This window comes from Bufo gargarizans, chromosome 3, assembly GCF_014858855.1.
Source record: "Bufo gargarizans isolate SCDJY-AF-19 chromosome 3, ASM1485885v1, whole genome shotgun sequence".
Lineage (NCBI taxonomy): Eukaryota > Metazoa > Chordata > Amphibia > Anura > Bufonidae > Bufo > Bufo gargarizans.
The window spans coordinates 295419490-295563668 of NC_058082.1; the positions used below are offsets into that span (position 1 = coordinate 295419490).

Sequence of the window (144179 nt, forward strand, 5' to 3'; positions counted from 1 at the left end):
TATAGCAAGCTGACATCTCAAGGGAGTGTCTTTTCTGCTGCAGCTCAGGGGGCGTGTACATTCTCTCCCTATCACAGCTCAGGGGGCAATTGAAGATAAAACTGAGCATGTGCGGCCTTCTCAGTGAGCAGGTCAAAGAAAAAGGAATAAAAACAAACAGCAGGTGGCGCTATACAGATACATTTTATTGAATAACTCAGAGGCTATACTAAATTTTTAATTACATGCAATTACAAAAGTATTCAGATCCAGGTGCTGGTTTGAAAACTGTAGAATATCTTTCGTGGGACAACCCCTTTAACCGCCTCCGGACCGCCTAACGCAGGATCGCGGTCCGGAGGCGGCAGCTCTGCGCAGAGTCACGCATATACGCGTCATCTCGCGAGACGCGAGATGACGCGATTAGCCGGGCCACGCATGCGCATCGCGGGCAGGCAAAAGTTAGAGGGGGGTCACGTCACCAGCCTGCCAGCCAATGATCATGGCTGGCAGGCTGGTGATTTTTAAAATCACAAATCAGAAGCCATCTAACACATCATATTAGTAAATATGATGTGATAAATGGCTTCCCTGCTCCTCTGCTGGTCCTTTTCGTCGGTTGGTTCCAGCAGAGGAGCAGGCTTCACAGTGAGTAGCACCAAACACTACACATAGCCCCAGATCACCCCCTGCACCCCAATTAACCCCTTGATCACCCCTTCTTGCCCCTGTCAATCACTAGTGAAAGTGAAAAAAGTGATCAGTGTAAACTGTCACTTTTTTTTCACTGGTTTTAGGGATAGTTTAGGCCCCTTGGTTAGGTAGTTTAGCGATCGTTTAGCGCCCAGCCCACCGCACCGCAGTCACTTATTTGCTGATTAGCGTATCGCTAATCAGCTTTTGTACTTTTATAGTATCTGTAAGTGATCAAAACTGATCACAGTCAGATCTATAATAGTATTAGTGTCACCTTAGTTCGCCCTCCACCCAAAACGCAGTGTTTGCCCGATCAGGCCTCACCCACGTCCGCCGCAGTGACAAAAAAATATTTTTTTTTGATCACTGCACAATCACTTTACACGTGCTGCGGCGATAAAAAAATCTGTTTTGATATTTTTTATCAACTGCAGCGGCCTCCGGTACTTCGCTAGCCTCCAATTTGTAAGACAGGCTTGCTTTTTTTTCTTGGGTAGTCTCAGGGAATACCCCTAAATTTAGTAGCCCAAATGTCAAACAGGGGGTATTCTTCTGAAGAGGCCTACAGGCTTCTGACCCAGTCGGATGAGGAATGGGAACCCTCATCTGACGAATCTAGCGGGTCAGAATATGAACCTGTAGAAAGCAGTGGCAGTCCGACACAAAGTTCGGACGAGGAGGTTGAGGTCCCTGATACCACCAGGCGTACCCGGCCCCGTGTCGCTAGACCACAGGTTGCGCAGGATCCACTTCAAGGGCAGCAGAGTGGGGCTGGCGCTGTCGGATTACGTGGTGAGGCATACACAAACAGCGCAGCCCTCCCTGGACCTAGTACCAGCACTGCCGTACAACATGGTGAAGTGGCGAGCACCAGAAGGGCAGTTTAAGCTGGTACGGTGGCACGTGCAGTAGTTACTCCATCGCAGCCACCGCACAGACAGGCCCGTAGACCCCCTAGAATCCCTGAGGTGCTGGCAAATCCTGATTGGCAGTCCCCAACTTCAGCTGCACCATTAGTTCCCCCTTTCACCGCCCAGTCTGGAGTTCGGGTTGAGACAGCTCAGATCGGTTCGGCCCTGGGATTTTTTGAGCTGTTCCTGACTGCGGAGCTCTTGGACATAGTCGTGGCAGAAACAAACCGGTATGCTACACAATTTATATCCGCCAACCCGGGAAGCTATTATGCCCAGCCTTTCCGGTGGAAACCAGTCCAAGTTTCCGAAATTCAAATTTTTCTGGGCCTTCTCCTCAACATGGGTCTAACCAAAAAGCATAAAATAAAAAATCCCGGCAATGATTTATTCATCCACATCGATTGATGTGAATGGAGAAATCGGGTTTGCCAGGGCATACGAGCTAAGTGGGTATGGATGTTGGGCGGAGCTCCTATGTCCTGGCAGATGCCTTTCCCCTCCTTTTTTTTGGCAGAGATTTTTTCATCCACATTGATCGATGCGAATGAAGAAATCTGTGCCGTTCATTACCTGTATGCTCAATATAAGGAGAATAGCAGAAACTCCTAATGCTGGCCATACATGTAATGATTGCGGAGACCCTCAAATGCCAGGGCAGTACAAACACCCCACAAATGACCCCATTTTGGAAAGAAGACACCCCAAGGTATTCGCTGAGGGGCATATTGAGTCCGTGAAAGATTGAAATTTTTGTCCCAAGTTAGCGGAAATTGAGACTTTGTGAGAAAAAATAAAATAAATACAATTTCCGCTAACTTATGCCAAAAAAAAAAAATTCTATGAACTCGCCAGGGCAGTATAAATACCCCACATGTGACCCCATTTTGGAAAGAAGACACCCCAAGGTATTACGTGAGGGGCATGGCGAGTTCCTAGAATTTTTTATCTTTTGTCACAAGTTAGCGGAAAATGATGATTTTTTTTATTTTTTTATTACAAAGTCTCATATTCCACTAACTTGCGACAAAAAATAAAAAATTCTAGGAACTCGCCATGCTCCTCACGGAATACCTTGGGGTGTCTTCTTTCCAAAATGGGGTCACTTGTGGGGTATTTATACTGCCCTGGCATTTTAGGGGCCCAAATGCGTGTGAAGTAGTTTGCAATCAAAATGTGTAAAAAATGGCCGTTGAAATCAGAAAGGTGCTCTTTGGAATGTGGGCCCCTTTGCCCACCTAGGCGGCAAAAAAGTGTCACACATGTGGTATCGCCGTACTCAGGAGAAGTTGGGGAATGTGTTTTGGGGTGTCTTTTTACATATACCCATGCTGGGCGAGATAAATATCTTGGTCAAATGCCAACTTTGTATAAAAAAAATGGGAAAAGTTGTCTTTTGCCGAAATATTTCTCTCACCCAGCATGGGTATATGTAAAAAGACACCCCAAATGCTATAACTTTTACCCAAACATTTTTTTTTTTTATCAAAGACATGTAGAACAATAAATTTAGCGAAAAATTTATATATGGATGTCGTTTTTTTTAAAAAAATTTACAACTGAAAGTGAAAAATGTCATTTTTTTGCTAAAATTTCGTAAAATTTCGATTAATAACAAAAAAAGTAAAAATGTCAGCAGCAATGAAATACCACCAAATTAAAGCTCTATTAGTGAGAAGAAAAGGAGGTAAAATTAATTTGGGTGGTAAGTTGCATGACCGAGCAATAAACGGTGAAAGTAGTGTAGTGCAGAAGTGTAAAAAGTGGCCTGGTCATTAAGGGTGTTTCAGCTAGGGGGGTTGAAGTGGTTAAATATGTTGTTGGCCATCTAACCTGTAACATGGTAGGACTGCGAAGTCAAAGAAGACCGTTGAGTTAGGGTAGGTCCAGATGTGGCGGATTTTCTGCACAGACTCTATAAGTACAATATGAGTATGTTCACATGGATTTGTGTGCGGCAAATCTTCAGTATTGTACTGTACCTGCAAATTAGATGAGATTTTAAGAAATCTCACCCACACGTTGTGAAAAGAATCTGCAGCATCAATCGACTTGCGGTGTGGATTTGAAATCTGCAGCATTTCAGTTTATGTTCCAGATCTTCACCCTATTCCATGCAGAGGGTGAAATCCACAGCCACTTCCGCAGCAGGTTCCACATGTAAGGCTAGGTCTACACCACTAGGGGACAACTACACTGCAACATTTGTCTCGCGACATTTTGTCGCACCAATGTCACGTGACAATTTTTATAATGTTAGTCTATGGTGTCGCAATGCATCTCGAATGGATTTTTCGCGACTGTCGCGCCGCAGTCGCAGCATGTCACATGTCGCAGTGCGACACCATAGACTATAATTATAAAAATTGTCACGCAACATTGGTCCGACAAAATGTTGCGCTACAAATGTTGTCGTGTAGACCTATCCTAATTCATGCGTTTGTTACCGCCGTCCACAGTATTTTGTCCTTATAGGGACAAACCCTATAAGTATAATCGGAGCATGCTGTGGATTGTCACTGCAGAGTTTACCATTAGCAATGCTTTGCAATAGGGTGAAATCTGTGGCAAAACCCACATCATTCTGCTACACATGCAGCAAAAGAGAACACAAAGTTAGGCCGAATGCACACGGCCGTGGAACACGGACGTGAGGGGTCCGTGGTATCCCGACCTGGCATCCTGCTCAGAGCAGGCGCCACGGCGTCATTGGTTGATATGACGCCGTGCGCTTCATGCCGCCGCTGCACTACAGTAATACTCGTATAGATCATACCAGTGTATTACTGTAGTGCAGCGGCGGCATGAAGCGCACGGCGTCATATCAACCAATGACGCCGTGGCGCCTGCTCTGAGCAGGATGCCAGGTCGGGATACCACGGACCGCTCACATCCGTGTTCCACGGCCGTGTGGATTCGGCCTAACTTTGTGCCGTGTGCATTTTGCCTTATACCCTTAATAAGGTTCTTTAAGGCACTAATGGGGGCATTTTTCTTATTGGGGGGTGGGGGGCACTAATGGGGGCATTACTATTACTGGAGGGCACTAATGGGGCATTAATATTATTGGGGGCATTATTAATTCTGGGGGCACTAATAGGGGTTTTACTATTACTGAGGGCACTAATGGGGGAATTATTAATTCTGGGGGCACTAATAGGGGTTTTACTATTACTGGGGGCAAAAATAGGGGTTTTACTATTACTGAGGGCACTAATGGGGGCATTATTAATTCTGGGGGCACTAATAGGGGTTTTACTATTACTGGGGGCACTAATAGGGGTTTTACTATTACTGAGGGCACTAATGGGGGAATTATTAATTCTGGGGGGCACTATTTGGGGCATTATTAATGCCGGGGGGCAATAATGGGGGCATTAATATTATTGGGAGCCACAGTATGACATTGTCAAGTCAAGTCCCCCACAACCACACCCCCAAGTGGGTGTGGCTTAACATGGCTGGCATTTTCTGTTGTGAAAGGCGGCAACCCTAGGCACAGGAGATATCAAAGACCGACATAAGATGCTGTTTTTTGATAAATGGTCCCAATAGCATTTTCTTCATGGCATTTTTCTAATATGAAAACATCTGGGGGAAAAATGTGCTGCAGCATGCTGTGTTTTTGTAAAGAGGAAAAAAAATAACAAAAAACAACACACCAACTAATGAACAAAAACACTAGTAGAAAAAAAAAAGCTTGTGTCCTCATATTTTTCATAAATCTTCACCTAACATCTGAAACAGGTGTTTTTATTGCAAAAATGCAAGTGCAATAACATCACTAAAATGGTAAATGCAGAAAATCACCACTAATAACTATGGAAGCACCCTTAAAGTGATTGTTCACAGTCTTAGCATTAGCAGCCTCTGAAAATGCATATCTTTATATTAGGCAATATAATACACCTTATGAGGTCTACGTTGGAAGGGTTATCAGATGTGTATATATATATATATATATATATATATATATATATAGATATAAAATTATTATTATTATTATTATCTATAAACAGGTACAGGTCCTTGTCACAGCAATACATCTGCTAGCGTACAAACAAAACAAGAAAAAACATGGAGAAAGTCTTTACAGTACTCTGGTCTTCTAAAAAATGGCCGCCGATTTTGCTCGCCTCTAGCGCATTCTACCACACGTAATCCAGAGGCTCATGACGTCATCAGAAAGTGCCGGGAAGTGTTGCTAAGGAGACGGCGGTTGAAAGATGGAGATGGAGGAAAGTTGTGCGAGAATCTTGCAGGTGAGCCACAGAGGTGATCGCCTCAGATGCACGTTGTCCAGCTGTAATGGCAACCCCCGCATGTCCTTCCTAGAATGCACACGGCACACATTGGCGGATCACAACCCCTTCACTGTGGATCACCGGGGCCGGAGAGCAGTGCTGCGACCTGAATTGCCTGGAGTACTAGAGCAGAATAGGGAATTATCAGTGAGAACTATTCATGGTATACTAAAGAAGTAATGCCACAACCATACCTAAAGGCCAAGGAGGGACAATATTGGCGGCATGCGTAGTGCCTTGGCAGTTTTTTTTTTAACACACAATAGAATGCCCCTTTAGTTCCTCCACACAGTAGAATCCCCCTTTTAGTGCCTCCTTACAGTAGAATACCCCTGTTAGTGCCTCTTTACAGTAGAATGCCCCTATTTGTGTCTCCTTACAGTAGAATGCCTGCTTTTAGTGCCTCCTTACGGTAGAATGCCCCTTTTAGTGCCTCTTTACGGTAGAATTCCCCTTTTAGTGTCTCTTTACGGTAGAATGACCCTATTTGTGCCTCTTTACGGTAGAATGACCCTATTTGTGCCTCCTTACGGTAGAATGCCCCTATTTGTGCCTCCTTACAGTAGAATGCCCCTATTTGTGCCTCCTTACAGTAGAATGCCTGCTTTTAGTGCCTCTTTACGGTAGAATGCCCCTTTTAGTGCCTCTTTACGGTAGAATGCCCCTTTTAGTGCCTCTTTACGGTAGAATGCCCCTTTTAGTGCCTCTACGGTAGAATGCCCCTTTTAGTGCCTCTTTACGGTAGAATGCCTCTTTACGGTAGAATGCCCCTTTTAGTGCCTCTTTACGGTAGAATTCCCCTTTTAGTGCCTCTTTACGGTAGAATGCCCCTTTTAGTGCCTCTTTACGGTAGAATGCCCCTTTTAGTGCCTCTTTACGGTAGAATGCCCCTTTTAGTGCCTCCTTACGGTAGAATGCCCCTATTTGTGCCTCCTTACGGTAAAATGCCCCTATTTGTGCCTCCTTACGGTAAAATGCCCCTATTTGTGCCTGCTTACAGTAGAATGCTTTATTTGAGTGCCTCCTTACAGTGGAATGTCTCCTTTCGTGCCCGCACACTGTGGAATGCCCCCAAAAAGGACATCACACCCAGGACAGTGAGTGACAGTACAACACACAGAATGGAAACCATAGGCTACCTGCGCATGTAGCTGAATACACGCAGTGTAGTACACTACCAGCAAAGTGAAAAAAAGAAGGAAAATCCAGCTTCCCATACAAAACGTTTTTTTTATTTCTTCAGCGGTTAAAACATATTCAGGACACCAATAGTCTACGCGTTTCGGACAATACAATTTCAGTCCTTAATCATGACATACATATGTATGTCATGATTAAGGAAAAATGATTTGAAAAATGTTTGAGAAGTGCGTTACTTCATGGAAGCAGACATGATTGTGGATTTCATAGACGTCAATAGGGAAGCCGAAAAAACTCTAAACATACACTCTTCTTATACCACTGTAAAAACCCCTAAAACCTCCGCCAAATTACAAATCTGCAATCAAAAACTACCTGTTTTCCATCTACTGATTTTTCTGCTGTGGATTTCAGCTGTGTGAACATACCCTTAGAGGTGCAGAAATGCTGCACTCCTCAGTTTAGTTGTGTGTGGACAATCTGCAGCATTGTACCGTAGTGGTGAAGTGGATGAGATTTCAGCGTAAACTGACTTGCGCTACAGGTATTCAGTCAGCAGAATGTCAATTTCTGCTTCGGTTTTCCTTTGCAGTGCAAAGATCCATCGCAATACCTGCAGTAACACTGCTACAGATACCAGACCATTTCTGGTGGTCTTTCCCGCAGCGGATTTTGGCCAGATCCATTAAAGGGAACCTGTCACCGGGATTTTGGGTATAGAGCTGAGGACATGGGCTGCTAGATGGCCGCTAGCACATCCACAATACCCAGTCCCCATAGCTCTGTGTGCTTTTATTGTGTAAAAAAAACGATTTGATACATATGCAAATTAACCTGAGATGAGTCCTGTACGTGAGATGAGTCAGGGACAGGACACATCTCATGTTAATTTGCATATGTATCTAATCGTTTTTTTTACACAATAAAAGCACACAGAGCTATGGGGACTGGGTATTGTGGATGTGCTAGCGGCCATCTAGTAGCCCATGTCCTCAGCTCTATACCCAAAATCTTGGTGACAGGTTCCCTTTAATTACTCTTAAAATACTTTTCTGAGAACGGCAACAATTTAACTGAGAGTGGGGTAACATACATCATTACCTGATTATACCAGCACCGCTGCCCTGGTACACCTTTGTTTACTCTGTGGCAGCAGTCACGTGCCCACATGCTTCTGGCAGTAGCAGGACGGCAGGAGAAGACTCCCCACCCTCTCCCATTAGAGTCTAACATACAGACCGGAACAGAACGCCATCACTTTTGAAGGAATTGTGGTGGCACTGCACCATGTCCCCGAAGTCCCAGAGGAAGGGAATCATGGCAGAATTTTTAAATTAAGCCGCAGGGTGCCGATGGGTTGCTATTGGAGTCTGTGGCCTCGTGACGGCTATAGGCCTGACCCACCGAATAAGGCAGCGTGTCCTTTGTAGCACACAGGGAATGCCATTAAAATGAAACCCAAAAAGACAATGGCAGAACTGCATTATTTTTTTGTGTTTCGCCCCACAAAGATTTTCTTTCTCATTTTGCAATACAAGATATGGTCAATTTAAAGGGGTTCTCCAGGCATTGATGACCTTTCCTCAGCAGATCGGTGAAGGTCTGATGGGCAGCACCCCCACCAATCAGATGTTTGAAGGGGCTGGTGAGTGTGTGGGATTCTTTCTAGGCCAGTAATGTCATTTTCATCAGTCATGTGGTCTAGGTGCAGCTCACACCCAATCAAGTGAATACTCCTGTGCTGCAGTACCAAGCACAACCACTATACAATGTATGGCGCTGTGAGAAGGCCGCAGCTCTTACTGGAGTGTCACGGTCTTTTCAAACAGCTGACGGCCATATGAACAGTAAAGTAAGAATGCGGGGCTTCAAAAACAACAAAAATTGGCCTGGTCCTGAAGGGATTAATGCACAGGGATAAGCCCTTTAATTCTGTGTTCGTATCGGATTGCTTCTTTTGAAGCATGAGAGGACCTGATAAATAAAATGCTGAGTTTCCCTTTAGGCCGATATCCCCCCAAATCCCATATAAACATGCACACTTTGATCAGATTAGCGCATACAGATTCTTATTGGAAAAAATCGTAAATCGAATACAGCGGCTCACCCCTATTACGTATGGGTAGGTGCTCACCCTCTGGTCCTACCCTCAGGACCCCAAAAGATTCAAAAGGTAATGGGTGAAATGAGGGGGCACACACACCAGGGAAACAATTGATGGATGAATAATTAATATTTATTACTCTAAAAACACTCCCCTAAAAAGATATATATACAGACGTGGACAAAATTGTTGGTACCCTTTGGTCAATGAAAGAAAAAGTCACAATGGTCACAGAAATAACTTTAATCTGACAAAAGTAATAATAAATTAAAATTCTATAAATGTTAACCAATGAAAGTCAGACATTGTTTTTCAACCATGCTTCAACAGAATTATGTAAAAAAATAAACTCATGAAACAGGCATGGACAAAAATGATGGTACCCCTAGAAAACACAGAACATAATGTGACCAAAGGGACATGTTAATTCAAGGTGTGTCCACTAATTAGCATCACAGGTGTCTACAACCTTGTAATCAGCCATTGGGCCTATATATATGGCTCCAGGTAATCACTGTGTTGTTTGGTGATATGGTGTGTACCACACTCGACATGGACCAGAGGAAGCAAAGGAAAGAGCTGTCTCAAGAGATCAGAAAGAAAATTATAGACAAGCATGTTAAAGGTAAAGGCTATAAGACCATCTCCAAGCAACTAGATGTTCCTGTGAGTACAGTTGCACATATTATTCATAAGTTTAAGATCCATGGGACTGTAGCCAACCTCCCTGGACGTGGCCGCAGGAGGAAAATTGATGACAAATCTAAGAGACGGATAATCCGAATGGTAACAAAAGAGCCTAGAAAGACTTCTAAAGAGATTCAAGGTGAACTTCATGCTCAAGGAACATCAGTGTCAGATCGCACCATCCGTCGTTGTTTGAGCCAAAGTGGACTACATGGGAGACGACCAAGGAGGACACCATTGTTGAAAACGAATCATAAAAAAGCAAGACTGGAATATGCCAAACTACATGTTGACAAGCCACAAAGCTTCTGGGAGAATGTCCTGTGGACAGATGAGACAAAAATCGAAGTTTTTGCCAAGGCACATCAGCTGTATGTTCACAGACGAAAAAATGAAGCATATCAAGAAAAGAACACTGTCCCTACTGTGAAACATGGAGGAGGCTCTGTTATGTTCTGGGGCTGCTTTGCTGCGTCTGGCACAGGGTGTCTTGAATCTGTGCAGGGTACAATGAAATCTCAAGACTATCAAGGAATTCTAGAGAGAAATGTACTAGCCAGTGTCAGAAAGCTTGGTCTCAGTCGCAGGTCATGGGTCTTGCAACAGGACAATGACCCAAAACACACCGCTAAAAACACCCAAGAATGGCTAAGAGGAAAAAATTGGACTATTCTAAAGTGGCCTTCTATGAGCCCTGACCTCAATCCTATTGAGCATCTTTGGAAGGAGCTGAAACATGCAGTCTGGAAAAGGCACCCTTCAAACCGGACACAACTGGAGCAGTTTGCTCATGAGGAGTGGGCCAAAATACCTGCTGAGAGGTGCAGATGTCTCATTGACAGTTACAGGAAGCGTTTGATTGCAGTGATTGCCTCAAAAGGTTGCGCAACAAAATATTAAGTTAGGGGTACCATCATTTTTGTCCATGCCTGTTTCATGAGTTTATTTTTTTACATAATTCTGTTGAAGCATGGTTGAAAAACAATGTCTGACTTTCATTGGTTAACATTTATAGAATTTTAATTTATTATTACTTTTGTCAGATTAAAGTTATTTCTGTGACCATTGTGACTTTTTCTTTCATTGACCAAAGGGTACCAACAATTTTGTCCACGTCTGTAAAACATACAGGGTATAAATAACAACCTATAATTCATGTGTATCTAAATCCACTGGTATAGATGATAATGTCCACTGTTCAACTGCAGTGCTCTGGATACTATTGTGGGTACAATAAAATAAAGTTCATCCAAATGATTACCCAATTCGTACTGTGCTATAAAGATGTATAGTGGCACAGAATGGTACGAAGTATCCAGAAGATGGCACCAACGGGTGTATTCAATTCAAATGCAATGGAACAATACTGCTGATTAGATGGCAATGTCCAGTATAACATATATGAATATATGCACAGATCCACAGATTACTCACAGTGTCCAGCCGCTTGCAGTCTCCCAGTCTCACCCGGTCTCACCCCTCCTTGTTGCACGGCTGTAGCGCTGATTTTCCAGGTAGCCGAGCACGGCCGGATTTAGATACACATGAATTATAGGTTGTTATTTATACCCTGTATGTTTTATATATATCTTTTTAGGGGAGTGTTTTTAGAGTAATAAATATTAATTATTCATCCATCAATTGTTTCCCTGGTGTGTGTGCCCCCTCATTTCACCCATTAACTTTTAGATTCTTATTGGAATTAGTCACATTTGCGTGTCCTTGTCCAGGCTGTGTTTTTTCGGGGGGGGGGGGGGGGGGGGGGTTTAGTAGAGATCAGGCAGTAGCACTCCTCATTCTGTAGAAGGGCAGATGGTGCATATCGGTCATTGCCAACCTATAGAGAGAATAAGCTGATAACCAGTACCTAGTATTATATTACATTCCTGTCCAAATTGCTGACAGTCTCTGGTATCAATTAGGCACACATCCGTGGTTTTCTGGTCCGACGGAAGCTACAGAAGGTTCATCAGGAATATTTGGAGGTGGTGCGAGAGATAGAGGGAGAAGACGTTATCCTGTGCCCAGGAAAATGGCTCCTATCCATCCCACAGGTCACTGCGTTGGTGAGTATGACCATCTTTAGCTTAATTTGCTGTATTATTTGGCTTCATCTTTAATTCTAAGTTTCTACTCACAGGATAAGGTTCAGATAAGCAGACCAGACAAACCAGAATATAATGGCTTTGCCCATTCAAAGCTTTCAAGTTCTTCTAAACAGTCTATAGAATTCAAGCATAGAGAAACACCTTTCAACATAACTTTTGAAGGAAAAGTGCATGTGAAGAAAACAGAAACACGTATGCCTTCATTTGTCAGAGAAAAAGATGTACAGAGCTTGGAACAGCAATGTCAGAAAATGATGGAGGACCCTATCGAGACCCTTGGCCCAAACCAGGATATCTCCTTTATTCAGGGAACAAAAGCAGAAAGGGAAGGTTTCTTTCCAGAGAACATTAGTCTAGAAAGAGACAGATGCATTCGACAGACTGATGGTCCAGTACGAGAGGTTAGCCATATGGAGACTGATGGTCCAGTGCGAGAGGCCAGCCATGCAGAGACTGATGGTCCAGTGCAAGAGGCCAGCCATGCAAAGACTGATGGACCAGTACGAGAGGCCAGCCATGCAGTGAGTGATGGTCCAATACGAGAGGCCAGCCATAGAGTGACTGATGCCCTAGTAGGAGAGACCAGACATAGAGATGACAAAAATATAGAGGTTCCATCAAGGACTTCTGACCCTGACATAAAGCACCACCTACCACATTCTGAGGCAAAGGGCACCTTTCCTAGTCTGGAACTGAGAAGAGACAGTATCTTATGGTTTGAAGAAACTGTGAATACAGGTGAGGCAGAATGGCCTAGGGTTTTGGTGTCAAAATGTTCCAATAATTTATAACATGCTTTACGTTATATTGACTGATACAACTGGTGATCAGTCACAATTCACTGTGATACTTTCCAGGTAGGAATCATATGTAAAAATACGCTAGCTGCTGCCAGAATTTTTCTATTTTTGAAAGACCCCTCGTCTGCTCTGCTGTGATCCCCCGAAGTTTGGTCACCCAATTAGGGTTGTCACGATACCATCCTACATTAACAGGTTAATTATCTTCATTGGTGGTGCAGTGCCCACGACCCCTCCCCTCTCTTCTTATTGGTGTCAGCGGCACAGTGGGGAGGGAGGGACTGCCTCCTTCTCCGCTGTGCTGCTGAGGAGAACATGGGGCGCGCTGAGAGCAGCGCGTGCCATGTTCTCTAACTGTAGTAGCGCAGCCTAGTATCGTAAAATAGTAAAACCCGGTATCGGATCAATCCGGGTACAAAAGTATCCATTGGGTATTTGATAATTCAATACGCGGTGCAACCATACGCCCAATATGTTAACACCGAGCATCGGTCCAGGGAGAAGGAGACGCCCACTGAGAAACGCTGGAGTCTCCTCCTCCCTGTACCCTATATATCCCTCAGCACGGAGATGTCACCAGTAGGTAGGGTCCTTTTAGGATAGGCACGAGGACAGAGAGTCCCTACCATCTGGGGGTTTCTATGGGCTGAGGGATATATAGGGTCTGATAGGAAAAGGCTCTCCCTCACCTATTCCATACCTTTGAATCGTGTGTGCACCAAGTGGATTTATAATTTTATACATTTTTGGTTTTGGTTTCTTGATTTGATCTTTGAGTACTATCACTCATGAATTATTTTAAAATGCAATCTAAATAAAGGTATAATTTTTAGGGCCCATGCCCAGTACAGTACTGATTAGTTTCTTATTCCTGCATGACTGATATCGTTTAGTATCACTTAATATTTCTGTGTGACTATAAAAAAGATATACACAGCACAACCTTTTGAGGTTGGAAAGGTAAGGCTACTTTCACATCTGCGTTTTTTATTCAGGTTTTGAGATCCGGCAGAGGATCTCAAAACTTAAATAAAACGGATCTGTTTCATTTAAGGCTACTTTCACACTGGCATTTCTGGGTCCGCTTATGAGATCCGTTTCAGGGCTCTCAGAAGCGGCCCAAAACAGATCAGTTTAGCCCCAATGCATTCTGAATGGATAAGGATCAGTTTGTCTCCGTTCAGACTCTATTCCGCTCTTACTACAATGTAAGTCAATGGGGACGGATCCATTTTCACTGACACAATATGGTGCAATTGAAAACGGATCCGCCTCCCATTGACTTTCAGTGTAAGTCAAAACATATCCGTTTGCATTATCATAAACAAAAAAATATATATATATTTTTTTATATATATTTTTTTTTAATACAAACGGATCCGTTCTAAATGTATACAATCGTTTGCTTTATAGGTGCGGATCCGTCTGTGCAGATACAAGACGGATCCGCACCTAACACAGGTGTGAAAGTAGCCTTACTACAACACTGTGCATCCGTTCTGTTCATATGCAGTTCTATTAAATTGAAACAGGACAAACAGAATCTTGCATTAAAGTCTATTGTAAGTCAATGGGTGATGGATCCAGTTTTCTCTGGCACCATGGACTTACCTTGATTTTCATGCTGGATCCGGTTTGTTCCGTTTTGCAGACTGGACAGAAAACAGAACTCATGTATACTAATGCATCCTGGTCAGTTTTGTCCTATTGCCCTCTTACCAATGGAGAAAACAAAATAGCTCTTCTGTTCATGGGAATAGCACCCAGGGCACAGGGCCGCTCTACTCTGATGATTATTCGGGGACGGGCAGCTGTTTCCTCCTCTGGGGGGCAGCATGTCAGACACATCAGGCCTCCTAAATAATATCTATATGTACTATAATATTACTGTGCATTGCAGTTGTCTGTTTGATTCCATCTTATTTTTTGTTTTTTTCCCTTGTACTCTCTCCTAGATATCACCATGAAGACTGCAAGTGAGCTAAGAAAATACAGAAGTCATTTGGCTATGGAGATCTTGTGGGTGCAACAAGCAATTGCTAGTAGAAAGAACGTGAGTGTAGTTAGCTTCATTTGCTCGGCATACACTACTAACAGTATTGTTGTTTCCCTGTGTTTACTTAGTTTTATTACAAAAAAAATAGCCCACAGCCTATATAGAGAATACTGTATATTGTGTTGTCATTTTTAAGTTAACTTATCTGAAAGTGTATGTCATTTCATAAACCTGTCACGCCATTCATTGCTGAGATACAATAGCATTGGACTAATGATGAGCGAATTGATTCTACAGAGAAAGGGAGGTAATGCTCACTAGGAAAAGAGAATCAATCATTGGCCACGCTCATTGTGGCTCCAATACTTTCTGAAACAGTGTAAGTATAAAAAATTCAATTGGGAACCTAGGTTAGAGGTTAGCCAATCTATTATATTAATTCGGAATTCATCCTGAATTTAAAATGAATTAATATTCTAACTAACTCGAAATCGGGTGTATCACAGAGAGAGAACAACATGTAACACTCCTCTGGAAAACAGACATGCAAATCAGTCCTTCTTCCAGAACGAAAGAAAACTAAATGTCTTTCGTAATGTTTCTCTGGAAAAGAGATGTGCAAACCAGTTGAGTCTCTCACACTAGCAAAGAGCTGTTTTTTAACAGATCTAAGCAGAGAGAATTAGTTTAGGCCTTGATTGGGGTTCGGGAGGGCACTGTTTTTCCTTATGAAGAACGCTGAGTTCTGCATATCTTTCCCAGAAACCCAAAGATATGCAAATTATTTTTCCTTCTAAAAGAAAAAGAAGGCTAAGCCTCTCTGAGGCCAGCAGATGTAAGCAGTGCTTACTTGCATATTTTTTTTCCCAGAAACCAAGAGGAGCATTGCCTGGACTACAATACTTATCACACATTCTCTGTGCTCTTTATAAGGAAAAATAGTATCCTCTTCCCACCCTGGCAGGCACCAACCAAGGCCTCTAAGGCAGCTGAGCTAATTTTCTCTGCTCAGCTCTGTTAAAAAAAAAAAAAAGAGCTGTTTGCTGGTATGAGACAGTCTTCTTTTCCTTTTAGAAGGAGGACTGGTTTGCATGTCTAATTTCCAGAGGCGCATTTCATCTCTCTCACTCTCATTTGTGTAGAATCAAATCTGGTTCAAATGTACGGTCATTAAAAAATAAATAAATCAGCCAATCAGTCTCAAAAAGAATTTTAAGAAATTCACTCGTTTCCAGATTGGACAGATTGAAATCTGGCCTATAGGATCCTTGCCTCCTTCTCTAGGAAACAACAGGGTACTTTAGTCCAACTCCCCCGAGTGCAATATTTACAGCTTATACCATGGAATTTACCAGGATCTGTGGAAAATAATGTTTAGTGTCATATACCGCAGGTCCCATCCATGATTCCCTTGACATCACCCCTGAGGGATTCCTGTGCTGTGGACAGCTAAGCAGTAAGGGTAGGGCCACACAGGATGGAAGTGCAGCAGAATTTGCACAAGTAAAATCTGCATCAGAAGGCAATTGGATGATAGTTTTAGTATGGGAAGTGACCTGTGTTTAAAGTGTACCTAACGTTTCAACAAACTTTGCATTAATCAAAAGTACAGTGTTTGTAAATGGGGAATAACACTATTTCTGCCCATGTGGTATTTTTTTTAGCAAAAATTTCCTCTGTGCATGCTGAATGTTTAGTTTGCAGTTCTCCTAGATCTGGTGGTTGGAGACTAGCTGCCATCCACAGCACACTGAAAATAGAGGAGAATCTGCTTCCTAACCTTCTCTTACTTACTTAGAAACAGGATCATGAAAGATATTACAGATATACTTCCTATGTAGCTGCAGCAGTCTATTTGTCTGTGTGTGTGTCTCTCCAGTTCCTGATCACTCCTCCCACCTCCCCTCTCCATAGACATACAATAACCCTGCTTTCACACCTGAGCGTTTCCCAAACGCGCGTTTTTGACGCGCGTTTCTGCCGCGCGTTTTTTGTAATAGTAAACGCGCGTTTGACGCGCGTTTGTGTCATTGACTGCCGTGTCCTATGGCCACAAACGCGCGTCAAAACGCCCCAAAGAAGCTCAAGTACTTGTTTCAGCGTCGGGCGTTTTACAGCGCGATCGTACGCGCTGTAAAACGCCCAGGTGAGAACCGATCCCATAGGGAAGCATTGGTTTTCATGTGTTGAGCGTTTTACAGCGCGTTTGAACGCGCTGTAAAACGCTCAGGTGTGAACTTAGGGTTAGAGCCCTTTGTGGAGCTGATCTGTCCTGGATGGATTCAAAGCATATTTCAAACAGAAAGGCAATTAGCAAGGGGGGAGAGATAAACAGCTGATAACATGTGAACTAGACATTTCTCACTGATAAGATATATTACATAGTTTCTTATGATCACTTGTGCTATTGATTTATGCAAAGTTATGTGAAATATTAGCTACCATTTAAAAATCTGCAATACGTTTATTCCTGTCATGTATTGTTTGCAAATTTGTTGCAGATTTTCCCCATTGACTCTAATTTATTGTTGCAGATTTAGCGGCAGTTTACCTGTGGATCAGAAGCCAAATCTGCACCCACAGATTTCCAAACCATTGACTTTTTTTTGCCTGCTTTTCATATTCTGCAAGAAAAGCTGTAGCAGCAAATCCACAACAAAATCCATACGATTCAGTGCGTATTTTCTGCAATAGTAATCTGCAGCAGATCCATCCCATGAGGATCTATTCTAAAGAGGAATTGGATATTTTGTTGGCCTTTAACACCTTCTATGAAGTAGAATTGAGTTTGTTCTGTTTGTAAACCATACTGACAAATATTGTATTTGAACCTGTTGATCTTGGCTTAAAGTCTATTTTTCTTAAAGGGTTGTTTAGTGGGGAAGAATTGTATGCTGTGGGCTATGATAAAGTTTAAAAAATCAAGAAAGAAGCGATAATCGCCTTACTGATCCCTGAAGCTTCCATATTGACACTTGCTGGATCCCTGCTGGTTTCTACTTCCTGATCATTTTCAACACGCAGGAAATGCCTGCTCAGCCATCACTGGCAACAGTAGGATCTGCTGCAGCCAGGAAGTAGAGACCAGCGGGGACCTGGGAAGCATCAGACGAGTGCGTGTTGCATACCGTACCATTTGTCCCCGCTGGATAACCCCTTTAAAACATTAATAGCTCTGGCTTTGTCAAAGCACTACATACTGTATAACTGTGTGGATTCTATTATAATAAGCTATAAGATAATCAGTTATTATCTAATGTAACAACTCTTCTTTTTTTTTTTTTTTTCTCTACAGTATCTTATGGTCAGACAGAGGTTGGGAGCCTGTGATTGATTTTCTGTGGTTCTGAAATAATCTGGAAGCCAGAACATTTACCATACCCGGACTTTCACACTTCGAGGATCAGGCATCATGTCCTTCGCTAAATCTATCCGAATGTTGACTTTTTCTGTGCAGAAAGATCATCTGTCACCATGATCAACCCTATTAAATCAGGCATATTGCCTAGCAGGGTTGATCATGCTGAGTAAAATGATACCTTTCCTTTTTCTCTAGGGTGACTGCTATAGTGATATCTTTATATTCATGCAAATTAGCCCTCCCCTTCTCTTTGATTTGACAGGGGTAGACACTGTCACCGAGCCAAACTCGGAAAGCAGCATCTGAACCACAGCACAAGGACAGACATTGACTCTGCGCAGGTGCGAGAACACAGGGCTAGGCAAAATGTCTAGCCTTGTCAATCAAAGGGGAATAGGGAGTGCACAGAGCATAAGAGTGTTTTGTTAGTGGTGCTCCAAGGTCTCAGGCCAGCCCGTTGGTGCTTGAAATTGCTAATTTGCATAAATATAAAAATGAAGATATCTCTGCAGCTGTTCACACCACAGAAAAAAGAAAGGTATCGTTTTACTCATGATCAACCCTACCAGGCAATATGTCTGGTTTAAAAGGATTGATCATGCTAACAGATGATTTTTAATAATGTTTGTTGGCAATAATGAGTAATAAGTAATAAAGCACTTAATTTATTGTAGGAGTCTGGTTTGTTTTACACCTTTTCAGCATTTACAAATCGTCATATAAAGCAGTTTCAAGTGAGTTTGTCACCAGAAAATTCGCTGTTAAACCAGGCACACTGCCTTGTAGAGCTAACAAAAAAAAAAGGTACTTTAATCCCTATTCAAATGAGCAGTTAAAGGGGTTGTCCGGGTTCACCCCAGCAGCCCCCTGACTTGAGCGTTGGAGCAGTTCATGCTCCGATTCTCTCTTTTGCCCTGCGCTAAATCCCGCAGGGCAAAGGAATTTTCAGGAGTTCCGGTGACGAACCGGGCTCTCCATGGGGCTGCCAGAAAGCCCGGTGACTCATGGGCGGGCTTTAGCGCTGCCCTAGCCAGTAAAACGGCTAGGGCAGCACTAAAGCACACCCATCAGAGCCGGTGACGTCACCAAACACACTGTAAACAAAAGAGCCCTTGCCCTGTGCGATCTAGCGCAGGGCAAGGGAGGGCATCGGAGCATGAGATGCTCCGATGCTAACTTTAGGGGGGCTGCCTGGGTGAAAATATGGGTATGTCCGGGTTCAGCTCTGAACCCGGACACCCCTTTAAGTTCACTGAGGATAGGGCCAAGTCACTCAGTGCACTCTTGCTCAGCCTGCTTCCTCTGCCAACCCCTACTCCTTCTTGATTGACAGGACTATGCTGGGACCTGGTCCTACAAATCAAGAAGGAGAGGGAGGGGCTGGCAGAGAACACAGAAGGAGCAAGGGTGCACAGAGTGGCTTGGACCCACCTTCAGTGTCAGTGCACTTAACTGCTCGTTTAAAAAAACTAATCTATACAACAGGAGAAAACGTTATGCAACTGTATACTTATACCATTGGATTCATTCTAATTCTAATCTGAAATAAGGCACACATTGTGTGAATACGGCTCTAGCTGTCTAGTACTGCATATGTCTGCATAAACCTGAGTGAAGATGGCAGCAGCTGGGATGGCATAATGTCATTCTAGCACAGTTCTGTTTTTCCGTTGTTATTCGCTATTAAATAAGGCCTCTTATCATAAGCCAATTATCAGGAACAAGTGTTTGTATGAATGCCTGTTCCTGGTAATTGCCCTGTATAAAGGTGCCACAGATTACCCGTTCATCGGGTAAAAGCATTGTTTTGAGGCACAAAAATCATAGTTTCAGTACAGTAACATCCTATGTGAACAGGGATCTAATGCCCAGAAACATTGAATCTGTCTGTGAGCTATGCGCATTTTTGTCCAGACCCATTGACTTCGATTAGTCCAAGGTCCACACTTTGTGGACATATCTTTTTGGGGAATGGACATACGGATGGGGATAGCACACGGATGATCTGTGTGTTTTCCGCATCCGTATTTTCATTCCGCAAACAGAATATGTCCTATACTTGGTTGAAAAATGCATATAATTAAAGTCAAAAATTTGGAGACAACAGGGACGGTATCCATATTTTGTGGACCGTGAAATACAAAAGGTTGTGTGCATAAGGCCTAAAGATTTGCCCGATTTATCACAGTAACTAATGCTGGGTGATAAATGTTGCACGTTTAGACTGTCTAGCTTTATACCAACTTTTCCATTTCACCACCATGACGGCAACCAAGTAGAGATTGACCCCTGACCTCTATAGGGGCAGAAACAGAAAAAGGTTAAATTGCCCCCTCCCACCACCGTTCACCAGTGTGTTACTAGATTACAGTGCTCCATAACCCACTATGTGTAGATAAATCCTAGAGAATGCTACTGATAAGAAAAAAGGTTTCCCTGAGGAGAGGCCCTTTCGTCCCCAGAATAACCAGGAAAGATCCTATCGGGAAAAGGTAAAACTGGGTGCTGGAGTTACCAAAAAGGGGGGCAAGGTAGAGGGTATCTCCTCAATCCCCAGAATAAACGTAGCGACAAACAACGACGGCAGGATAGGGGGGGAGATTTCATTCCTCAATGGGAATCTGTAACTTCAAACACCTGGGCATTGAACATCATAAAAGAGGGTTGCAGAATTGAATTTTCCTCCCCCCCCTCCAACAAGGTTCCGCGTCACTTGTCATTTTTCAATAACGCAAGTAAAAAATGAGATCTGGGAAGGTGTTCAGGATCTCCTAAAGTTGGGAGTGGTAGTCCCGGTTCCTCAGTCTCAACAAGGACAGGGCTACTACTCAAATCTGTTTCGCGTAAAAAAGCCTAGATGTTCTTATTGAACGATAATAAACTTAAAAGACCTAAACAAACATATAACCTACAGGAAATTCAAAATGGAGTCTCTGAACACTACCATCCCACTGATGAAAAAGAACGCGCTAATGTGTACGATCGATTTAAAGGATGCGTACTATCACGTTCTGACCTCAGTCGCAAAGGTACCTAAGATTTGCCTTAAAAAGTCCTATGGGAAATATTGTCCACTTTCAATTTGTCGCTTTTCCCTTTGGAATTTCATCTGCACCCAGGGTCTCCACCAAGCTGATAGTGGAGATGATAGCTTTACTGAGAACAGAAGGGTTAACAATAGTCCCCTATCTGGATGATTTTCTCATAGTATTAGACTCAGAACATCAAATAGAAACAGATTTTGTCATCTTTTAGAAAGTCTAGGATGGGTGATAAACTAAGGCAAATCGTGCATACTACCGATAACAAGGGTGAAATTCCTTGGTATTCTCCTAGACTCTGTAAAACAAACATACTTTCTTCCAGCTGAAAGAATAGAAACTATACAAAGAACAACCAGGGAGTTTTTGAAGAGAAGATCTTACTCCATCAGAGAAGCCATGAGTCTTTTAGGTCAAAGACATCCTGCATTGTGGCGGTTCCCTGGTGTCAGATCCACTACAGAACTCTCGAAGCCTGGTAACTGAAGAAGTGGGACAAATGCCAGACATCACTGGACCAGAAAATTCAGATTCTGGAACGTGTAAAAAAAACTCTTCCCTCTGGTGGCTGATTTAAAAAAGTTTGAAGAGAGGAGTAGTCTGGCAGAAAACACCATTCGCAGTGATCCACACCGATACAAGCGGTACAGGATGGGGAGCAAAGGTCAACGTAAGCCTCTATCGGGGTCTGGTCAGCAGAGATAGCAGTCCAGTCATTAAATTATCAAGAGCTCACAGCAGTCTGGGAGACCTTAAAAGCAGCCTCGGAAGGAATTAAAGGGCCAACACATAAAAATTTTCTAAGACAATGTGACGATGGTATCCTACCTCAGACATCAGGCAGGAACAAGGTCAGTAAGAAAATATTCTCCTGGGCAGAAAATACGGTGACATCCGTCTTAGCTGTACATCTAAAAGGAAGCAAAAATTTGGTAGCGGATTTCCTAAGCAAATAGATCAAGGAGAATGGTCCTTAAACAGGCAGACATTCGACATGATAGTAAAAAGATGGGGTCGACCATCTATAGACCTGTTTGCCTCAAAAGAAAATGCAAAAGTACCACTGTTCTACTCTCTGAATCCAAGGGACGAACCCTAGGCAATAGACGCATTCTCCAAGAGCTGGAATTGTGACCTCGCTTATGCTTTTCCCTCATTTCAACTAATCCACAGAGTAATACAGAAGGCCATGCAAGAGAGAGCAACTCTAATTTAACTCTATTTTGGACAAAAAGGAGTTGGTTCTCTCTGCTGACGAGAGTGACATCACAGGAACCATGGATCCTTCCCTTTAAGAAGGACATCTTAGTTCAGGGGCCGATCACACATCCTCATCCGGAGTTCTTAAAACTAACGGTGTGGATCCTGAATCTGACATTTTAAGACGTAAAGGTCTATCAGAGAAAGTAATATCTACCCTTAAAGCAAGCAAGAAGAAGGTGACATCATCTATTTACCTAAAAATATCGACAAAGTTCTGTGTTTGGATAGGGAAAATAACCCCTAATTATTCAGAACCTAATATTCAAAAGATTCTTGAGTTGGGTCTTAGACCATCTACCTTGAAGGTTCAAATATCAGCCCTGAGCGCCTTCTTCGACGCTGACTTAGTGGGCCATAGATGGATCAGAATATTTGTTAACAAAGGATCTATTCGAACCACTGGATGAATGCTCCATGAAGTTTCTGTCTCCAAAAACCGCTTTCCTTATAGCTATCTCATCAGCCAGAAGGGGGCAGAATAGTCCTGAGGTTAGATCCAAGTTTTCTCTGCCAAAAGTAGTATCTTATTTCCATAGAGACCAAGAAATAGTACTACTTTCCTTTTGTACGAATCCTAAAAATTCTAGAGAGAGGGAATTTAATTCCCTTGACGTCAGGAGAATGGTCCTCAGATACGTAGAAGTTACCAAATGGTTTTGATTAGTAGATAACCTGTTAGTCCAATTTTCGAGAAGAAATAAAGGGAAAGCGGTATCAAAGGCATCCACTGCTAATTGGAATAAACAAACCATTTCAGATTGTTACAGAATTCAGGGCCTCGATTGCCCCGTCAAAATAAAAGCCCATTCCACAAGGGCCATGTCATCATCATATGCAGAAAAAGCAGGTGCTTCTCTAGAGCAGATATGCAGGGCTGCAACCTGGTCCAGTATGAACACCTTTGTAAAACATTACAGATTAGACCTGTCTAGGGCCTCGAAGATATCTTTTGGGCGTAAAGTCCTACAAGCCACCATGACGGCACAATAACCCCCCCCCCCCCCCCGCCCAAAAAAAGTATGAAGTAATACAAATAAAAGTAACATATATATACACAGTACAGACCAAAAGTTTGGACACACCTTCTCAGTCAAAGAGTTTTTTTTATTTTCATGACTATGAAAATTGTATATTCACACTGAAGACATCAAAACTATGAATTAACACGTGGAATTATATACATAACAAAAAAGTGTGAAACAACTGAAAATATGTCATATTCTAGGTTCTTTAAAGTAGCCACCTTTTGCTTTGATTACTGCTTTGCACACTCTTGGCATTCTCTTGATGAGCTTCAAGAGGTAGTCACCTGAATTGGTCTTCCAACAGTCTTGAAGGAGTTCCCAGAGATGCTTAGCACTTGTTGGCCCTTTTGCCTTCACTCTGCGGTCCAGCTCACCCCAAACCATCTGGATTGGGTTCAGGTCCGGTGACTGTGGAGGCCAGGTCATCTGGCGCAGCACCCCATCACTCTCCTTCATGGTCAAATAGCCCTTACACAGCCTGGAGGCGTGTTTGGGGCCATTGTCCTGTTGAAAAATAAATGATGGTCCAACTAAACGCAAACCGGATGGAATAGCATGCCGCTGCAAGATGCTGTGGTAGCCATGCTGGTTCAGTATGCCTTCAATTTTGAATAAATCCCCAACAGTGTCACCAGCAAAGCACCCCCACACCATCACACCTCCTCCTCCATGCTTCACGATGGGAACCAGGCATGTAGAGTCCATCCGCTCACCTTTTCTGCACAAGACACAGTGGTTGGAACCAAAGATCTCAAATTTGGACTTATCAGACCAAAGCACAGATTTCCACTGGTCTAATGTCCATTCCTTGTGTTCTTTAGCCCAAACAAGTCTCTTCTGCTTGTTGCCTGTCCTTAGCAGTGGTTTCCTAGCAGATATTCTACCACGAAGGCCTGATTCACACAGTCTCCTCTTAACAGTTGTTCTAGAGATGTGTCTGCTGCTAGAACTCTGTGTGGCATTGACCTGGTCTCTAATCTGAGCTGCTGTTAACCTGCGATTTCTGAGGCTGGTGACTCAGATAAGCTTATCCTCCGCAGCAGAGGTGACTCTTGGTCTTCCTTTCCTGGGGTGGTCCGCATGTGAGCCAGTTTCTTTGTAGCGCTTGATGGTTTTTGTGACTGCACTTGGGGACACTTTCAAAGTTTTCCCAATTTTTCGGACTGACTGACCTTCATTTCTTAAAGTAATGATGGCCACTTGTTTTTCTTTACTTAGCTGCTTTTTTCTTGCCATAATACAAATTCTAACAGTCTATTTAGTAGGACTATCAGCTGTGTATCCACCTGACTTCTCCACAACGCAACTGATGGTCCCAACCCCATTTATAAGGCAAGAAATCCCACTTATTAAACCTGACAGGGCACACCTGTGAAGTGAAAACCATTTCAGGTGACTACCTCTTGAAGCTCATCAAGAGAATGCCAAGAGTGCGCAAAGCAGTAATCAAAGCAAAAGGTGGCTACTTTGAAGAATCTAGAATATGACATATTTTCAGTTGTTTCATACTTTTTTGTTATGTATATAATTCCACATGTGTTAATTCATAGTTTTGATGCCTTCAGAGTGAATCTACAATTTTCATAGTCATGAAAATAAAGAAAACTCTTTGAAAGAGAAGGTGTGTCCAAACTTTTGACAGAATCACACTGTATAGGGAAATGTCCATTTGACAAGCAGAATATATCTGTACTGTATATGTATATAAATGTATCTACACATAGTGGGTTACGGAGCACTGTAATCTAGTAACACACTGGTGAACGGTGGTGGGAGGGGGCAATTTAACCTTTCTCTGTTCCTGTCCCTACAGAGGTCAGGGGTCAATCTCTACTTGGTTGCCGTCATGGTGGATTTATGGAAATTGAATTACCGGTTAGACTAATTTCGGTTTTAATATCTATTTTTGTTGCAAAGTGTCACATCATAAGCCACGCCGTCTTTCCTGTGGAGACAAGTTCCCTAGGCGGATGCGCAGTGGATTATTATTAATAGCTAATTTTCTTCATAAATATGTCTTAAATGACGTTCCAAAAATGTCCCAAACTTTGGTGCAAATTATGTCTGAATTTAAGAACAGCAACAATAGTAAAAGTCGACCAATCTGCAAAAAAAAAAATTCTGTGCCAAATTTTTGGGATGGTAGTTGTTCATTTTACAATTATTCCCCTAAGAAATTTCTAAATGGTTTTACAACTGTACATGGAAGAAAGCAGCACTTGGATACGTTGGAAACAAGATGGTTGGTGTGCATGATCCAGACCTTTGATCATGGGTCACAACTAGTACAAGTAGAAGGGATCACAGCACACCAGCAGATATGCAGAAAATTTTGGGCCAGATTTATCATTAGCTCAGGTCAGAATAATGGAGTGAAAAAGTCCCCAAAAAAGTCCCAAACGCTAAAACTGCGCACAAATTTGCAATTTTTTCTGCTCTGCACTATGCTCGCCAGTTTTCTGAAAGTGGGCGTGTTTTCCTATGTAAATTAATCTCTAGACAGATTTACTATTGGGGTTATTTTAAAAGTCGCAAAAAAGTCGCAATTTCACTCCAGTGAGGACCATGCTTATCTTATGAGACTTTTTAATAGAACATGCGACTTTTTCATAAAAACTTGCGACTTTTGTAAAGCTGCTTACTGACGGATAAACTGCTACCGTCAAACCACATTTATTACAGTCTTAAAGGGCCGATCATAAATCTGACTTGGCTAAAACTGACTTTAGCCATATGTGAAAGTGGAGTGAGCTGTCAGAGTCATGATAAATCTGGCCTCCTGTGTCCATTGCAACGTTTCATCTTCCATCTTGAAAATATCTCTGGTATGTTATGGTGTGTAGGGAATAAACACATGTTTTGGATATGTGCTGGAGTGCTGTGATTCCTTCTGCTTGAACTGACAAATTCTGCTTGTCAAATGGACATTTCCCTATACAGTGTGATTCTGTCACAGTGATTGGACAGTTTGAGAGAACATAAGGACACCCCCCAAATTGGTAATGCCTAGGTGTCATTTAAGTCCTACTTTTCTAAGAGCAGTAAAGGTGGAACGCCACAACATAGAGTCATAAGAATAGATGCTCCAGAATTGTTATTACATGGGGAATACAAGTATTTACCAGAACGGACAAGGCGAGATGACAGGTCCTCTTTTAGGCCTCATGCACATAACCATATTATGGGACCGCGTCTTTTTTTGCAGACGAGAATAGACATTTCTATAATAGGGACCGAAAAATCTGCGGGATGCAACTGACTGGTATCTGGATTTTGCAGATCTGTGGTTTGCGGATCGCAAAACAGCGACAGCTGTGTGCATGAGGACTAAAGAGGACCTGTCGCCACTCCTGATAGATATACTTGCAACGCCCATGTAACAACATTTCTGGATCTTTATTTTCATAACTCTATGTTGTGCCGTTCCACTACCAGTCCTACTATAAATGTATGAATTAATTGACAACATGCAAAGTTAATACAAGCCACTTACTAATGTATTGTGATTGTCCATATTGCCTCCTGTGCTGGCTGGATTCATTTTTCGATCGCATTATACGCTGCTCATATCCATGGGTTATGGACACTCTGCTCGCTAGTGGCTAGGACTGTGGGGGCACGCATCTGCACTGCACTGATGGCCGTAATCATTGGAAATGAGCAGTGCATAATGCAATAAAAAAAATGAAGCCAGTCAGCAAAGGAGGCAACATGGACAATCACAATACATTAGTAAGTGCCTTGTATTAACTTTCTCTACATGATTAATGGCACTTATTGAAGTGAGATAGCCCATTTAAGTAGAACCTGGAGTTATAAGAAAATAGCCCATGGCTCAGCTGTGAGAGCGTAGTAACACTATGTGTAATAAGGAGTAGTAGCTCTTGTATTAGAGGCGTGGCGCTGTAACCGGGCACCTTCCTCTCCAGCATTTCTAACCGGTTTTTGTCACCTGGCAACAGAAAAGAGTCACAGTAACTGCATGATCGACAGGAGAGCGCAGATCAGTGTGTGAACTGTGTACCTGAATTACACGTCAGATATTTTGGTAATGACCAAGCTGAGAACATTTTAGTTTCCTTTCTGCTTATTTTCTCCACTTTTTTTAAAATTATTTTTCTTTAAAATGAGCTCCCTTTCGGGGGTACAGCTGGTTCCGCATGGCAAAAATGTGCTTGTGTATCGAAATGGCGACCCGTTTCACAGCGGTCGTCGCATGGTTGTGAACGAGAGGCAATTTATAACATTTGAAGCTTTCTTGAACGAGGTGACTACCTGCATCCAAGCCCCGATAGCTGTACGCAACATCTACACTCCGCGCAATGGCCATCGTGTGACACAGCTCCACGACCTACTGAACAAGGGTCAGTATGTGGCTGCGGGGACGGAAAAGTTCCGAAAACTTGAGTGAGTATGAACATTTACATGATGTATTATGTGTCTTTTTAGTGAATGCAATTGGAACCTACCCAGTTGTAGGCAGGTCCTTGTAATGTTATGGTTGATCGGTGTGCGTTCTTCTGTACTGATGATAATGACTATATGATGATGATGATAATTACAGGATGATGAAGATCCTTGTAATGTTACGGTTGATCGGTGTGCATTCTTCTGTACTGTACTGATGATAATCACTATATGATGACGAGCTGACCAAATTATCCTGCATCTTTATCTGTTTCCCATATTATAATAGTTACCTTCACACTGAGGTTAAGCCGCCCGTGACCACACAAGTCAGAGACAACCAACAGGTACAATCACATTCGTTTTTTATGTATTCGTTCCGCTGATTTTCATGTATGTTCACCCGTCCTTTCAGAGATGATTTTTTTTTAAAGACAGATTTCGATAGAAAAATAGATAACTTTTCACCCAAAAAAGGCAGTTGAGTCTCATATGAGCATGATGAGCATCTATCCTTATACCCATGGTGCTTGAATGCCGATAGCAGAGGCAACAGATGGTAGGAGCAATATTCCATCCCCCATACTAAACTAGTACCCACGCAGTAACCTATATGCCTGGCCTTGCCTAGGTTAGGCTGGGTCACATCACCGTTTCATTTTTTGTTCTTCTGATCCATCAGAAGAGATGAAAAAAACAAAACGGATCTTGTATTTTAGGCATCTGTTATGCACATTTTGCATCTGTTTTTTCTTAAAATAAAAAAAAACGGATCTGAGACGGAAATCGCTAAAATGGATACAAAATGTGCATAGCGGATGCTCAGGATCCAATTTTTTCTGTTCTTCTGACGGATCAGAAAAATAAAACAGTGATGTTAACCCAGCCTCAGGCATGCTTGTGGGATTGCTTTTGTTATGGTGGCTGCTTTGTGCTGGGTTAGCTTTGGGTGGGGTACAGGGTGAGCTTGTGTAGTGATTGTTATGTTTGTGTATGTATGTGTCCGTATTTTTATCCACAAACCTCGGATCCACAAAAGACTCATTCTGCACTTTTCTCACTCCCATTAATAAAAATAACTATTCTTGTTCACAGTGTGGAACGGAACATTGTTCTATAATTTATGGTAAAAAAGTAGCAGGCACACTCATAGATGGATTAGATAAAATAGTTTTATTTTAAATACTTAATTAAAATTATGTATGGGGGTTTTCTTAGACGTAGGATGAATGAGTGAAGGCTCTGGGCATGGGTATATGGTAAATGGCTGGTACCAGGCTTTAATAAAAATTTTGGTGAAAAAATTTGTGAATCGAGTCCATATAGATAAATGGTTAAAGTAAAAATAATAGTAATAATAATTAATAAATGGAAAAAAAGGTGGTAAAAGTTAATGGCTGGCTGTATGGGCCGTGCAAATGTTAGAGCTGTCAAACAGTATATTAAGTCCTTTTTGATGGGGTACTGTGAAGTGATCTCCTTTCCCAGCGGTTGGTAATACTACAAAATAGTCTAAAATATACCTTTGTTTAAAAGTATATATAGTTGCGCTGCAGAGTAGTATTTGTATGCAGTCACATATAATATCATGGAGGTCTTTGCTTAATAAAGAAGAAATGCTGTGGGAGAATTGGTGTTCTGAACCTGAGTACGGTGTCCCGTACTGTCTTGGGTTCAGAATTCACTTACCCACCACACGATGATGTCCTCCGTCAGTGTTCCAAGCGGGGGCTTCTTGCAGCTCGGTTCTCCGGCTCACAGCGGTTCTATAATTTGTGGAAAGTCCATATGGATCCACAAAGGATATGTGTACATTGCCGCATAGACAAGAATGGGTCAGTGTGCCAGCCACAAAAATGCATGAGGCTTAATGCAGCAAGATTAAAGGTTATGTTTTATTAGTGGTTTCTATGAAATATTTTTGAGTTTAGCACCACCATTCTATATATCTAGTCATACAGAGTTCCTGACTGCAGGAAAGTCCTGCTGATGGACAGTCAGTCACCCAGCTGACAGATGCTGAATATCTACAGCCAACTGGCCTCTCTGCTTCTGATGGCCTGTCCTTTTTTATCAATGGGTGGTATGCTGACCCTTCGAAAAATAACTCTAGTGGTTTTGGCCAAGAAATTGAGAAACACATCCTTGACGCCAAGAGTTGCGCTGTTTTCTTTGCCAGTCATCTTATTTCAAAGTAGGGAACGCATTTTAAATATACTTTATGGCTAAAAAATAAGAATGGATGCAGGTGTTTCAGCCACACTCATTGCAGGCAGGTACATAAGACCAAGCACAGCCCTATACAAACAATGCTAGCAATATGGTTCGTACTAAAGAGCTTAGTGACTTTAAATGTGGCACTGTCATAAGAGGTCACCATTAGCACGAGTAAGTGAAATTTCTGTTACCTGCGCAAATGGTATGTGCTATTAGGCTACTTTCACACTAGCGTTTTTACTGGATCAGGGTTCAGTAAAAACACATCCGTTACTGATAATACAACCATCTGCATCCGTTATGAACGGATCCGGTTGTATTATCTTTAACATTGCCAAGACGGATCCGTCATAAAGTCAATGGGGGACGGATCCGTTTTCTATTGTGTCAGATTGTGACAGAGAAAACTGATCCATCCCCATTGACTTGCTCTGGGGGTCATGTCTTGCTCCGCATTCCAGGACAGAAAGCAAAGTACAACATGTTGCGGTTTGCTCTCCGGTATGGGAACGCAACTAAACGGAACAAAATGCATTTTGGAGCATTCCGTTCTGTTCAGTTCATTTTTGCCCCCATTGACAATGAATGGGGACAAAACTTAAGCATTTTTTCCGGTATTGAGACCCTATGACGGATCTCAATACCGGAAAACTAAAACGCTAGTGTGAAAGTAGCCTTAGTTTGGAAGTATCTAGGAACAGCCCAGAGACAAAGCAGTAGGCCATGCCAACTCATAGAGAGCTAGGCCACAGTGCGCTGACTGTGTAGGACATGTAAATATATCCTGAGGATAGCTCATCAATATCGGGAACCGGACAACTCCTTTAAGCACCTGCATGTGTCATGTCAAGTGTTGGCTAGAGTGCTGCAGAGTACATGCTACCTCTGGCGCCTGGAACAGTACAAATGTGCTCTCGGGAGTGGTGAATCGGATTTCACTACCTGGCAGTCTCCTGGATAAATCTTGGTTTAGCAAATGTCTGGAGAATACTGCCTATGAGAATGCACTGCACCTGCTTGCACCGCAAACAGCGGGTTCGCAAATACATGGGCACCGGCCGTGTGAACAGGTACCGACCATACGAACACTGGCCCTGTGAATGGATCCGCAATCTGTTAAATACAGTAAAAGATAGGACATATCCTATCTTTTCCATGGGCTTTTGGGTCCGTCCGTCCGTCCCCCGCTCCACAAAAGATAGGACATGTCCTATCTTTTGCCATATCTTGTGCATTGCGGACCCATTAATTTCACCCGGCCGGTGAATGTGTAATGCGTACCGCTATTTGCAGTCTGAATAAGCCCTAATGTAGTGATGTAATAGGTGTCCACATCCATTTGGCCATATACTGTATATAGCATGCACCTTCTGGTTACACATGGTTTAGTTCACTGTTGTGTTTCATTTTCTCAGAACCACTTGAACTTTGTAGTCAGGACAAAAATTCCCAGAATGTTCCATTTTCTCAAATACTTCCTCCATACATGACCCCACTACCCTCTGCTCGCTGTTCTCAGTGTGCATACCAGGGCTGATCTTCCTCTACTTTGATGAATCAAAAGTTCAGAAGGGAGAGGTGTGTGAATTGGGTCAGCAGGAAGGGTGTTTATCTGGTGTCATGGCATTCAGAGGTGAATGAATGAGGCATTCAGGATGGGCATGCACAAAACATACTGAAATATAATTAATGTTGGCAGAGATATATTCCCACCCTAATCTTTGTTTCCTCAGAACTCTCGCAAGCTAAAAGTCCCAGGCCGCCGGCGGGAAGAATCTCACTTTCCTTGTATAATTCAGTGAGTATATTGTAATAAAGCTGAACATGTTTTTAAAGGGAACATGTCACATTGAATGTGCCGTATTCTTTTCTTTAAATGTAAATCTATATTCATAGTGGGCTTTGCGGTCCAGTGGGTGGTTCTACTCCGTGATTGACAGCTATCTCTGTATGCATACTAAGCCAGCGGAGGCAGTCACTGAGTAGGACCATCCACTGGACTCCTAAGGATAGGAACAGCAGTAAATTTAATCAATATGTTACAAGATATACTGAATATTTTCCCACACAACTATATATCAATTAGTTCAGCTCCTCCTGCTCTATAACATGCTACTGACAGATCAGACAGCAAGTTCAACATAACCCAGTAAATGTAATCATAGGTGCAATAAAAAAATTACATATTATATCACAATAGCTATGCAATGAGCCTGTTAGGTAAAGGAAAGTAGGAGGATTACCCATATTGACATGAGATATATATTGTGGTAATGGGAACAGTGCTGGAAGGCGTGTATGTCCCACTCAGGTACCTCAGCTGGGTGAGACAGCTCAAATCCAGAGAGCGGCAGTCGTCTCAGCAAAGCATAGTTTGCTGAGACAGTTAATTCTGGGCTGTATTTTAGTTGGATTGGCAGATAGGACTGGAAGTGGGATCTGCCAATCCACCCCCTTCTAGGATGGGTATTCCCTTCTACCTGAGGTGATCGCAGGTGATGCCTGCTGTAATCAGGCTGGCATAAAGCACCTCCCAGTATGTCAGTCTGGGGGAGAGAGTGATTTGGAGCAGAGGCTCTGAGTGGTCTCAGCCAGGAGGACTGAGGGGTCATGAGGCTATGCAAAGCCTGATCTCTTCCCGGTGTGGACTGTGGGTTGGTGAGCAGACCAACTAAGGCTTGTGAATAAATCTGTGATTATGGGTGAGACAGGGAAACCATTATATGTATTAGTTAAAGCCCAGCCGGGCAGGTGTTTATTTTGTATTGTGTATGTTTGGGCTGGTAAAAATAAACCGTCATTTTGACTTTAATCCTGGTGTCCATGAAGATATCTGTGATTGTGACCCCCTGAAAGAAGGCGATCCCTTACAATATATACAGTTGAGTCACATTATTATGACCACCAGCTAATATCCAGAATAACTGCTGTGTGCAGCACGGACAGCAGCTAGACGGGCTTAGAGTGACTTAGTAAGGTCTTGTCACAGGTATCTGGAGCTATGCTGACTGCAGTGCATCTCACAGCTGCTGGAGGTTGCATGGGGCGAGATTCATAGAGCGAACATGACAATCTAGGTGGTCCTACAGATGCTCAGTAGGGTTCAACTCTGGGGAATTAGAGGGCCAGGGTAGTACTTGGAAGTTTTGGTCATGCCTCTCCAGCCAATGTTGGATATTTCTAGCTATGTGACATCCTATCCGCCCCAAGGAAAAAAATCAGCATGTATGGGTGTACGTAATCTGGATTCATACCCAAATCGGTTGAGACTGCCTTCCGCATGGACGAGTGGACCCAAAGAATACCACAAAAACATTCCCCAGACCATAACACTCCACCACCAGCTTGTGTTCTTCTAGCTATGGTTGCAGGGTGCTTGTTCTCTGATGGTTCTCTCCTGACACGCCAGCGTCCATCCATTTGATCAAGCAGAAAACGTGACTCATCAGGGAAGGCAAGTCTTTACCAATAAGCGGGGATCCAATTTATATACTGGCGTGAAAATTAAAGCCTTTTCTGTCAATGCAACTTCGTTAGCAGAGCAGGGACCATTCAGAGCCCCATACACAGTAAGGTTTGCTGAACTGATGTTTTAGACAAACGTCTGGTAGCCCCCTTTTTCATTTTGGTGATGAGCTGCTTCACTGTAGCGTGTCAGTCCACCCTTGAGCACCTTCGTAGCTGTAGAGTAGTTCACCTCTCGCATCAATTGCATGTAGTGCAATGCAGTTTCCACTACACTTATTCACAATGGTGCCATTTGTCCACTAATGATAGACTTTCATCATAGCAGCACGGGAGTAGTCCACAAACTGCCCCCCTTGTCCTGAAAGCAAATAATCATCCCTTTTAGCAGCTGTGATAAATCGCCCCCTTTACCCATGACAACAATGAGGGATGTGTGTGTTAGACAGCCTATTGCACAACTTATATACCCACCAAGTCAGCTCATCAAACGTGACTTCCCTCATGAGCTTAGGGCTGCCGACATTGCAGGAAGTAGTCATATTAATGTGTATATAATATATACATACACAAAAATATTTACGCCTTTAACATTGAAATTGCAGCACCAAAAAGGAAAGTCGTGGAATTATGGAAATCACAGGATCCCTAAACATGTTAATGATATGCAAATACAAAAATATTCTAACAACATTTTCAAAACATCTCGATATATTCTGTATCGAGTATGAGCACCACACTCAGAAAAACATGTACTAACGTGCTTTGGCATGCTATGAGTGAAGTTAATAATGGTTGTAAGCAATGTTCTGCCATGCTGAATTAATTCTTGGGCACGTAAATCACCAAGATCCACTGCTGGCAGCATCCTTTGCGATTGCCAACCAATGATGTCCCAGATGTGCTCAATGGGAAACAACTCCAGAGATGCTTCAGGCTACAGTAGCACGTTTAGGCCACGTAGGCTGCTCACAGTAGCATGAGCAACATGCAGCCTGACATTGTCCTGTTGAAAAACGGCTCCTGGGACACGTTGGAGAAACGTCCATACCATTGGTTCCACAACCGAACCAATGTAATGCTGAGCTGTTAGTGTGCCTGAAATGATGACTAGAGTCCGGGTACATTATGACTCTTGAATCTTCATGGCATTGCCCACGTGGTTTCTAGACCAATCTCTAGACATCAATGCGGCGAAAGTAGGAATCATTGCTGAAGAATCCTAGTGGCGTGAAGTCAATTGAACACTGGTAGCCCAATGTTGTGCAAATGCAGCGGCTGCCCAGGAGGAGAGATCGAAGGATGAGAGTGGTAGTGGCTCTGACAATAATACGTTTACACACGGATTACAGGGGCTATCCTCACACCAATGCCCTCATAGGCCATGCAGTGGTAGGAAGGAGCACCTTATCTTCCATCGGGGCACACCCTGATGTAGGAGCTCCTGCCTGATGATGACTGGTGTGCCCTTGGTGTTTGGTATTTTGGTGGGGGGCAAGGCATGAGGGTAAATGCAGGCCAATGGCTAGCAGATGGTGCTAGAGTCAATAAACAGGCCAGTGGTGGAAAGTAAAAAAGTATCTCTCTTTACTAAAGTGCAGAATAAGAGTAGTAGTACATCTGACAGTATCACAATACTGTTAGAAGAAAGACATGTTGCTGATAAATCCAAATGGCATGCTGTTTCCGTGGGGAGCTTCTCTCAGAACTTCTGCATTGTAAAGGTCAATGATATAGCCAGTGGCATTGATGTTGCAGTATCTATAGAGTAGATGTGCCAAAGGATGAAAATTAGAGACACATTACATAAGCAGTGCCTAACAGAATCTCTTGTTTTATTCAATTTAAGATCTCTCTATATTATACCTTAGTTTCAGGAATTATAATCATTTAAATCAGCGTTTCCCACCCAGTGTGCCTCCAGCTGTTGCAAAACTACAACTCCCAGTATGCCTTGACAGCCTTTGGCTGTGCGGGCATGCTGGGAGTTGTAGTTTTGCAACAGCTGGAGGCACACTGGTTGGGAAACACTGATTTAAATAATCAGGTCTCTTGCATAATCTTCTGACTAGAAAGAATGAAATCCTCAAATAGGAAATTCTGGATGTCAGCTAGCCAAAAATTACTGGCACAGATGGCGGCCAAACATCTAGATCAATATACCACAATTGTATGCATTAAATCCTAGCTTTCAATAACTAAACTTAGCACAAGGTACAAAGTGTATAAATCAGTGAATACAGGGGTTATCTTCCCATGTGAAAGGTCCCCATTCAGCTGTTATTGCTAGGGTACGCAGGGTGGCTAGTACTGAGTTCCCCTGTACGGCATACATATTAGGACATCGTCAGACATCATCCACAACTCCATCCTCCGTCAGGCAAAACTCAATCAGCCCTCAGACATCAGACAAAACTCCGTCCTCCGTCAGGCAAAACTCCATCAGACATCAGACAAAACTCCGTCCTCCGTCACCCAAAACTCCATCAGACCTCAAACATCAGACAAAACTCCGTCCTCCGTCACCCAAAACTCCATCGGACCTCAGACATCAGACAAAACTCCGTCCTCCGTCACCCAAAACTCCATCAGACCTCAGACCTCAGACATCAGACAAAACTCTGTCCTCCGTCAGGCAAAACTCCATCAGACCTCAAACATCAGACAAAACTCCGTCCTCCGTCACCCAAAACTCCATCAGACCTCAGACATCACACAAAACTCCGTCCTCCGTCACCCAAAACTCCATCAGACCTCAAACATCAGACAAAACTCCGTCCTCCGTCACCCAAAACTCCATCGGACCTCAGACATCAGACAAAACTCCGTCCTCCGTCACCCAAAACTCCATCAGACCTCAGACATCAGACAAAACTCTGTCCTCCGTCAGGCAAAACTCCATCAGACCTCAGACATCAGACAAAACTCCGTCCTCCGTCACCCAAAACTCCATCAGACCTCAAACATCAGACAAAACTACGTCCTCCGTCACCCAAAACTCCATCAGACCTCAGACATCAGACAAAACTCCGTCCTCCGTCACCCAAAACTCCATCAGACCTCAGACATCAGACAAAACTCCGTCCTCCGTCAGGCAAAACTCCATCAGACCTCAGACATCAGCTAAAACTCTGTCCTCCCTCAGACATCAGCCAAAACTCCGTCCTCCCTAACTCAAAATACGCCCTACTACACACACTCTTCACCTGACGGAGCTGCTAGCTGCTGGAGAGGCAAAGGACCTGTGATGACGTCATGACCATGTGACGAGTCACGTGTGTGGGAGGGGTCAGATGTGCACAGCAGCGGGTAGAGTGTACAGAACAGTAGCCATCAAATAGAGCTCTGTACTAGAGATGTGTGTGTAACCTGCATGTAGCAGAGCTGTGTACTGTGTTACAGAGATGTATGTGTAACCTGCAGGTAGCAGATCTGTATGTGTAACCTGCAGGTAGCAGAGCTGTGTACTGTGTAGCAGATCTGTATGTGTAACCTGCAGGTAGCAGAGCTGTGTACTGTGTTACAGAGATGTATGTGTAACCTGCATGTAGCAGAGCTGTGTACTGTGTTACAGAGATGTATGTGTAACCTGCAGGTAGCAGATCTGTATGTGTAACCTGCAGGTAGCAGAGCTATGTACTGTGTAGCAGATCTGTATGTGTAACCTGCAGGTAGCAGAGCTGTGTACTGTGTAGTAGATCTGTATGTGTAACCTGCATGTAGCAGAGCTGTGTACTGTGTTACAGAGATGTATGTGTAACCTGCAGGTAGCAGAGCTGTGTACTGTGTAGCAAATCTGTATGTGTAACCTGCAGGTAGCAGAGCTGTGTACTGTGTAGCAGAGCTGTATGTGTAACCTGCATGTAGCAGAGCTGTGTACTGTGTAGCAGTGCTGTATGTGTAACCTGCATGTAGCAGAGCTGTGTACTGTGTAGCAGAGCTGTATGTGTAACCTGCATGTAGCAGAGCTGTGTACTGTGTAGCAGAGCTGTATGTGTAACCTGCATGTAGCAGTGCTGTGTACTGTGTAGCAGAGCTGTATTTGTAACCTGAATGTAGCAGAGCTGTGTACTGTGTAGCAGAGCTGTATGTGTAATCTGCATGTATCAGAGCTGTGTGCTGTGTAGCGGAGCTGTATGTGTAACCTGCATGTAGCAGGCTGTGTACTGTGTTACAGGGATGTATGTGCAACCTGCATGTAGCAGTGCTGTGTACTGTGTTACAGAGATGTGTGTGTAACCGCATGTAGCAGAGCTTTTTACTGTGTAACAGAGATGTGTGTGTAACCTGGGAACTATAAAAAAGTGTAAAATAAAACATAAAAATTCAGATCACCCCCCCTTTTCCCAAAATGAAAATAAAAGAACTAAAAAAATACACATCATGGGTGTCGCAATGTGTAAAAACACCCATTGTATAAAAATATATTCCCCATACGGCAAACGGCAAAACAGAAGAAAAAAAAGAGTCCAAATGTCCGATTCGCCATTTTTGGTCGCTTCATTTGCTACAAAAATGTAAATAAAAAGTAATCAAAAAGTCTTAAACACCCCAGAATGGTATCAGTGAAAAGTTCAGATTGCCCCGCAAAAAATGAGCGCCCATCCAGCTCTGTACACATAATTACAAAAAAGTTATAGAGCTCAAAATATGACGACAAAAAAAATAAATCTGATTCTGTAACTCTCCTGTCACTCCGAGTTACTCAGAATTGGTAACCCTAATTAATAAATACATGCAACACGAATGCATACATGCCGCTTCACACAGATCACAAGTGTTAGGCCTCTTGCACATGAACGTTGTTGGTCCATTCCGTGCATTGGGGACAGCAATTTGCAGTCCCCAATGCACGGGCAATGTGCGTGCAGCGGCCGGGACAGATCCAGACCCATTCAACTTGAATAGGTCCGTGAATATGTTCTACTTTTTTGCTGTGCGGAGGCACGGCCAGAAACACCACGGAAGCCCTCTGTAGTGCTTCTGTGGGGATCCGATCCGTGTTTCTGTTCCGTTCAAGTGAATGGGTCGACATCACGGATGCGGGATGCACACGGCTGGTGCCCTGTGTATTGCGGAACCGCCGTATGTGGTCCACAATACGACCACAGGCACACAGCGGCCATGTGCAAGAGGCCTTACAAAGATGGGATTTATGGTGCACATCCTCTTGTGCTTCCCATATTCCACAGATTTAGATCACAGAGCTACTTACAGTTGTGCTGATAAGTTTACATACCCTTGCAGAATTTATGATTTCTTAAAGGGGTATTCTCATCTTCCCTTTTTCATACTTACCTTCCTTGAGCGTGACGTTCACTTCCTGTATTCTTCTCCCGGCCGGGCCGCGCTTGCGCAGAAGACTGAAGATTCTCTCCCGGCCGGGCCGCGCAATGTCCTGAACGCGCACAGCGCCGTGCATGTGCCATGGTGACTTATTCCTGGCCTGTATAGTACAGAGTCGGCGTGCGCATTCGCGGCTCTGTACTATACTGGCCAGGAAGAAGTCATCATGGCGCATGCGCGGCGGCATGCGCGTTCAGGACATTGCGCGGCCCAGCCGGGAGAGAATTTTCCATCTTCTGCGCAAGCGTGGCCCGGCTGGATTCGACAGGAGAGGTGGCCGTGACCAGGGGAGACCAAAGACAACATCAGGTAAGAGGGGACTTATTTTCTAAAAAAGGATGGGAATTGGGTAATAAAATGTATTTAGAAAAATTATCACTGTCAAATCATTAACAGATTTACCAGTGATCATTAGGATGAGAATACCCCTTTAACCATTGTGCAGAGAATATGATTGATATCACGGACACTTTTCTCTCGCTCACGGTTAGTGGTCGGCTGAAGCCATTTATGTCAAACAACGGTGTTTACTTTTTATAAATCATAATCACAACACAAACTCCCCAAATGACCCTGGTCAGAAGTTTACACACCCCAGTTATTAATACCATGTATTGCCCCCTTTAGCATCAATGACAGCTTGAAGTCTTTTGTGGTAGTTATGGATGAGGCTCTTTATTTTCTCAGATGGTAAAACTGCCCATTCTTCCTGTTGAAAAAAAAAAAGCAATTCCACCACAGTTTTACGTAATTTTTATTTACGACATTCGATGTGCGATAAAACTGACTGGTTACTTTTATTCTACAGGTCAGATCGAATCCGGCAATACCTTATATGTATAGTTTTTCTTGCGTTTTAATAGTGATAAAAAAATAAAAATATCCGATTTTTTTTGTCGCCATATTTTGAGCCCCATAACTTTTTTGTAATTATGTGTACAGAGCTGGATGGGGGCTCATTTTTTGCGGGGCAATCTAAACTTTTTACTGATACCATTCTGGGGTGTTTAAGACTTTTTGATCACTTTTTATTTACATTTTTGTAGCAAATGAAGTGACCAAAAACGGCGAATCGGACATTTGGACTCTTTTTTTTTCTGTTTTGCTGTTTGCCGTATGGGGAATATATTTTTATACAATGGGCGTTTTTACACATTGCGAAACCCATGATGTGTCTTTTATTTTAATTTTGGGAAAAGGGGGGTGATCTGAATATTTATGGTTTTTTTTTACACTTTTTTATAGTTCCCAGGTTACACAAACATCTCTGTAACACAGTACACAGCTCTGCTACATGCAGGTTACACATACTTCTCTGTAACACAGTACACAGCTCTGCTACATGCGGTTAGACAAACTGCTCTATATACACAGTACACAGCTCTGCTACCTGCAGGTTGCACATACATCCCTGTAACACAGTACACAGCTCTGCTACATGCAGATTACACATACAGCTCTGCTACACAGTACACAGCTCTGCTACATGCAGGTTACACACACATCTCTGTAACACAGTACACAGCTTTGCTACATGCTGTTACACACACTGCTCTATATACACAGTACACAGCTCTGCTACATGCAGGTTACACACACATCTCTATAACACAGTACACAGCTCTGCTACATGCTGTTACACACACTGCTCTATATACACAGTACACAGCTCTGCTACATGCAGGTTACACACACATCTCTGTAACACAGTACACATCTCTGCTACACAGTACACAGCACTGCTACCTGCAGGTTGCACATACATCCCTGTAACACAGTACACAGCTCTGCTACATGCAGGTTACACATACAGCTCTGCTACACAGTTCACAGCTCTGCTACATGCAGGTTACACATACAGCTCTGCTACACAGTACACAGCTCTGCTACATGCAGGTTACACATACAGATCTGCTACACAGTACACAGCTCTGCTACCTGCAGGTTACACGTACATCTCTGTAACACAGTACACAGCTCTGCTACATGCAGGTTACACACACATCTCTGTAACACAGTACACATCTCTGCTACACAGTACACAGCACTGCTACCTGCAGGTTGCACATACATCCCTGTAACACAGTACACAGCTCTGCTACATGCAGGTTACACATACAGCTCTGCTACACAGTTCACAGCTCTGCTACATGCAGGTTACACATACAGCTCTGCTACACAGTACACAGCTCTGCTACATGCAGGTTACACATACAGATCTGCTACACAGTACACAGCTCTGCTACCTGCAGGTTACACATACATCTCTGTAACACAGTACACAGCTCTGCTACATGAAGGTTACACACACATCTCTAGTACAGAGCTCTATTTGATGGCTACTGTTCTGTACACTCTACCAGCTGCTGTGCACATCTGACCCCTCCCACACACGTGACTCGTCACATGGTCATGACGTCATCACAGGTCCTTTGCCTCTCCAGCAGCTAGCAGCTCCGTCAGGTGAAGAGTGTGTGTAGTAGGGCGTATTTTGAGTTAGGGAGGACGGAGTTTTGGCTGATGTCTGAGGGAGGACAGAGTTTTAGCTGATGTCTGAGGTCTGATGGAGTTTTGCCTGACGGAGGATGGAGTTTTGTCTGATGTCTGATGTCTGAGGTCTGATGGAGTTTTGGGTGACGGAGGACGGAGTTTTGTCTGATGTCTGAGGTCTGATGGAGTTTTGGGTGACGGAGGACGGAGTTTTGTCTGATGTCTGAGGTCTGATGGAGTTTTGGGTGACGGAGGACGGAGTTTTGTCTGATGTCTGAGGTCTGATGGAGTTTTGGGTGACGGAGGACGGAGTTTTGTCTGATGTCTGAGGTCTGATGGAGTTTTGGGTGACGGAGGACGGAGTTTTGTCTGATGTCTGAGGTCTGATGGAGTTTTGGGTGACGGAGGACGGAGTTGTGTCTGATGTCTGAGGTCTGATGGAGTTTTGCCTGATGGAGGACGGAGTTTTGTCTGATGTCTGAGGTCTGATGGAGTTTTGGGTGACGGAGGACGGAGTTTTGTCTGATGTCTGAGGTCTGATGGAGTTTTGGGTGACGGAGGACGGAGTTTTGTCTGATGTCTGATGGAGTTTTGGGTGACGGAGGACGGAGTTTTGTCTGATGTCTGAGGTCTGATGGAGTTTTGGGTGACGGAGGACGGAGTTTTGTCTGATGTCTGAGGTCTGATGCAGTTTTGGGTGACGGAGGACGGAGTTGTGTCTGATGTCTGAGGTCTGATGGAGTTTTGCCTGATGGAGGACGGAGTTTTGTCTGATGTCTGAGGTCTGATGGAGTTTTGGGTGACGGAGGACGGAGTTTTGTCTGATGTCTGATGGAGTTTTGGGTGACGGAGGACGGAGTTGTGTCTGATGTCTGAGGTCTGATGGAGTTTTGCCTGATGGAGGACGGAGTTTTGTCTGATGTCTGAGGTCTGATGGAGTTTTGGGTGACGGAGGACGGAGTTTTGTCTGATGTCTGAGGGCTGATGGAGTTTTGTCTGACAGAAGACGAAGTTTTGTCTGATGTCTGATGGAGTTTTGCTTGACGGAGGACGGAGTTTTGTCTGATGTCTGAGGGCTGATGGAGTTTTGCCTGACGGAGGATGGAGTTGTGGATGATGTCTGACGATGTCCTAATATGTATGCCGTACCCCTGTAGTGGGGCAGCATAGTAAAGGGATTGTTCTGGAGCAGAAAAAAAAGATTATAAAGATTGATATTCGTCTTTTAGTTTTATTCTCTGAGCACTACATATACAGTGTAACCATAGATTCTTTTGTGTAGATTTCCTACTTGTAAGCTTTTACTGCTGTTACTACTTTTTAGGCCTCATGCACACGACCATTGTTCGGGTCCGCATCCGAGCCACAGTTTTTGCAGCTCGGATGCGGACCCCTTCACTTCAATGAGGCCGCAAAAGATGCGGACAGCACTCCGTGTTCTGTCCGCATCCGTTGCTCCGTTCCGTGGCCCCGCAAAAAAAATAGAACATGTCCTATTCTTGTCCATTTTGCGGACAGGAATAGGCATTTCTACAATGGGTCGCCCGTTCCGTTCCGCAAATTGCGGAAGGCACACGGGCGGCTTCCGGTTTTTGCGGATCCGCGGTTTGCGGACCGCAAAAAACGGAACGGTCATGTGCATGAGGCCTTAGTCAAAATAATTCTAAAAATAATGTTACTTGATTAATTAAAATTTCCATTTTATCATAAAAAGTACTCTGGACAGTTGCATCATTACTCAAATCACAACTGTTTCCTCTAATCGGCCAGTGTATTAATTTACTACTTTTCTACTTTTGGCAGTATTTTTCGCAATGGAGATCTTTTGACACCACCTATCCGGGTTGTTATACCTCCAAGTATCTTGAAGGAGTGGGAGTTGGTCTTAACCTTGCTTACTGAAAAGGCCAACTTATACAATGGAGCTGTAAGAAAGTAGGTGACGACTGTAGGCATGGAAAAGGAATGTATCTTCCGATGTCCATTCTGATCTCAATGTTTGATAGAATACTCTGCTCTCTTCAGGCTCTGCACTTTAGATGGCGTTTCTATCTCATGTGGAGCTGAGTTGGTGTCTGGGGAATATTATGTTGCTATTGGATCAGAGAAATATAAATGTCTCCCATATGAAGAACTTCTAGGTCCACCTGGAGGAAACAAGTAGACACTTTATTATCATTATTATTTTCATTCATTCATTCTTTCTATCCCTTTTGTTTTGCCTGTTTAGTGTTATTAAGAATATTTACTTGTTTCTTATGTTGTGTCTCCTTTAGGAATCGCCCTGGTGTTAAGCGCAGGATTGCTAAAATTGCGGTAAGCAGGAGATATCAGCTAACCAATGTTATCCAGTGATAAGCGATACTAAATTAGTCTTTGCATGTACTGTCGGGTTTGTTGTGATTTCTAATGGTTGCGGTACAATTTATAACTTTTTTGTACACTTTCATATTATAAGCCATCTTAAAGTTATTTCTTTTTGCTTGTAAGGAGGGTAAGGTCTATAGCTTATCACAAGATGGCATCAGCGACTCAGTTCTTAATAGCTCTCTAACTCAGGTATGGTTTTTAAGAATGACTTTGCATTCTCAGGAATATTTGTAAACCTATACATTAAAGGGGGGATCATAATCGTACTGACCCACAGAATAAACTTATCATATTACTTAAGGGGAATCTGTAACCCCGATTTTGGACCATTATCTACAGCAAGGGTACTCAACTGGCGGACCGCGGTTGCCAGCTGTCTGGACCTCTGCAGTGGCATGCTAAGGGGGGGTCCGCCCCGGTGCCGCTCTCAGGGGGTGCCAGAGTCCAGAAGCAATGAGCGCTTCCATCAACACAGATGGAGCGCCGATCCTGTCACTCACCGCTCAGCTTCCTGCGCTCCTCCCCTACTACAGGCCAGCGGCGCTCTGAATGGTGAAGCAGGAAGACTTCTCCCCGCTCCACCATTCAGCCTGAAGGTACAGATTACACTGCCGACCTGTGTGGGCAGAACCCGCAGCCCGGAAATCTGCATAAGCTCCGCCCACACTGTGCTGCAGAGCGATCTGTGTCTGCAGGGGAGAGAGGACTGAGCTTCAGGAACGGGACAAGGTGAGTAGTTACTGTGTTATTTTTATTTTTTTTAACACAGAGGGGGCACAAAGGACAATTCTACTATGTAGGGGGCACAAAGGACAATTCTACTCTGTAGGGGGCACAATGGTCATTTCTACTCTGGACGGGGCACAATGGGCATTTCAAATGTGAAAGGGGCACAATGAACATTTCTACTCTGGAGGAGGCACAATGGGAATTGCTAATGTGAAGAGGGCACAATGGGCATTTCTACTATGGAGGGGGCACAATGGGCATTTCTACTCTGGAGGGGGCACAATGGGCATTTCTACTCTGGAGGGGGCACAATGGGCATTGCTAATGTTAAGGGGGCACAACAGACCTTTCAACTATGGAAGGGGCACAGTGCAAAGAGGGCATTACTACTATGAAGGGGGCACAGAGGGCATTATTACTGTGAAGGGGGCACAATGGACATTACTAGCACAGAGGGCATAACTACTATTAAGGGGGCACAATGGGGATTTCTACTACGGAGGGGGCACAGAGGGCATTATGACTGTGAAGAGGCACAATGGGCATTATTACTGTGAAATTGGCACAATGGGCATTACTACTATTATTTTATTTTCCTACTGCTCCACATTCCCCCATTGCTCAGCGCTCATAAGTGCGTTGAAATACATTGTTAGGACTGCTATGCATGTGGAGTCCTCTCCATATTGTTAGAACAGCACAGCTGGACTGTGTATTTCAGAGCAGCTTTGAGAGCTGACAGTGGGGGAACAGGGTGCAGTCAGAAAATAAAAAATTGTGTAGATAATAGTCCCAAATAGGGGTGACAGATTTCCTTTGAAGGGGTTTTCTGAGACTTTACTACTAATGACCTATCCTCTAGATAGCTCATCAGTATCTGATTGGTGGGGGTCCGACACCTGAGACACCCACCGATCAGCTCTTTGCAAAGGCATTGGGGATTTCAGTAGCTCTGCTGCCTTCTCTCAGTTTAGTCTAGGCCATGTGACGTCACATTTATTAGTCACATGGCATAAGCGCAGCTCAGCACTATTGGAGTGATTGGGGTGGGCTGAGCTGTGATACCAAGCACAGATGCTATCAAATGGATGATGGTGATTGGTGAGCAGAGAGAAAGCCGTAGAGCTGATCAGCAGGGGTCCCAGGTGTCGGACCTCCACCGATCAGATACTGATGACTTATCCAGAGGATAGGTCATCAGTAGTAAAGTCTCATAGTGTGTAGTAAACCACATAGTGAACACTGTAAAAATAAATCCCACACAATAATGTTAAAATTGCTGCTTTTTAACACCCCCCCCCCTAAAAATAAAATAATACAAAGTTATTTAATAGACTAAATATTCCTCAAAATGGTTAAAAAAAAACTACAACTTGTCCTGCAAGATTCAAGGTTTTATATAGCTAAACTGAAGATAAAAAAAATAAAAAAAAGTTATGAGGACTGGAACACAGATGGGTGGAAATGTTCCTGGGCTTAAAATGAATTGTCATTAAGGGCCTAAAATGCACTTCAGTCACATGAGTTGTGCACCAACTATAATTACTTTAGATATAAATTCAAAATGTACAATACAAAAGTGACATTTTCGGAAGGGTTTTTCCAATTTTCTAACTGTTGCGGGTTAATACTGTTATTGTATCTTCCTCCCTCCTCCCTCCAGGAAGACACCCGTAGGACCTATTCGACAGGTGCAGAACATAAATTTCAGAGCGTCAAACACACTGATGAGGAGAATTCTGTTTTCTATGCTAAACCTGTAAGGGTGCGCCCAACTCGAAAACAAAAGGCTAATGAAAAAGAAAACAAAGGTATTTGCATGTCAAAGTAATTTTCCTTTACACATCTGACATTATGTGCTAATGCACCTAAACTAACAGGAATTCTTTTCAATAGATGAAGATGGAGTATTCAAAGTTAAAGAGACACGACATGAATTAGATGGAGCTCAAGAAGTAAAGGAGGATGCACATACAAGGGTAGAGGTTCCAGTAGATCAGGTACAATCGTATAAATGATGTATTTTGTACTCCTTTATTACTAGTCCATATGTTATTGACGTGGCCCATGTTTATATTAGAATATATGATATTAAGCTCAGGACCTGCAATCCAGTATGAAAGTTGTTTTTTTGTTTTTTGTATGTTTAGTACTAAGCAAATGTAAGGGGTTTACAATTTCCCTGCTCTGATGACGTTCCGTGCAGAAGCTTGGGAGAGCAGGGCAACCTCTGTCTGCCTCTGTCGCAGAAAGTCACTGTGAAGGCTGTGCTGGCTGGAGCCACAAGCTATGCCCCCTGCACTGCCCGATCTGCTGGCTGAGCTGGCTGCCCTGTGTCTTCCCTCCCACTGGATTCTTTAGCAAAGTTTAACCCCTTCTACCATCAGCAGCACAGACTCAGGGCTGGAGGCTCTGCCTCAGGTACTGAGAAGCTGCAGAGTTTCCTGAAGAAATAAATGTTGCGCACAGGATCTTCCCTCCCTCCTTACCCAGCACACACAGAGCTGATAAAGACGGAATGAGTCCTCTCCTCTGTACTCTTCTGCTGGCTGTGGAAGGAATTCTCACAGATTGTTGTTACACGCCCCCACAGCTCTGCAACTACATGTAAAAAAAGGGCCAGAACAGAACTAGGGAAACTAGGGAATTGCAGGGGCGTCGTTAGGTCAAAACATTTGGGGCTTGAGCCCTGGATGTTTTGACCAGTGCCCCGAATGTTATGCTGCCAGGGCGGCCGCTCTGACTCTCCTGCACTACTCTACACCGGCCCCGCCCTCACAGGACAGGAGGATACATTTATAAACTGTAATCCTAATCCGTATCCTGCAGTAACTGAACTTTAAATCAGCGTTCATCTCATTACTATCTTACACACTCAGCACCGGAAACATGCAGTGCGGGCGGCGCTCGCTCACTGACGTCACGCGCCTGCTCCTCCCACTTTACAGTTCAGTTACTGCAGGATACGGCTTACTGAGGGGATGATCTGTGCGGTTGCCCAGACGGCTAGGCCGTTCACAGTAGTTATTAACCCCTTTCAGCAGTCCTCCCTTCACTGAAGGGGGGACTGCTGAAAGGGGTTAATAACTACTGTGAAGGGAGGACTGCTGAAAGGGGTTAATAACTACTGTGAAGGCCCCCCAGGCGATGGGGGCATGGCTTCATGGGGTGGGGGCGTGGTTTCACAGGGGCATGATACAGTGGGCTTGTGCCCCGGAGGTTTTCAGACCCTAGCAATGCCCCTATTGCAAACCATCGGATTTAAAGTGTTTTCTTTTCTTCATTTTTTTTGCACATAACTCAGATAACCCCTTTAAAAGTCGTACAATGAGGCATTAAAGCACTGCAGCCTGCCAGAGTGGAGCCAAATGTGTCATCAGAAAATCACTTATTGTTTAAATCTAATTTTTATGTTTAACATATTTCTAAAAAGTAACTAAACTTTTGTATACATTTTTGTTAACCTGTCCCTAATAACAGTTTTTGTTACTTCTCAGCGGTGTACAGAGTTGACAATTTTATCAATGGGGCTGCGCACATTGCTGCTCCTGCCCGTGCCCCCTGGAGGTTTACTAAATGCTGGCATAGCACATGGGTACTCTGTAACCATGTGCTATGCCAGGATTAGCTGAGCGGAGCGGCTCCTGCTTCTGGCTGCTTTGCTAAGCTAAGAGTCCTGCATGTCAGCTCTTAGCTTAGCGAAGCAGACACAGACAGGAGCCGCTCCGCTCAGCTAATCCTGGCATAGCACATGGTTACAGAGTACCCATGTGCTATGCCAGCATTTAGTAAACCTCCAGGGAGCACGGGCAGGAGCAGCAATATTCTAAACCTGCCGTAATATCACCTCTATGTATAGATAAGACAGGATCCACCATTCACAACAGGTGATTGTAAGAGCTCCTCTATTCTTTCCTTGTACAATGACCTTTGCACAGGGCACTGAGCATGCCTAGAAAACTCTCCCATAGAAGTCAATATGGTCCCCACCTGACCATTGTGTCTATGGACCATGGGGCTGCCGTAAAGCAAGTTTTTTAGTGCTTTATATATGCTGTTAAGAACAGCACAGGCAAGATGGCAGCCCCCATAATCATGTTCAGAAAATAGAATAAAATCTGTAATCTGTAATCACAAAGTAGGCAAGACTATTTCATTTTCTATGCCTGTTTTACGTGTAAAAGATGGTCTACATTTAGGCAAGCAAGGAAGCTGGCTTACATTTAGACTGGCGGTGGATTCCCCTAAATTATTTAGAGGCCGGCTCCTCTACATAACTTAGGCAGATCTAAAACGCCAGTCCTAACAAATGACCCCCTAAGTCCTCTGAAACCAAAGACAGAGGTATGTATCACTTCCTGTACCTGACCGCTACCTATGTTTGTCAACAGTTTTGTATCAACAAAACTGCTGACAGATTCCCTTTAACATGCCCATCATTAATGAAATGTCCTGTATTTAAAAAAACTATTAAGAAAATTGTGAAATTAGTGGTTTCAATAGGCATTATGTTATGCTTCACTTTGCTATGGGGCCCTTTTAAAGGGTGTCTATCATTTTAATAAACTTCTGGAATGTCATAGTGGCATATGAGAAATTTTAATCCGATTTAGTCTGAGTGGCAATCTCTAAAACGAAGGCACAGACCCACTCAGCTGCACCTTTGTTTCTCTTTGGCTCACCAAGCAAGCAGTGTACAACAGGAAGAGTCAAGATAAACAGAGGTGAAGGGGCACAGGACTCAGCTGGGCGATCTGCTCCTTTGCTTTAGTGATCGTTGGGTCTCAGCGCCCAATCAAAGCATCTTGTATAGAAAAAGTTGTTTAAAAAGATAGGTGATTTACCTTCCCTCTATGACTGTGTATACAGAGATACCTGTCAATCACTGATAGGACCGCCTCCTGGACTTCAAAGCCCAGATGAGCAGGAATTTAAATGAATGAAATACAAGTTATACTGAATCTTTTCCCACAAAACTATATATCAATCTGCTCATCTCTTCCTGCTCTATAACATGCCGTCTGCATATTGTACTGCATTTTCAGGTGACAGTTTCCTTTTATGTTCAGCATTTAAAAAAAAACTTTTCGAAAAACCTAATAGTTATGGAATTTTTTGGGGGGGTTTTAACCACAGAGGGAAGCAGAGATTGTGCCAGAGGAAAATATTCGTGTGAAAAAAGGAGCACAGCCCAAAGAGGTATGTGCAACAAGTACACGCCAAAAGCAGATTTAACATACACGTGTGTGCTATTTTTATTTAGTTCTTCCTCACATTCTTGTCTTTTCTTTAGGAAATAAAGTCTGAAGACCAGTGACATTCATATTCACTTTCCTCACCATTCAGAAACACTGAAGACCTGTATTGGGTGTATCCTATAATATATACTGTTTGGAAAAATCTTCTGACTTTATACATTTTTTCCCAAGAGCTAAGTTTTGTAGTTGTTTCATAAGATAGCATGTCTGATATAGTCCCTGTTCTAATATTATTGTTTGGAAGACGATATTGCAGAATTTGCTCCAGCAGGAAGGACATCTGACATATTAAATGTTAACAATTTTTTTTGTTGAATAGTAATTAAACCCAATTGCATCCAATGTTTTTCAATAATTAAACAAGGGGTTGAATAACTTCTACATGTGCCAAAGCCAAGTGCCGGTGTTTGTATTTTCAGTCTTTAAAAAAAAAAATTCTAGTTTATATTTTTGCCGTATCTACAGTCCATAAATGCTATGACACTCTCAGGAAACCCTGTTGAAGACATCAGTGGAATTTGGGAAAAGGGGTCTACAACCCTCTACAAGGTTATTTTTATGAAATGTCCTTTGACAGTGGAGAAATGATTTCCATAGTCATCTCCATGACAGCACCCTTGAGAAATTGCCCTGCCCTGTAGGGACAGGAAAAACATGCATCCTCAGCCTTCAGTGTATTCTTGTCTGTTGGTTTAGTAAATAAGTAAGTGTGTAATTGCCCTTCATGGTATCTGACAGTAGTGTCCAGGAATTGAATCTCAGTATCTGAGTGTACAAGGGTAAATTGCAACTCCTTGTTCACACTGTTCAAATAAGTTTGAAAGTCCATCAATTGGGAGCAGTCACCAGTCCAGATGAGGAAAATGTCGTCGATGTATCTCCACCACCGCAGCACATGACTGTGCTGGTGGGACACATAGACGACATCCTCCTCAAAACATCTCATAAATATATTAGCATATGTAGGTACTACATTCGATCCCATAGTCACACCCCTTTTTTGCTTGTACAACACGTCCTGAAAAAGAAAATAGTTGTACCTCAAAATAATATTGGGAAGATCTATAATGAACTCAGTTGCAGGTGTAGTAAGAGAAGACATATCCAACATACGTCTAACAGCCATGATACCTAGATCATGGTCAATAGAGGTATATAAAGATGTCACGTCAAAAGACGCCAAATGTACAGAATGTATGTGCCCATGTCGAAGCACGTTTCACCTGTTGGCTTCATCAGGAGGTGTCTAATGATTAAAATGGCTAGGTATATACTGTATATAGGCAACTAATAATCCAGGACATTGATATAGGATGCAATTAGGCTCACCTGAAACATGCAAGGCGGCACAACAGCATGGTGATGCGCTCCACCAGTTCGTGCTCACATCATGGCGAGGTGCCGGGTCATGTGGTGTCCGAAGTAAACGCCAGACACACGTGATCCCGGCTGCAAGTCAATTTGGCGTGTCCCGGCCGGTGGAACGCAGCCCACCAGAGATGTGTGTTTACGTATGAAAAAGGACCAGCCTGTCTAGATAATATAGGTACTAGAGCCCATAAATTAGATAAACATATATAGTTTGTGTAACATGATACAATTCCACATGTGTATCTACTGTATATGACAATTGATGAAATATACATATGAACTAAACCTAGAAAAGAATATACGGTAATCACAATAAAAAATAAAAAAAAATGCACATGACTGTGATAAATATTCATGTGAGAATCCAAATCACATTCATAATAATGTATGATTTTATGTAAAAGAATACAAGTGTGTTACAATTTAAAGTGACAGTGCATGATTATGTATATAAAAAAGATACATTTAAAGTGACAGTGCATGAACAATAAACAAAGCATGATTATACTTAATTTCAATTATTATAAAGCATAGATGTAAATTTGCCATGAGGCTAAAATAGGGTCAATGTTCTTGAAAAAGAATAAAAAAAAAAAAACATTATAATAAAAAATTATATATACACCTAACAAATGAAAAAAAAAAACGCCTATTATATCAAGGATTTGAAGTTGACCGCCTCATGGGATCACCGAATTCAATGAGACGTTCCATTTTGTCTCTTTTTTTTCAATAAGGCTTTTTGGAGGTCTCCCCCTCTAGAGCCTAAATAAACCCTATTGATCGCTCTCACACTTAATCCATTAGGATTACTGTTATGGTATTTGCGAAAATGCCTGGGGATATTCTGTAGTATGTCCATAGCATCACCTGTCACTTTACCTCCGGCTATAATTTTGTTAACATTCTCTAATATCCTGACCTTGAGAGATCTGGAGGTCATACCTACATAAATCAACCCACATGGGCACGTAGCATAATAAATCACAGCTTCTGTAAGACAAGTGATGTTATGGACAATTTTATATTGATGACCTCCACTTGAATTATTAAATGTTGTTAATCTGATTATATACTTGCAAGCTGCACATTTCCCACAGGAATATAAGCCCCATTTTTGACTCCTGCTGCCAAAAGGGCAACTAGCTTTTGGAGGAATATAATGACTGGAGGTCAGAATAGCCTTCAAATGACAAGCCTGTCTCCATGTAATAGATGGGTATGGGCGCAATGTAGAGGCCAAATCTTTGTCAGACAGTAACATAGCCCAATGCCGTTGGAAAAGATAACATATCTCTCTCTAATTCCCACTGAATGTTGTAATGAATCTAGTTTTTTGATCAAATTGTTGTTATTGTTTCTGTTTGCTTACCAATAGGGATTTTCTGTCAGTCTGCCATGATCTCTGGTAGCCCTTTTGAATATTTTTGAAATTATATCCACATTCCTGGAATCGTTTTGAAAGGAGGGTTGCCTGGTTTTCACAATTGTTTTCAGTAGAACAAATACGATTAAGTCTCAGAAATGGACCCACTGGAATAGTTTTGCGGATCTTAGGATAATGGGAAGAAGTTGAATGTAGAAGAGAGTTGGTTGTTGTAGCTTTCATCAGTAGAAAGGAAGCCTTTAGTATTTTTTTTAATCATAATATCAAGAAATTCAGCCTGTTGTTGGCTGATATGCCATGTTAATCTGATATTCTGATCATTCGAATTCAGCTGTTCCAAAAACATCATCAAGTGTGATGACGATCCCTACCAGATGAAAAACAAATGTAATAAATATAAATTAAATAAATATAGGATGTTTTTAAGTCTTGGTTGACTTCTTGTTTAATATGGTATCATCTTTTCATTGTGGAGTGTCATTATTACTTTGGAATCGTTTAGCTGCTGTCTCTGGTCTTTAGCTGTGTTTTGTCCTGTCCTGGAGCTTTTTGGGTGATGTTTTACTTCATGTTGCAAAATGGGCCTGTCACACTGGACAAGATACAAGATACACAGAAGACCACCAAACAAGTGTCTAAGCAAAAAGCTGGGGATAAGGGTCACCTCCTGACAAATCCCTACCAGCTCTCCCTAGACTTCTATGCCCACGTTCAGACCCTAAAGGTGGGAATAAACATGCCTAGGCTGAAGATTCCCTAAAATCCTTAAGATGGTGAAAAGGGGGGAAGAGGCAGCCTGCTCCCTCAGGACCTGGAGGGAGCAGGCGTCTCTCTAACAGCCTAGACAGAAAACCACAGGAAAAACCAAACCAACTTATTTTGTTACTGAGCAGGAACAGGAAATCCTTCCTTCCTCTCAGCAAGACAGAAGCTATAACCCGCACAGGACACTGGTAGTGTGCGTAATTTAAACTCACACCAACAACCCCACCCAGTGCACCGAAGGGAGGCGGATACAGCTCAACTCCAAAACAAAAACAAAAGGCTACACAAGTGCTGCTAACCTGGCAGACCTCCGCACATAACCTGAACAGGGCATGACAGTACCCCCCCTTCTACGGGTGACCTCTGGACAATCCCGGGTGGGATCTGTGAAAATCCCTCACCAGTCTGCTGGCACTAACATCCACAGCCGGAACCCACATCCTCTCCTCAGGCCCGTATCCCCTCCAGTGCACCAGGTACTGAAGGGAACCCCGAAGAACTCTTGAGTCGAGAACCTTAGAGATCTCGAACGCTAAGTTTCTTTTTTTTAAATAATTCTTTATTTATGAAAAGCAAAAGATATCTTACGCTTTATGCGTGAATGTAGTTTACAAGGGAAATATATAAACACCGGTACAGATTCACATAACAAATTGTATAAGTTACATGTACAATAAGATTTTGAATCTTCACTGGAGCTTGTGCATAGTTACATCCACATTTGATAGCTGAAGACATAAGTTACAAATCCAAAACAAAAAACACAAATAACATTTTAAAAACAAATAACCGAACACCCTGGCGAGGGAGCATGTGAAAATAATAATGGACTGTCTAAGCTAAGTTGATCTTTGTAAGAATGTGTGTGAGATTGGCTAGGACCAATGAATGCTACGTTTTTAGACCCCTTTGACAAAACTCTTTGTTCATATACCGGAGAAGGTAGATTGAATGCATTTTATCAATGGTTAGTTACTTGCATTCTCTTTGCGTGGAAGTCTAGCCAGTGTTGCCAAGTCTTGATAAAGGTCGCCCTTCTCCCCAAGTTCCAACCCACCAGCTCCTCCATTAGGCAGATGTGATGAACCTCCTCCAACCATTCTTCCACCTTCGGTGGCTCCCTCTCCCTCCACCTCCTCGGCACCAAGATTTTTGCAGCTGCTATTAAGTGTGTGGGAAGGTTGTCAGTGGAAGGTGTTAAATCCAACTGGGGCCTCCACAACAACACTAGTTCCGGGGATAGTGTAATATGCGTGTTACATACTATATTGATCAGTTTCTCAATTTCTTTCCAGAAATGGCTCAGAGAGGGACAGAACCACCAGATCTGGGAAAGTGTTCCCTCGCCCTCTTGACATCTCCAACACCTGTCATCTGGGAGCAAGTTTATTTTATGCAAAAAATCTGGCGTCCTGTACCAGCGTGTGAGAATTTTAAAAGAATTCTCTTGTAAGCGTATGCTTCTTGAGAAGCCATGGGAGTGAGCCAAGATAGTTTTGGCTTCTGGGTCTGAAATAGTTATACCAAGCTCCCTTTCCCACGCCTTTAAATACGGAGTTCTGTCAGAAGGTGGCACAACAAGGAGTAGCTGAGTGTATAGATAGTGTACAGATAGGAAAGGATTTTCGGTGGGGGCCTATTGGAGGTCAGTGAGAGATTTTCTAACCATGTAGGGTCCAGAGGATTAAGAGCATGTTTTCTCTTGTATTCCCTGCAGGTGATGGTGAGGTCTCTTATTGTTAATGTGTTCATGTAGGGCCTCAGGATTCTCGCTGTCATGTCTTTTATAAAGGAGTCTAAATCGGTAGCCTTGCACAAGGTTGAGATTCTTATCTCTGTGAGATTATACCAGCACTGTTGATTTGTGCCTCTCCTACCTATCAAAAAATAAGGAAGAGTAGAGAGCGGGGCCAGCGGGGAGAGTTTATTATGATGCATCAGGAGACCTGCTGTCTTCTGACAGTATGAGATCATCAGATGAGAGGGCCTATTTCTGCCCCTACAAGCAACCCACAAGTAACGTGTGGCATTTGTGCCCATAAGACTACGCTCAATATCAACATGTAGTTTATTATTGGATCGGTCCGCTAGTTTGGTCCATCTTTCTAGATGTATAACGTGGTGATAGGTTTTTAAGTCTGGGAAAGAGAGGCCTCCTGCTACTTTCTTTCTGATAAGAAGAGGGTAGGAGAGACGCGGCTTCCCGTTAGCCCATAAGAGGTTAGTGAAGAGCTTTCTAAAATCTGCGAAAAGCCTGTCCGGGATTCTTATAAGTAAACATCTCAGGGTATATAAGATCTGTGGGAGGGCATATGTTGTCAGTATGTTTTTCCTGCCTAGCCAGGACAGGAAGGGAATTTTAATGGAGCTTAGGTAAGACTTGATTTTAGCGAATAGGGGAGGGTAGTTCAAGCTATAGAATTGCTGGGGTCCGAGGGAACCTGAATGCCCAGGAACTTAATAGCCCATTTCGGCCATTGAAATGGCGAAAGGGGGACTAGGGTGTCTGCCCTCTTTTTCTTAATGGAGACATTGAGTATCTCTGATTTCTCATAGTTAATTTTAAAGTTGGAAACCTCTCCATAATCCTTCAGCAACTGCATAATTTCCGGCAAGGCCTCTTCTGGATTCGTAATTAGCAGTAAAAGGTCATCGGCAAAAGCCGCTATTGAGTGCGTGGCACGCCCAATCTGTAGTCCCTTTATTTTATCTGAGGCCCTTATTTTATTCAGAAAGATCTCTGGAGCCAGGACAAAAAGTGTGGGCGACAGGGGGCATCCCTGGCATGTCCCATTTGTGATCCCGAAGGGGGCAGAGAGGCAGCCATTGGCCAAAACTTTTGCCGAGGGGCTTCCGTAGAGGGAGAAGATTGCAGTGACGAACGCGGAGGGGAAGCCATAATGCAGGAGCGCATCCTTCATAAATGCCCAGCTTACCCTATCAAAGGCCTTCTCCGCGTCCATCCCTGCAAGTATTAAAGGAGTCTTCTTTGCTCTTGCATAATGTATGGCATGGAATATCCTGCTTACGTTGTGTCTACCCTCTATACCCCCCACGAATCCCACCTGTTTGTCTTGGAGAAGACGAGGAAGACACTTGGCTATCCGCTGGCTGAGAATTTTGGCCCATAATTTCACGTCAGTGTTCAGAAGCGAGATGAGCCTGTAACTACCGCACCTGATTGGGTCTTTCCCTTCTTTTGGTAAGACTACTATATAGGCCATCAGGGACTGTGATGGAAGATCGGACCCTTTTAGCAGCGAATTACATAGTTTAGTGAGTTGAGGGATTAATGTCTTCTGGAGTTTCTTACAATATAAGATGGGGAGGCCATCCGGCCCCGGCTTTTACCGGAAGGGATGCTCGAGAGACAAGCGCTCACCTCCTCCTCCGTGATGGGAGCTAACAAATTATCTGCCTCTATGGTCTGAAGTTTGGGGACAGACACTGATTTAATGAATGAAGCAGTTTTCTCCTGTATATCTTTTGGGTCTACTGTTTGCAGATTGTATAATGAGGAGTAAAAAGAGGCAAATTAATTTGCTATTGCTGGGGTCGATTTCAGGAAGTCTCCCTTATCATTTTGAATACGTGCAATGTTAGTCTTTTCCCTCTGACCCTTTATTAATCGTGTAAGTAATTTTGATCCCCTGTTACCTTGTATATAGGCCTGGAATTTTGACATTTTAAGCATCTTTGCTGACCTAATATTTAGGAGGTCCTTAAGTTGTATGTGCAGTTTAATTATGTCATCGTGAGTCTCTTTGGAGGGCTTTCTCTTATTAAGGTTTTCTAACACGGATATTTGGGTTACCACTGAATCGATTCCCTTCATCCTCTGTTTGCGGACCCACGACCCCAAGGCTATTAGTTCCCCCCTAATAAAGGCTGGAGGTGATTCGACACATATATATAGTCCAACCTCCTGTAGGTGCTGTGCATTGCTGAGAAGAAAGTATAATCTTTCCCCTGCGGATGAAGTACCCTCCAAGCGTCCGATACTTGGTGAGCATCTAGAGCAGGGGCGCACAACCTTTTCTGGTTGGGGGCCACATTGTCAGACTGAATGAAATCCCATGGGCGGAAAATAAAAGTTAAAGGGGTATTACCAACTGATATACTGTATTTATTGCATATTGTACATACAGTATACACCATAAATGTCTGGTTACACCTCCAGGACTCCCATCTAATGGGAGAATACATGAAAAATGCATGTGAGCAGCCACAAGACAAAGACATACATGTCTGTCACCAGATTGTTGAGGGCCGCACAGAATGATATCGAGGGCCGCATGTGGCCCCTGGCCGCAGGTTGTGCACCCCTGATCTAGAGCATTTCTCAACTTCCTGACCTGTAGGGTTGAGTGTCTTGGGCGGAGAGAGGTGGAGTCGAATGGGTGGTCCAAGGCTAGGTTAAAATCCCCTCCCAGAATCATAGCCCCTTCTCTGAACGTATGTAGGTTTTGTAAAGTCCCCACTAACCACTTGACTTGATTAAGGTTGGGAGCATATAAATTGGCAAGAGTAACCCTATTGCCATATAGTGACCCTTTAACAAACACAAAGCGACCCTCCGGGTCAGTAGATTGTGCCTGAATTTGAAAGGGAAGGCCATTTCTAATTCCTATCGAGACCCCCCTGGAAGCTGATGAGTGAGTACTATGTATCCATGTGGAGAACATTTTCATGTATAGTGCAGGAATCGTATTGTGCCTGAAGTGGGTTTCCTGTAAGAGCAGTATATCTACCCTCTCTTTTCTTAGTATTTGGAAAACCCGGCTTCTCTTTTGTTGCCCATTTAAACCATTGACATTGAGCGATAATACTTTTAAAGGTTCCATAACCATATCTTGTACACCTTATCCAGCAATAATAGCCAGCCCCATACATCTACGTAAGAGAGTAAATGCTTGCATCGCCAGATGTAACTGCTAACATATTTAGAAACAAAAAGAACATAACACTTATCTACAAAACAAAGGAGTGCAGCCCCGCTCACGTCCGCCCTCCCACATGTGGGGTATGATTCGTTGTAGTGAAAACTCAGCAAGGAGCGGAAGTGCATGGGCTGGCCCCCATCAATAGAGGTGGAAAACACATCTTCAGAAGTGACGTTTTAGTAAGCGGAGGGAGGCAACTAGAGGACCGATAGCCAAGATCGGGCAGCTATTGTAACATGGGATAAATTAACTCTTAGAGCCAGGCAAAATATGCCTCAGCTCTGTTGTGTGTTGTTGAGACATGGGACATATGTGCTGCAATCCACGCCATACAACCCAAAATTTCCTACAGGCCGCACGGGGGACCTGGGTTCAGCGATAGGTTTCATGTGCCTGGCAATATGTCTGGCATGTCTCGCAGCACTAGCTGGATGTGTTTAAATGGAAGTTATTGTTCAGGCATGCATATATATTGCGTCGGGGCAAATACAGGTACAGAATAGAATTAAAATAGCTTGAAATGCATTAATGCTGGTAGCACCTGATCTTGTAAGGTTCTAAGCTTAGATTTTGTCATATACAATTTACAATAGGCAATCAGTTTGCATATATGTAAGGGGGAGTTTTCGTGGCCCCTTCCAAGATAAACATAGGGAACACTAACATATTTATAGGGGAACACTGATAAGCTCATATCGGGTAGACCTGTGGGCGATCGAGTAACTCACTCTAGGAGCTCCGTCTGAGTTTACAACCTTGGGTGGGGGGAGGGGGAGGCAGGTTAAAAGGGGGGGGGGGAATGGTGTGGATGAGGGTATGGAGAATGCATATCAAAGTTGTATACAGACGTTGTGACTCTCACCCCTCCTTAAGAAGAAATACCCAAGTCCATGACCCGCTCAGCTTTTTGAGATTTAACGCCTCAGAACTCATCTACAGACCCCTTCCTCAAGGCATTGTTCCCGCTTCTCTTTCTCTGGGTCTTGATCGGTCGTCCCGGAGTCCACGAAGTGGGAAGTGGCAAAGGTGGGACATCGGTGAGTTCTTGGGCTATGTTCCAATCCTGGATTTCCTGATCGTCGATTCCCAAGTGATCATATATTCGCCTAAGGTACCCGTGTGACCTGAGCACCAACTTCTTATCGGGTCTTATCAAGTCCAAATGGAAACAGCCATCGGTATAGAAGCTTCTTCTCTCTCAGCACCTCCAACAGTGGCTTCAGCGCTTTCCTCTTGTGCAGCGTGATGGGAGAAAGATCCTGATATATGGCTACCGAGGCGCCTTCATATTTCAAAGGGGTTTTGCCGCGGGCTGCTTTCAGGATGCATTCTTTAGCCTGGTAGCTTGCAAGTTTACAAATTATGTCCCGAAGTGGGTCTGCAGGGCCAGGCGGTGGCCTCAGCGCACGGTGCGCTCTCTCCAAGGTGAAGTCCGGAGCTGCTGTGGGGCCCACGAGGTGAGTGAAGAAAGCAGTCAATGTGGCCTCAATGGCGTCTGGCATGACGCTTTCGGGGAAGCCCTTGAGCCGGAGATTATTCCAGCGACCCCAGTTATCTTGGTCTTCTACCTGCGTGTATAAAGTGTTTATGTGGGCTTGAGCATAGTTCAGAGAGTGTGCCACTGCTGAGCCAAACTCAATAATGGCGGTCTGTGCAGTTTCGGCCGCTTCCATCCTCTCACCCATGATCTTTTTTGTACTCCTTCAATTCCTGCACTATTGGGTCAAGTGCCTCTGCAAGAAGTTTCCTCATAAATGGAAACTTCTTGCCATCCCTGTCCTCCGACTCTAAAGCATCAGGGTGGAACTGGCGGCGCCATTTTCTCTGGTTTCTTAGGCTGGAGCGCTGATGTCTTTTTGACAAATTTATCCAGGTCTCCTTGGCCCGAAGTTTGTTTGATGTGCGCCGGGTTGTCCCTGGACTTGTCTCTTAAAGGCTTGCCCATAACTGCTGAAAATGCCCTCTTCTTTATCAGTCCTCGGCAGAGCGGTCTAACCTGCGGCCATTCAGCTCTGCTGCCAGGCTCCGCCCCTCGAACTCTAAATTTCCATCAACCAGAACAGCTGGAGGAGGCAATGGCGATGGTTCCACCGGTTTCACATATTTCTTCAGTAAAGACCTGTGGAACACATCATGGATCCTCCAAGTCTGCGGAAGATCCAGACGAAACACTACTGGATTGACCACCGCAGATATTTTGTAAGGTCCAATAAATCTTGGACCCAGTTTCCAAGATGGTACTCTCAGTTTAATATTTTTAGTAGATAACCACACCAGATCACCCACACACAGGTCCGGACCAGTCATACGTCTCTTGTCAGCCATTCGCTTATACCTCTCACCCATCCTCTCCAAATTCACTTGAATCTTCCGCCAGATAGAAGACAAGGCAGAAGAAAATCTCTCCTCCTCTGGCATCCCAGAGGAACTAGTCCCAGAAAAGGTACCAAACTGAGGATGAAAACCGTATGCGCCAAAAAATGGCAACTTACCCGTGGACTCCTGCCTATGGTTATTCAAAGCAAATTCTGCTAGTGATAAGAATGAGGACCAGTCCTCCTGGTTTTCAGCCACATAGCACCTCAAGTAGGTCTCCAGGTTTTGATTAGTACGCTCTGTCTGTCCATTCGACTGTGGATGAAAAGCCGAAGAGAACAAAAGTTGAATACCAAGACGAGAGCAGAACGCCCTCCAAAACCTGGAAACAAACTGCGTGCCCCTATCAGAAACCGCATCCGAAGGAATACCATGTAATTTCACGATGTTATCCACAAAAACCTGTGCAAAAGTCTTGGCATTGGGCAGACTAGCTAACGATACAAAGTGAGCCATTTTACTGAAACGGTCAACAACCACCCAAATCACTATTTTCCCAGAGGAACTCGTCAGATCAGTAATAAAGTCCATAGACAAGTGTGTCCAAGGACGAGATGGAATAGACAAAGGAAGAAGTGAATCAGAAGGTCGAGTGTGAGCAACCTTTGACCATGCACAGGTCTCACAGGCTGCTACGTAATCCTCAACACTCTTACGTAACCCGGGCCACCAGAACCTCCGGGAAATCAAATCAAAGGTGGACTTGCCCCCAGGATGTCCCACAAGGACAGTATTGTGATGTTCCTTAAATACCTAGTATTGCAATACAGCAGGAACAAACAACCTACCTGGGGGACAAGAATCCGGAGCCTCCTCCTGGGCTCCCAACACCTCCGTAACGGAATGAGACGCCCCCTCCAACCAGTGACGCCATTCCTCAAAAGCCAATTTGATGGCCAGCATTTCCTTATCTCCTACATCATAATTCCTCTCGGCTTCTTGGAAAAAAAAGCACACGGACGCCACTTGCCAGGAGAAGAACCCTGCGACAACACTGCTCCAACCCCCACCTCTGATGCATCTACCTCCACCACGAATGGTTGAGACACATCAGGCTGCATCAGAATGGGAGCAGATGCAAAACATTCCTTAATAGACGAAAAGGCCTGCAATCCCTCATCCGACCAGACAGAGAAGTCGACGCCTTTCTTAGTCATATCGGTCAGGGGTTTTACAATGGTAGAGTAGTTCAAGATACATTTTCTATAATAATTGGTAAACCCCAAAAACCGCATCAAAGCTTTCTGATTCTCCGGTCGGTCCCATTCCAGAACCGCCCGGACCTTTTCGAGGTCCATACGAAAACCAGAGTCAGAAAGCAGATAACCCAGAAACGGAAGCTCCTGAACAGAAAACACACATTTCTCCAATTTAGCATATAATTTATTCTTCCGAAGGATCGACAAAACCTGTCTCACGTGATCCTGATGAGTCTTCAGATCAGGAGAGTAAATTAGAATGTCATCCAAATAAATTACAACGAACCTTCACACAAAATGATGGAAAAGATCATTGACAAATCGCTGAAACACAGCTGGCGCGTTAGTTAACCCAAAAGGCATAACCAGATTCTCGAAATGACCCTCGTGTGTGTTGAAGGCCGTTTTCCACTCATCCCCCTCTTTGATTCTGATCAGATTGTAGGCCCCTCTTAAATATAACTTGGAGAATACCTTGGCTCCAACAATTTGATCAAAAAGGTCAGAGATCAAAGGAAGGGGATACGGATCACGGACCGTAATGTGGTTCAATTCCCGGAACAGGGACTAAGCGATCCATCCTTTTTCTTAACAAAGAAAAAAACAACTGCGACCGGAGATTTAGATGGCCTAATATGACCCTTTGCCAAACTCTCGGCAATATACTTCCGCATGACCTCTCTTTCGGGTTGAGAAAGATTGTATAGCTGAGACTTTGGCAACTTAGCCCCTGGGATGAGATTAACTGGACAATCATATTCACGATGAGGAGGCAATTCCTGAGCCCCACCCTCCAAAAATACATCCGCAAAATCTGAGAGATACTGAGGTAAAACCGTAGTAGACCCCCGAGAAATTGATGCACCAAGACAATTGTCTGAACAAAATTCACTCCAACCAATGATCTGCCTTGCCTGCCAATCTATTGTTGGGTTATGTTTTGTCAACCACGGTAAACCTAAGACCATAGGAGCAGGTAAGTCCTTCATGACAAAACAAGAAATCATCTCAACATGTGAATCACCCACCCTTAACTGAATACCATGAGCAATATGAGTGAGACTCCTTTGAGAAAGAGGGGAAGAATCAATTGCGAACACCGTAATCTCTTTTTCTAAGGTGCAAGTACTTAGGCCCAGATTTTGAAGAAAAAGATAATCAATGAGGTTTACCCCAGCATCACAATCAATGAATACTTCAAAATAAAATTTTCTTGTGTCTAGCGCCACCATAGCTGGAAGGAGAAAACGAGTATTGCAGGGAGATTGCATACTTGCTTGCTCTGGCACCCCATTCACACTACCAAGAGTCAGGGATGTTTTTTTTTTCTCTTTAAGTAAACCTATTTGTGGTTCTTTATCATCAACCTGCGATTTAACAAAAGGACAAGCATAAACAAAATGACCACTTTTTCCACAGTAATAACATAGCTTATGCAAGCTCCTAAAGTTCCTATTACCAGAACGGAACGACACCTGACCCAGCTGCATGGGTTCCTCCCCTACCCCATAATTACATGTCATAATACTCTGGTGAACTGGTGAGACAAAACCACTTACAGAAGGGATCCCTCGCGCGCAGGGGACCTTATGCCTCTCTCTAATGCGTCTATCTAACCGTACTGCCAGAGACATAGCATTCTCCAATGTATCCGGATGCTCATGAAAAGCGAGGGCATCTTTCAATCTCTTAGACAACCCCTGACAAAACTGACTACGAAGCACGGGGTCATTCCACCCAGACTCCGTAGCCCATCTCCTAAACTCAACACAATACGCCTCTGGAGTATGTTCTCCTTGTAATAAAGTACGCAACTTTGATTCCGCGATCGAGACCCGATCTGAGTCATCATAAATTAATCCTATTGAGTAGAAAAAGAAGGCTCCAGCACTCGTGGTAAAAGTTTTCCGGTCCCGGTCTTTATTACACCAAACTTATAATGTACAAACACAGTGGCACTCCTCCCCACTCCCCCAGTGCACAGAGTTACAGGATGAATACGGGTAAGCTGGACAATTTTCAATTTCCATAAATTAATCCCAAGGCTTTAAAAAATGTATCCACCGACCGGAGGGCCAGAGAACCGGTCGGCAGAGAAAAGGCCCAGGACTGCGCGTCTGTCACCACCAGATCTTTGAGAAGTTCTGATAGACGTACTTCAGTACCTCCTGCATGATCTTCTTTTGTTTTGCTTTCGTTTTGACATCTCTCCTCCCTCTCCCAGCTGTTATCTATTAGCAGTGATTGCCTCCCTAGATATCTCCTCCCCTTGCGGTTTATACAACTTCCTGGAGTGTGCTCATGCTGCAAGCTGCAACTGATGCTTCTACAGATAAGTCTGTTTATTTATGTGTGTTTTCCTGTTGCCTTGATCCTAGGTGACCCTTACTCCCTCCATATTAAGTGTAGGGAGCCGGTGGTCGTGTCCCCTCCCTATTATAGGGTGTTCAGGTGTCATACAGTCGATGCACGAGGGCATGCAATTATCTATCATAGAGATCTTTGCATGGGCTGAGAAGACAGAGAGAGCTTCAGGGCTTTAATAGGGGTCACCCTTTTGTTCCTTAGTTTCGGATCAAGCCAGTCGGATCCTTATTTGTAACTTCTTGTTTTCTGTTACACCATCCGTGACAGCGTCCCCTTTAAGCAGGGAAATGATTATCCCTACTCTCTGACTCTCATCACCAGATGAAGACGCCGCAGCTAAAAATACAGCTTGCATGACTCCCTAAAGCGGATAAAGTCATCCACACCCCCTTAAAACCGATCAGGAAGAGCAACCTTAGGTTCAAGGTTGGACTGACTCCCACCAGTGGAGCCATGAAGCAGAAAATTCTGACAAAGTGCAACAGCATTGCGGAGGTCAGCTACCTCCCAAGTTAATTTCTGCATGTGATCAACCAACAAATCAATTGACTCCATCTCAAGGCTGCAGAGAAATGGCAGTCTAAGTTTTGGCGGGTTATAATGTCACGCTGGACAGGATACAAGATACACAGAAGACCACCAAACAAGTGTCTAGGCAAGAAGCTGGGGATAAAGGTCACCTTCTGACAAATCCCTACCAGTTCTCCCTAGACTTCTATGCCCATGTTCAGACCCTAAAGGTTGGAATAAACGTGTCCCCGTGCCTAGGCTGAAGATTCCCTAAAATCCCTAATATGGTGAAAGGGGGGAAGAGGCAGCCTGCTCCCTCAGGACTTGGAGGGAGCAGGCGTCTCTCTAACAGCCTAGGCAGAAAACCACAAGTAAAACAAAACCAACTTATCTTGTTACTGAGCAGGAACAGCAAATCCTTCCTTCCTTCCTCTGAGCAAGACAGTAGCTATAACCCGCACAGGACACTGGGAGTGGGCGTAATTTAAACTCATACCAATGACCCCACCCAGTGCACCTGAAGGGAGGCGGATACAGCTCAACTCCAAAACAAAAGGCTACTACACGTGCTGCTAACCTGGCAGACCTCCGTACATAACCTGAGCACGGCATGACAGGGCCTTTGAGGTTACTGTTGGATTATGGTCTGTGTCATGTGGCTCTTGACACCCATTTGGCTTAAATGCCATTTGGTTTAGCGCCTAGGATGTGTGGTTTAAAAGAAGCCACTCTGTTGCTCCGAGTTTAGGTGATTTATTTGCAGTTTTGGAGTCACAGGTTCAGTTCCCACCAATGATGACAACATCTGACAACAACAAAAAATGTTGCCTTTGACTTTTGCCTTAGCATCTGTGACTTCTGCTCCTCTGTGTTTGGGCCTGCTGCCTCTGAGCTTTGGCTTACTACCTCTGAGCCTTGGCTTACAGCCGTTTCAGCCTTAGCTTTTAACCTCTGAACTTTGGCTTACAGTCATTGAGTTTTGGCTTATAGCCTCTGAGCCTTGGTGTTCTGCTTTTCAGCCTTGTCTGAACTGTGACCATCTGTTTCGGCGCTGTACCTGTGTGCTTTGGCTTTTTGTGCCTGTGTGCTTTGGCCTTTTGTGCCTGTGTGCTTTGGCCTTTTGTGCCTGTGTGCTTTGGCCCTTTGTGCCTGTGTGCTTTGGCCTTTTGTGCCTGTGTGCTTTGGCCTTTTGTGCCTGTGTGCTTTGGCCCTTTGTGCCTGTGTGCTTTGGCCCTTTGTGCCTGTGTGCTTTGGCCTTTTGTGCCTGTGTGCTTTGGCCTTTTGTGCCTGTGTGCTTTGGCCTTTTGTGCCTGTGTGCTTTGGCCTTTTGTGCTTGTGTGCTTTTGGCATTTTGTGCTTGTGTGCTTTGGCCTTTTGTGCCTGTATGCTTTGGCATTTTGTGCCTGTGTGCTTTGATCTTTGTCAGCCTGCGTTGTCTTTTGGCCTGTGTGCTCTTCAGCCTTTGACCTCTATGCCACGGCTTCTGTGCTTTGGTGTTTTCTCGATAGGAACGAAAATTTTGAGAAAAATAATAATAACAATTTGTTTCTAGCAAACATGCTATGTTGGAGTTTGATACTTAAGCTGGTCTCTTTTAAAGAGGACCTTTCACCGGTCCTGACATTATCATGTAAATAGCTGGCAGGTTAGTGCATACTAATGGCATGTGAGATCGCTTACTATTTTTCCTATGTGCTGCTTCGTTCCCCCTGTGTGCCCCCAGTACTAGTTTCCCACCTGGTATCTAAATCCATACCAAGGTTGTGATGCTCTCCTCTGCAAATGGCGAGCTCACAGCCAGGGAGAAAGAGACGCCCCGTGAGAAACACGGCTGTCTCCTCCTCCCTGTACCTATGGTATGGATTTACATACAGGGCGTTCCCCCGCTGTGCCCCCCCGTACTAGTTTCCCGCTTGGTATGTAAATCCATACCATTGGTACAGGGAGGAGACAGCCGTGTGTCTCTTTCTCCCTGGCTGTGAGCTTGCCATTCGCAGCGAAGAGCTTCACAGCCAGGGAGAAACATGGCCGTCTCCTCTTCCCTGTACCAATTGTATGGCTTTACATACCAGGCGGGAAACCAGTACGGGGGGGCACAGCGGGGGAACGTGTGTTGTTGTGGAGACTTCCTAGAAAGTCAATTACCAGTAAGTGTAATTGTACGTTTCTCAAAGGAACCCGGTGTTCCTGTACAGGTGGTGCTTTCTGACGGTTACGTCATTGTGTATCAGAATGGCAAGTCTCACGCACAAGCGACAGTTATTGGAAATTAATATTTGCAGAAATGGTCAATCTTGATTATTGGCCCATATAAAGGTTTCGGCAATTACCCAATGAATGAACAAATACTTGCTCATCCGATGATCATGATTTTCAGCTGGCAACAAAAATCTATGTTTCTGGTTAGCAGTTTGCCCTGTATGAACAGTCATGTACTCTCCAGAAACAGTGAAACTATATGGAGAAGGGGTCACTTTTCCCCGTACAGAGGAGATGATTGCTGCATGTAAATGCAGCTTTCTTCATCCTGACAGTCAGGCAATTATCAGGAATCTTTTGTCCATTCCTAATAATTGCCTGCTAAATGTAAAAGGAAGGGTATGTGCACAATCTTGAATCTGTGGCAGAAATCAGAGGTTGACCAACAGATTTCTGTGGCAGATTTGCAGTTGTATATACTGCATATCCTCATGCAGATTTAACCTCATCCAATACCAGAGACCTGCCACTTTTTTTCTGGAACACATATTTCAAATCTATGCCATATAAGCTATGGTGCGGATTTGAAGAGGATTACTTGCAGAGTTTGCTATGAAATATGAACACTCAAAAAGTAAAAGAAGTATAAGCCAGCTCACCAATTACCAGAGCATGCACGGATGTACAGGAAACACTGTACATGATACATGTACAGAGACGCATTTTGGCTAACACAAGTAGCCTTAGTCATAGCATGTGTTAGCCGAAATACATCAACTACATGTTTCCTGTTCTGGATTTTAAGTAATTTGATAAAGATTGGAAAACTTGGATGCTGGAGCCCTTCTGCATTTTCTTCAACACTAAAGGAGTGTCTAAAAAAATTGATTTAAAGGGAGTCTGTCACCTCCATATGGCCATATCCAGTGCTTCCATGGCTGTGTAGCACACCTATACAGGATTGTAACGGTACCTTTGTTCTTTTCTTTAGACTTGCACTAGCAGGAAAAACGAAGTTGAATTCATATGCAAATGAGCAATCGCAAGTGCCGAGGGGCGGCGTTCAGTGTGTAGGTGCCCAGGCTGCTTGCCCTGCCTTCTTTTCACTTTACTCCTCCCCAGCCTCTGCCTTTGCCCGCCCTCCAAGTCCGGACTTATCGATGAGGCAAGAGACTTGAAGGGCGGGCAAAGGCAGAGACAGAGACTGGGGAGGAGTAAAGTGAAAAGAAGGCAGCGCAGCCTGGGCTCCTACACACTGAACACCGAGCGCTCATTTGCATATGAATTAAACTTCGTTTTTCCTGCTTGTACAAGTCTAAAGAAAAGAACAAAGGTACCGTTACAATCCTGTATAGGTGTGCTACAGAGCCATGTAAGCGCTGTATATGGCCATATGGAGGTGACAGACTCCCTTTAAGTAGAGTGTTTCAAGAACCTAGGTATTTATTTACTGCTTCACATTACTAGTCATAATGGTGAGACAACTGGTAGTACTTTTTCCTCACTAATTTATTGTTAGACCTAGTCAACTCTCAACATTTTCATGTTTTTGGAATACATGGGCATGTATAATTATGGATTGTGTCAGCCTCTAAAAAAAAAGTGTCAATAAGTTACCACAAAGACAAAGACCACTACTTTCACGTAAGAAATGCAAAACAAAACAGGTGAAAAAAATGACTAAAGCAACAAAACAAACGTGACATAAATGTGGACATAAAGTATATTGCCCAAGAAAGCACAATCAACATGACCTGTAAATAAAGTTAAATGTTCAGGCTTCAAGGACATCTGTCAGCAGATTTGTACCTATGAAACTGGCTGACCTGTTACATGTGCACTTGGCAGCTGAAGGTATCTGTGTTGGTCCCATGTTCATATGTATCCAAATTGATGAGAGAAATGAAGTTTTAATAGATGCAAATGAGCCTGTAGGAGAAATGGGTGCATTGGGCTACTCTTACAGGCACAGCTGTCTCTGCAACTGCCGCGTCCTCTGCACTTTGATTCATAGGGCCAGGGAGTGCAAATGTGATCTGCACCGCACGCTTCAGCATCCGCCACAGATGCAGTAAAGGCTCGCCAGCAGTCCTCTTCTGTACTGTCAGTCTCTTTCCTGTTCTCAGCAATGTGGACACATATGAAAATGGAACCAACACAGATGCCTTCAGCTGCCAAGAGAACATGTAACAGGTCAGCCAGTGTTATAGGTACAAATCTGCTGACAGATGCCGTTTAACACATCCCAGCCTTACCCCTGAGCTGTGGAAACTTCAAGTAAAAATGTTTTCCAAGCAAATGGCCTCTACCTATCAATCATTAAAAAAGGTCAGCTTTTATGGATACAAGACCTCTTGAGTATTTGTCAAACTGGTCAGTGCAATGTATGGATATAGACAAGCACAGTATATGAAAAGGCTCCAAAACAATATCAAAGTCCTTGAATAGGCCAGTGAGGAAATAAAAGGTGTACTGCATTGCCCAGGCACTAAAGTCGTCCCATGGAATACAGGTCATTGCATGCAACTCTTGTGGACTGCAGCTGTCAAGTCGTAATTTAAAATCAACCAAAAAAAGTCTATGCATAGCTCTGGCCTAAAACTCTGCATAAGACCAAAAAGGAGAAAAAAGGTGAAAAAAGTCACAGAGAGGCCAGTGACGGAGACGGGAGTGAAGATGCACCATTCAGTCCATATCAAGACCTCTGCAAGACCTCAGCTGACCCGTTAGGGAGGCTCCCTGGCCTTTATTGGAGCATTGTGTTGATACTGTAGGGGTTTTAACACTTTTGCAAAGCACTAAATTTAAAGGGAGTCTGTCACCTCCATATGGCCATATACAGTGCTTACGTGGCTCTGTAGCACACCTATACAGGATTGTAACGGTACCTTTGTCTTTAGACTTGCACAAGCAGGAAAAATAAAGTTAAATTCATATGCAAATGAGCGCTCGCAAGTGCCCAGGGGCGGCGTTCAGTGTGTAGGTGCCCAGGGGAGGAGTTCAGTGTGTAGGTGCCCAGGCTGCGCTGCCTTCTTTTCACTTTACTTAACTCCTCCCCAGCCTCTGCCTTTGCCCGTCCTCCAAGTCTCTTGCCTCATCGATAGGTCCGGACTTGGAGGGCGGGCAAAGGCAGAGGCTGGGGAGGAGTAAAGTGAAAAGAAGGCAGAGCAGCCTGGGCACCTACACACTGAACTCCTCCCCTGGGCACTTACACACTGAACGCTGCCCCTGGGCACTTGCGAGTGCTCATTTGTATATGAATTAAACTTCGTTTTTCCTGCTGGTGCAAGTCTAAAGACAAAGACAAAGGTCCTGTTACAATCCTGTATAGGTGTGCTACAGAGCCATGGAAGCACTGCATATGGCCATATGGAAGTGACAGACTCCCTTTAAGGCTTCAGTCACATTCCATAACATACAGCAAGCTACTATAGCCCAATCCTGGGATTTACGTCATCTTCCGAGACATCATTAGCTTGTCTGATCTTTAGGTATATGTTTTGTGTGCTCCCTCGTGCTGCTACATTTGTGTCATTGCATTCTTTGAATGTATACAGTCATTTATACGGCTGTTTCTGTTAATCAGACATTGATCTGAAAGTTATTGGGTCAGGTCACGGAGTGCCTAGCTTCCTGATGACATTAAACAAGCTTCATTCACTGTGGCCTCTGCTGGCACGGAGTAGGAACAGGTTGTGAAGTAGGAGTGCACTTTGTCTCCCTTTCCTAATCACTTCCTTGTCTCCTGCTCTTTTGCACACAAGCTCGCTGGCATGTCACTTGTACAATTCCAGCTGGCAGGAAATAAGGCTTCTGGGAGCACATTGTTGAAATGAATGCATTGGTCATTCAGACATCAGAAGCCAAATACATGCCAGGACTTGTAGAATTCTGTTACAGATTTCTACGTCAATCATGCTGTTTGTATTTTACCATATGTATTTATCTACAAACATGCCACCCACATAGACTAGTTACTATTTTTCGATTGGCCATTGATCAATAAAATGATATATGATGTCAATGCCTGTGCTTGGCGCCATCTGTTGGCTGAACGTCTATTTTACCACAAACACATGCCATTTCATTATTAGGGTCCATTTACACTTCCATAGTGTATTGCGGATACGCAATACACCCGGCCGGCACCCCCCATAGAACTACCTATTCTTGTCCGCAATTGCGGACAAGAATAGGACATGTTCTATTTTCTTTCCGGAGCTGCGGCCCGGAAGATCTGGGCCACGTTCCAGAAATGCGGATGCGGAGAGCACATAGTGTTCTCTCCACATCCATTTCTGCCGCAGGGGCAATGGATGTGTCTGCACCCGTTTCGGATATTGTGGAATGGATGCAGACCCATTCCGGGGACGTGTGAATGGACCTTTAGAATTGTCATGTACTTGCCCTTCTGCAGCAAGTTCGGCTTCGCTATGGTGGTGTTGCTGGCATTGCTTTATTACTAAGGCAATCAGCCCCGCTTAAAGTTGGGCTGGTCATCCTATCAGCGAGCCAGGACGCCGAACCAATCCGGCTCGGGGCCGCCGCCATATGCTTCCTGAAGTTTGTGCCTGCCACAGTTGCCTGTGATTGGTATTCCTGCCTAAACAGCTAGTTTTGTGTTTGTCACTCTGGATCGCTGACCTTTTACCTGTTTCTCTGACTTTGCCAGTGTATATTGATTATGCCTCTGATGTGATCTCCTGGTATGTGAATCTGCTTATTATTTGACCATGCTTGATATTGGACACTGTTTGGTATTAGTTGGTGACCTCGACTTTGTCTCTGATGTTAATTCCTGCTTTCACTCTGCTGTGTATTTGACTTAGCTTCTGGATTCTGATCTGATCCTGGTTTGCTCTCTTTTTGCCTGACTATTCTTTTACCATACTAGGCTTAGGCCACTGCACTTAGTCAAGTCAGGGACCATCGCCAAGTTGTAGGCAGCCATTTAGAGTGGATTGCGCAAGTAGGTAGGGACAGTAGTGCAGGTGGAGTACAAGGTTGCACTGTTCCCTACCCTACCTGACAGAAATAAGCTGGTGCCAAGTGGGGAGCCCAATACACATTAGACTGTTGACCAGTCCCACTGACATAGAGGGGTTTTGTCAAATTTTATCTACTGAACAAGGTTTTTTTTCCCCCCATTGATTAAACATGGTTTACATGTACTATTAATATTGGTGTCAGGGCTTAGAAGCCAACAGTTTCTGGTAGAATTTTGAATGTTTAAATTACATTCGTTTTTCTAAGGCTGGTATATCCCATTTACGTGTTAGAGCTACGTAATGAGAATCATGTCATGGGGACATGATTGGCCACAGCGGTGTACGTGACTCAGTCTGGGGACAGAAAGAAGTGCAGATCAGGCCATCATCACTGGAACAAAGTGGAAGGGAGTAGGTTAGTGTATTTTTTTATTGTTAATTTGCAGCACTGGCCCAATTTAAAAGGGGGTTATAAAGTTGGACAACCTCTTAAATATTGTGTAGCTTTTTTGCCATTGAAACAGATCTGACCAATCAAAGAATCGAATCTACAGGATTAGTTTTTTTCAGCACATCCCATAGCTGTTCAATCAGATGGGAATCTTGGGAATTTGGAGGCCAATTCAACACTCAATACTATGTTCCTTAAACCATTCCTAAACATTTTTTGCAATGTGGCACGGTGCATTATCCTGCTGATGGAGGGCACTGCCATTAGGGTATATTTGGTCAAACAAGGTGGTATGTGTCAAAGTAACATGCACCCATGTCCCTCTTGGTGATACATAGGTTTTGGTAGTTAATAACAATTGCATGCTGGGAAAACTCACACGATCTGTCATTTTGGAGATGATCTAACCCAGTTATATAGCCGATTTGGCCCTGGTCAAAGTTGCCAAGATCCTTGCCCTTTCTCCATTTTCCCAACTTTCAAAACAATAAGTTCACTTAGCTGTTCACTTAGGGTGCTCTCACACATTCAGATTTTTTGTGCAATGGTCGTAAACCGCTGTACTGGCACACGGCAGGGCGCAGAAGGAAAGGAATGCCATACTGTTTTTGGAAGGCAGATTTTGCTGGACTGGTTTTTTTGACACCATTTCCCAATTGAAGCCCCCCTGATGCACCCCTAGAGTAGAAACTCCCAAAAAGTGGCCCCATTTTAGAAACTACAGGATAGGGTGGCAGTATTGTTGGTACTACGAGGCAAGATAACAAGAAAAAGCTGTTTTGGCACCGTTTTTATTTTTTGTTATTTACAAAATTCATCTGACAGGTTAGATCATGTGATATTTTTATAGACCAGGTTGTCACGGATGCGGCGATACCTAATATGTATACTTTTTTTTATTTATGTAAGTTTTACACAATGATTTCATTTTTGAAGCAAACAAAAATCATGTTTTAGTGTTTCCATAGTCTGAGAGCCATATTTTTTTCAGTTTTTAGGCGATTACCTTTGGTAGGGTATGATTTTTGCGGGATGAGATGACGGTTTTATTGGCACTATTTTGGGGTGCGTGTGACTTTTTGATCGCTTGCTATTACACTTTTTGTGATGCAAGGTGACAAAAAATAGTTTATTTAGCACAGTTTTTATTTTAAATTTTTTACGGTGTTCATCTGAGGAGTTAGGTCATGTGCTATTTTCATAGAACCGGTCGATATGAACGCGGCGATACCAAATATGTATACTTTTTTATTTATTTATGTAAGTTTTACACAATAACAGCTTCTTTCAAACAAAAAAAATTTATTATGTTTTAGTGTCTCCATATTCTGAGCCTTATTTTTTTTTTTTTTTTGGGCGATTGTCTCAGGTAGGGGCTCATTTTTTGCGGGATGCGGTGACTGTTAGATTGGTACTATTTTGGTGGGCAAACGCCTTTTTGATCGCTTGCTGTTGTACTTTTTGAGATTTAAGGAAAAAAAAAATGGTTTATTTAGCACAGTTTTTATTTTTTATTTTTTACTGTGTTCATCTGAGGGGTTAGGTCATGTGATATGTTTAAAGAGCGGGTCGATACGGACGTGGCGATACCTAATATGTATACATTTTTTCCCCCCTATTTTTTCCCATTTTTTTTTAACTTTATTTGGGGAAAATGACGTTTTTGTTAATTTTTACTTGAAACTTTACATTTTTTTCGGGGAAAACTTTATTTTTTCAACCTTTTTTTTTCACTTTATTTTTTGTCCCACTTTGGGACTTGAACTTTTGGGGGTATATTCCTTTACAATGCATTCCAATACTTCTGTATTGGAATGCTTTGGCTGTATGAGTAATACTGTGTGTATTACTCATACAGCTTCCGGGGCCTGTGAGATCCAGGGGGCTGGATCTCACGGGCTCTTCACCGAAAGGCAGCGCAGATGCCTCAGGAAGGCATCGCGCTGCCTTCCATGCCATCGGGTCCCGCCCACAGCCCCATGGGGACTCGATGGCACCACCACCGCACCAGGTAAAAGCCGCAAACCGCAGGTCTGATCGCCGACACGCCGGGGGGGTGGGGGACCACGGGACCCTCCCGTGCATTTAGCCGAGGTGCCTGCTCAATGATTTGAGCAGGCACTTTGTTACGATCACCGCCCGCCGGGCGTCGGTGATCGGAACAACACATGATGTATCGGTACATCATGTGTCCCTAAGGGGTTAATACTTTCTCTCTTTCTATGATCCTTTCCTGATTTTGGCTTAAAAAACTGCATCAGAAACAGAAAATGTGGCAGCACCCTCACTGACAGGAGCCGTTGTAATAACATAATCAGTGCTATTATCTTTAGGGCACTAATATGGTATGTTCACAAGACAGATTTTGCCTCTAGAATTTTGGCACAGATTCCACAGGAGAGAAAGTATTAAGGATATGACACTCCTGGTTTTGGCTTCAAAATGGCATAAGTAAGCCTGAACGTTTTGCCGTCACCTAGCATATATGTATGTGGCTGAGCCACACCTGTACTTGCTTTGATTTTTAGTTGCTGAGTAAAGGTGTGGCCCGCTAATTAGCAGTAACCATTGCTTGGCTGCACATGAAATATACACTGTGACCGGTGTCTTCTTGTCAATCTTCTTTCTGTTTCCTTCTTTTTTTTATATCAATACAAAAATTATTTGAAAAGCACCAGTGGAGTCACTCATAAATGCTCCTGCATGGATCCAACAAGCAAGAGTCCCTTGAAATTGTAGCCATATCAGAAGACTGTGAAAGCTGAAGACAATGAACTTCTGAGTGTGCTTTAAGAATTATGCTGTCATCATATGAGAGAGAGAAAGAGGTTGCAACTAGCTGATGTACAGGGTGGGCCATTTATATGGATACACCTTAATAAAATGGAAATGGTTGGTAATATTAACTTCCTGTTTGTTGCACATTAGTATATGTGAGGGGGGGAAACTTTTCAAGATGGGTGGTGACAATGACGGCCATTTTGAAGTCGGCCATTTTGAATCCAACATTTGTTTTTTAAATTGGAAGAGGATCATGTGGCACATCAAACTTATTGGGAATTTCACAAGAAAAACAATGGTGTGCTTGGTTTTAACGTAACTTTATTTTTTCATGAGTTATTTACAAGTTTCTGACCACTTATAAAATGTGTTCAATGTGCTGCCCATTGTGTTGGCTTGTCAATGCAACCCTCTTCACACACTGATAGCAACAATGGGCAGCACATTGAACACATTTTATAAGTGGTCAGAAACTTGTAGATAACTCATGAAAGAATAAAGTTACGTTACAACCAAGCACACCATTGTTTGTCTTGTGAAATTCCCAATAAGTTTCATGTGTCACATGACTCTCTTCCTATTGAAAAAACAAAAGTTGGATTCAAAATGGCCGACTTCAAAATGGCCGCCATGGTCACCACCCATCTTGAAAACCCATCTTAACTGCCATTTTACATTTTACTACCAAAAATTACATTCCTAACATATGTGATGCTGACGGGGAGATATTCATAAAGCTTTATTTTTCAGCAAATTTTACATTTCTGATGTCTGTATTCAGCCCTTAGCAACCCTATTTCTCTGTGCCTCTATTTCAGCATCTTCCTAAGATGGCCTCTGCTGAACTTTCTGCGGTGATCTTTGCGCTGTCCTTGAGGACATCCTGTATTTACTTCACTTCCCAAAACCCCTTGCTCTCCGCACATGAACTAGCAGGACCAATCAGAATGCAGATAACCTCCCCCACTACCCCAGAGCAGTGTGTATCCTCTCACATACAGCAAACCAGACATAGACAAGACCAATAAGAATGTAGATAACCTCCCCCACTACCCCAGAACAGTGTGCATCCGCTCACATACAGCTAACTAGAGACAGACAAGACCAATAAGAATGTAGATAACCTCCCCCACTACCCCAGAGCAGTGTTCATCCTCTCACATACAGCTAACCAGAGACAGACAAGACCAATCAAAATGTAGATAACCTCCCCACCACACCCGAGCAGTGTGTATCCTATCACATACAGCTAACCAAAGACAGACAAGACCAATCAGAATGCAGATAACTTCCCCCACTACCCCAGAGCAGTGTGTATCGTCTCACATACAGCTAACCAGAGACAGACAAGACCAATCAGAATACAGATAACCTCCCCCAGCACACCAGAGCAGTGTGTATCCTCTCGCATACAGCTAACCAGAGACAGACAAGACCAATCAGAATGCAGATAACCTTCCCCACTACCCCAGAGCAGTGTGTATTCTCTAACATACAGCTAACCAGAGACAGACAAGACCAATCAAAATCCAGATAACCTCCCCCACTACCCCAGAGCAGTGTGTTTCTTCTCACATACAGCTAACCAGAGACAAGCCCAGCATTACATGAAATCATTAAGCACTTGTTTTAGCCTCTTAATAGTCACATTTAAAGTTTTTTTAGAAACAATTTTGGGGTATATATAGTGTATTAAATAACTTTTATTATTTTATTTTTAGGGGGAAAGATAAAAAAACATTATTTTACATTATCTTGTGGATTTTTTTTATTGTGTTCACTGTGTGGTAAAAATAACATCATTGTATTATGTGGGTCACTACACTGATGATGTCACATTTCTCTCTCTCTCTATATATATATATATATATATATATATATATATATTTATTTTTTTATATCTTTCTCTCCTCCTGTCAGCTCTGCAGCTGCTCCCTCATTCTCCTCCACACTGACAGGGAGGGTGTGGGACTGCTTTACATTATCTTATTTTACATTATCTTGTGGATTTTTTTATTGTGTTCACTGTGTGGTAAAAATAACGTCATTGCATTATGTGGGCCACTACACTGATGATGTCACATTTATATATATATATATATATATATATATATATATATTTTTTTTTTATTTTTATTTTTTTTGTATATCTTTCTCTCCTCCTGTCAGCTCTGCAGCTGCTCCCTCATTCTCCTCCACACTGACAGGGAGGGTGTGGGACTGCTTTAGCTGCTCATATCTCTGGTTTGGTACCAGCTAGAGATACGGGCTTTGTATTGTTTGAAAGCTGACATTCCAAGCTTTCAGACAATAACAGCAATCTGTTCAGTACAGGGGAAGATATCACTGATAGAAATCGGGATGCTATGAATGCAGCTGAAAGTGAAAGTAAAAGCAGGTTTTACCCACGATTATTCCCGACTCAATTTCTAACAGTGATTACTCCTTCTCCCAGTGCTCTCCCAGTCTCTTGTTTATATCAGAAAGGAGACGGCTGCACATGACAATGCTGTGAGAAGAGGCCTGCTCAATGTGTAAGTGACACACATTTCTGGGTGTTATTACGAGGTAATACTGAAAAAGATTAAATTATAAAGCACAAAAGCATTTATACAGCAGGGTGTACTATACCATTAGGGCATAAAAAATGAAACGGCAGTTACACTTTAAGCAATAAAATATACGAAGAACAATCCTAACATTAAAACTGCCTGCCTAATATTGTGTAGATTCCAGCTAGAGATAGGTGCTGCCATAACAGTTCTGACCCACTGAGAGATGGACTCAAGACATTAGCAGCAGATGTTTTAAAGGGACGTTCCCAATAAATAAGTAAGATTGAACTATCCACAGTATTGGAGTTAAATGTATGATCACTGAGGGCTACTGGAGCCCTCAAGATCAATAGTACTGCTCTTAACTATTTCTGTTAGTCTCACAGACAATAAAGGGTAACTGTAATATTTTTTTTTATTTGCTAGTTTATTAGAGCTAGGCATGCATACCTGATTTAGTCTGTAAATGATTGTCAAAATATCTGCAATTACCTTATAATAACAGCTTTCATTAATGTCTTCTGTCCCTTTTCACCCCCCCCCCCTTAAAAGACCGTTGCTATGGCTTGTCTGTCTTCCAACTTAATGTAAACAGAAGACAGAGGGGCGGTCCTTCACACTGCATGGCTGCATAAAGCTTCAGAGTAAGGAGGCATGTCTCTCAGTAATCCAATCTGATTGGCTGGAAGGGAGCTGCTGGCTACAGCAAGTGTGTATGCAAAGTGAGGGAAAGCAGTTTTGGCCTCAGAGAACTGGCAGAGGAGCCATCTTGAGAAGGTCCTCATATTGTAAATGTTTAAACAGCTGTAACTAAGGGAAAAACTCAAGGAAAACAGTGGTATGTGAAGAAACTAAAGATTGCTTTATGCATAATGCTGCTGCAGCAGTAACATATGCTGAAATTTATTTTTTTATGAAAACAGTTACCCTTTAACTATAAGCACTACTGCCGTATTCACACAGGGGGCAACACATTCGTTAGGTCCCAGCTGTTGGATCCCCACTGGTTATACATTTATCATCTATCCTGTAAATTGTTTATAGTAAAACCCCCTTTAACCCTTTCGCTACCATCGCTGTACATGTACGGAGCTGGAGCGATGGGCAAGAATGGCGCCCACTTACACATGCAGTGGGAGTCAAGGCTGGTGAGTTTCCACTGTTACTCGGCAATAATCCCAATAATTAAAGTCTTTAGATGCCGTGATCAAGCTCATGCTTCCGGGATTCTTACCGGCATCCTCTGAGCCCAGCGAGAATGCCGCTATTTGATTTTAATACGCTGAGCCTCGCTGAAGAGGCTCAGGGTATTAAAGCAGCAATCCTTATTTTAGTCACCAGGTGGCAGGCCAACATAAGAAATGAGCAATTCTGAGCAATAACTGGATTTAAAAAATCTATTATTGTTCAGAATTTTTTAAAAAATTGAATTTTGTACACTCAAATACGAGCTTCAAAGTCATAACAAAAAAATAAACACATAAATAAAAAATATAAACATCATGGGTATCACCACAGCTGAAAACGCCCGTACTAAAATATCAAAATATTTTTACAATACGGCGAATGGCATAACTGAAAAAAAGGTCGAAATGGCCAATTTGACATTTTTTCATTGCTTCTCTTACCCCAAAAATGTAATAAAATGTCACAAACACTCCAAAATGGTATCAATAAAAACTACAAATTGTCCTGCAAAAAATGAGTCCCCCAATTTTTTTTCAAAGTTTAAATATATTTTTACACTATTTAGACATAAAAAACCTACACATATCGTGATCGTACAGACCCAGAAAATGAAGGACATGGGTCAGTTTTGCCACAAATGGAACACCGTGGGAACAAAACCTGCAAAACGATGGAGGAATTGCATTTTTTATGAATTCCACCCCATTTTGAATTTTTTTAACGCTTCCCACTACATTGTATGCCATAATAAATGGTGGCATTAGAAAGAACAACTTGTCCCGCAAAAAATAAGCCCTCATACAGCTATGTGAACAGAAATCTAAATAAAAAAAGTTATGGCTCAAGGAAGATAGGGAAGAAAAATGAAAACAAAAACAAAAAAAACTCTGCTATCCTAAGGGTTAAGTTCTGTAAGGCTGCTTTCACATTTGCGTTCAGAGCGGATCCGTCTGAGACGGATCCGCTCATATAATGCAGACGATGGGATCCGTTCAGAACGTATCCGTCTGCATTATATTGTAAAAAAAAATCTAAGTGTGAAAGTAGCCGCAGACGGATCCGTCCAGACTTTACATTGAAAGTCAATGGGGGACGGATCAGTTTGAAAATTGAGCCATATTGTGTCAAATTCAAACGGATCCTCCCCCATTGACTTACATTGTAAGTCTGGACGGATCCGTTTGCCTCCGCACGGCCAGGCGGACACCCGAACGCTGCAAGCTGCGTTCAGGTGTCCGCCTGCTGAGCGGAGCCCAAACGCTGCCAGACGGATGCATTCTGAGCGGATCCGCGTCCACTCAGAATGCATTAGGGCAGGACGGATGCGCTTGGGGTCGCTTGTGAGAGCCTTCAAACGGAACTCACAAGCGGAGCCCCGAACGCTAGTGTGAAAGTAGCCTTAGTCGCAAGGCGAGGCATTGATAGATCAGACTTGTTTGAGCAGCACATCCTACAGATGCTCATTCACATTGAGATCTTGGGAATTTAGAGGTCAAGTAAACACCTTGAACTCTTTGTCACGTTCCCAAACCATTCCTGAACAGCATTTGCAGAGTAGCAGGACACAGTGGGGGTCATTTACAAAGACTTGCATTTTACATCGGCCCTCAATTTTCCCCTCCGCTGCCAAAGGATGAGACTAATTTCCCAAACCCCTGAGCTATTTTTTCACCACTTTTCTCCTTCTCCTCCTCATTACTATCCTCCAACCTCTTTCACCACTCCCTCTACCCTAGCTCGGCAAACTCCATCTCCTGCCCCATCCTCCACTTTGCATAGGCTCTCAATTTTCCCCTCCGCTGCCAAAGCATGAGACTAATTTCTGACAAGGCATGCACCTCGTCATAACTTGGGTGCACGTTTGGCAGTCTGTGTGTCTGGTGTAAAAACTACTCAAGCCCCTGACTGGAGTAGTTTTTCACCAACAAGTACGCCTGATTCCATGCATAAATGTTAATTTGTAAATATGTCCAGGCCAATGTCCCGTCCCCATCACTCCCAAGTGGCGAAGTGTCTGTGTGACAAAATATTGCAACTTTTTCTTACACCAAAAACTGGAGTAATTTTAGTAAATTACTCCAATAGGAAATAATGAAGGGGTATACAGCAATGTTTAGGAAGGTGGTACATGTCAAAGTAAGGGTACTTTCACACTAGCGTTTTTAGAATCCGGCAGGCAGTTGCGTTGCCGGAACTGCCTGCCGGATCTGGCAAACTGTATGCAAACGGATATCTACTTTTCCAGGATCCGTTAGACGGATCCGTTCAAATACCAGATCCATCTCATCCGATTTCAAGCGGAATAACGGATCCGGTATTTAAATTTTTCAAAGGTCAAAAGAACCAATTCCAGATGCAATTGGACAGTGGCTATAAAAGACAACCGAAGGTCACATACCCCTCAGATGCTGCCACAGAAGATAGCAAAGATGATGCCGGACCACATTTAGTTTGAATTTTGGGCTCTAATCCTTGTTTCCCCGCTGGAAAAGACGTCTTCGAGCCAGATGGCGCCAGTTTCCCAAACTGCGGATATATCCGGACAAGTTTCTTAACTACCTACAGATTATCATGTCCAGTTTTGACGATCTGCTACAAAGGGTGTCTCATTGCTTCGAAATATAGGACACCACTTTCCGTTAAAGCATTTCACCTGAAAAACGGTTAATGCTAACCATAAGGTAGTTATTATTATTATAATTTTTTTTATATTTTGCTAGTAACTGTTATTTTTGTATAATTTTTTTAACATAGTTTTTCCGGGTTCAAAGCTGAACCCAGACATATTTCCCTACCCCATGCTATGAAAATGTTCTGTATTTGATACTGTACTCTACCTAGCGCAGCTCTTTCTAGCGCAGGCCAAGGGCTTAGGACGCTCTGCATTAGTATCGTTCACTGTGACTTCACCGACTGGTCAGGATTTACTCCCATCTCGACCATTAGAGACGTTGACTTCACTGTGAGCAAAGCTAGCCAGAAGCATACGCCTATTGTTCTCCATGGAGAACCTGTTCCATCACTGGATTTCCAAACAATGTCCTTTGCCCTGTGAGAACAGAACAAAGGAAAGCATTTGAGCATTTAACAGTGCTATGGCCAGTTTAAGGTCCCAAACAAGGCCATCCAAATTATATAGCTTGTATTGTTTTTTTTTTTTACATATTTGCTCATCTTTATTTACATTTTTTTTTCTTCTGATATATTTCTGTCGACAGGACAAAGTTTGATGTCCCTGCAATATCAGTTTCCTCTAGGAATAGCCTCAGTTTCCTTGATTGTGAAGGATACGTGCCATGCTTTGTAGGAGCAGTTGCATGCAGAATTTATACCACATCCAAGTAGGCAACAGTGGATTGAAATCTCAGAACATTTTTGGGAGGTGTGCCAGTTTCCTAACTGTCTTGGGGCAGTGGAAGGGAAACATATACGTATTATCAAGCCCCAAAGCACTAGTTCAGAGTACTTTAACTACAAATAATATTTTTCAATTATATTAATGGCCATTGCTGATGCCCAGTACCGTTTTGTGGCAATTAATGTTGGGGCTTACGGCCGAACCAATGATTACATGGTCTTTAAAAATTCTGACATGGGTCGAAAGCTATACAATAGACAATTTGATTTTCCACCACCTCAACCTCTACCAGGTACTGATACTCCCCCCATGCCTTTAGTGTTGGATGCTGATGAAGCATTTCAGATGTGTGGCAATCTAATTTAGGGTCCATTCACACTTCTATATGTGTTTTGTGGAACCGCAAAACACGGACACCGGCAATGTGCATTACACATTTTATGGACCGCACATCGTCGGCACTCTCATAGAAAATGCTTTAGGACATGTTCTTTTTTTTTTTGCGGAACAGAAGTGCAGATCCGGAAGTGCGGATCCACAAATGCGGATGCGGACAGCACATTCCGGCCCCATTGAAAATGAATAGGTCCGCACCTGTTCCGCAAAATTCTCAGTCTTAGGCTCCATTCACACGTCCGTTGTTTCTTTCCTGATCTGTCCCGTTTTTTGCGGAACAGATCTGGACCCATTCATTTTCAATGGGTCCTGAAAAAAAACGGACAGCACAATGTCAGATTATTTTTCAGGACCCATTGAAAATGAATGGGTCCAGATCTGGTCCAGATCTGTTCAGCAAAAAACGGAACAGATCAGGAAAAAAACAACGGACGTGTGAATGGAGCCTTAGGGTCCATTCACACGTCCGTTTTTTCTTTCCTGATCTGTTCCGTTTTTTCAGGAACAGATCAGGACCAGATCTGGACCCATTCATTTTCAATGGGTCCTGGAAAAAATCGGACAGCACAATGTGTGCTGTCGGTTTCCGTTGTTCCGTTCCGCATGTCCGTTTAAATATAAAACATGTCCTATTCTTGTCCTGAAAAATCGGATCCTGGTACAATACAAAGTCAATGGATCCGCAAAAAACGGATGACATTCGGATGTCATTCCGTATGTCATCCGTTTTTTGCGGATTCCGTTCCTGGAAACACATAACAAATTTTATTTATTTTTTTTCTTCAATTTTTTTTCAAAGAAATCCAAACAACTTTATTTGATTATTGAAATGTATACATGTTCCCGTTTTTTGCGGATCCGCAAAAAACGGATGACATACGGAAACATTTTCAGGAACAACGGATCCGCAAAAAACGGACCGTTTTTCAGGATGAAAAAAAACAGGACGTGTGAATGGACCCTTATTCTACAGTTCGCTCTTATTTGGGACATTTTAGCAATATTGTTACGAGGTCTACAGCCTCTCTATTCTACAGTCCATTCTCATTGGGGCATTTTCAGCAACATTGATACGAAGTCTACTATATGTTTGATACTGCTCGTCCACCAGAGCATCACCTAACGGTCCTCATTTGCTACGCCAACACATTATCGTATGTGATTTTATAACAGCATGTATTTTAGGCATTTTTACTGGTGCTCAATAAATAATATCTATCTATTGCTGTCCTAAGTTCTCAGATAATTGAGTGCCCCTCCCTTACTAGATTATTTTCACTTTTGGAGTTGGGTGAATCCAGAGGAGTGCACCTAATCCATAGGAGTTTCTCAGGTGAGCCGCTATTTTCACCAAACCCATTCAACTAAAAATAGAAACTGTTGATGAGGTAGTAAAGGCATGAGTGGTGTTACCTCCTCATAAAAGAACCGCTACATGTAGAGCGGATCCCTGAAGACAGCGATTTGGCGAGTATTAAAAGTTTTGGACCGAGGACCACTGTAGCAGTTTCCAGGATGAGAGACTTCTTTGCTGAATATTTCTGCTCCGTTGCAAGAAGGGTGGACTGGCAGGACCAAATTATTTAAATTATTTGTGGGTTTTTTTCATGAAAAATTCATGTAATTTGAATATATTGTATATGCAGTTTGGTTGCGTGGTTATGTGGGTGGGTGGATACAGTAGTGTGTTTATTGATTTTCAAAACCTGTTTTGTAAAATTAGTTTCAGTTTATTACACTTTTTTTATACCATAAACTGTCTTTAGGCATATATTGATCTCCCCACTCTGGAGGAGCGACAAATACTAGTGTCGCTCCGCCAGCGTAGGCAGAATATGTGAGGCACTAGAGCCCCCCATCTCTACACGCTGGAGGAGCGACAAATACTTGTGTCGCTCCGCCAGTGCAGGGAAAATTTAAGTGTTCAAAAAAAATTCTTTTTTTTTTTATCCCCAACTTAAAAAAACCATAAAAATAAACCAAGACAAATAGATTTTCAAAAACATTAATATATAAAAATTATCAGAAAATAAAAAATAAAAAACATTTTTATAACTGCCTAAAAACAGGCCTGGGGGGACCAGAAGAGTGGGGGGGTGGAGGCCAGTGCGAGGGTTGGGACCCCTCTGTCCTTTTGCTGTTCTGCCACTGTGGACAAATAAGTGCGCGTTGGGGCAAGTGCAACAGTTGGAGTATTTAAAGTGGATGATGGGGCAGGAGATGGAGTTTGCCGAGCTAGGGTAGAGGGAGTGGTGAAAGAGGTTGGAGGATAGTAATGAGGAGGAGAAGGAGAAAAGTGGTGAAAAAATAGCTCGGGGGTTTGGGACTGGGATAGGGGATGGGGCAGCTGGGAAGGGGGATAGGTGTGGGATGTGGGTAGGGCTGCGGCCGGGGGGAAAGTATGTGGGGCGGTGTTGCACTGGATGGAAAGGATGTGGGGCAGTCCACTAATATTCTGGCATCAAACAATTGGCCAGGCATAAACTGTTCCATCACGGGGACTAACGAATTCAAATACAGTTGCACCGGACTCATTTGCGACATCAACACCGCCCCCTCCTAAAGACGACGCAAATTATCCTCCAATCTGGAAACTCTATTTGTGAATCCCATCAAGGACTCGTTAACGAGCCTTGTGATATCCTCGTAGTGCGCCTGACGGCTCCTACCTGCCTTCTGGCGACGCATGATGGCCTTAAAAAATGGGGCTAATTGGGCCATCATTGTGTCGCCAGGGGGCGGAGGTAGGGGAACATCAGAGTCTTGACCAATTGCTTGAGCAGGACGGGAGGGACCCGCGGTTGCCGGCCCATCAGGGACCGCCTCCTGAGGAACTTCGGGCGCCTGAGTACTGCTTGATGTTCTGTAAAACAAAGAAGAAAAAAAACACAATTAGCAATTGGATTTTGGTGGAGAACCTTTGGAATAGAGGTGAGCAAAGCGACTTCTGAGGCTACATATGAGGTTGCATTGCAAAAAACTTTCATAAAAATACTGTACATAGATAGAGCCCATACATTCTATTAGTGTACAGAGAAGTTTCTATGTAGAGTATGACATGTATAATCTGAAGCAAGCTTCGCTCATCTCTACTCCATAAAATACTATGTGGATGTCCAAGACAGAGTGCCAAATGACAGTCTGCCTGGGACATACACATAGATTGGATAACATAATTCAGAATCTCTATAAACATAATCTCTTACCTTCACAGCTCTAGGGTTCTTCGTAGGAACCCCAAGGCGGAATGATAGCGATATTCCCGCCTTGAGTTTTCTCCCGAACCACTCGGGGCCCAAATTTTTCTTGTAGAGGTCCATGATGGACCGTCACCGAACCATGATTGTCGCCCCTGGAAAAAAATAAAGGTTAGTCTTTAACCCCTTAAGGATCGGACCATTTTTCACCTTTCTGCCCAGGCCATTTTTAGCAAATCTGACATGTGTCACTTTATGTGGTAATAACTTTAAAATGCTTTTTACATTCTAAAAATGTTTTCTCGTCATATATTGTACTTCATGACAGTGGTAAAATTGAGTCCAAAAATGTCCTTTTTATTTATAAAAAAATACCAAATTTACCAAATTTCAATTTCTCTACTTTTATACTAGATAGTAATACCTCAAAAAATAGTTATTACTTTACATTCCCCATATGTCTACTTAGAAGTTTAGAAGAAAATCTAGAAATTTTTCAGAACATTTCCAAAACCTACTTTTAAGGACCAGTTCAGGTCTGAAGTCGCTTTGTGAGGCTTACATAATAGAAACAACCCAAAAATGACCCAATTTTAGAAACGACACCCCTCAAGGTACTCAAAACCGATTTTACTAACTTTGTTAACCCTTTAGGTGTTCCACAAGAATTAATGGAAAATGGAGATAACATTTCAGAATTTCACTTTTTTGGCAGATTTTCCATTTTAATAAAAAAAAATCCGCTAACAAAGCAAGGTTTAACAGACAAACAAAACTCTATATTTATTGCCCTGATTCTGTAGTTTATATGGCCGTAAACTGCTGTACGGGCACACGGCAGGGCACAGAAGGAAAGGAACGCCATATGGTTTTTGGAAGGCAGATTTTGGACTGGTTCTTTGACACCATGTCCCATTTGAAGCCCCCTCTGATGCACCCCTAGAGTAGAAACTCCAAAAAAGTTACCCCATTTTGGAAACTACGAGATAAGGTGGCAGTTTTGTTGGTACTATTTTAGGGTAAATATGATTTTTGGTTGCTCTATATTACACTTTTTGTGAGGCAAGGTAACAAAAAATAGCTGTTTTGGCACCGTTGTTATTTTTTGTTATTTACAATGTTCATCTGACAGGTTAGATCATGTGGTATTTTTATAGATTAGGTTGTTACGGATGCGACAATACTAAATATGTATACTTTTTTGTTTGTTTGTTTCAGTTTTACAAAATAAAGCGTTTTTGAAAAAAATACTGTTTTAGTGTCTGCATATACTGAGAGCCATAGTTTTTGTATTTTTGGGGTGATTGTCTTAGGTAGGGTCTCATTTTTTGCAGTATGAGATAACGGTTTGATTGGTACTATTTTAGGGTGCATATGACTTCGCTTGGTATTACACTTTTTGTCATGTAAGGTGAAAAAATAAATCCTTTTTTGACACACTTTTTATTTTTTTATTTTTTATGGTGTTCATATAAGGGGTTAGGTCTTGTGGTATTTTTATAGAGCAGGTCCTTACCGACGTAGATATACCTAATATGTATACTATTTTTTATTTATGTAAGTTTTACACAATGATCTAATTTTTATAACAAAAAAATCATATTTTAGTGACTCCATAGTCTGAGAGCCATAGTTCTTTAAATTTTTTGGGCAATTGTCTTAGGTAGGGTCTTATTTTTTGCGAGATGAGATTACTGTCTTATTGGTATGATTTTGGGGTGCGCATGACTTTTTGATCGCTTGCTATTGCATTTTTTGTGATGTAAGGTAACAAAAAATGACTTTTTTACACCGTTTTTTTATTTTATTTATTTTTATTATTATTATAATTTTTATTTTATTTTTTTAAGGTGATCGCCTGAGGGGTTACTTTATATGATATTTTTATCCAGCAGGTTCTTACAGGTGCGGCGATACCCAATATGTATACTTTGTTTTATTTTTTTAAGTTTTACACAATAACAGCATTTTTTAAACAAAAAATCATGTTTTAGTGTCTCTATATTCTAAGAGCCATAGTTTATTTTTCAATTTTTTGGGCGATTGTCTTATGTAGGGGCTGATTTTTGAAGAATGAGTTGATGGTTAGATTGGTACTATTTTGGGGGAATACGCCTTTTTGATCGCTTGGTGTTAAACTTTTAGTGATGTAAGGTGACAAATAAAAGTGTTTTTAACGCAGTTTTTATTTTATTTTTTGACAGTGTTCACCTAAGGGGTTAGGTCATGTGGTATTTTTATAGAGCAGGTCGCTACGGACATGGCAATACCTAATATGTATCCTTTTTTTTTTATTATTTAAGGTTTACACAACAATATCATTTTTGAAGCAAAAAAAAATCATGTTTTAGTGTCTCCATAGTCTGAAAGCCATAGTTTTTTAAATTTTTTGGACGATTGTCTTAGGTAGGGTATAATTTTTGCGGGATGAGATGACTGTTTGATTGGTATGATTTTGGGGTGCGTATGACTTTTTGATATGACTCTTGCTATTACACTTTTTCTGATGTAAGTAGGGCTGAAACGATTATTCGAATAACTCGATTAAATCGAGTCAAAAAATTCATCGATGCAGTTTCCCTGCATCGAGGAATCGTTCAGATCACGTGATCACGGAGCGGGAGTGAAATTAAGCGTCTCACTCACCGCTTCCGTGTCCTCCGGGGCCAGAGAGGCAGGACTGAGCGGCCGGCACAGCTGAGGGAGGAGGAGGGAGTCTCTCCCTCCCCACTGTGCGCGGCTGCCGCTGAAGACCAAGTAGGAGGAGGAGGGGGGGAGGGACGGAGGAGGAGGGGAGGGGAGGGGAGGGACTGTGGCCACTGCGCCACCAATGAATGTGCCGGCCATATCCCACAGGGTCCCCCCCCCCCCCCCCCATCATTGGTGGCAGTGTCAGTTCCGATCGGAGCCCCAGCAGTGTAATGCTGGGGCTCCGATCGGTTACCATGGGAGCCAGGACGCTGCTTAAGTCCTGGCTGCCATGGTATGTTAGTGAGCAGAGAGCAGCGCATTATACTCACGTGCGCTGTGGCCGGCGGTCGCTCCTTCTCATAGGTCTGTGCGGCGCATTGCTAATGCTGTAAGCATTAGCAATCCGCCGCACAGACAGAAGAAGGAGCGACCGGCGGCCACAGCGCACGTGAGTATAATGCGCTGCTCTCTGCTCACTACTAACATACCATGGCAGCCAGGACTTAAGCAGCGTCCTGGCTCCCATGGTAACCGATCAGAGCCCCAGCATTACACTGCTGGGGCTCCGATCGGAACTGACACTGCCACCAATGATGGGGGGGGGGGAGGGGGACCACTGCCACTGCCACTGCCACCAATGATTAATACTGGGGAGGGAGGGAGGGGGGTTGCGTTACCAGAGGGGGCATATCAGAGGCTGGGGGGAGGGAGGGGAGGCAGATCAGAGGCTGGGGGGAGGGAGGGGAGGCAGATCAGAGGCTGGGGGGAGGGAGGGGAGGCAGATCAGAGGCTGGGGGGAGGGAGGGGAGGCAGATCAGAGCCTGGGGGGAGGGGGGGGAGGCAGATCAGAAGCTGGGGGGAGGGGGGGAGGCAGATCAGAAGCTGGGGGGGAGGCAGATCAGAGGCTGGGGGGGGGGCAGATCAGAGGCTGGGGGGGGGGGCAGATCAGAGGCTGGGGGGGGGGGAGCCAGATCAGAGGCTGGGGGGGGGGAGCCAGATCAGAGGCTGGGGGGGGGAGCCAGATCAGAGGCTGGGGGGGGGGGAAGCCAGATCAGACAGAGGCTGGGGGGGGGAGAGCCAGATCAGAGGCTGGGGGGTGCCAGATCAGAGGCTGGGGGGGGGAGCCAGATCAGAGGCTGGGGGGGGGGAGCCAGATCAGAGGCTGGGGGGGGGCCAGATCAGAGGCTGGGGGGGGGAGCCAGATCAGAGGCTGGGGGGGGGCCAGATCAGAGGCTGGGGGGGGAGCCAGATCAGAGACTGGGGGGGGGAGCCAGATCAGAGACTGGGGGGGGGAGCCAGATCAGAGGCTGGGGGGGGGCCAGATCAGAGGCTGGGGGGGGAGCCAGATCAGAGGCGGGGGCAAGCAGATCAGAGGCTGGGGGGAGGCAGATGGAGAGAGAGTGGTTAATGGAGGCTGCAAGCACCACCTTGGCATGTATAAAGTTATTGGTTTAGAGAGGGGTTAATGAAGGCACCTCCAAGGTGCTTTCATTAACCTCTTCAGACCAATAACTTTATACATGCCTAATGCCAAGGTGCTTCCATTAACCCCTCCAAACCCAATGGGCATGTATAAAGTTATTGGTTTGGAGGGGTTAATGGAAGCACCTTGGCATTAGGCATGTATAAAGTTATTAACCCCTTCAAACCAATAACTTTATACATACCTAATTACGTACGTTATTTTAAGTAGCTTTTTCTTATTAGATTACTCGATGAATCGAGAAATATAATCGATAGAATACTCGATTACAAAAATATTCGTTTACTGCAGCCCTAGATGTAAGGTGACAAAAAAGTGGCTTTTTGACACAGTTATTTTTTTTTACTGTGTTCACCTGAGGGTCATGTGATAGTTTTATAGAGCAGGTCATTACGGACATGGCATTACCTAATATGTATACTTTTTTATTTTTTATTTAAGTTTTACACAATAATAACTTTTTTGAAATAAAAAAATAAATCATATTTTAGTGTCTCCATATTCTGAAAGCCATGGCTTTTTTATTTTTTGGGCGAATGTCTTTTTGCGGGATGAGATGACAGTTTGATTGCCACTATTTTGGGGTGCATATGACTTTTTGATCGCTTTCTATTACACTTTTTGTGATGTAACGTGACAAAAAATATCTTTTTTGGACACAGTTTTTATTTTATCTTTTTTTACGGTGCTCACCTAAGGGGTTAGGTCATGTAGTATTTTTATAGAGCAGGTTGTTGCGGACGCGGCGATACCTAATCTAAAATATACTTTTTTACATTTAACCCAATAAAAGCATTTTTGCAACAAAAATATCATGTTTCAGTGTCTCCATAGTCTGAGAGCCATATTTTATTTTTATTTTTTGGGCGATTGTCTTAGGTAGGGGCTAATTTTTTGCGGGATGAGGTGACGGTTAGATCGGTACTATTTTGGGGGGCATAAGCCTTTTTGATCGCTTGCATAGTTTTTATTTAATTTTTTTGATGGTGTTCAACTGAGGGGTTCATGTGATATTTTCATGGAGCCGGTCTGTATGGACACGGCAAAACCTAATATGTCTACTTTTCTTATTTTTTTACTTTATTTTGGGAAAAGGATGTTTAGTTTATTTTACTTGAAACTTTTAGTTTTTTTGTAAAACTTAATTTTTTTACCTTTTTTTTTTTTACACTTTATTGTTTTATCCCACTCTGTGACTTCAACTTTTGGGGGTCTGATCCCCTTTACAATGCATCACAATACTTCTGTATTGTGATGCAATGGCTGTAAGTGTATTATAGACTGTAATACATTTACAGCCCGCTTCCTGTGAGATCCAGGGGGCTGGATCTCACAGGCACTCCTGGAAGGCAGCCACGATGCCTAAGTAAGGCATCAGGCTGCTTTCCCTGCTATCGGGTCCCCGTCACAGCAGCGCGGGGACCCGATGGAAGCTCTGATCCCCGCAAGGACATCGCACATGCCGCAGTCAGCACTGATGGTGGCACATCAAGGGTTAATGCGCCAGCATCAGTGTTTTCACCTATGCCTGCGCATACAGCAGGGGTCCAGCTATCAGTGACTGCCGGACCCCTGCTGCGCCCGCCCGATCAGAGCGCCATACATGTACGGCGCTGGGCGTTGAGTCACTTCCGGTTGCGCCGTACATGCGCTGGGCGTTAAGGGGATAAAAAACATGATTTTGTGACATCAAAAATGGTTTACTATTTAGCCACAATGACAATGAAAATACATTTGTTGTGGCAGTGACCCACATCAACTAGAAGGTAAACCACTTCTGAGCAATAAAACATACCTGTATGCAATCTACAAATGAAATACTGTAGACTTACGGCACTGCTCCCATTGCCTGTGTCCGGGGTTCTCTCAATTCGGCACAATTGCCTCACCGATTTCGTGCCAAAGGAGCCGGGTTGTGTGATGGTCTGTGTGGCGGCGGACGGTGTGGTCCCACAATGCTTAACGCGCCTCCACCATCTGGATGAGGAGGTCGTTATCTATAAAAAAAAAACCGACCTCATCCATTCTGGTGGAGACTATGGAACCCTAAAAAACAAAGAAAAAAAATAAATTTCAAATACAGTTTGAAAGTTATTAAATTTAAAACACTTTGATTGCAAATACTCACACGACGCCGACCGCTGCGCGCTCCTCGACTTCCTCTGGCAGAGGCTCGAGGACCACTTTGAGAGGCAAAGGGACGAGATGGCTATAAAATTGAAAAAAAATTATAATTATAGAACATACAATAACATTAATTTTGTTTGGGAAAAAAAATATTAAAGTAAACACCTACCATTTGCTGTCCTCCACCCCCACTTTCCCCCTCTGCAATTTCTTCTTGGCCGGGATGCAACTCCTCCACGACGTCGACAAGGAGGAGTGCTCCCGGCCTCACTTGAAGAAGATTTGTCTATTAAAAAAATAAAAATAAAAATTAATACTTGAACATTACACACGACACGTACACCCACATAAATATTACTTACTTTCCATTTCTGGAACTTTTTTATTGTCTGGCGGCCTGTGTGGCGGGCTGTCTGGCGGTCTGTGTGGCGGGCTGGCAGCCTGTCCAGAAGGGCGATGTCTGGTGGCAGGCTGGAGTGGTAGTTATATTCTTGTACCAATGACTACTACTCCTAGCACCCCCTATGTACTTATATTACCTGCAGTCCCTATACATACAATAGTACATAGGGACTGCAGGTAGTATAAGTACATAGGGGATGCTAAGAGTAGTAGTCCTAGGTACTACTACTCCTAGCATCACCTATGTACAGTACAGACCAAAAGTTTAGACACACCTTCTCATTCAAAGTGTTTTCTTTATTTTCATGACTATGAAAATTGTAGATTCACACTGAAGGCATCAAAACTATGAATTAACACATGTGGAATTATATACATAACAAAAAAGTGTGAAACAACTGAAAATATGTCATATTCTAGGTTCTTCAAAGTAGCCACCTTTTGCTTTGATTACTGCTTTGCACACTCTTGGAATTCTCTTGATACATCAAGGAACTAATTACTGGGCATGCAACCCCATTGGTGGGAAGGGGTTTATAATCTTATGCTCCACAGTGATGGCGTTACCCCCTGACGAAGGCACGCTGAAAACGCGCGTTTGGGTAGCGCAATCCTGGTTTTGGACATGCAGGGCTAATTTTGGTAGGTCTCCTTCTATTAGCCATTTATACAAGTGTTACAGGTTTTGTGATACGGTGCCTGTTTCTGGGTTTTCCAGTATATTTGCTGGGAATACCCTGCAGGCTTTATGTTTCAAGCCATGTAATGCATGAGACCCACCTCTATTTTATTGATTTATTATATACTAAGTAGCTGTTTATATCATAATATGTATGTGTAGCCCATGTCCCACCAGGGTGGTGTTCCTTTCTGCTAACCTGTTTTTAATAGAAACGTCGTTTATATATGTATTGTTATGACTTCAATAAAGTATTTATATTTTTGTACTGGTACACGGTGAGCTCCATTTTTTGTAGGTTTTGTATTTCCATAAGGGCTCGTGCACACAATGGTTGTTGTTTTGCGGTCTGTTTTTCACTGATCCATTGTTCCGTATCTGAGGTTTTTTTCTCTCTGATTTAAGTCCTCTTCCGTTTCGTTATTCCACAAAACATATCCGTATGCGATCCGTTTTTTGTGGATCGGAAACGGAAACAGTAACTTATTAATCACCAAACACATGAGCAATATGGGCTGAGCATAGCATTTCTACTGCATGGATCCGCAAAATACAGATGAAATACGGATGACATACGGATGTGTTCCGTGTGCATTCCATATTTTTTGCGGACCCATTGACTTGAATGGGGCCTCGGACTGTGAATTGCGGACAATAATAGGACATGCACTACTTTTTTGCGGAACGGAAATACAGAAACGTAATGCAAACGGATCCTGATCCGTCTGACAAATGCCATCAGTTTACATACGGTTTGACGGATCCGGCAGGCAGAATCCTCTGCCGCAAGTGTGAAAGTACCCTTAATACAACCGGATCCGGCTGAAACTGAGCCATCAGGAATGTATTGAATGGAACAGATCCTTTTATTTCAGGTTTTGAGATCCACTGCCAGATCTCAAAATGTGAATTAAAAACGCAGAAGTGAAAGTAGACTTAGGCTACTGTCACACTGCTGGGTCCGCTTGTGAGATCCGTTTCAGGGCTCTCATAAGCGGCCCAAAACGGATCAGTTTAGCCCCAATGCATTCTGAATAGATAATGATCCGTTCAGAATGCATCCGTTTCCCTCCGCTCCGTCTCCATTCTGCTCTGGATGCGGACACCAAAACGCTGCTTGCAGTATTTTGATGTTCGCCTGACGATGCAGAGCCAAACGGATCCGTCCTGACTTACAATGTAAGTCAATGGGGATGGATGCGTTTTCACTGACATTATGGTGCAATTGTAAACGGATCCGTCCCCCATTGACTTTCAGTGTAAGTAAAAAAAATATTTTTTGTTTTTTGTTCATGTTAATGCAAACGGATCCATTCTCAACAGATACAAGTGTTTGCAAACGGATCCGCACCTAACACAGGTGTGAACGTAGCCTTAGTTTGGCCTGTGTCAAAGTCTCAGGGATCCTTAATGTACATTTTTCCTGTTTTCTATACATCAGTTTTAAAAACTGATTGTTAACGTGCTTCCAAATACCCCACCATGAGAGGTGCCAGTGTTAGGAGATAATCAACTCTATTCACTTCACCGGCCAATGGTTTCAGGCTGGGCTTATATGCTCAGGTTTTAGATGCAGTTTTGAAGCCAAAACAGAGTCCATAATAAGAGGGGGAACATATAAATGACAGATACCAAGTCACCTTTTTTTTTTTTTTAATCCAATCCTGGTTTTGGCTTTAAAAACTGCATTTAACAACCTGAACATACAAACCCAGCCTGCATGTTATAGACCAAGGATGCTCAACCTGCGGCCCTCCAGCTGTTGCAAAACTACAACTCCCATCATGCTCTAATAGCTGTAGGCGGTGCAGGCATGCTGGGAATTGTAGTTTTGCAACAGCTGGAGGGCCGCAGGTTGAGCATCCTTGTTCTAGACAGTTGGTGCAGCAATAAGGCCCCACGGGCGAGATTTCCGCGCGAGTGCAATGCGTGAAGTGAACGCATTGCACCCGCACTGAATCCGGACCAATTTCTATGGGGCTGTGCACATAAGCGGTGATTTTCACGCATCACTTCTGCGTTGCGTGAAAATCGCAGCATGCTCTATATTGTGCATTTTCCACGCAACGCAGGCCCCATAGAAGTGAATGGGGCTGCGTGAAAATCGCAAGCATCCGCAAGCAAGTGCGGATGCAGTGCGATTTTCATGCACGGTTACTAGGAGACGATCGGGGTGGGGACCCGATCATTATTTTTTTCCCTTATAACATGGTTATAAGGGAAAATAATAGCATTCTGAATACAGAATGCATAGTACAATAGCGCTGGAGGGGTAAAAAAATAAAATAAAAATAAAAATTAACTCTTAAATCTTAATCCATCTGCTCGTGCAGCCCGGCATCTCTTCTGTCTGTCTTCTGTGCTGGAAAAGGACCTGTAGTGACGTCTCTTCGTTCATCACATGATCCATCACCATGGTAAAAGATCATGTGACGGACCATGTGATGACCGGAGTGATGTCACCACAGGTCCTGTTACTGCACACAGCTAAGATGAAGACAGAAGGAGATGCCAGCTGCGCGATCAAGTGGATTAAGGCGAGTTAAATTATTTATTTATTTATTTTAACCCCTCCAGCGCTATTTTACTATGCATTATGCATTCAGAATTCTATTATTTTCCCTTATAACCATGTTATAAGGGAAAATAATACAATCTACACAACCCCGATCCCAAGCCCGAACTTCTGTGAAGAAGTTCGGGTTTGGGTACCAAACATGCCGATTTTTCTCACGCATTACAATGTTTTGCACTTGCGCAGAAAAATTGTGCATGTTCCCGTCTGAAAGAGGCCTTACAGAGACAACAGCAAAGGAAAATGGTCATGGAGTAGCCAGAAGTGAATGCTGTACAAGGGGCACAGCCATGGTTAGTAGTATAGGAGGATGAGGTGTAATATGAGGGCGCCTTCACACATGGCAGATTTTTTTGCAGAAAATATCTGCGACTGAAAATCAGTTCCATTCATCTGAATGCATAATAAAAGGAAGAAACATCCCTCGGCGTAAAGAACCAACCGGGTGCAGATGAAGAATCTTCAAAATGTTTATTGCAGAATCACTACGCGTTTCGGGGACCACTTCCCCTTCTTCAGGTGAATAGTGTTGCATAAAAGACTCACCAAACAAGCTCGATATATATACATACACCCACATACAAACAGTCAGGGTCAAAGGGGAGGTGGGCGGTTTCCCAAAAACAACCCCAGGACTTGTTAATATATATATAGATATACATTGCCACAGGGGGCCTATGAGTCATGTATTGTATTTAATGTTAATATAAACAAGGGTGCCTTGTTTATATTAACATTAAATACAATGCGTGACTCATAGGCCCCCTGTGGCAATGTATATCTATATATATATATTAACAAGTCCTGGGGTTGTTTTTGGGAAACCGCCCACCTCCCCTTTGACCCTGACTGTTTGTATGTATATATATATATATATATATATATATCGAGCTTGTTTGGTGAGTCTTTTATGCCACACTATTTACCTGAAGAAGGGGAAGTGGTCCCCGAAACGCGTAGTAATTCTGCAATAAACATTTTGAAGATTCTTCATCTGCACCCGATTGGTTCTTTGCGCAGAGGGATGTTTCTTCCTTTTATCATGTACTAATTCTCCGTGAGTGCCCAGGCACGCTCACGTGAGGAGACCTGCATCCGTGGCTGCATACCAACCTTTCTCTTGGGGATTGATTTTATTCCCTATACGCCGTCAGTAGTGTTGCGCCTATTATTTGCACAACCATTTAAGGTGAGCCTCCAATTTGGAGTTTATTTTACGTTTTCACCCTAAGGTGCACCCTCTCTTTTGTTTATTTAGTAAACAAACGCCTGAGAATTTGATTCATCTGAATGTGGCTTGCAGAAACACTGTGCCGCTTCTCAAAACACACCATTAGGGTGAATGGAAATGAGTTTCAGTCGTAGATATTTTATGCAACAAAATCTGCCTCGTGTGAACGTGCAAAACCTATAGACGAAACGAAGCTGACTACGTACTATTATCAATTATCATAAATACTTTATTGATTACAAAAAATGATATATATCAAGGACATATTCATTAAAAGCCAAGTGGGCAGAGAAAACACCATCCTGAAGGGACACAGGCTACAGGCAACATTATCAGAAATTAATGTATGGGTGAGTAATGAATAAATTTGTATATAAATAAATCATGAGTATCACAAAAGGTAGGTCATAAATCATACCACACTGTATGTTATGGGGAGCCACAGGTGAAGAGAATAATAACTACCAGTCCAGAGAAAGGATCCAAAAAGTAATCACCCACCTCTACCCATACAACCTGAGCAGCGTAAAGAGAAAGTAAAAGAGAACCTACCAAGACAAGTGCCGTGTGTCAACCAACAAGGATGGCGTTACCCTAACGCGCGTTTCGGCGTGCCTTCGTCAGGGGGCAACAAAATCTGCCTCGTGTGAACGTGCCCTGATGCTCCAGGGTCACAATACAGAATCTGCTACCATGCCTGTACTTTTCATGTGATATTTTTCTTATTAAAAACCATCCCAGTGAAATATGGGGTGTAGTGAAAAGTGGGTACGTTGCCAGGCACAGGATAACAGCCTGGAATAAGCATTAGGCCTCCTGCACACAAATGTGTGTGCCCCGTGGCCGTGCTGCGGCCGACAAAGCACGAACACAGACCGTGGGGCAGCCGCAGCGGATCGCGGACCTATTCACTTTAATGGGTCCGCGATCCGCCCGTTTCGCAAAAAGATAGGACATGTTCTATCTTTTTGTGTAACAGAACTACGGGACAAAACCCCAGGTAAACACTGTAGTACTTCCGTATCTCCGGATTTGTGGACCCATTGAAGTGAATGGGTCAGCATCCGTGATGCGGAATGCCCACGGAACGGCGCCCGTGTATTGCGGATCCGCAAATACGGTCCACAATATGGCAACAGGCAGCACACGTTCGTGTGCAGGAGGCCTAATACTGTACGGAGATCCGTCTCCGTAAAGTATTAGAATGTATGGGCTCCAATCAGCCGAAGTAAGTTGAGAGTGACTTCTTTGAATAACTTCGGTAGTTGATTTTTAAAGTGTTAAAACGCTTTAAAACTTGAAACCGAACTCGGATTAATACTGTACGGAGAGCCGAAGTTAGTTTTTCGCGATGTCATGAGGTACTAGTTGGAACCAAAGCAGAGTTCGGTTTCAAGTTTTAAAGTGGTTTTCCACTTTAAAAATCAACTATTAAAGTTATTCAACGAAGTCACGCACGACTTCACGAATAACTAACTTCAGCTCATACATTCTCATACTGTACGGAGACAAATCTCTGTAGAGTATTATTCCGAAGTTTTGAACGAAGCGACTTTGGATGAAGCATCCGAAGCTCATGTCGCCCAACACTAATAAGCATGAGCCTGGAAACCCCTTAAAGGGGTTGTTCAACCTCTGGGACTTTAACAACTGTCCCAAGAAGTGTGTCTTACCTATTGATAAAAAAAAATAATCATACTCCCCTGTTCCCCGCCACTCCATACAGCAATCTTCCAGTCCCCTGTGATACAGGCTGGCATGGTAACGGTCATACAGATGCTGGATATGCTCCTGTGGTATGTCATTCCAAGCTCTGGCAACTTGGAGCCGTAGTCTGGCCAAGATGGTTGTTGGCTGCTGTGCATTAGGAAGCCATCACCATGAATGGCAAATAATAAGAGTGTTCAGTGATAAAAGCTGGTTCTGTCTTGGTATTAATGATGGCCACTACAGAGTTCATGGGAGGGTTGGAGAGCAAGTACCGCCATCATGCATAGTGTGGAGACACACCGGACTAACACAAGGTGACAAGGCGTGGGGCACCATTACATAGCTGCCAACTATCCCGAATTTGCCGGGACAGTCCAGAAAAAATTCACTGTCCCGGACCAAAAATAGATGGGGTTATGCGAACCCTGCCCACAAGTGGGTGTTTCTGGGCGGGGCTTATATTCACCGATTTTACCAACTCAAATGGTGGTAAGTAACCATTAGCTACCATGTATGCTGCAGTCTGATATTGATTGACGGAACAGCGACCAGCCTTTGGTATGTCCAGGATATCGTGGAACCAGTCCTATTGTCTTTTTTGACTCATAAGACATGGTGTTCTTATAACGCCCGTGCTCTTCAGGGTGTTCAGCAGCTCCCCTGGCCAACTCTAGAATGTCTGGTATTCAGGGAGGGGACACTGACCAGTATGTCCAGGAGGTTGTGGAACCAGTCCTACTGTCTTTGTTGACTGAGGACTTGGTGTTTTTAATAAGACAAGGCTCGCACTACACAACGTGCCGGTCAGGATGTCCACCGGATCATCAAGAATGTCTGGGACTGGAGCGGGCGATGGATCTTGACTGAACTACGGCTCCAAGTTGCCAGAGTTTGGAATGAAATACCACAGGAGGAAATCCAGCATCTATATGCCCATTACCATGCCAGAGTGGCAGCAAAAGGAGATGCCACCCAGTATTAATGTGACCCTGCCTCAACATTTACCCTGCTGCAGAACCCAAAATAAAGGGTGCACCACGTGGGCTCTGTAACCAGTGACCAAGCACCGCCAGTAGTCTATACTTTATGTTATCATCTCCCTGTACTTTCCCAGCACTTGTGCTCCAGCAGTGGAGGGGTTAACACGCCTAAGGTATTCCATTTGGTCACAAGTTCCAGTATCCGTCACGTCACTACCAACAGACGGAAAAAGGAGTTTACAATAAAGTCATTCAGAAAACTATCGGAAATGACGTCACTGCCGTGAAGCAGTATCGACGAGAACTGGATCACGTGAGTGGAATCCTCTGCGTCATCAACTTCTGCAGCCTGATTGGCCGTCACCTTCGCGCTTTGCTCTCACGCTGCGGCACCTGACGTGCTAGTCGTTGCGGCTGCTGCCGATTGGTTGACGCATACCTTCTCCTTCCGTCAAACACCGCCCACTCATCTCGCCCAAAGCCTACTTGCATCTTATAGCCTTTTCCATTGGCTGTAAAGAGGGGGGTGGAGATACATCCAGCCCCGCCTCTTCAGAGCTCTGCCAATTGAGAGGTCCGCTGCCGCCCCCTCTTCCAGGCTTTCAGTTGGTTTAGCCTGCTTGGTGGGCGGAGTGAGATACTGCGTTGTGTCAGAGGTGTCATAGCGGCCGGAACATTCAGAAGAGGAGTGGGAGATTGGAGCTTGTATCGTGCTGACTCTGATAGCCGGACTTCAATGAACAGTTCGCCTGTGAGTGTCTGAGCCGCCTCTCTAGTGTACCAGCCTGGGGTTCACCGTTGTGGGCAACGGTCTGGGCTCCAGTGGCAGCCGGCATCGTGCTCGGCAGCGTGAAGCCTTAGCAGCAGGTGACGCCCGGTTTGGGGCTCAGGCGGACATGTTTTTTAGTATTGGTGGACTGGACGCCCGGTGGAGCTCCTCTCGGAGACTGGGGCTGGGTGCGCCGCTCCTGGGCCTTCATCCGTAGGCTGAGGGCCCATTCCTACGAGCTCAGGTGTGACCATGTGGTCTGTTTGTACAGGGGGTTGGGTGGCTGCTTGGAGGTCACTGAACATGTGAGGTCATCTCCAGCAGGCCACATAGATGTGCAGACCTTCACAGGTTAAAGGGGTTGTCCAGGATTTTTATACTGATGTCCTACCTTCTGGATAGGCCAGGGATGGGAAAACTCGGCCCTCCAGCTGTTTTACAACTACGAATCCCATCATGCCCTGCTGTAGGCAGGATTTGTAGTTTTACAACAGCTGGAGGGCCGAGTTTGCCCATCCCTGGGTTAGGTGATCAGTATCTGATTGGGGGTCTGACGCCCCGGGACCCCCACTGATCAGCTGTTTAAGAAGGCACTAGCAGTAGCGCTGCGGCCTTCTCTCAGCTTTTCCTAGGCCTCTGACCTCAGGTTCATTGTTAATGTAGCCCAGGAACAGCGGAGCAGCATTCAAGTGATGACACTCATGGCTGCTATACAATGGGCGCTGTACTTGGGGAGAAGGCCGCCATGCTCACCGGAGCGCCACTGCCTTCTCGAACAGCTGCTCAGCGGGGGTCCTGGGTGTTGGATCCCCACCGATCAGTATAAAAATCCCACAAAACCATTTGAAGTTCTGACCTGCGGTGATCTGAAATGGATGTGGATCTCAGTATGATGGAAACGTTAGATTCTCAACCCGTTACACCTTTTCAGCTGCTAGGACTGGGGTCAGCAAACTTTCACATCAGCGGTTGTGAAACTACAACTCTCAGCAAGCTTCGCTCACTTCTCTCAGAGCTTCTAGAGCCCCCAAGCGAAGGTACATTCTGGGAGTTTTAGTTTGGCAGCTGCTGGAGTGCCGGAGGTTGGTGACCCCTGTGCTAAGGATCTTATAGGGTTGTTGCACGAGACTACCTCTTGTTACAGGTGGAAGTAGGCATTGTTGCTCAAGACATCCAGATGACCATACATGATGGTTCAGGAGCTCGGACTAGTCCAGCCCTTTGTCAGGAAACTTCCATGGGTGTTTCCTCTGTGAAGTTTCTGATATAGTACTTGTTACGGAGGTTACCTATATATTCAGACTGGTTAGAAACTTTTTAAAGGGGTTATCCCACAAATGTCAACCTTTTTAGATCCTAATGCACACAACTGTATTTTTGGGCCTTGTCTGATGTGCTTTTTTTGCAGATTGCATGCAGATCCAGCCATTTCTATGGGGCTGCAAAAAATGTGGACAGCACACGGATGTAATTCATGTGCTTTCCCCATCTGTGCAACCCCACCCCCAAATCCCTCCTGCAAATGACAGAACATGTCCTCAAAATGGACAGGAATAGGACAAGTATAGACAAGCATTTCTACAAAGAAGTTGCGGCATGCGCACGGCCAGTATCTGTATTTGTGGACAGCAAAGTACGGTTGTGTGCAGGACACTCTTCCCTTTCTGAGGGTGGGCAGGAGCTCATATGAGACAGTTAAGCACCTGCATCTCACAGGAAGCATTGCAATTAGGTCTTGTTAGCCCCTTCCTCCCTTACATGGAAAATAGCCCCTCGCATATAGACTCAGATACTTATGGTATGCGATACCCCCCACATGTCTGAGAACTTAGGAGTGAGGATGAATGAAAGGTGTCTGAGCTGCTTCACTATGAGATCCCTACATCAGCATGCTGGGTTCTGCAGCAGCTGCTTTTCAGCATGTTACATGGGTTGGCGCCGGATCTGTGCTGGTCCCCATTATAGTGAAAGGGGCTGGCAGATGTCAGTTAGCATCCGGCAATGCCAGATCCAGACATCTCCGGCAGGCCGTTCTGGAGATGTACAGTGCAAATGTGAAACGTGAATGCAGGAGAAGGTGGACCAGAACGGTAGACCGCAAGGGGCGCAACCAAAATAGAAAATGTATATTGTCGTCTTCAGCAATACTGTGGAGCAGTCGCCACTATAGGATGTTAGTTGTGGGTTGATTAGTTGCTCTTTAGAGCTTTTTGACCTTTTCATAATGTATTTTGATATCTGTTGAACATACTATGTAACTGATGTGTTTGCTGACTGACGATATGGAAACATATTGACGTAATGTTGTAAATTATGTATCTGCAGTTGAACTGAGGCTACTTTCACAGTAGCGTTTTTGCGAGATCCGTCAGGGTTTAGCAAAAACTCTTCCGTTACTGATAATACAACCGTCTGCATCCGTTATGAAAGGATCCGGTTGTGTGATCTTTTTAGCAAAGACGGATTCGTCATGAACTCCATTAAAAGTCAATAGGGGATGGATCCATTTTCTATTTTGGCAGATTGTGTCAGAGAAAACGGATCCGTCCCCATTGACTTACATTGTGGGTCATGACTGTTCTATTTTGCTCCACATCCCAGAACGGAAAGCTTGCTGCAGTTTGCTCTCCGGTATGAAAATGGACGGAATGCATTTTGGTGCACTCCGTTCTGTTCAGTTACATTTTGTCCCCATTGACAATGAATGGGGACAAAACGGAAGCATTTTTCATTCTTCATATTTGGTGGGAAGTATAGAACCACATGTAGCGTTTTTTGCCTTAATGGGGGCCACTTTAACAGACCCCATTATAGGTCTATAGGGTTCATCATGTGACTTTATCTAGCACTCCATTCAGGTTTCTTTTTATAATGCCCAACAAAACCCAACACAAAATCTTTGGTTTCCCTCCAGCATGGTAGAGAAACGGTGGATGAAAACTGGTGCCAGAACCGATCCCATGGTTTTCTGTGGCAGCGTAATGCCAAATGTTTCCCTGTACCAGACGTGAAATGCAGCGTTTTTCTGTCTGGCTATAGATACTGGACTAGTGTGCAGAACTACCAGTGTCCAACTTAAGCATAAATGAACTGGTATGTGTGAACCCAACCTAAAGGGGAATAATGTTGCAGGGTCTCCTTACATTTGAGGTTTTGTTGCGCACAGTCCCTAACTTTGGGTCCTGTTTCCCCGTGCCCTGCAGTTGTATAGCCATGTACATAAGGTTGCCTAGAATAGCACTAGATGATATCTGTTGACAACACTCGGGCACAGAGAAAGGAGGTGGGCTGCTTTTAGGGATTTCCTTATGGAATGAACAGACCTGTGTCCTGTATTGGCTACGCGTTGTGCAGTGTCCTACTTGTGGCATGCAGTTGTCATGTGAGCCTTGTTTGTACTCAATATGGCTCTTGAGTCAGTGGCTTGTGTATTTCTTCCTCAGGGGCCAGCACTGTCATTATCGTCTAGCAGCACACATAATTAACTCTGTTTGTGACAACGTGTGCTGGCAAAGTCATCGCTGTCACAAGGCTTCCAAAGAGAGAATATGCTGCGGTGACAGGTCACACAAGTGCAGGCAGACAATGACTTTTTATACTATGGAAGATTGATCAACAATTGCTGCTCACTTCCGGTCTGGAGCCAAGCAGCCCCCTGCCAACCGCCCGAAGGAAGCTGGCTATGCCCTACTTTCAGGTTGTACCTGAGAACATTCTGAACTTGTGGGACACAACTGCCACATCCTCTTCCCTCTGTGATGTTACTGTCCCTGAGATGACTTTGCTTGGTGTCAGTCACCGTTCATGCTTGGTAGAAGCTGACAGGAACCAAGTACTGTCAAGGACATGTCATGCCGTGTTAGAAGAATCTGAAGACTGTACATTCAATACATATTCAATCTAAACCAATAGGCTCCTATCTAAACATGACACTGCTGACTGAAAGCCATGATCGCTGTATTAAACCCATCTTGGAGAGTAAATGTAGGTTCACACTGAGGTTTTTCAACCAAAGCCAGAAGTGGATTTGAAAGGAACCAGAAATATAAAGGAAGGACTTGCGCTTCTCCTTCCTGCTGGATCCACTTCTGGCTTTAGCTGAAAGAAAACCTGCAGGAAAATTTTCCCAAAACTTGCAGTAACAATATTTACCATATTTTCATCCTGAAAGTGGACGTAGCGTCAGAGCATAGGCGTGCTCTCACCTCAAGCTGTGCGACGTCGGGTTACAGCACATCGCGGCAGGAAGAGCGCTGGATCTCAGGAGTGGCACCTGGAACAGGAGTTTTAACTTTTTTATTTTGATTAACATTAGGGGTCTTATTAACATTGGTGGCATCTGATTGGGGGTCTTAATAACCGTAGGGGCCTGAGCTGGGATCTAAGATTGGACTGTGGGGGTTTGATCTGAGGTCTGATGAAGAAAATATATATATTTTCTTATTTTCCTCTAAAACCTTGGTTTCTTATGGGCGAAAAATACGTTCTATATTGCTGGCCATATGGAGATCACCCTTAACCTTGTAGTAATTAAATAATCCTACTTTTTGGTCATCCAAACTTCCAACTTCTCTTTATTTCCACACTTTGACTCTGATTCCAAGCATGCAAAACTGACTGACTTCTCATGATCAGAAATTGCCACCTACGTTTTTGACCTTTTCAGATTCAAGTTTGGCTTTTGTGAATGGAAGATGTTTGGAAAGTAGGTTCTTCTGATTTCCATGTGATTGTATGCTTAACTTTCTTTATCGTGTAGTTTGAAGCAATAAAAAGATTAAGCTAGAATGTTGACTGAAAGCTCCTAGAAGAACTAGTACATGGAGCGTTGGTTATCTTCTATAAACTCTGGTCTTCATAGAATGATTTGGGGAACACAAATGATGTGCCGGGCTTTGTTCCACAGCGCCCAGCATCACATGGGACTGGGCAGATTACACAGAGCCTCATGGTTGTTAGCACAATGCTCAGGAAACCCTTTTTTTGTAACCTCCTTTATCAGTGTGAAATTTAGCGTTGTAATTTGCTTCGGAAATACTACTTCCTTTTCAGCTGGGTCGTTTCAGCTTTGCTTTTTGTCTTCTGGAAGTCATTTTTGTAGTGTTTAAAATACTTTCCTGCATTCTACTACAGTCAGTTTCAGAGTGTTACACTGGCATCTTAATCGAGTACCCTGATCTGAAATCGTTCCTGGTCAGTAAAGACTACTGAACACAGCACTCGGCATTACTTCTGGACTTGGTACTTGGTGTGGACAGCTGTGATGTCATTGAGGAGATCACGGGATTTCCCTATGACAGAGGAGGATAAAGGGCATGCTGAGAAATTCTCAGATCATGAGTCCTCTCCTACCCTGAGCCCCAGTGGTGGAAAATAAAGCAGTACAATAGGCTACCTGCACATGGGTCCGGGTGAAGGAAGATCTGTACAATGTCTAACGGCGTTTAAAAAAAATAAATGCAATTTATGTGGTTTGGCCGCAGAGCTCATCCTTCCATTAAAAAGTGTGAAATCCACAGCTAAAACTGCAAACATAATTGACATGCTATTTAATTAGAAAACCACAATGCAGGTGATATTCTGCATGGAAAACAATCTGCAGTGTGTACATGAGGCTAGTGTAATCTCATACTCTTTGCTAGTACTGTTATACACTGCGGGTTTTCCGCACCGGAATCCACATGGAAAAAACGCACATATTATGCAATGTGCACAGGTGGCCTTAAAAGGGTTTTTCAGGGTTTAGATGGTAATGGCACAGGGTTCTGTCTGTTCTGCAGTGGACATGCTGGAGTACCCTTAGGGTACATGCACACGTTCAGGATTCATGTGCGGAGAATCCACAGGTGTTCACAGGCAAATCCGTGCGGTCAATCCGCATTAATTGGTGCGTTATTCGGTGCGGATTTCACAAAGTGAATGAAGAAAATCCGGTCAGGAAAAATAAAATAAATTGACATGCTGCAGATTTTAAAATCCGCGCAGAAAAAATCAGCATAATGTGCATTGAGAATTTCAAATTCTCATAGAATACAATGTACAGTGCGGTGCACGCAAATCTGCACGCAATCCTGATCATGTGCATGTACCCTTATGGTGAATGGGAGCTGAGCTGCAGTATGCTGGTGCACAGAACGACACTGTGTGCAGAGCCTTCTGCGTCTGCCTTTTTGCAGTGTCTAGTTACTGGTGCTGGTGACTGCCTGATGCAGATGATCATCGGGTGTTGGGGCACCACTGATCTGATATGAATTATCTATCTTTGGGGTTAGGCCATTAAAGGGGGTTATCCAAGCCCTATAATGACCACCCCAATTCCCAGGCAGCTCATATAGGTTATACTTACCGTGCTCCCTGGTACCTACATGGACGCCGCTGAGCCTCCCTAGCGCCCCTATTGGGAATTTACAGGTGTGCATGGCCCCACTGGAATGAATCGCCAATTGTGCTATCCACAAAAAATGCAGCTGGCACACGGATGAAGAAGACAGTGGTGTGCATGAGGCCTTAAAAGGATTTGTTGCAGGGCACAGATAATATGGGCATGTTTGGTATTCCTATAACCGTCACAATCTGTGCTTCACTGCAAATGAATAAAATATTTGAATTCTCAGAGGGTTACTTTTATGAGTAAAATAGCCCTAACTTCAGAACTATATCAAAACCTTCTACAGAGGATGTATGAAAGGTATACAGAGCGGTGTATTGGTGTCCTCCATGTTTAGTGGGGGCACATTAGCCATATGATTGCACTGGACTGGCTTTATCCCATCTTCCCTGTCGCTGACTCCTCCTCTGGGACAATCTGCTAAAGACTGATCGTTTTATCTGCAGAAACAATTGAACCCTTGCGTTTGGGCGCACTTGTGGTGTCAGCTGGCACGCAGAGGTTTTCTGTCTGTGGCTCTGCATCGGGCAGTCCTCTCATTAGATTTCCCAATGGTAGAATGTAGTGTGCGAGGGCTGGCTACAGCGTTTGTGTGTGCACTGAAGTCTCACACGACCGGCCGTATACCCGCATGAAATGTACTGATCCAGCCATTGTGACATTTCCTACTGACCTCGTCTCTTCTACCTCTAATCAGTCTGCATCAAGTTGATCTTCCTTGTTGTGCACGTTGGGTGAGGGTCCTATTACACAATCAGATATATTGCCTGTACTGATCAGTGGATTGGTTGTAGTGTTGTACGTTTGTATGTTGCCTATGAAAGATCATCTGCACAATTTGTTCCCTCCTCTCCTATACTGTCCATTGTCAGCAGCACATCCCCCCCCCCCCCCTATGGGGGTTGTGCTGCCCACAAACCATAATGCCAGTGTCATCCTAAAAGATGTGATCTTGCCAAACGAGCCAATTATTGCTTCTCGTTCCATTGCTGGCGATTTTTTTTTTTTTTTTTTTTTTTTTTTTTACATGGGGTAATCATTTGTGTGGTCTTGGTGTTTTAGCTCTGATATTTTGGGTGTAAGGGCAGTCAGTGATTCACAGGCATGTGCTGTGCGTGTTTTCCATGGACCGCACGTGTACCCATTCAATGTGTGTATAAGACATCTGTGTTTTAGCACGATCCGTGGCTTTGCACGAAAGTATGCTCTATTTTGTCCACGTTCATGGATTTATCATGCCCTTTATAGTCTGTGATAAATAAAATGATTTAACTCCCCTTAATCCACTTGCTTGCGCAGCCCGGCTTCTCTTCTGTCTGTCTTCTGTGCTGCGTGCAGGAAAAGGACCTGTGGTGACATCACTCCGGTCATCACATGATCCATCACCATAGTAAAAGATCATGTGTTGACCGGAGTGACGTCACCACAGGTCCTTTTCCTGCACAGAAGAGATGCCGGCTGCACAAGCAAGTGGATTAAGGTGAGTTAAATTTTAATTATTTTTTTACGCCTTCAGTCCTATTGTACTATGCATTCTGTATTCACAATGCTATTATTTTCCCTTTATAACCATGTTATAAGGGAAAATAATACAATCTACAGAACACCGATCCCAAGCCAGAACGTCTGTGAAGAAGTTCGGGTTTGGGTACCAAACATGCGATTTTTCTCACGCACGTGCAAAACGCATTACAATGTTTTGCACTCGCGCGGAAAAATCGTGCATGTTCCCACAACGCACCCGCACATTTACCCGCAACGCCCGTCTGAAAGAAGCCTAAGGGTCAGAAATCTTCTACATGTCCTGATGCTAGGTGGGTCAAGTAGTGCAATGTCAAAAATATTCCTGTGATAACGATGTGTGATAAATGCCCATTTAGAGGAAAAAAACATTTGGGGCCACAAGTCATTATGTGCTATGGGTCGGTGGGCCACAAGGAGACATTATACTGTTTTGTGGCTACAACTTATAGCCAACATACAGTATGATGTAATTATACTTATTCCCCAGTAGTGCCATACATAAATATATTATAAAGAGAGAAAAAAAAAAAAGCTTTATACTCACCTGTCATTCGTTGATACAGGCCATAGTTTTTTTCATTCTTCAAGCCACAGGGCCTGAGTTGCCACTTCCCGGCTCTAATGACATCACTGAGACCTCCTGCACTGGGTCATAGGCACGTGCACACATTGCACCGCCCATGTCATTGCGTTGCCTCTGACCAGGCACAGGAAGTTGAGATGATGTTATCACGACCGCCTGCGCTGTTTTACTGCCTCAGAAGCTTCAGGCCTTTTCTTCTCTATGCTTGTCCCACCTAAAGGGTTTTGGGCCCACTCGATTAGAGTGGTGGCCACCTCCCGGAGCTCTCTACATATTATTATTTTTTTGGCATTATAGGAGGAAGGTTCTACATGCTGATAGTTCAGTCTTGTATAGGTGCTGTTATGGGTAAGGGCATAACACATATTGCTCTTACCAGTAATTGTTTTTCTGGGAACCCTTGACAGCACCCCAAAAATGTCCAACCTGGTTTAGTTACAAAAATTATTATTTTTTTAACAGGAGAGCTATGAGTCTGAGTTCTTATTTTTAGTTTATAACAATTTTTTATCTTTACCCAGGACTAGGTCAGGGATATAAAGTACTCTGGTTCTCTTTGTTAGTTTTCTGAGGTCTGTTTTGTATCATTTAAGTCAAGAGGATGAACCCTACCAGGTCATATGCCTGTTGTAAGTGGATTAATTCTGCTGACAGGTACTCTGTAACCTCTTTCCCAACCAGCGTAGTCAGATCTTTACAGATGGCATCCTTGCTGCGGGGTGGAGTGGACGCTATAGCCGCCAGTGTTTTTTACACAGCAGACACCCGGAGCTAATGTCTGTAATCAGCGATCAGGTCGATCAGACCGTTCCCACTAAAGGATCTGAATCGACAGAGCAAAAAATGGTCATTTGCGCTGCTGCGTTCCAAAATGCCTGAATTAATTCGGGGCGGGGGGTTAAAATGGCTTATTTGCTGCTTTTTGTCACTTCACCTTCCCCACACAATTGAATAAAAAGTGATCAAAAAGCTATATACATGCCAAATTTGGATCAATAAACAGTATAAATCGCCCCATCAAAAATGAGCCCTCACACAGTACTGTAAACTTAACTATAAAAAAATATAATTATGGAGGTCAGAATGTGGCGATGTAAGGGGAAAAAAAATTTTTTTCCCAAAGTTTTTATTTTTCAGTATTCAAGAGCGAGACAAAGAGACCCATAAGACTGTGGTGAAATTGTGTTTTCTTCCAATTCCACCCCATTTTGGTTTTATTTTACAGCTTCCCAATACATTGTATGCAATTTAAAATGACAGCATTAGAAAGTGCAACTTGTCACTACTTTTTTGTACCTAATCTGGAAATTAGGAGAACGACGACAAAAAGGTTTGTCATATGGACCAATGTAAAGAATCTGGTAGTGAAAGGATACATATTGTACAGGTACTTCTGCTGGGATCATGTGTTTTGCTCCTATTGTCACATTTCCTTATGCAGGTATAGCTGTACTGGTATAGGACTTTTCACTGGGCAACCCTGTGGCAGCCAGAGGACCTGTAGGCCTGAGGTCTTCATTTATCAGTTCTCTGGATGAGAAACTATGATGCCTGACATGTCTTGGCAGAATGTGCATCTCTCTAGCTATGGCTAAGATCTTTGTTATGGACATCTTTTGGTCAGGATTTTACAGGAGTGAGTCCGGTCGTCTGCTTCCAAATGCTCACCTTTTGTCCTAACCAGAATACTATTGTGTGAAAGTGGCCTTAGACTGCGAAGCATTCACACAACCCTACCTGTCACCTTGTGGCACGCTCAGTATAAGACCTCTTTCACACGACCATATGGCTTTTTCAGTGTGTTGTGGTCCGTTTTTTTCACGCATCCGTTGTTCCTTTTTTTGTTTCTGTTCCGTTTTTCCGTATGGAATATACAGTAAACAGTAATTACATAGAAAAAATTGGGCTGGTCATAAAATTTTCAATAGATGGTTCCGCAAAAACGGAACGGATACAGAAGACATACGGATGCATTTCCGTATGGGTTACATTTATTTTGCGGACCCATTGACTTGAATGGAGCCACGGAACGTGATTTGCGGGCAATAATAGGACATGTTCTATCTTTAAACGGAATGCATACGGAGTACATTCCGCTTTTTTTTTTTTTTTTTTTTTTTGGGGCGGAACCATTAAAATGAATGGTTCCGTATACGGAAAGCAAAAAACAGCCCGTAAACTGGAAAAAAATAACGGTTGTGTGAAAGAGGCCTAAGGATGTACATATCTTTGTATGTGTGGGCTCTGTGCACATGTCCCCTGTTTCTGTATTTGCCCTCACAACGTAGGATTAGCTTTGAAAACCTCTTTACATTTTTTGATATTGATGTAGTCTACACATAAAGTTGGATAAAATGCAGATCCATAAGTCTCTTTGCGCTGATATTCCACAGCGGGTGAAATGGAGCATGAAAAACTATGGTTGCAGGTGACCTTAGATTATTTGTACTATTACTCAGTGTACTTGACCTTAAAAATGTTACGCTTTCGGAGGCCTATGCCTGATTACGTAAAGGCCTCACTGCTCCGAGCCCCCTTATCAGCTGTTTGTTGTGGGGGAGCTATGATGTTTCTGATTTAATACGTCTGTGCAGTTCCAGCTGGATGTTTAACCAAGATATTGGAGATAGGTTAAAGGGAACCTGTCACGTGGAATTTGACAATAGAGCCGAGGACATGGGCTGATCACCCCTAGCACATCCGCAATACCCAGTCCCCATAGCTCTGTCTTTTTTTTTTTTATTGTGTCAAAAAAAACTATTTAATAGATATGCAAATTAGGGATCGACCGATATTGATTTTTTTAGGGCCGATACCGATAATTTGTGAACTTTCAGGCCGATAGCCGATAATTTATACCGATATTCTGGGAATTTTCATTTTTGAAAAAAAATAAAAAATTCCCACAAATCTGCTAAAAAAATTAATGTGTGTTGTTTTTTTTGTAAATCTTTCTTTTTCATTTATATTTAATATTTTGGTGTTTTTATTTTTGTAACTTTTTTTTTTTTTTTAACTAACTTTTAGCCCCCTTAGGGACTAGAACCCTTGTCCTATTCACCCTGATAGAGATCTATCAGGGTGAATAGGAGCTCACACTGTCCCTGCTGCTCTTTGCTTTGTGCACACAGCAGCATGGAGCTTATCATGGCAGCCAGGGCTTCAATAGCGTCCTGGCTGCCATGGTAACCGATCGGAGCCCCAACATTACACTGCTGGGGCTCCGATCGGAGGAGGAGGGGAGAGGGAATCCGGTGGGGGGGGCCCTATGCGCCACTACTGGGGGGGGAGGGGGGGCGCACTGCGCCACCAATGCTTAATACTGGGGGGGGCGCACTGCGCCACCAATGAAGCTTAATCTGTAATTTATTCATATACAGGAGGCGGGAGCTGGCTGCAGGATCGCATAGCCGGCTCCCGACCTCTATGAGCAGTAGCTGCGATCCGCGGCACCTGAGGAGTTAACTACCGCAGATCGCAGCTACAGCTCATAGAGGCCGGGAGCCGGCTATGTGATCCTGCGCAGCCAGCTCCCGCCTCCTGTAAATGAATAAATGTGAGATTAAGCTTCATTGGTGGTGCAGTGGCCATAGCTCCTCCCCTCCCATTGGCTGAAGCGGAAGCAGCAGCAGCACAGGGGGAGGGAGACACTGCTCCTTCTCCCCTGTGCTGCTGCTGAGGGAACACTGAGAGCGCTGTCAGCAGCGCGATCTGTGTTTCCCAATACGCTATCGGAATATCGGCAAAATAAATGCCGATAGCGTTCAAATTCCTGAATATCGGCCGATAATATCGGTAAATCCCATAATCGGTTGATCCCTAATGCAAATTAACCAGAGATGAGTCCAGCGTGAAGGAGCCCAGCACCGCCCCGCATCCTCTGAATCTCCTCCTTGCTCCCCGACTTCACAAAGCTAGAGCGCCGTAATCTTGCGATGCGCAGTGTCGGCATAGTGTTTCTTCCCTATGCTGGCATCAGCCTCAGGGAACGAACTGCACATGTGCTAGCTCGCGCATTGCGAGATTACGGTGCTCTACCTTTCTGACGTCGGGGAGCAAGGAGGAGATTCAGAGGATGCGGGGCGGTGCTGGACACGTCTCAGGGACAGGACTCATCTCGGGTTAATTTGCACACAATAAACATCTATCAGCCCATGTCCTCAGCTCTATTGCCAAATTCCAGGTGACAGGTTCCCTTTAAGCTTGATTTGAGAAATACTTTACCTGACAGTAGTGTGATGTAATGTGAAGTCTAGTGACAGATTGCCTGCTCCCTGAGAGGCGCTCGGAGATCTTAGAAGGGGTTGAGAAGATTCTCAGAAGAACACCCTCTTCCTGGAATCTGCAGACACACAGGAGTTCGGCGGGGGTTATGAGCATTCAATATTCTATAGTGCACAGATGTCATGTTCATTTAACTGGTAATCTATTCCTTTGCTGAAAAGGGTTCTGTGTCCCATGCCTGCCAGTATGAACACCCAAATCTGGTGACTTTTTTATGGTCTGTATGTTATGCTTTAAAACCGTTTTGGAAACTTGCTGTTGATGGAAATGTGGACATTTTAGTATTCTAGAATTTTGTAATAAGGAAATCTGTAAAAACCTGTGAATTGTAAAAAATTTATAAAAAAAAAAAAAAAATTGGTCCATTTTGTGATGGCTAAATACATAATGCATGTTTTCACATGGTGGTTCTGCAACTCATGCACTACAGGTCCTTCTAAAAAAATTAGCATATTGTGATAAAGTTCATTATCTTCTGTAATGTACTGATAAACATTAGACTTTCATATATTTTAGATTCATTACACACAACTGAAGTAGTTCAAGCCTTTTATTGTTTTAATATTGATGATTTTGGCATACAGCTCATGAAAACCCAAATTCCTATCTAAAAAAATTAGCATATTTCATCCGTATTTTTTTTAATACAAAAATTCAACCTTCAAATAATTATGTTCAGTTCTGCACTCAATGCTTGGTCGGGAATCCTTTTGCAGAAATGACTGCTTCACTGCGGCGTGGCATGGAGGCAATCAGCCTGTGGCGCTGCTGCGGTGTTATGGAGGCCCAGGATGCTTCGATAGCGGCCTTAAGCTCATCCAGAGTGTTGGGTCTTGCGTCTCTCAACTTTCTCTTCCCAATATCCCACAGATTCTCTATAGGGTTCAGGTCAGGAGAGTTGGCAGGCCAATTGAGCACAGTAATACCATGGTCAGTAAACCATTTACCAGTGGTTTTGGCACTGTGAGCAGGTGCCAGGTCGTGCTTAAAAATGAAATCTTCATCTCCATAAAGCTTTTCAGCAGATGGAAGCATGAAGTGCTCCAAAATCTCCTGATAGCTGGCTGCATTGACTCTGCCCTTGATAAAACACAATGGACCAACACCAGCAGCTGACATGGCACCCCAGACCATCACTGACTGTGGGTACTTGACACTGGACTTCAGGCATTTCGGCATTTCCCTCTCCCCAGTCTTCCTCCAGACTCTGGCACCTTGATTTCCCAATGACATGCCAAATTTGCTTTCATCCGAAAAAAGTACTTTGGACCACTGAGCAACAGTCCAGTGCTGCTTCTCTGTAGCCCAGGTCAAGCGCTTCTGCCACTGTTTCTGGTTCAAAAGTGGTTTGACCTGGGGAATGCGGCACCTGTAGCCCATTTCCTGCACACGCCTGTACACGGTGGCTCTGGATGTTTCTACTCCAGACTCAGTCCACTGCTTCCGCAGGTCCCCCAAGGTCTGGAATCGGTCCTTCTCCACAATCTTCCTCAGGGTCCGGTCACCTCTTCTCGTTGTGCAGCGTTTTCTGCCACACTTTTTCCTTCCCACAGACTTCCCACTGAGGTGCCTTGATACAGCACTCTGGGAACAGCCTATTCGTTCAGAAATTTCTTTCTGTGTCTTACCCTCTTGCTTGAGGGCGTCAATGATGGCCTTCTGGACAGCAGTCAGGTCGCAGTCTTACCCATGATTGCGGTTTTGAGTAATGAACCAGGCTGGGAGTTTTTAAAAGCCTCAGGAATCTTTTGCAGGTGTTTAGAGTTAATTAGTTGATTCAGATGATTAGGTTAAAGGGTTTCTACCACTTCGGTGTCACATATTTAGCTGTCAGACGCTAGCGATCCGCTAGTGTCTGCTCTGCCCAACCATCCTAATATAATTGCTTTTGGGGCAGCCGTTTTGCTAAAAAAAGAACTTTCATTAATATGCTAATGAGCCTCTAGGTGCTATGGGGGCGTCATTAGCACCTAGAGGCTCCGTCTACCTTCAGAAACTGCCGCCGCCGAGCGCGTCCCTCCAGCCCGCCCATCTCCTCCTGAATGCGATCCTCCTTGTGAGCGTATGTATTCTGCGCATGCGCAGTGAATGTCTGACCGCTTCCTTGCTCAGACATCTCCACTGCGCCTGCGCGATGACGCCATAGTGCTCCGAGGAACAGGCGCAGTGGAGATGTCTGAGCAGGGAAGCTGTCAGACATTCACTGCGCATGCACCGAATACAGGCGCTCACAAGGAGGATCGCATTCAGGAGGAGATAGGCGGGCTGGAGGGACGCGCTGGGCGGCGGCAGTTTCTGAAGGTAGACGGAGCCTCTAGGTGCTAATGACGCCCCCATAGCACCTAGAGGCTCATTAGCATATTAATAAAAGTTCTTTTTTTAGCAAAACGGCTGCCCCAAAAGCAATTATATTAGGATGGTTGGGCAGAGCAGACACTAGCGGATCGCTAGTGTCTGACAGCTAAATATGTGACACCCAAGTGGTAGAAACCCTTTAATAGCTCGTTTAGAGAACCTTTTCATGATATGCTAATTTTTTGAGATAGGAATTTTGGGTTTTCATGAGCTGTATGCCAAAATCATCAATATTAAAACAATAAAAGGCTTGAACTACTTCAGTTGTGTGTAATGAATCTAAAATATATGAAAGTCTAATGTTTATCAGTACATTACAGAAAATAATGAACTTTATCACAATATGCAATTTTTTTTAGAAGGACCTGTATATGAATGGACCATGAGGTTCATATATGGGTCATAGAAATGCATTGCATCACATGAGTTGGCATGGCAGTGGCACGGACATTTGACCAAGTTGACGTTTGCTCTGACATAACTGTTTATAGTCTATTATATGCTGCCAATCTCCTCATACTCGGGGTATGTGACCAAAATCTTTGAGGGAGATTTATCATAGCCTGCCCCTGGCGGCATAACCCAGGCTATGATAACGAGGCGTGCTGCGTCTCATTTATGACAGGGTGTACGCTTCATCATAAATTAGGTGCAGCATCTGGCAGTCCATGTGCCTCTTCTGATATCTACTTCAGCCCCTCGCTTGGCAAGTATTTTAAAGGGGTTGTCCCACGAAAAATGTTCTACAGTTTTCAACCCTGTGGCATGCTATGTAGTTTTCATCTATACATTCGATTAATACAATTAATAATTAATTACATTTTTTGTGGGGGTGAATTTTTATTTATTTTTTTGGTTTGTTTTTAACTCTTCAGCAACCTTCAGTTTTGGGAGGAAGTATAGAAGGATCCACCTCCTGCTGTCTGACTGCCTAGATGCTGTGGTTTGCTGTTGACTGCCTTTATCTATAGCAGGCATGTCCAAACTGCGGCCCTCTAGCTGTTGCAAAACTACAACTCCCAGCATGCCTGGATAGCTGTAAGGTATCCAGGCATGCTGGGAGTTGTAGTTTTGCAACAGCTGGAGGGCTGCAGTTTGGACATGCCTGGTCTAGAGGTTTAAGCCACTGAGACTTCCAATTCCAGACTTTATAAAGAGAGCCTATCTTTAGTCAGTGCTGATGTCTCTTGGTGTTCCGGGGTGCTGTCTACACAACCTTTTGTGGGATCTCTGCAGTTTGGGTGCAGAAGCACACGGAAATTCGTGAAGGTCTTCTGTGTGTTCACCTGTACCCATGTGCAGGTGCCATCAGAAGTGTAACGTGGTCAATACAAAGAACTAGCGCCAGATTTATTCATCCAAAGTGTAATTTGGACATCAGTACAGGAAAGAGTTCTTTACGGTTAGGCTGTCAACATTCCCATACACCTGCCCCACGGACGGAAGTTCGTGTGAATGAGCCCTAACCCTGTAGATCATGGATCAGCAAACTCTGGCACTCCAGCTGTTCCCAAACTGCAACTCCCAGAATCTTTTTCACTTTTATGGGAGTTAAAAGAAAAGCCAACTATGTGTGCATGCTGGGAGTTGTAGTTTCACAGTAGCTGGAGTGCCGAAGGTTGCTGATCATTGCTGTAGATGGTATAAGCTCAGACAGGCTGCCTAGACCTGCACCTGATTTATCACATTGGCTCAGGCTGAATGATTCTGGTGCAGGGGTAGACACTGTGCTCTGACTCTATACCAATTATTGGTTGGCTTACTTTCAGACAGATCTTTACGCCAGAATTGTGGCAGAATTTTGGTCCAAAGCGATCCCACCACTTCAGTATCTGCATTTCGTAGACCTTTCAGCTGTTGCTGCCTCTACTAGGCAAGCCAGTCCGTGCAGCCACCGGTTCCTGTCCAGCTGCGTGATTTGGGAGGCATCCAAAATAAAGGTAGTAAAGCAAGACTTGCCTGTACTCTGAATACTTACAGGGGGTGGGGGTTTGAGACTTGGAGGCTTAAATTCTTGGCCTCGTTTTTTCTCACATGGACTTTGTGGCCCTATTCACATGTCACTGATCCTATTAAATTGGAAACCTGATTATCCAGGTACGGGCTGCCTCTGTACAACAATTAAATGACTGCCGTTTCTTTTAGCAGAGGCACAGAGTTAAAGCGTACCTAACCTTTCAACAAACTTTGCATTACTCAATAGTACACTGTGTATACTTTAGAAATCTTTCTGTCTGATATGACTTCTGGCATTTTTAGCAGTTTTCTCACGTGAATGCCGAATGTCTAGTTTTTCAGTTCTCCCAGAGATACCGGTTAGAGACTAGCTGCCATTCACTGCACACAACGTAGAGGAGAATCGGTTTCATACCCCCACTACTAGAGCAGCAACTGTGAAAGTGCCCCTACACTTCCAGGTAGATTCACATGAACAGATGATGATTAGGAAGCAGAGGCAGAGCCTCTGCGCTTGCACCACTACTTGGAGCAGCAGCTCAGGCACAAGATTGTCAGGACCAGGGGAGATCTCTGGCCCTGTCAGTCAAATGGCATGGTGGCACTTCTCCAGCATAAGGGACAGTTCCCTGCAGGTGAAAAGCTCTTTGCGATGAATCGATTTTACTGCTCAACTCTAAATATGATCATTTAGTGAGCAGCAGCCATCCAAGATGGAGTTCTCATTATTTTCAAAGACAGTCATTTTAGAAAAGGGAGGGGTTGGGGGGAGAAACTGCTTAGAACTCTAGAATAAGATTTTTTCTCTGATAAGATATATTACAAAGTTTCTTATGGTCACTTATACTATTGACTTATAAAAAGTTGGTGACCATTTAACTTTCTAATCATTGTAGGTGAACCTTTCCAATCTATGCTTGTACAACTGTGAAGGTAATACTTCATGATGAAGCTTGTCAATAATACAATGGGTAAATCTCCTTCTGCTGTGTGATTTATATCCGTTTTGTATCTGTCGAGGAACAGACTACTGGAGATATGGTATCCAGCATAGCTGGATACTGCCGGATTCCTTTATCAGAACAGACTACCAGAGTTACAAAATGTATGAGCCTAGCTTTCTGTATTGTTGTGTCCTCTAAGAATTTGGCAGTTAAAGTGCATATTATACAAACAGTTTCTCCACCTAGACTAGGGTCGTATGTATGGAGACTTCATTTTCACCCAAGGCTCCATATTATTGTGCCTCTGTATGGCCCAGTATACTACAATCTGTAATACAGCATGCAGTGAAACATGCCACTTACCGATTTTGTATGAATCTGTGCTTATATCTTAGGCATTTGGAAGTAAAGTATGGGCTCATAAATTTCTATACATCAAAATTCGCTTATGCTATGATTAAGCATGCAGAGTGCAATTGAAATGTGTAGGAGATTGTATTTTAACTTTGTGATATGTGTCCTAGGACAGTGTTTCCCAACCAGTGTGCCTCCAGCTGTTACAAAACTACAACTCCCAGCATGCCCGCACAGCCAAATGCTGTGCGGGCATGCTGGGAGTTGTAGTTTTGCAACAGCTGGAGGCACACTGGTTGGGAAACACTGTCCTAGGATATAATAAACTTGGAATTTTAGCGAGGTGCTGATATCCCAGAATTTGGATGTATCACTACCTGGGAACCAGCTCTGTTTTGAGCACTGCAATATACCGTAAATTCATAGTATTCTGTGAGCTAATCTTTCTGCTTTTTATATCATAGATTTCCATTGATGCCCTATTGACAATCTTCACACGTGGATGCATAAAGAAGCACTTTCTCAAAAATGTGTCTTCTCTGACCTGTTGGAAAGGTACATGATGTGAACTGTAGTAAAGGTAATCTTCATCCCAATGATTGTATTTGAGTTATAACCTCCCTTCTGATCCTCAGCTGTGCCATGTGACCAACACTCTTATCTCCAACTGACACAGGACAGGAAGTCAGTGACTTCTTTAGTCATTCCTTTGAGACTGACATTGATGCTCCCATAGGAATACATGGAGAAACTGGCCTCCTGTCCATACATAGGGTGCTGTCTGATTTGGAGTGTCAGTGCTGGTCACATGACACAACTGAGGTTCAGAAGGGAGGTTATAACTCTTACTCTTATAACTCTAAGATTACCTTTACTATAGTTTATATGTTGTACCTTTCTAACAGGTCATTAAATACAATTTTTGGTGGAAGTGCTTCTTTAAAATGCAGCGACTGAGCGTTAAGTGAATCATGTCAGGTAGAATGATTCCTGGCCACCATAGCAGAGTCTTTGCTGTAAGCGGCCTACTCACTAACCTATTAAATCATTAACTTCTTAGTGTGCCATTGACCCATTACAGTTTCATTGTTGCACTTCCCTGTGGTTCCATACCATAGGTCATTGCTTGGCTGCACATAGCTTGTGCTTCTGAGAACTGCTGATACTCTTTGTATCTGTTCTGTGCAGATTCTTGTTGGTGACCCTTATCTTTACAATGTATTTTGAGATATTTAGTGTTGAGCTCCATTCAGAGTCTCTGGAGGGTGTTTGCTGATAAAAGTACCTCTTCAGTAGCTTCTAATTCCTTTTCCCTTTAGTGCTTTTGCTGATCGCTGGTCTCTTCCTTTTCTTGGCTGGCATTTTTCAAGGTTATATATAGCAGTTTGTGGTATGTACTAATGTGCTTTGCATAGAGCATTGCTCTTCGGGAACCTTTTAAGTGCTGTTCATGAATATGTGTACATGTGACAATGTAACTGGTAAAGGAATTAATTCAATGTCAAATAAAAAGCTTACACCTATAGATATTCCTGCTGGTTTCTAACTTTGTGACCATCATAAAAATTTGAGCTGGCTTTATTTTATGAACCTACAGTATACGCCCAACTTCCCCTAATGGTTACCTACTTGGGGTTCTCCATTTTTACCACCCAACTTCTGCCGATTAAGTGATTAAATGCCATCAAGAGCCACGACGGATACTACATACAGAACTACCTCTCCAGATGCCCCCTAACAATCGTACTCAATGGTCTATGCCAGAGCCAGCTTGGTCAAAAAAAATTGAGATGAAATGTAAAAACTGACTGCTCCAGTCTTTGGAGCAGGGAGGCTACCTGCCCTGTCAATATGACTGGGAGGCCAGCCCCTCTGCTCCGAGCACCTCATTTACATGTAGCTAAAAGTAGGAATTTCTCTGCATCGTTGAGACCATTTACAGAGAAAGGACTAATTTTAATCAACTATCAACCGTACCAAGCAGTATGCCTGGTTTAATATGGTTCATCATGGTAACAGATGCTCTTTAATAGGGGCTTTTTTTGTGACTGATAACAATCTCTTTTGGGAAGGCTTTCCACAAGGTTTTGGTATGTGCCAATTCAATCGAAAGGACGCTTCTGGGGTCAGGTACTGACTTTAAAACAAGGAGGTCTGACTCACAATTGGCATTTCAGTTGATCACAAAGGTGTTTGGAGTTTGGGAATGGGTTCTATGTAGGCCGTTAAAATTTTTCCAGACCAAGATCATCAAACATTGTCTTTTATAGACCTCACTTTTGCAGAGGGCCACAGTTATGCTAGAACAGAAAAGGACCTTCCCCAATCTATTGTCACGAAGTTGGAACCCTACAGGTGTTTCAAATTTCTGTGTGCTGCACAATTGGCAATACTCTTCAGTGGAAATGAGAATAATAGCCCAAATGCTGGAAGAACAGCTCCATACCATATCCCTTCTCAATACCTACAGGAATGTGCCTTCTGTATTTGATGGTTCTCTATGCTGTGTCAAATGGAGATCTGTCCATTGGACTTTTAGATAATGAAATTGCTCCAGACTCCAGTGGCCACATGTTTTACACCACTCTAAGGCTCCATTCACACGTTCGTGGAATGGGTCTGCATCCGTTCCGCAATATACGGGACGGGAGCAAACCCATTCATTCTCAGTGGATGTGGACAGCACACTATGTGCTCTCCACATTTCCGGGGCGCGGCTCCGGAAAAAAATAGAACATGTCCTATTCTTGTCCGCAAGAATCATTGGTCAGACGGCCTATTACACACACACACATCTTGTTATATACACCACACAACTATCGGTCTGTTTGGAGAGAGAATTACTTGCCACATGTTTCAGCTCTAGACAGCACCTTTCAGTGAATTTGCCTGGCCCACTGCTTTGTGGCGTAGTCATAGTTGCTTATTCACAGCACTTACAGACCTGTGCAGTTTTACCAAATCTGAAGAGATTGCAATGGGCACAGTATGTTCTGTGCTGTAGCACAGCAGCTATTGATTACTGCATGAGCAGTGTAACAGACATAAATGGGTAGGTACTTGGGTTACATCACATTGCATAACTTTAGGTGTTATCTGCGTTTGATGTAAATTTAAAGTGACACTGATAAAAAAAAATAAACATTAAAATTTGTGACCAGATATTCATTCCTGAAGTAGAACACTACAGCATCCATCTAGATGTTGAAATGTATTTTATTATTCTAGATTAATAAACTTTATTGGTCAGGAGGCCTTCTGAAGCATGGAAAAAAAATGTATGTGTGTAAGATATATATATATATATATATATATATATATATATATATATATATATATATATATATATATATATATATATCCCCTGTTTGATGCAATATCCAGTTAAAATCATTAATCAAAAGTATGTGCAGAATTTTCTGAGATTTTTTTTGGGGTCATTTACAGCTTTTATAAAAAAAAAAAATGGTTGATGCTTTCAGAATGGAAGGGAGGCCTATGGTCCCAACACATTTAACAAAATTCATGCCAAATATAACTGAAATCTTCACCAACTAGTAAATGCATAGATTTCAGTTTCTGGCGGATAGACGGCACAAGATGCGACACAATTATTAAGAGGTCTGCATCTTTTAATTAGTTTGGCTCCGCTTATTGCAGTGGACATTATACGATGTTTGTTAATGTGTTGTCATGCTTGAGAAAGACCTGCATTATGCTGGATAGTAAATTGTCTGGAAATTTTAACACCCAGATGGTTGCTGCTACTTTTTATTTATTTATATTTTTTATATATTTTTTTACTTGTCTGACTGTGCCTTGCATCCAGGTTTATGAATGCTTGCAGTATGCTGTGGCCTTTGCTTTTTGCAGCTATGCATATCTCACCGCTTAATGCCCTTTTAATTATGTCCTAAAGGTGTCTTTATTTTCCTCTGTTGCAGGATTACTCTTGGAATATATGTCCAACATTTATGGCGATTCGGCGTGTATGGACAGAATACTGCCAGGCTCAGCACAGCGTTGGTGCAGACAAGTGAGCAGAGAGGCTTCTCCACTGACATCGTAGGCCCCCACCTCCTAGTCGGCTTCAGAAAAGCATATGGGAGTTCTTATTTATTGTCCCACCTCAAAGCTGAATATTTTTCACTACTTCAGTTTTCCTTTTGTGAAGGGGAAATAGTCACCTTTCATGAGTGCCTCACTGTAGTAGAGACCTTTTTGGTTGCAATATATATCCATTTCCCTCCTAGAAGTAATGTGAGAGGTTTCTTCTGGATGCTCTTGTGCATCCCAAAACTACTTATCTGCAAGAAATAAACATCTCTCATTTGGAACTTTGCAATAAATATACCTTTTTCACCTGCAAATATATATATTTTTTTCTTTATAGAATTTTTTTAATATTTTGCTGTGAATTTTTTCAGATTTTTTTTTTTTCTTAAATAAACCTTATTTTTTTTAAACTTATCACAATGAACCGTCCAGCTCCAGTGGAAATATCATACGAGTGTATGCGTTTTCTAATCACCCATAATCCAACTAATGCCACGCTCAACAAGTTTACAGAGGTATGTAGTAGTGAACGGGTTCCTTGGGGTAGGGGAATGTTTTAGAATGATCGTTACAGAGGCTCGTCCAAAATGATGGGTTTTCTACAGATTGAGGGGCATCTATATAACGTCAATTTGTGACTAAATTATCATGACAGAGTTTGACTAATTACTGTATACTTTCCAGCTTTCTTTGGTGGTTCAGTTTCTCTGAGATTGGTCTGGGAAGTGACACCTATACACCAGGCACTGTTCTGACAGTGATTTTAGGGTTTTGTAAACTTAAAGGGCTATTCCCATATTGCTAGAATATGCCATCAGTGACAGATGGGTATAGGTCCCACCTGTAGAACGTGCATGAACGAAGGAGAGCACACTGCACAAGTGCAGCCACCCTCCATTCACTGCTATGGGAGTTCTGATAATAGCAGAGTGCTGTCTCCGTTATTTCCACCAGTCCTATGGTAGTAAATGGAGAGGTGGCCGGACATGCATGGTGTGCTCTCCATTCACTGCTATGGGAGTTCTGATAATAGCAGAGTGCGGTCTCCGTTATTTCCACCAGTCCTATGGTAGTAAATGGAGAGGTGGCCGGACATGCATGGTGTGCTGTCCATTCACTGCTATGGGAGTTCTGATAATAGCAGAGTGCTGTCTCCGTTATTTCCACCAGTCCTATGGTAGTAAATGGAGAGGTGGCCGGACATGCATGGTGTGCTCTGCATTCACTGCTATGGGAGTTCTGATAATAGCAGAGTGCGGTCTCCGTTATTTCCACCAGTCCTATGGTAGTAAATGGAGAGGTGGCCGGACATGCATGGTGTGCTGTCCATTCACTGCTATGGGAGTTCTGATAATAGCAGAGTGCTGTCTCCGTTATTTCCACCAGTCCTATGGTAGTAAATGGAGAGGTGGCCAGACATGCATGGTTTGCTGTCCATTTACTGCTTTGGGTCTTCCAAAAATAGCCATGCAACAATGCACAATGTGCTCTCCTTCACTTCATGGGCTGGATTCCAAACGTAGGCACAGTTCCCAACTCTGGGACTCGCTCTTATCTGACATTGATGGCATATCCTAGTGATATATATCCTAGTGATATTCCATCAATATCTAAGGTGAGAATGCCCCTTTTAATGCAACTCTATAAAACCATAGAACCACTTATGCTGCACGTTTTAGCTCCCCTGCCAGCCCCCTAACAATATGGTGAATATGTCCTCTAAAAAGTTATGCTGATTTTTATAATAAAAGTAGCTACATTTATCTGATCATGTGATTAGAGACAAAATTGACTTTGTATGGTGAAAATACAGACAACATGATATCTTGACTGCTCCTATGGTAATGTAGAGATCACATGGGGGCCTAACTAGTTCTACTCAGGATCTAAACAGGACAGAACGTGCTGGATAATCTGGATTACAACCTGCCCTTAAAGTGATGACTATAGACTTTAGTGTACTTCCTGAAAGATACTTACACTCCTAATCCATGCCAGACATTTCACATATAAATACTTCAGCTAAGTTCTGATTTAAAGGGAACCTGTCATCACCTTTATGCTGCCCATACTAAAGGCAGTATAAAGTAGAGACAGGTGAGTGGATTTCAGCGTCTGTCATTTATAAGTAAAAAGTAAGTGGTTACCGAGAACCAACATCACAATCATTGCAGACTGGGCCTGGAGAAGAGTCCCGGCCACCTGAGAAGAGTCCTGGTTATACATGACTTCCTGCTCTCCTGCCCACCCGCTGATGACGGACAGTCTTCTACCTAGTTTTCTCCCCTTCTCTAGGAGAGAACTGCCAATCAGCAGCAGATGGGTGAGAGAGCAGGAGATTATGTATATCCAGGACTCTTCTCAGGTAGATCTGACTCTTTTCAAGGCCTGGGCTGCAATGATTATGATGCTGGTTCTCAGCAACCACTTGCTATTAGCTCATGAGTGACACACCGCCGACATCAGCATTTCTGTCACTAGTTTATGCTGCCCTCAGTGAGGTTACCATAAAGTTGACAGGTTCCCTTTAAACTTCATGGTATGGCCGATGTAGGTTTTCTGACTGCTGCTGTTAATGATTTATAGGGGTTTACCCAAGGCCCTACTATTGACCTATCCTAAGGATCATTAGGGGTCCAACTCCAAGTTGGGAGGTGATTGTCCGTCATTTTATCAAACCATTTAAATTTTTGGTTAGTGGGGGAGATGTATCAAATTTGGTGCAAAGTAAACTGTAGAGCACTTTCCCATTTATAACCCATTGAGTTGCTGCTTTCAATATTCAGAAGCCTTTCTACAAACTAAATATGCAGTTTGCTTGCTTTAGGAACCTAGTCCAGTTTTCGTTTGCACTAGTTTTGTTATTCCCCAGTGTCTATGTGGTCATCTAAGAAATTACTGAGTAGAATTATTAAAAGGGGTTTTCCCATAACTCCTTACACTCCCTATCCAGAGGATAGGGGATGTGTCCAGTTGGTAGGGGTGCCACGTCTGAGGCCCAACCGATCAAGAGAACGATTGTGTGTGTTGCCCAATTTGAATGGAGTGAGGGGCATGCATGCACCCTTCTCTATGGGAGATGGCAGCCCCATGGAGGAACATGGCCTCTCTTCTCTTGATCAGCATGTGCGCTAGTGGTTGGACCCCTTCTCATTGGACACTTGCCTCCTGTCCTGTGGATAGGGGATAAGTTGTGACAACCTATATAACTACTTTAAAGGGAACCTGTCACCGGGATTTTGTGTATAGAGCTAAGGACATGGGTTTCTAGATGGCTGCTAGCACATCCACAATACCCAGTCCCCATAGCTCTGTGTGCTTTTATTGTGTAAAAAAAAAAAAAGTGAGTCATATTTTACTTGTGTGACCAGAGAAGAGTCATATTTTCAAGCTCTGACTCATCTCAGGTTTATTTGCATATGTATCAATGGGGACTGGGTATTGCGGATGTGCTAGCGGCCATCTAGTAACCCATGTCCTCAGCTCTGTACACAAAATCCAGGTGACAGGTTCCCTTTAATAACTGATATGGACTCTTCCTCTTAGTAATGATTATTACCGAACAGTTGTAATATTAACCATTACCGTTTTTAATGACCAATAACTGCTTGAAATTGTCCTATACTCTTTTAGATACCCCTTTCTTGAGAAATTGCTGTTTTTCTTTCTTAGGAGCTGAAGAAATATGGTGTCACCACTCTAGTGAGAGTTTGTGAAGCCACATATGACAAGGCTCCGGTAGAGAAGGAAGGCATACAAGTCCTAGTGAGTGTTTCTCATTCTGTATGAGTTAAACTGTATTTGGAATACTAGACCTGACTGCAGAAATACTGGCGTTCTTTAAAGGGTAGATGTGGAATTTTGCATTGGTCAGCAAGAGTTATGAGCCCTAGGAGCACTAGTTTGACACCCTTTTCTGCTTCAGTCCCTCCCCCTTGCCTCTTAATTGACAGGGCTAGTCTCCTAGGGGTTGCTGCTCTCCAAGTGCCGACAGCTGTATTCTCCTGCCAGTGCACAGAGACCTGTCACTTCATGTCTGTGCTCTTTCTCCTGAGACGAGAAGAACGATGATGATCGTTCCCAGATCACAACCTTGTGTAAAAGGCCCTTTAGGGTACAGCCACACGGTCAGGTTTCCTGCTGCAGTGTTAGACACCAGAATCCGGCGTAGATTATAATCTCTACTTTTATAAAGGACAGATACAACTTTTATTTTTTTTTATTCGCTCCTGCTTCTAAAACTGCATCATGAAACCTGACCATGTGGCCATACCTCAGTTGCTTTGTTAGCAGCCCCCCTAGTGACCAATGATGCTGATGGTAAACCCTTTTATGTCTCTTTACAATAAGTGTGAAGGTGGCCAAACACCTTAGATACCTGTTGGGTTGACGTCTGTTTATGGTCAGTGAGGATGCGACCTCTAGGAGCCTTGCCAGTCCTCAGGATGAAGGGGCCGCAGTGCTGGTTTAGCACTGTCTTCTCTGCACAGCGACACCCTTGGCCACCCACTGTGCAGGAAACTGCAGCATGTCCTCATTCAAGTGAATGGGACCGACTGCTGTTTCCTTTACACCTGGGGTGAGTCATTGTGCAGGGAAGTCTTTGAAGGGGACACTGTGCTGTTTTTACAATTGGTTTATTTAATTGCAGTCTTTATTTTTATATGCATTTTCTTTTCTTTTTCTAACTTTTGTCACATTTAGGACTGGCCGTTTGATGATGGAGCACCACCTCCTACACAAATAGTGGATGATTGGCTGACTCTCTTAAAAAACAAATTTCGTGAAGAACCCGGTTGCTGCATTGCAGTACACTGCGTGGCAGGACTGGGCAGGTGGGTGCATTGTTACTGCATTTATTATCTGGATATTTTGGGGAATATGTCTATCTGATTATACCATTTGACACTTTGTAGCCCCCCTGTATTCTTTTTGCTCCTTTTTTGGCTTGTATGCCCCAAGCACTGTATTGTAGCTCAGGATAATTTCATGCTGGCCACTATCTGGATGGGTTGTAAGATAATATCAGTAAAACAAATGAAGCAGCATCTGGTATGTTTGTGATGGATAATTGTTGTGCCATGGATCTGTTTAATTAGCATACAGCACTTATTATTCTGAGCTGGCGGGCACTGCCTGTGGGCACAAGGGGCTGTGAATGTTTGTAGAAGGGCATGTTGCAGGACCCAGACTGGCAGCTTGCTAAGATGCAGATGATAAAGTGCCTGGCAGCAGAAATGGAGAGAACTGCAGGTTATGAGCTGTGGGTCCAGGCTACACTGATTTTGATACTTATTTTCAGTTGAGCCGGGCTTTAAAGGACATTAGCAGAAATAATCTACTCTGGAGTAAGGTATGCACAGAACTTTAACCCTTCACAGAATGCTCCTTTGTTACTTGACCTACTTTTCGACTTTAGACCTTGCCAAATAATTTCCGAAAGGGCAGTCAGGCTATGTGTAGCAGTAGTCTTACTGCACAGTATTGTGGGTAGAGCTGGCAGTAATGGGTGATGTGATGAAACTGTTGGTTATAATCCAATTATTTATGCTTTTCTGGTGTCTGCACCTCTGGTAAGCCCCAAGGATCCAGTCTATGAATTGCACCCATAACTAATCTCTGCTCTGTGTCCTTCCAGGGCCCCTGTGCTGGTTGCTCTAGCACTGATTGAATGCGGGATGAAGTACGAGGATGCTGTGCAGTTTATCAGGCAGTAAGTGAGCTCATTAACCGCCTCGCTCTTTTCTTCTCCCCCCTCCCTGTCTCTGTGACTTTACCTCCTGAGACCTCCATTCCTGGTAAACAAGGCTCTGCAAAAGCTGCTTGTTAAACCATTTTATTCAGGGAAGCGAGTGGACCTACACCACCCAGGCTTATCGGTGGTTGTATAAGCCGTGCATTCTCAAAGTATATGTGCTGGTCTTGTATCATAAACTCTACATATGTTTCCTTTATCTATTATAAAATGCTTTGCTTTATTATAACTGCTCATATAGTCTTGATTTAATATTAACAAATTAGAATTTTAAATCTCTTTAGGTCGTGATTTATGCATTGTTGTCTTTGACTCCCACCGCTAGGAAACGAAGAGGAGCATTTAACTCCAAACAGCTGCTTTATCTGGAGAAGTACAGATCCAAGATGCGCTTGCGAGTCAAGGATGCCAATTGCTGTATGCAATAAAGTTGAATGGAAACGACCACGCCGAGCAGACTCTTGGGCAATGGATCAAGTTGAAAACCGTGATCAAGATCAGTAGACTGGTTTCGCCTCCGTCCCCACCAAATACAGAAATACAATAAGTGCCACAATAGGCAACAAAATCAAAGCAGGTTTCTGTACATTTTCTCCTCAAGCTTCATATTACAAGATAGGCAGGGGAAAGAATATAGGTCCATGTGCAATTAACCTTTTAATGTGATAATGTAACAGGGGAGAACTACCAATTTCAGCTGCCTCAATGTATCTAGGCCAGGGATCAGCAACCTTCGGCACTTCAGCTGCTGTGAAACTACAACTCCCAGCATGCAAACATGCTCGGCTGTTATTCTAACTCCCATAGAAGTGAATGAAGCACTCTGGGAGTTGTAGTTTTTGAACCGCTGGAGTGCCAGAGGTTGCCGATCCCCGATCTAGGCTGAAGTATTAAACATTAAGGCAGCACAAACTTGTATTTTAAGGACAGGACACAGAGCACATAGAGAAACACCTGTATTTTGGCTAAGCAGGAGGATACTGGGGAAGTTGACTGGACCAAATGAATGTGAGGCTGGCTTCTTTTCTTTGAAAATCTTTAGCTCAGGTGTCGGTGGACGAGCTGTATATTTCTCGGTCATTTGTTTTTAAGCAAAAAGACTAGTTTGTCTGCTCTGCCTACAGCAAGGGATGCAGGCGATAAACGGGAGTACTGCTCAGGGCCCTTTAACTTTTGTCTGCTGCCACCATGGCTCTAATAATGCTTGGTTTTAACACTGCCTCTAGCCTTAAGCCAAATCCTTTGCTATATGTGTTTTCTATGGGAGCTAATAGTCCAAATAACATCTAAAATCAGTCTTGGAATCTCCCCCTCTCCCACAACAGTCTTACAGTCAAAATGCCATTGCTTAAAAGCTGATGCCAAACCATGAATGCATTTTGGGAATCTTAGAACCGCAGCCACATTTTGCACTGTATCCAAGCCGATGCTTTAGACTTGGCCAGCAAGTTTATGTGCATATTTTTATATATCAAGCCTGTCCGTTTTCTCTCCCTCCACCTGCATTCCCCCTGCATTTGTGCAATTTCTAGCTGAAGTCTAATATATCAAATTTGTAAACCCCCCCCCCCCCCCTTGGAAGGTGAACAGTCTAGTTTGGGGCAACAGAGCTTTTTATTATCATTTCTAGTCACATTCAAATCGCAAAGAAGGTAAAACTGCACAAGAGAATTCAGGGGGTTATCCAGGATTATTATATCGATGTCCTGTCCTCAGGATAGAACATCAATAGGAGATCGGCAGGGTTCCAACTCCTGGAACTAGCACGATTAGCTGTTGGAGGAAGCCATGGCGCTCACTGGTGAGCACTTTGGGCTTCTCACAGCGCCGTACAATGTATAGTGGTTGTGCTTGGTATTGCAGCTCTCCCCCATTCACATGATTGGCGCTAAGCTGCACCTAGGCCGTGTGACTGATGTATGTGGTGCCACATGGCCGAGGAAGAGCCCCAAGTGCTCTGGAGTGGTATGGGGTCCGGGTGTCGGACCATTGCCAATCTGATATTGATGACCTACCCTGAGGATAGGACATCAATATGAAATTCTCAGATAACCCATTTTGGTTAATATTGGAAAGCTGCTTTATTGTATTCCAAGTCAGGAACACAATCCTGTAGTTCAGCCTGAATTGTCGGGGCTGCTATGTACATTAAACAATGCAGAATTCATGTGCCTCAGTCTCCTAACCCCAGTTCCTTGACGAATACAAGATTGTATCATATGTGCAAATACATGAGTTTTAATGATTCAGTGATTAATTTCACAGTTTTAAAACCTTATGGACTTGAAAGAAAATATATTGCTGCTCAAAACATTCATGTGGTCTGGTCCTACGCTGGCTGCATGTTTTATACAATAACTATGCCCAATATGAATTATAACTACTCCTCTCCCTTGTACTTCAGACAGTAGGAAATGTTGTGCCTAAATCTCCCTTTCTTCCCACTGGTGAGGCAATATGTCATGCAGGGGTCAATTAACAATTGTATGTCAAATGTAACTTTGTACACCCTGTTTCCTGTTTCAAAGATAGTGGCTGAAGGAGGTGCCGAGACAGAGGTGATCTAAGTGTAAATCATTAAGTGCAAGAAATTTCCTTGATCTCATGAAATGTCAAATAAAATATTTTACACATTCTATGCTTTGGTTTGTCTTTTTTTTCATTTTTACAGTATGCACACCCTCTGGTTGCAGATATGAGCATTACATCTCAATGATTTGGAAACTGCTCTTTTCTATAATATAATAAAGATCTCATGCACTGTACAAAGCCATGTGCATGGAAGCTGTAAGGGAGGTCCAGAGACCCGGTTGTACTCTGTACTAGGGATGCAACGGCTGTATAAAAATCCATAGATCGCACATCCAGATGTAATACATTGATCTATTGCTGTTAAGCAAAATGTATGAACATGAATGAGGTTCTTAATATACATTTGATCAAAATGCATCAGCCAACTTGTTACCTTTTTCAAATGGGTCCCTACACTAATTTAACACAGGACCGTATAGCAACCGCAGCTCCACAGAACCCATGAAGGGGGGGGGGGGTGATCGATCAACCTGACAGCATCTCTGCTGCCAGGCTAAGCCCCTTGGCTCTGGGCCACCACACCTTGCAGCAAAGCAATGATGGCAGCCATTTTTCATTTCAGTAGTACCATGCCATTGAAAAACAAAATATTTTGTAGCACTCGGCAGAGAAATAAAACTCCTATATAGATAGTTAATTTGTCAGTTTGCTGCTGTGAGGGGAAGATGTTATCGTGGGGGGGTGGTACTCATTATTATAATAGTATGTGTAGAATTTGGATAACATTGTGGTGGCTCTGTTCTCTTGTTAGGCCTATGTAAAGATGCCAACAGTAGAGCATTGCATCGATGTGAGATGCTCTGATTGCGTGACAGGGTTTAAGTGAACGGTCTGACGTAAAAAAAATTAAAGGGCTTCTGTCACCATTTTTATAGCATTGGAACAGGCTGACCATAATCCTGTGCATTGCTCAGCAGACTTGATTTGTTTTGGTCCCATCCAGATATGTGGCTGCATTTCAGTGAAAACAAAGTATAATCACCATGAGGATATTGACCTCTGACCTCTGTAGGGGCAGGAACAGAGGTTAGAACACCCCCCCACCCCACTATACACCAGTAGACTTGTTTGCGTCAAAAGACAACAAAAAAGTGAACAGATTCTGTTCCCTGGATATCAGGGGCAATCCCTGGATGATAGACACATTTGCCACAACATGTAATTGGAACCTGTGTTATGCATTTCCTCTGATACCGATCATTCCAAGAGTAATTCAGAAAATCCTTCAAGAGAATTAGACTGTCACCCTGGTAACCCCTTTCTGGCCAAAGAGAACCATGGTCTCTTCCTCTCAGGAAAGATCTTCTACATCAGGGCCTCATCCTACACCCCCTACCAGAACTAAAACTAAGACTGGATCCTGAGGTCAAAATACTGAGGCGTCAAGGGCTATTAGATAAGGTCATAGTTACTCTCAGGGCCAGTAGGAAAAAGGTGACATCTGCCATATACAGTAAAATCTGGAAGAGGTTCTGTTTTTGGTCAGGGGAATATTCTCCTAACCTGGTTAGACCTAAGATTCAACAAATCTTAGATTTTCTTCAACAAGGTCTAGAATTAGGTCTTGGACAATCTACTCTTAAGGTACAAGTATCGGCACTCTGTTTCTTTGATGCTGACTTGGCAAGCCATAGGTGGATCAGAAGATTCATGAGAGCGGCAGCAAGACTGAGGCCCACATTGAAATCATAAGTTCCTGCCTGGAACCTTAATACCGTTTTACATGGCCTAACTACGAGTCAGTTTGAACACCTCTGTAAAACTGTCCTGTCAAATTCCTATCTTTCAAGACAGCATTTCTGATTGCCTGCATCTCACCCAGCCTCCTTGCAGATGTGATCGCAATCTCGATTCGGGAGCCCTATCTTAGAAACTTGGAGGATAGGATAGGATAGTACTCCGACTAGACCCAGGTGGTTTATGACTTCCACAGAGATCAAGAGATCAGTCTCCTGTCATTTTGTAATAATCCAAAAAATAGCAGGGAGAGTTCCTTTCACACGTTAGACGTATGGTTTTTAAATACTTGGAGGTCACAAAAAACTTCAGGAAGTCCAATAGTCTTCTGGTTCAGTTCTCGGGTTAGAACTAAGGAATGAGGTTGTCCAAATCTTCCCTAGCTAGGTGGATTAAGTGCACAATTTCCCATGGTTATACCTCTCAGGGGTTTTCTTGTCCAGCTAACTTAAAAGTGCATTCAACTAGGGCTATGTCCTCTTGACAGGCCAAAAGAGCAGGTGCCTCCTTGGAAGATATTTGTAGGGTGGCAACCTGGTCCAGTGTACATATCTTTTTAATAGATAGATGTAGACTCCAGCACTCACTCTTGTTGCAGTATCTTGTTCTCCATATCTTTTTATAAAGCATAACCAGATTTTTCAAGTACTGCTGATCTGTCTTTTGGACATATAATTTTGGATATCTCCTTGTGGCAGTCATTGTGGTGATATGGAAAATCAGAATTACCGGTAATTTAGTTTCCAAAAGATCACCATGACGGCCCATTATTCCCTCCCCAATTTATGCTTTCATTTTTTTTGTATGTGGGTAGAAGTCAATATCTTCGAATTTTATATAATATTACTATAGATTTGCCTCCACTTTCACTCTGATTTTTGTTCCTGCCCCTACAGAGGTCAGGGGTCAATCTCCTTTTGGCTGTCATGGTGATCTCATGGAAACCAAATTGCCAGTAAGTATAATTCCAATTTTAACCACCTTCCGTCCGCCCATAGACTAAAAACGTCCGGGAGGTAGTTCTCAATTTCTGAACGGACGTTCCAGAACGTCCATTCAGAAACTGCAGCTGCACGCTAATTGTGTAGCTGCTGATTGGGTTGCACACGGTCAGTGACAGCAGGGCAACCCAGAGAGAAGGCAGGGACAGTTCCCAAGTGTCCCTGCCTTCTGGATCGCTGCATACACAGCGCTCACTGCTCTCATGTTCCGGCCTGGCAGTCATGTGATTGCCGGGACTGGGGCGTGCAGGAGCTGTGTGAGGTCTTTCAGAGACCTCGATCAGACCTGCACTGAGGCTGTACAGCGCTGTATTGCACTGTACAGCCTCGTGGGGGGGGGGGGGGGTATTTCTCCTGTAACTGGGGATACTATGTCAGCCCCAGTTACAGGGGAAATCAACAGAGAATGACCTTATGGGGGGACGAAAAGTGTAAAAACTATAGCTCTCAGAACATACACATTAAAACATAATTTTTGGGGTTTCAAAAATGCTATTATTGTGTGAAACTTAAATAAGAAAAAGTATACATATTAGGTATCACCACATCTGTAACTATCTGCTCTCTAAAAATGTCACTTGACCGAACCCCTCAGATGAACGCTGTAAAAATAAATAAAAACTGTGCTAAAACAACCAATTTTTTGGTCACCTTGCCCCATAGTGTTATAATGAATGATTAAAAAATCATATGTACCCAAAAATAGTACCAATACAACTGGCACCTTATCCCCTAGTTTCCAAAATGGGGTCACTTCTTGGGAGTTTCTACTGTAAGGGTGCATCAGGGGGGTTTCAAATTTTGACATGGCATCTAAAAACCATGTGGAGTTCCTTTTCTTCTGCGCCCTGCCGTGTGCCCATACAGCAGTTTATGACCACATGTGGGGTGTTTCTGTAAACTGCAGAATCTGGGTAATAAATATTGAGTTTTGTTGGCTGTTAACCATCGATGTGTTAAAGAAAAAAATGGATTAAAATGGAAAATCTCGCCAAAAAGTGAAATTTAAAAATTTGATCTCCATTTTCCTTTAATTTTTGTGGAATGCCTAAAGGGTTAAAGTTTGTAAACTCTGTTTTAAGTAACTTGAGGGGTGTAGTTTCTACAATGGGGTCATTTATGGGTGTATCCACTATGTATGCCCCACAAAGTGACTTCAGACCTGAACTGGTCCTTTAAAAAGTGGGTTTTGGCAATTTTCTAAAAAAAAATTGAATTGCTTCTAAACTTCTAAGCCTTCTAACGTCCTAAAAAAATAAAATGACCTTTCCAAAATGATGCCAGCATAAAGTAGACATATAGGGAATGTTAAGTAATAAATATTTTATGAGTTATCACTTTCTGTTTTAAAAGCAGAGAAATTGAAATTTAGAAAATTGCTAATTTTTCAAAATTTCAGGTAAATTTGGGACTTTTTTTCAATAAATAAAGGTGAAATACAGGGTGAGCCATTTATATGGATACACCATAATAAAATGGGAATGGTTGGTGATATTAACTTCCTGTTTGTGGCACATTAGTATATGTGAGGGGGGAAACTTTTCAAGATGGGTGGTGACCATGGTGGCCATTTTGAATCCAACTTTTGTTTTTCAATAGGAAGAGGGTCATGTGACACATCAAACTTGTTGGGAATTTTACAGAAAAAACAATGGTGTGCTTGGTTTTAACGTAACTTTATTCTTTCATGAGTTATTTACAAGTTTCTGACCACTTATAAAATGTGTTCAATGTGCTGCCCATTGTGTTGGATTGTCAATGCGACACTCTTCTCCCACTCTTCACACACTGATGTGTTTCCCTCTTTATGCACTGAAGCTGGCACGTTCCCTGAGTTTTTCGAGCAAGATGGTGCACCACCACATTATGGGTGTCAGGTCAGAGCATTCCTAGATGAACAGTTTCCTGGAAAGTGGATTGGTCGTTGTGGGCCAGTTGAATGGCCCCCAAGGTCTCCCGATCTAACCCCCTTAGACTTTTATCTTTGGGGTTATCTGAAGGCAATTATCTATAGTGTGAAGATATGAGATGTGCAGCACCTGAAACTACGGATACTGGAAGCCTGTGCTGGCATTTCTCCTGCGGTGTTGCTATCAGTGTGTGAAGAGTGGGAGAAGAGGGCTGCATTGACAATCCAACACAATGGGCAGCACATTGAACACATTTTATAAGTGGTCAGAAACTTGTAAATAACTCATGAAAGAATAAAGTTACTTTAAAACCAAGCACACCATTGTTTTTTCTGTGAAATTCCCAATAAGTTTGATGTGTCACATGACCCTCTTCCTATTGAAAAAACAAAAGTTGGATTCAAAATGGCCGACTTCAAAATGGCCACCATGGTCACCACCCATCTTGAAAAGTTTCCCCCCTCACATATTAACTTCCTGTTTGTGGCACATTAGTATATCACCAACCATTCCCATTAAGGTGTATCCATATAAATGGCCCACCCTGTATATTGACTCAAATTTATGACTATCATGAAGTACAATGTGTCACGAGAAAACAATCTCTGAATGACTTGGATAATTACCACATAAAGTTAGACATGTCAGATTTGCAAAATTAGACCTGGTCAGGAAGGAGGCAAATAGCCCAGGTGGGAAGTGGTTAATATATGGAAATGAGCCTCCAGGAGCAACGGGGGCATATCAGCATGGGACCAAGACAGGTCAACTTTTGCTGACCAGCACTCAGGTCTAAGGTCAGGTCAGCCTGTTTTAATGCTATAAAACTAGTGACAGAAGCCCTTTAAAGGGTTTCTATTACCAGAAATACTGTTATGTAGCTGACAGACATTGGCGATGCGCTAATGTCAGCACTACATAACAGTATGTTTTTTACATGTCTCCCTGCAGCCGTTCTGATAAAATAAGCACTTTTATAATATGCTAATGAGCCTCTAGGTGCTATGTGGGTGTAAAATCAGCACCAAGAGGCTCCGTCTACTCAGCCTTTATCCCGCCCAGGTCCCCTGTTCTGCCCACCCTGCTCCTCTTGATTGATGTCACGGTTCGGAGCATCGCTGACTAAATCCCGTGCCTGCGCGTTTTACTTCGGTTTTCGGCGCAGTGAGTGAAGGCCACTCTCCTGATGCCGACTTCCTCACTGTGATGTAGTCGGCGCAGGCGCAGTGAGGAATCCGGCACCAGGAGCGCATCATTCACTCACTGCGCGAATACAGAAGTGAACGGCGCAGGCGCGGGATTTCGTCAACGAAGCGCCGAACCGTGACATCAATCAAGAGGGCAGAACAGTGGCCCTGGGCGGGATAAAGGGTAAGTAAACGGAGCCTCTAGGTGCTGATTTTACACCCACATAGCACCTAGAGGCTCATTAGCATATTATAAAGGTGTTTATTTTATCAGAACGCTGCAGGGAAAAATTTAAAAAACATACTGTTATGTAGTGCTGACATTAGCGATGTGCTAATGTCAGTCAGCTACATAAAGGGCTTCTACTACCAGAAATACTGTTAAGTGAGATTGTCTACTGTGCTAAAAGTCCAAACAAGGAGGAAGCTAAGAGAGGATGTAGCATACATGGAGGGACTGCAAAAAAAAAAAAAGTATAGCCAGAAAATCATCCACCTTATTTTTTGTAAAAAAAACCAAACAAAACAGAATTTTTACATACAGGTGGTTAATGTGTGACAATTTTTTTTTTTTTTATGAAAGTGTCCCTTTAAAAGGTTGAAGGACACTAAAAGCTGTTGCATATGTCAGCAGCTCCAGGTTTTATTGAGGTAAACTCATTATCCCAGGGTTTCCAGGATCTTAAAAATTCACCCAATTCAGCAACAGTAATTTCATTTTTTTCTGATTCAGTATCCCCTGAATTCATTCAAACGTTGGAAATTAAAGCAAAAAATTTTAGACCAACACAGGAAACTCATGGCAAGTACAGGATAAGTTTTTATTATTGTTTTAAAGCAGTTTTTACACTAGCAACACATCTTTATTCATGAGAGAGGGCACATGTGTTGGGTCACAAAGTACAACCACGTCTGGGACTCTCAGTATTTACACTAACAGGGATCAGAGTCCCCTATGTAAAAACAGTGGTGTGCATGCCTGACCACTGCTCCATTAAAGGGATTTTCCACTTTTTACGATCAATGACCTATCCTCAGGACCGGTCATCAATATCTAATCAGCGGGGAAGCTGACTCCCAGCGTTAGGTAATCAGTAGTAAAAAGTGGACAACCCCTATAGGACTGTCAGATAGCTGAGCACTTTACTGGACCATCCGATAGAAGTGAATGCAACTGAGGTCCTGCAAGTGTATCACTGCCCCATTCACATTGGAGAAGAGAAAGTTCTGGTCAGGCGCAAAATCGCTGGTGGAGAAGGTCTTTAGAGATCAAATCTTCTTTATTTCATAGGTAGCGTAAATACATAAAACAATGCGTTTCACGGCTCAAAAAGTCCCCTTCATCAGGTTTTAAGTAATAATGTAAGCTGAGAGTGGACAGATATATATATATATATCCGCCAAAAACAGAGTACCTGTGGCCCCTCGCCCATTCACATTGCAAACTGAGACCCCCCCCCCCCCCCCCCATTATTGGGATCACTGTGGTTGAATGTTTAGTGATCAGTTACTTGATAATAGATAATTGTTGTTCATGTGATGCCCCCTTTAATACAATCAGCAATCACATATCTGTATCAACTGTTCAGAAGAGATCATGTAATTCAGGGTTTCATAGTAAGGCCTCTTTCACACGGGCGTCATGTTTTTTGCCCGGATAAGATGCAGGTGCGTTGCGGGAAAATGAGTGATTTTTCCGCGCGAGTGAAAAACATTGTAATGCGTTTTGCACTCGCGTGAGAAAAATCGTCATGTTTGGTACCCAAACTTCTTGACAGAAGTTTGGGTTTGGGTTAGGTGTTCTGTAGATTGTATTATTTTCCCTTATAACATGGTTTTAAGGGAAAATAATAGCATTCTGAATACAGAATGCTTAGTAAAATAGGGCTGGAGGGGTTAAATTTTTTATTTTATTTTTAACTCTCCTTAATCCACTTGATCACGCGGCCGGCATCTCTTCTGTCTTCTTCTTTGCTGTGCAGTAGGAATAGGACCTGTGATGACATCACTGTGCTCATCACATGGTTCATCACCATGGTGAGGGACCATGTGATTGGATCAAGTGGACTCGGTGAGTTAATTTATTTTATTTTTAACCCCTCCATCACTATTTTACTTTGCATTCTGTATTCAGAATGCTATTATTTTCCCTTATAACCATGTTATAAGGGAAAATAATACAGATCGGGTCCCTAGCCCGATCGTCACCTAGCAACCATGCATGAAAATGCTTGCGATTTTCACGCGGCCCGTGTACAGCCAGGGATCATAATATTCACAAGTGTTTTAACTTGACACACCATTTGTGTTATTCTACATTTTGTAGCAAATTGCTAATATGCAGAAGACGATCCTTTGATCAGATTGTCGGAGAACCAAAGCTATAGCTTAAAAAAAAGAAAATCGTAAAAGCTTTTTTACAGCGACTGCCCAGCAGAGGTCAGAGTTGATCACAAATGCAGTAAACTTTATAATCCAGCACACGCTTATCTAATCTGGTCCTGTGCTGTTCGCTCCCAAACCACTATTTAGTATTCTACAGCCCCAGCAAACTCCTGAGTCCTCCTCGCTGATATTCACATACTGACCATGGTCAACCTATCTCTATAAGAGGTCTTATCTTTTGTGCTGACTGCTATAGAACATTATTGGGGTCATTTATTAAGACCGCATTTTAGACGCCGGTCTTAATACCCCCTGTGCTGGTTAAGTAGAGGTGTCGGCTTCTACATAACTTAGGCGCATCCATCGCCTTTCTATATCTACACCATTTTCCTTGCTGATGTACATTTAGATCATTTTCTACACCTAAAACATTTTCTACACATAAATGAGATGCCCACACCATGCCCCTTTTTTATTATTTTTTAGACCTGGAATGAGTGTGGAAATGTCACTAAATCATCAGAAAATCACCTAAATACCCCAAATTGGCTATATCTGTTAATAAAGGACACCTATGTGTTTAATTTTCAATGACATAGTACTGCTGACATGAAAAACAGCCAACATTTTTACAATTTTTTTTTCTCTAAAGTACTGCATTTAAGGGAAAAAAACTTTGATAGAAATAACCTTTCAAAACTTCTGCCTTCAGACTCTGAAGGTGGCGCACTATCAATAAATTGTTATATCAGGTGCTGGAGGAATTGAGATCTTTGTACAAGAAGCAGAGGAATGTGCAAGTGATTTCTGCTGTTTTCGCGCAGCATTATACATTGATTTAAAGGGTATTCCCGTTAGATTGTCCATAGGAATTCACCCATGCACTGCTGCACATGGGTGTATTCCTATGAATGAGGGGGGTTATAGTCACATTTAATGCAAACACTTAGGCCAATAATAGTACAGCTCCTGAACAGTGCTTATATAACCCTCTCGTTTGGTGCGGATCCGCACCGATAATACAAACGTCTGCATCCATTCCTTTGTATTATCTCTAACATCGCCAAAACGGATCCGTCTTGAACACCACTGAAAGTCAATAGGGGGCGGAACCGTTTTGCATTGTGTCAGTGAAAACGGATCCGTCCCCATTGACTTACATTGTGCGTCAGGACGGATCCGTTTGCCTCTGCATCATCAGGTGGACACCAAAATGCTGCAAGCTGCGTTTTGGTGTCCGCATCCAGAGCGGAATGGAGACGGAACAGAGGCAAACTGATGCATTCTGAGCAGATCCCTATCCATTCAGAATGCATTAGGGCAAAACTGATCCGTTTTGGACCGCTTGTGAGAGCCCTGAACGGATCTCACAAACAGAAAGCCAAAACGCCAGTGTGAAAGTAGACTTAAATGTGACTATAACCTCTCCTCCTCTATAGGAATACACCCATGTACTGCAGTACATGGGTGTATTCTTATAGATGAGAGGTTATAGCCATATGTAATAGGTCAGCCCTTTATATCCAGGCTGTCACTCACCAAGTCTCAGGTGGAGACAGCCCAGTAGTCCCAGGGGAAAGCAGTGTTGACTCGGGGTGCCGGAAGTTCAGTAATGCTCCTTCGCAGTGGCGAGCAGTCGGGCAACTGACTAAACTGATTGGTGGAGGCGGCGGAGCAGCAGTTCCCGCTGTGCTCACCACTAATCAGCTCAACATACAGGGCAGCAGTGCTGGAGCATGTCACACGAGGGGAGGGAGGTGTGGTTGGGAGGACAGCACAGCGTCAGTGCTGCTAAGCAACAGCAGACTGAGCGCTCACATCGTCCTATTAAACATGCGTGCTGGTGGCATTTAGCTTCAGTGACCGCCGCCTGCCCCACACTTTCTACTAGAGGGCGCCGCCACACATTACTAACACTGGAGGAGCATATCTAGATATCAGCCTGCAATGTGACAGCCATATTTCTGGACACATTTGCTTTATAAGATGCATTGACCCCCCCCCCACCACTTTGGGGGAGTGCGTCTTATAAAGCAAAAAATATTGAAATTGTGAAACCTTCTGTATAAATAATTAGAAAAATACCTCCCACTAGGATTGCAAGGAACAAAGGATTCCTGTTTATCAGGAGTATCATTCACTTTGCTCTTTTTGTGATGCATATATTGGTTTTCCATCAAATCCTATACAAATATGCCTATACACAATCTAGTCACATTATTCTGACCACCAGCTAATATCCAGAGTAAGCACTGTGTGCAGCACGGACAGCAGCTAGACGAGCTGGGAGTGACTCAATAAGGTCCTGGAGCCATGCTGACTGCAGTGCATTCCTTTGTCTTCTTCCAGCAATGGTTTCAGGGTGTTTGTTCTCTGATGTTTCTCGTCTGACACGCCAATGCCCAAAGCAAAAAACAAGGCTCATCGGAGAAGCCAATCAGTGGATGTCCAATTCCGATACTGCCATGAATACTGACTGCAGTGCATTTCTTTGCCTTCTTCCAGCAATGGTTGCAGGGTGTTTGTTCTCTGATGTTTCTCGTCTGACACGCCAATGCCCAAAGCAGAAAACAAGGCTCATCGGAGAAGCCAATCAGTGGATGTCCAATTCCGATACTGCCATGAATACTGACTGCAGTGCATTTCTTTGCCTTCTTCCAGCAATGGTTGCAGGGTGTTTGTTCTCTGATGTTTCTCGTCTGACACGCCAATGCCCAAAGCAAAAAACAAGGCTCATCGGAGAAGCCAATCAGTGGATGTCCAATTCCGATACTGCCATGAATACTGACTGCAGTGCATTTCTTTGCCTTCTTCCAGCAATGGTTGCAGGGTGTTTGTTCTCTGATGTTTCTCGTCTGACACGCCAATGCCCAAAGCAAAAAACAAGGCTCATCGGAGAAGCCGATCAGTGGATGTCCAATTCCGATACTGCCATGAATACTGACTGCAGTGCATTCCATTGCCTTCTTCCAGCAATGGTTGCAGGGTGTTTTTTCTCTGATGTTTCTCGTCTGACACGCCAATGCCCAAAGCAGAAAACAAGGCTCATCGGAGAAGCCAATGAGTGGATGTCCAATTCTGATACTGCCATGAATACTAAAGACTTTACTGCCGAGGCAATTGCGTTAGCAGAGGTGCAGTGACCGGGTTCCCTGAACTACTGTTTTAGACACATGTCTGGTAGCTCCCTGATTCATTTTGGCACTGAGCTGCTCCAGTTGTGCACCTTTGTATTCCGACGTTCATGTCTCATATCAATGGTACATGGTGCTCCGCAGTTTTTCGCTTATTTGCAATGGTGCCATTTGTCCACTCATGATACACCTTCACCACAGCAAGCATGTGAAAAGTTCACAAGCTGCACCCTTGGCCCAAAAGCCAATAATCATCCCTTATTGAACTTTGATAAATCGCCCTTTTACCCATGATAACAATGAGGGACGTGTACAGACAGCCTATCTACCCACCAAGTCAGCTGACCACACTTGTATATGCATATGTAAAGTTGGGAAAGAGGGTGATTTAAACTTAATATATTGGTGTTTTATTTTATTTTTTTAATTACTATTAGCCCCCATAGGGTGCTAGTATATGGGATCTTTTGATCTCTTCTCCAATTCACCCTAATAGAAATCTATTAGGGTGAATAGGATTTTTAAACACTCCATTTTTTAAACACTCGAGTTTTGCCTTCTGCATAGCTCAGTATGGAGATTGTCATTCCAGGCCTGGATCGCTTCAGCAGAGTACGGACTGCCATGGCAACAGATCCGAGCCCTGCGATTTCACTGCTGGGGCTCCGAGCGGAAGGCAGAGGGAGCCACATCTCTCTGTCTTCAGTCACAGGTGCCGTGATCAGCTTTAATCGTGGCACCTGAGGGGTTAAATGCTGGGGCAGCACAATCTCCGCTCCCTGTCAGCGTGGGTGCCGGCTGTATGATACATACCCTCACGCATTATGGCGTAAATGTACATGATAATGCGTGCAGGGGTTAACAAAATAATTTGGTTTAGTATATTCTGTGTGTGGGCTAATTTATTAGATATTCCTCTCTAATGATAATTGTTTATTAGAGAGGATGTTTTTCTCTCCTTCCTGCAGTCTGTCAGCTCCCTCACTGCCTTAAAACAAGACCTGAATCATTATCTACTATAGTTTAGTGAGAAATAGCTTTTAGAAATCGGGTCAGGAGTGAAAAAAGCTTTCACGTTCAGTTGCTATTGATCATGACCAGATTTCAAAATGCTCTATCTTCCAATGTAAAGGAGATAATGCTGAAATCCTCATCTGTCAGCTTTTAAACAAACAGGCCCATATACACTCACCTAAAGAATTATTAGGAACACCATACTAATACGGTGTTGGACCCACTTTTGCCTTCAGAACTGCCTTAATTCTACGTGGTATTCATTCAAGGTGCTGATAGCATTCTTTAGAAATGTTGGCCCATATTGATAGGATAGCATCTTGCAGTTGATGGAGATTTGAGGGATGCACATCCAGTGCACGAAGCTCCCGTTCCACCACATCCCAAAGATGCTCTATTGGGGTGAGATCTGGTGACTGTGGGGGCCATTTTAGTACAGTGAACTCATTGTCATGTTCAAGAAACCAATTTGAAATGATTCGAGCTTTGTGACATGGTGCATTATTCTGCTGGAAGTAGCCATCAGAGGATAGGTACATGATGGTCATGAGGGGTGGCCAAATTCGGACTCTACCATTTGAATGTCTCAACAGAAATCGAGACTCATCAGACCAGGCAACATTTTTCTAGTCTTCAACAGTCCAA

The 144179-nt window shown here is 43.4% G+C and overlaps 3 protein-coding genes across 4 annotated transcripts; all 3 read left to right on the plus strand.

Moving 5' to 3' along the window:
* The first annotated feature begins 5759 nt into the window (after positions 1 to 5759).
* Positions 5760 to 18755, plus strand: IQCC (IQ motif containing C). Its single transcript, XM_044286459.1, has 5 exons — positions 5760 to 5848; positions 11744 to 11887; positions 11962 to 12667; positions 14685 to 14782; positions 18021 to 18755. Exons 1-5 carry the CDS (start codon positions 5813 to 5815, stop codon positions 18057 to 18059), a joined length of 1023 nt encoding a protein of 340 aa, XP_044142394.1. The 5' UTR covers positions 5760 to 5812; the 3' UTR covers positions 18060 to 18755.
* Positions 18756 to 27415: 8660 nt separating this feature from the next.
* On the plus strand, positions 27416 to 51374 carry DCDC2B (doublecortin domain containing 2B). Of its 2 annotated transcripts, XM_044287276.1 has the most exons (11): positions 27416 to 27822; positions 28112 to 28169; positions 31773 to 31837; positions 43144 to 43275; positions 43366 to 43500; positions 43617 to 43656; positions 43831 to 43899; positions 46103 to 46250; positions 46336 to 46439; positions 49576 to 49638; positions 49733 to 51374. In XM_044287276.1, the coding sequence occupies exons 1-11, from the start codon at positions 27542 to 27544 to the stop codon at positions 49754 to 49756; spliced, it is 1119 nt and encodes a 372-aa protein (XP_044143211.1). In that variant the 5' UTR covers positions 27416 to 27541; the 3' UTR covers positions 49757 to 51374. The 2 variants fall into 2 exon arrangements, with proteins under 2 accessions (XP_044143211.1, XP_044143212.1); XM_044287277.1 differs by lacking the exon at positions 43831 to 43899.
* A 48854-nt stretch (positions 51375 to 100228) lies between these two features.
* On the plus strand, positions 100229 to 131212 carry PTP4A2 (protein tyrosine phosphatase 4A2). The gene is made up of 6 exons (XM_044286520.1): positions 100229 to 100357; positions 122708 to 123334; positions 126492 to 126584; positions 127524 to 127654; positions 128458 to 128532; positions 128900 to 131212. The coding sequence occupies exons 2-6, from the start codon at positions 123239 to 123241 to the stop codon at positions 129000 to 129002; spliced, it is 498 nt and encodes a 165-aa protein (XP_044142455.1). The 5' UTR covers positions 100229 to 100357; positions 122708 to 123238; the 3' UTR covers positions 129003 to 131212.
* Positions 131213 to 144179: the final 12967 nt, after the last annotated feature.

Excerpts from the sequence above, each read along its gene's own strand:
- DCDC2B (XM_044287276.1), top strand. The coding sequence starts at position 27,542 with ATGAGCTCCCTTTCGGGGGTACAGCTGGTTCCGCATGGCAAAAATGTG. Across the intron at positions 28,170-31,772 it reads AAGTCAGAGACAACCAACAG|AACTCTCGCAAGCTAAAAGT; the intron begins GTACAATCACAT and ends TTGTTTCCTCAG. Across the intron at positions 43,900-46,102 it reads TTAATAGCTCTCTAACTCAG|GAAGACACCCGTAGGACCTA; the intron begins GTATGGTTTTTA and ends TCCTCCCTCCAG.
- PTP4A2 (XM_044286520.1), top strand. The coding sequence starts at position 123,239 with ATGAACCGTCCAGCTCCAGTGGAAATATCATACGAGTGTATGCGTTTT. Across the intron at positions 127,655-128,457 it reads TGCGTGGCAGGACTGGGCAG|GGCCCCTGTGCTGGTTGCTC; the intron begins GTGGGTGCATTG and ends GTGTCCTTCCAG. Across the intron at positions 128,533-128,899 it reads GCTGTGCAGTTTATCAGGCA|GAAACGAAGAGGAGCATTTA; the intron begins GTAAGTGAGCTC and ends TCCCACCGCTAG.
- IQCC (XM_044286459.1), top strand. The coding sequence starts at position 5,813 with ATGGAGATGGAGGAAAGTTGTGCGAGAATCTTGCAG. Across the intron at positions 11,888-11,961 it reads TCCCACAGGTCACTGCGTTG|GATAAGGTTCAGATAAGCAG; the intron begins GTGAGTATGACC and ends TTCTACTCACAG. Across the intron at positions 12,668-14,684 it reads TGAAGAAACTGTGAATACAG|ATATCACCATGAAGACTGCA; the intron begins GTGAGGCAGAAT and ends ACTCTCTCCTAG.